A 144179-nucleotide genomic window follows, 5' to 3' on the forward strand; every position below is an offset into this window, starting at 1 on the left:
GATTAGCAACATGCTGCAATCAATCACAGTAAGTGTGGGACAGTGAGTGCAACTCATCCGCATCTCCACTCAGCTGGTTTGCAACCGGTTGTCAAGCGCCTATGTCATTTTGCAGTTAAGTGACCATACTGCAGAAACTAAATCACAATTTGTGCAGGAATTTCTATTTTAGATCCATGAAGTTCAGGCTTTGCTCTGAATGCAAATAGTTAATTTGGGAAGTTTTGTTTAAATTTTGTTTGTAGATGGCAACAATTTGCCTAAAGTTTGCACTAAAGTTGCTTTGAAGGTGGCAACTGACTGAGTGGTTCCAGACCCATCTTTGACTCATCTTCAGAGGCAACAAGGCTTCAAAGACTGCAGTAATTTTGAACGTGCTGCGGTCTCCCACCACTGTGACTCCAGCATATACAATTGTATCGAAGTAAAACAGTCCCTTTAAAATGCTCGCCATTGTTAAAATAATTTTCTTACTGTAATCTTAATGTAGCAACACACACACACACACACACACACACACACACACACACACACACACACACACACACACACACGTGCACCCAGACTGAAATAAGGAGACGGGGATAAGAGGATATTAGTTCTGAATCTCATATCCTGTTTTATTGTTCAAATATGGCAGAACAAGATATACAACACAGTACAAACAACACACCCACTCAGTCGGACATACACGTGGAAACATGGAAAGGCAAACAGAGAAGACATATTTGTACGCTTGTTCACACACGCACACACACACACACACACGCAAGTTTGAGTTTGCATGATTGATACAGACAAGAATTTCTCAGGGGAACCGCTGATCAAACGTCCCACAGACAAACACATCCACGCTTTCACAGACACATGAACAGGCCAACAGGACAACTTGTGTATTAAAGGGGATTTTAAGGAGATTAAGGACCTGGTGACAACAAAAAAAAAAAAGCGAAAAGAAAATATTCAAAGTCCACCTTAAAACAGCTACCCCCCTCCTCCTCCTCCTTCCATCCGTCTGTGTTATTGACCGTTTAAGTAGGTTCCACAGAGATGAGAGTGCATTTTCCAGCTCACACCTGTTCTCACTGCAGGGAAATTAAACCTCAAACAGCTGAAAATCAAAGTCACTTGCTTTTTTCTTACAATGGAAATAACACATATTCTGTTTTATGGTGGACTTTTTAATTTTTTTTAAAAACATTTAACTCAAGAATCCAACCCTTTAGCCTCAGGCTGATGTTTAAGAGACTTTGGCAAATCCCCGAACCTACCCCACACGCGGGGTAAAAAACGTCCTTCAAGAAAACAAGAATCGCACGAGTTTGTTTTAGTGACTGAAGGCCACTTTGATCTGAACAGTATAAACCTGCTCTGTAAAATCCGAAACCAGTTTTTAAAAACATAAATTACAAAAATCTTGTGCTTTGTACACCTTCGAAATACAAACTAAAATCCAGCGTCTTCATTTTTTATGTTTTTACATTAAATCATGTAAATCAGCTGTAAGACAAAGCAGCTAAACAGATTAAATAATCACTGTTCTAGCTGTTTCCTGCAGTAATATCTAATTTAACACTGGTGCGTACGTATTTCTGAATAACAGTGGATGGATTTCATGAGCACAACGCTATAAGGGCCTATGTCATTAAGCTTACATTAAAAAAAAAAGATGGAAGACAGCGAAATTAGGAGCTGTGGGGTTCTCAGCTGTGAGGAGCTATTGTGGGACTCTCAATCACTGCTTGCCTTTAACAGCTCTTCCATGTACAGTACTACAGAATCAGATGCTTCTCAGCATCAGCATACTGATACACCCCAAAACAAAAACACTGAGCCTCAAACAAACGGACTCCAGCCTGTGTCACAGACTTAACAATTGACCAACTGTGCTGCTCTTTAAAAATGCATTTCATAGAGAATCAAACAAAAAAAAGAAAAATCACACTGATGTATTAGAGAGGAAGGCGAGTTCTGAAATAAATACTTAAGTCTAACAGTAATAACAGCTTGTCAAGGATTTAATCATGAAGGTTCTGGCATTAACGGAGAGACGTTTTTGGCAACTCATAGTGTAATGTTACGCTGAAGCACATCATTTTATTTTGTAGCATCCCCAAGCCACCAAAGTTAGTGTTTTTATTTATTTTTAGTGGAGGTTGATTTATAGGATTTTGCTCAAAAGCATCACTTAAGTTTCCAAAGTGAATCTATCTCAACTCCATGATTGTCTCGGTGCTGCCTCGGTAGTACACACTCTGGTAATGCAACTGTAATATATGACACTAAAAGCAAAGCTGTGGGGTGGGGGCAGGTTATGTCAGTTTCTGTACCAGACGTGAAGAAGATAAAATAAAATGATAGAAATATAAATAAGATCTATTTAAGTGGACTGCCAAATGCAACAGAAGCTTGCACAGATTCAAGTCCAGCATACTGACGCGTGTCTCACACTTAAGTTTGAAGAATCCAGCCAGTCACACGGCCTCTTCAGCCACAAAGATGAACAAATGATTTTCTGTCTATGAAGGCAGAAGACGTTTAAAGGATGGTGAAAGACTCTTCACCTGAAACCGTTTCAGCAAAAGGCTTTTTTTTCATTATCAGAGGGAAATAAAGGACATTTCAAGTTCATTTTAAAAGGTAAACTAAACTATAAACAAAACTTAATTTTTCTTATTCTAAAAGGGCAGTTTTGCAGTGATGGGTCACAGTGAAGCCTTAAATACGGATGAGTGTCTCTACAGGAGTGCTTCACATCTGTGTTCTGGGTTTGAGTGCCAACATGTACCCCTCCCCTGCAGATCAGTGCAGAAGGAGGGACGAAACTCTCGCTGTTAGATGTAGGACAGCAGAGTTGGTGCGGTAAGTCAACAGGCTAAACAGGCTGGCCTGTTAGGACGGTCACCTGGCGTTAATTTCAAGCTACATCTATTTAACTAGCACTGTGTCGAGCTAGGTCAGGTGGGCGGGTGGCTAGCGTGGCTGGCTAGCTGGGTTAGCTGGTCAGCAAAGCGGGCTGACTGGTTGGCTGGTTCAAGCTTTGTGCCCAGGTCTTACTGACTCTTCTCATGTCTAACCAAGCTTGGCTGATGGTGTCCGGACTGCTGGTTTTTCAGTCTCTGCGCCTCGGTCGGGTGAGGTCACTTCCTGTTCACTGTGATGGAGTTGGCTGTAGTGTTCGTCTTTGTAGCAGTTTCCTCTGTATTTCCAGGGGGCTTCACTGCGGCAGCATTAGGACCGCCCCCATTCTGAAGTGTTTCCTGTTTGTACTGTTGCAAGGCGCGGTTGACGGCGTCCTCGACCAGTCGCTTACTGACCTTCAGCAGCTCCGCCTCGTCTGGCTCAGACCGGCGACGCCCACCTGGGTAGCAAAAGCACAAGTATATGAGCACATCATGTCCATTAACAGCGAGTTGAAAAAAGTAATCAATCAACTTTGCCAATAAAAGAGTTTGTCAGCAATATTGTGGGGAAACAAAAACAAAGAAAATCACATAATTGATCAAAATCAACAAATCTTAGAAGATCAGTGGAATTGTGCCAAAGGAGAAAGCCATCCAGCCATGGGCCAGATTCAAATTACTTACTTTAAAATTGTTTAAAAAAAAAAAAAAAAAAAAAAGGGTATTGGACATAGCAAAACATTTTACATAAATATTGCCTCAAGGTCGAGAGTCTGGTCAGTAACGACCCCTCCTTCCCTTAGTTAGCTCCAGTTGCTAGGCAAAGTGTGTACCACTTGCAGTTGCCGAGTTGCTGCTGGAGTTGGTGGCAACAATGATGCAGCACATGGGGGACTCTAGTGAGTAAAAACTAGTGAGTAAAACTTGCTTCTTACCAGTGCAACCAATATGTTTCAACACATTGACTTTAAGTTGAAAGTCAAACGTTGCCACGTTTCTGGCTTGCATATCAATTTTGCAAGTTTGACTACTGCTGAGTAAGTTGTTGGCGAGTATTTTCAGACAAGCTGGCATCTGCCATTCAATCTATGATGCAGCACTAGGTGCAGCACACTCTTTGGCTACCAATTACACCTGGCAACTCCAAGCAACCTCCAGCAACCATTTGCCAACTGGTTGCGGAACACGTACGTTTCCCTAGCAACTGGATGTTGCCATAGGGTCAATGACTGATCTGTAAGCCTGCGTGACTGAGGTCTAAATTCGTTTTAGCCCATATTGCGCGTAGTTTTAAAATGTAATAAAGGCAAATTTTGTATAACTGGCACCTTCAATGTTAAAGGCGACCTATTATATTTTCACACACTGTTATAATGATGGGTGCTCCTATTAAACACAAACCAGTGCACAAACATCTGAATGATGTCAGTGATAGGAGATTTCCACAGTATTGTCATCAATCTGAATGCAAAGCTACGCTACACAGTCCAAGAATAAAAACATGGGAGTGATAACAAGGATGCCAATGAAACTCTAAACCCGATTTATACCACCATCGTCAACTGTCAGAATATAAATGCCCCCTTGTGCCTGTAAAAGGGCATGTTAGAGCAACATCAGTACTCAATAAAAAAAATATCCAAACCCATCATGAAACTGCTGATTGTTCTCTGTGTTTGTGGCTCCAGCTGAGCTTCCACTTCACCATATGTGTCAGGAATTAGTCAATTTTTAGCTATAGTGACATTTAACTCGACGGTAAATTTGATTGCAGCACTAAGCTGCTTCCTGTGGTGTCTGAGTGCCTTTCTGATGAAAGCACGACCCGTTTCATTCTTTTTCTAATATGCTCAAAATGAAAACAGAAAATAACCATTAATCTGACAATAATTAATTGTGTGGATTCTCCACTCATCACAGACTGAACACGGCGACAACAGATTGATGTCGCAATAGGAAAGAAGTGATCGTTGCAGAGATGATAGTCACAGAAGATGTAAACAGCTGATATTAATTTCCTTTTTGGTTTGAACACCAAAGCAAATCATTTAAGTTTAGTTCAGCTACAGACAAAACGGCAGACAGAAAGACGGCAACGCCAGTCAGAAGAATCGCCGAGATGGTCAGTCAGTCAATAATTCATGTAGAAAGAGAGCAAAGCAGGCAGGCAGGCTGTAGGATGGACAGGCAGGAGCAAGCCATTCAGAAAGAGAGTAATAGAAAAATCATTCAGCCATCCAGTCTGTCTGGCGCACACAAACACACACAGGTACGCACAAACACTATATAACCGCATTAGCTTTTGATTACCAAGGCCAAGCACAAGATTCGCACACTAACCCTCTTTACCACAGAATCCCACTGGGCCCATAGGTTTGTTTCATTTGAAATCAGCGTCGTGCTCTATTATTCATTATACAGTGAGACAGAGCATACAGCAGGAGACGACGATGATAATTTTGCTGAGGTCAGAACCAGCTGAGAGTATGATGCGTAATTTATTGTCATCTGTTGTTTTCATCCGACAGAGGTGTCTCAAACCAGCCATGTGTCACATTCTCTTCTTATGTTTTTTTTTAATATTAACCAACAAGATGGTGAAATTAAATTAAAGCAAGTTCTGATGCTGTGTTAATTGTTCAGTCATCTGCTGTTAGACTGTTACATAAGTGACAATCCACACACAATGAGTCATTTTATATGAAAATCCTTCTGTGCAGACTACTAAATTAGCATACCCATGAATAATAAATACAACAAGGTGCCACCGACCTTGCTGTGCCCTCTGTTAATATGCAAATATCAGTGAAGTGCATCTGCTGACCTCTGTGCAGAATATAATACAGTGGCATCAGTCACCAAAGACCGACTGTGAGCTGAAATCTGTTATCCAGACCACTGGAATAAGTCACTGTCGCGAGTATATCACCTCCGCCACGGTCTGATGACACGAGCACTGTGCGACTGTGGATTTATGCTGTTTATGCCAAGCGTCCAGCCTGGTAACAGCACGCCAAACAGAAAACAGGAGTCGTCAGAACAAGCCAGCAGTTGCTTCTCACTCATCTATTTAACGTCCCCGTGTGCTCGAATCAGCTTTTCCATCTATTGTTTTTGAACATGTTCTGTTTTAGCAACTTGAGGTTTATCGAGTTGTGCTTTCTACAAAACGCTGCTGCTGTTGTACTGAGATGTTATTTGATTACCTGCCTGCTTGTCTTTTTGAGTGAGTCATACCTCTGATTGATGTTTGTTTTTCTATCTACCCTTTAGTTTTAGTGACTGAATTCACTGAATATGCCTTTCTCAGTAAAACTGCAGGCAGATTTCTAAGTAGCGCAGAGTGGCGCTCCTAGCACTAATGATCACAATCGTTTAAATCATGTGACGGTCATCCTGTTTAGTCTTTGCTCCACTCTTAGAACTCCCTCACAGTCAGCGCCACAAAGCGTCCGCTCATTACTGATGACCGGTTTCTGATTCATGAGATAAACAGCAACTGGGCCAATACTTATTTATTTATTTTTTAAGCAGGGAGCATATTCTGCACTTTACTTAGGCAACCTCCTAGTGGGAGGCAGTCTGAAGTAAAACAAACATTAAAATGTTTGCAGTCCTCTCTGCTGTCAGAAACTGTTTAATCAACATTTAAAATATAGTAAAACTGCAGTAAATGTAGTTAAATTAAACTGTGCCTAACAACAGTAAAGCTGTAATTTGGTCAAACTAATCTCTGCTTTCTTTCTCTGCAGCAGTTCACATATAAAAGCTGAAAACTGTACGTTAATTGTGTTTTGTTATTTATGTTTTGTTAAATTTTATGCTGGATATTTGAGGGTTTGTATAAGAATGCATTAGAGCTGGCATATTTCAATATGTTTGGTCTAATCATCATTTTATGAATTGAGAAATAGCCCAGTCAGTGACGGTTACAGCCGGAACAAACTGGGTGAAACCTCGCCTCTCATCAAAACAGAAGAATCATATCACGGTGGGAACTGTGTAATTTACTGCAAAGGACAAGACGACTACAAGAGATATTCCTCAACAGGGTTCTACTGGTTCTACAGTTGAATTGCAGTTTGTACACATGCTGAACCCATTATATGTCCACTAGTTTCTAAAGGTCTCAACCCAATTTAAGTAATTTATTTGAATATAGATTGAAAATAAAACACATGAAGAAGGAATGTCTGTAATAAAATATGTGTAAGTAAATATCAAAGTAAGAAAGGTAAACCTAAAATGTAAACAAGGATTATGATTTCGAGTGCAGGATGAATTATTTTACTCAAATGAGGGGGATGCAACTGAAACAAATACATAAAACCCAGCAGCACGATTAATGGACAGCCTACTTAATCACTTCCTGCTCAGATGCTCTAAATAGGACAGAGACTGCTTCTGCTTCCACCATTTACGCTAACTTAATAAAGAGGAATGAGATTGTATGTGATTGGATTACAACAATATTAGTAAAAATACTGAGAATGATCAGAGAGACAAGATTTGGATACAAAAAAGCAACGAGATGGTATCATCTTTTGTAATCAATAAACTGGAGATTATTCCAAGGCAAGAAGTAATCACACCATTAATCAGCCTGAATTTGATTGTTGTGAAGGTATATGGGAAATGATGGCTTTAGGGTCATTGCAGTTGTAGCTTGTAATCAGATGCAGATCACACTTTGAATGAACCCTCCCAACTCTGATTGTACACATATGACGGGAGGAGGACACGTACTTGAGCGTTTAGCACGGACTGGAGCCTGAACCAAATCTGCAACACAAGCACAAACATCAAATATTAAGTAAGCACAAACAAACAAAGCAGACATATTCTGGCGTCTCAGGGATTGCACACACTCTCCAAACAGCGCCGTTATAAGAGCCTCTTTGTGTGTTACCACGGGGGAGATACTTTCAGTGCTAGACAGCAGTGATTTTAAACATTAGTTTTGGACCCCGGGGCTACATGAAGCCTAAAATGGATGCAGAAATACTGTGAAGGCAAAACTGTTAACCAAAGCCACTGAGTCATACTACCAAAATATTGCATTAGGTTGGACAGAAGGATGGAGAAGGAAAGCAGGGCACAATACCGTGGGCAAGTTTTCTTCTTGTAAAAAGTGGCTTTTAAAAGAAATCTGTTGCATACCAGAAGCTTTTATTTTGAGGCTGCACTTCAGAAAATAAAACACTGGACAAGATACGATGACATAAGAGTGAACTAAAACCGTGACTTAGCGCTTCTTGAGCTCCTTCCGTTGCATTGAACACCCAGAAAATATCGCTTTCGATGCCAACCTTACGTAAGGTGGTTTCGTCTCGCTTGTCAAAGGTCTCTTCTGTGTCTGTATCTGTTAATGTGACTGCGTGTTTCTATCTGCCTATTCAATCTTGACCTGTCGAAGTGACGGCCTTTATGATGGCAGTAAAGCCATCCTCTGTACCTGTTTCTCACCCACACACACTAGCAGAGAAACAGATAAGCTTTTCAAACTGCGGATAAACGGACTCCACGGCAACGAGGCTGACAGACACATGAATCTCACTCGCTCAACTTATCTCTCTCTCCCCCTCACACACACACACACACACACACACACACACACACACACACACACACACACACACACAGTGTTCCCACAATTTCTCAAAGCGCCAGCCCTCCTCGTATCCTCTCCTCTCGCTGCCACTCTGCTTTTACCTTCTCTAACCTCGCTCTCTCTTTATTCAAACATTTGTTCCTCTTGCTCTCCCTCTCTTCACCTTTTTTTTGCTGGCTGTGTAGTCATGGTGACAGTGATGAGAACCAGACACACACTTTTAACAGCAAAAGGAGGTTGTACCGACTTTCCATCTGTTTTTGTTGTCAAGTTTAACTCTCTATAGCCTCTAAGTATCATCTTCTCCCAAACCAGTTCGTCTTTACCTATTTGGCTTCTTTGCCTCTTTCTTACGTTCCACTTCCTCACTTTTTGGCCTTTTTCAAGTCTCTAAAACAGCTTTTTTGGTCTTAGACTGAAAGAAAAAAACAGTAGAGAAAAAAAGTTACAAGCGCTCTGCACTGAGGTCCCATCATCAAGGAGTGACCCTAATCATACGCTAATGTAATTTTTGTTCTCGTTTCTAAAACAAAGGGGCAGAGGTTCGTTGGTTTTCTACTTCGATCCAGGCTAATGTATCTGAACTATCATGACTAATACATCTTTTAGTGTAACTTTATTGACTTGACTTTATCCACATCCAAACTAGAATTACAGCATTACTGTTAAAATGATTACATTACAGCCTTACAGTTGTGTCCCTCCCGTAATCAGTCAAGGTGCAGTGTAGACTTTAAAACTAATTTTATTAGTAATTCAGTTTCTTATCTTTCCCTGAGTCACTGAATAATAGGGGTGGGGGGAAAAAAACGATACTGTGTAGTATTGTGATATTTTGTTTGCTAATAATGTATCGATACAGGGACAGCAGAAATCGATATTTTGTTACAAAAAAGTTTTTGTGGCCTGGAACATGCTCTGACTTCAGAGCATGTTGATCAGCTCCTTTTTCTGAGCAAGAATCCTGACATTCCTTCACTGTCCAAATGTGTTTAACTTTTTTTATGGCAGCAATAAACATGACATACTTATTTTAATTTAAGACATGTTTTATTTTAATTAAGTTTAAAACTTTTTTATTTAATGTAAAATTATATTTTTTTTAATTTACTTTGAAATTCTTCAGTTGCTGAAGGGGCTGCATAGTTTTCACAAATTGCATAGTTCAGAATAGCTATAATTGTACCAGATGGTTGCATTCAGTTAAGTTGGACTAGACTGTAATACAAACCGTTCAGTTTGTCAACATTAAAACTGACTGAAATGAGAGAAAGACTGAGTGCGAGACTTTGTTATTAGATAAAATGAATATTGATAAAGTTTACCTTTATGTACAGAATCTGAATATCGCAAAATATTTTTAAAAAATTGCAATAATATCGTATCGTGCGTTAAGTATTGTGATAATATCGTATTGTGGGATGTATGGTGATTCCCACCTCTACTGAATAATGGTCCAAACAAGGGTTTTGCAAATCCTTTTGATATTACAGTAAAGCTGACCCTTGATCTTTTACAGCCACAATCTTATCAGTTCATCCTTGGCTTTAGCAGATAGATGGAGACTCCTTTCAAGAATTACTGTGATGACATATTCACAAGAATGGGCTTGGCACTGTCACCATTGACAAACAAAATCTAAGACGTTTATTACTAAGTTTATTGTTATAGCTGTTGCAGAGTCCATGTGAAAAGTTGTGTAAAATGTAATTAGTTCCCTCAATGTGTTTAGGACATGTGACAAGGTACATAAAGACATATGAAATCACTATTCTGCTACTGCTGCTGCTGGTTCAGATCCACAGAAACTCAACCAAATGAATATGCATTCAATCAACAGCAACAGAAATTGTCTTATTAAATAAAACACAATTCTAATCTTAACATGTGGAGTGGTTTTCAATAACTCAAAGAGGTTTTCTATTAAGTTTTCTAAATAAAAAGGTCACTCTGCCACAGTCACAGTATGTCCATGTACTGATGTTAACATATAGTTTAAAGCATCGGAGCTGCTGGGTGTTCTTGATATGTTCTCTTTGTTCCTCTCTGATGTGCTCCTGCTGTCTCGGTCTCTAATATCTTCCAGGTCTCATAGTTGCTCCGAGAGGCAAAGGTTGAAAGGTTCTTGCTGTTCTTGGTGTGCAGACGCTATGTTTAGGATTTTGACCGTACACTGTCAGCTTTGAGTCTGTACAACGTCAAGTGGCAGTGTGTGTCTGCTCGAAGTCACCACTCCACTGTAATATATGTTGGCCCTTTGAAGGGACCGTTAAACACCATTACTGCAAATTCTCTTACACAACCTCCCCTACTTATTCATCTTGCTTTTAACAGCCTTTTCTTCAAGAGAACCATTTGCAGGATTCTGTTGAAACCTGGACAATTTCACTTGAAAATATCACCTCTTGGATGGATGGATATTCTACTGAGCCCAAACCGGAAATTAAACGGACCAGATAACGGCAGCTACTGATGATGCAAAACCGTGCACAGGAACTAGCTGTAGTATCTAAAATGACCCTTAATAATCGCATTAAATTGAATCTAATTTACTGGATTGTGTTTGCTAACTATCTAAAAATTTGCTGTCATAAATACACTCTTTTTACTTTGAATGAGCTGATCATTTTTGAAAGCTCTCACAGGGGTTTGAGCAGAACATCAATGCAGCATATCTGCAGAAGGAGGATGAAAGGAATGGGTAAATAAAAAGGAGGAGGAGAGGAGCGTGTTCGGGCCCTAGAGGAAGGCTTGCTGTATCATGAGTGCGTGCTTTGACCTCAGCATCCGCAAACAACTGGGAAAACAGAAGAATTTCATAGTAGTCTAATAATGTAGAAGAGACTGAATGTAAAAGCTTCTTCTTCAGTACGTGACTTTAGGAAGCAGAGGGTAACAATATCTGTGCAATAGGATGGAGCTTGAAATGAGAAAAAGCAGGGGGGGAAAAAATGAACTTGGTGCATGCGAGGACAAAGACGAAGAGAGAAAGCTGAGGTTGAAAAAGAAGAGGCCGGCGGGGTTTTGTAGGCTGTGGAGGGGTGGGTTGGGGTACAGAGCACTGACAGTTTGCAGAGAAATATACCAGAAAGTTTTCCATACTTGATTCTGACTGCAGCAGAGTGCAGCACATTTATGCCTGATTCTCAGCAGCCCATATCCTGGTATACACTTTATGAGGATGAGCTGTCCATGGATCGTTTATTATTAAGCACCAGGTTAGATTATTAGCCTCTCAAAAAGCAAACAAATGTGCTCCCTAAAAACATGCTGCAAAACAAACAGGACGTAGTATTAATCCGCCTGATTAAACATTTGCTTATCTGCATTAATTCAGATCAATAAACCTGCCAGAAATGGCTTTGAAAAGAAAATTCAAAGTTTTATCACCGAGGAAAATTCTGCAGCTGTAACGTGGCTTAATTTTCCACTACTTTGTGAATCTTGCAACACAAGAAAGTAATTACGTTTCTGACCATCTCTTCGCCGTGCCAGAGCAATGGGATACAGCAGGGTGTTGGTGCCCAGATCTGTGCAACTCAACCAGCGCAGTGAAGACAATTTTAATGGCTCAAACAAAATGAGACACAAGGATGGACCCACTAATCTGCTTTCATATCATTCTAAATACAAAATAATGAGATAAAAAAAAGTGTGATCAGAATTTTTTTTTTGTTAATTTCAAGTTTCTCTTAATAAACTTGGAAAAAAGGGAAGCTTCATGATTTCCACGCCGCTCAGCAAACTGAGCTAATGAACTAAAAATGGACACGGATGGTAGCGAGCCAAAGCCATGCTGACTGCACAATTACACACGGAAACAAAGTGCTGCGGACTCATAGATGGCACCAATAATCACCAATAATAACAACAGATTTAGTAAAGTGGGGTAGCATTACTCTGTGGGACTATAACTGAAAATATTTCAACAACTTGCGCTGTAGTTCCAATTTTTTCAAACATTTTGAAAACGTGGCAGCTTTAATACTGTAGCAGTCCAATAATACTTGAACAAAGTACGTTTTCAATTATTTTAGGCAGCAGTGGTTCCAACAATTACCGTAGTTTTTTTAGAAAGACGATTATCACAAACTCAGTGAGAGGAAATCAGTTAAATGAACATGCAGGAAGAAAGGCTGATTAATATGTGAATGTTTGACTGAATAAGTAAATGTAAACACTGCAGCGACAAAACCAAAGTGTCCATCTTCAACTTGTGTTGAGCCATTTTTATCTGGTCCAAAAATATAAATCCGACTGATGAGCTGCAAGAAATGTCAGCAGATCCAATGAGCAATGATATCTAGCCCAAAAGACCAGCACTGCCTTCATTGAGCCATGTGACCGACAATGAATAAAGATAACAGTTTCAGCGTTGCTTTCATTAACTTAAGAAAAAAAAAAGTGGCACGTGATCTTTTAAGATTCCTGTGGGTTTGACACTGGAAGCAGACATTAAAGCTGCAGAGCCGGGCATGTGCGGCGTCTGTGAACTCAGTTTGACTGTGCATCAAACAGCCCGGTCTTTTAGTGTGAATGGAAAACAAGCACGGGGAAAAAAAAAAAAATCCCACTGCATTTTGATTTGATATGTTTCGGTCTTTTACTCTGGTGTGACAGAGCAACACATCATAGTCTGTTTGCTCATTTCCACACCTCACCAGTAAGCAGTGATAGTAAACTGGTTTATTTTCATTACTTACACATAGAACTGTATCTAATTTGGCTTTAATGTGTGCTGGAGATCTTTATAACGGCTGGAGACAGTCTGGTCCGGTTCTAAAACAAATTGAGCTTAAACAGAGTCTGCACAAACACAGACGCTGGCTACAATCCTGTCACAATCAAGCACTGATGGGGAAAAGGCACTGAAGAAGTGAACATCACATATTGATTGCACCTTAAAAAAGGAGACAGTGGGTTGTCGTCATGTTACCAAAACTTAGTCCCCAGGCCCCCTAGGCCATTCTTTGGGCCATGTGTGGTGTAATTTAAACCCAAATGTGACTCACTCCTTAGTATCAGGACTTGAGGAAAAGGCAGACAGCACTCAGAAATGGCCTTTTCTGCTCAGTGACCTGGGCTGTCAGGTCCACTCTTATAAAAGCACACTTACAGGTCATGAAAGAATGGGAATATTTCAGTGTTAGTAATACAGAGAAAGGTTTTTGAGTGCTTTGGCATTAGCAGAACTTCAGATCTGATTACTAATCCAATGTGGTTTGAGCAAAGACAAACATAAAACATCTTCAATTTAGGAGAGGAAACTTTAAATGTGGGTTTTATAAAATCCACAAAATCCAGTTAATCACACAGACTGATTTTCTTTACAAAAATAAAAAGGCTGTTTGGTGTGAACCATGCAAAAAACAAAACTTAAGACTGTTGACAATCTTCTTTAGAGTAGACATCTGGCTTGGATCACATAAAAAGCAAGACATGTAATGATGAAAAGTTAGAAACAAAACCAAATAAAACCCCCAAACCCATGGGTGACACCAAAACGTGCACAGATCAACAAATTCCTAAAGTCGTGTTCATGTGTCTATCATAAGGAAAACACTGAATGGTGTTAGAGGAAGGCTGGTTCCCAAAAACCAAATCTGCAGCATATTTTAAGTTTGTGAAAGATGATCTCAGTGCTCCACAACACTCTTGGAGTAGCGTTTTATGTGGACACACGAGACAAAAGTCGAACGTCTGCAGTTGAAGAGAGACGTCAAAGCAGACCAACACAAACATCCTACCCCAACTGCGAGGCATGGTGTTGCTCCTAAAGGAGATGTTACTAAATTCGAGAGTTTCCCTACTTTTTCACTTACCGAGTGTGTCTGATCAATTACAGCTGTCTGTATGTTGTTAGTTCAGTCAGATTGTTTCGTCTATAAACACCTGAGCCCATCTGATAGGTAATCATTTCAAAAATCCTTTCATTTCCTGATGTTTCCATACAACAAGGACGAGTAAAACCAGAGAGGCGCCAGAATAAAAGAAGAAATCTTAGCACAGAGGAGTGGCTGGGAGGAAAGAGGTGAAATGAGCAGCGCTGTATCCATCTCTTCCCTTTCTCTGTTTCTCTTTGTTGTCGATTTGCTTCCCCTCTTCCGCACGTGGTCCCTGCTGACTTCATCGGCACATCTCACAAATACAAACACAGAGCTGGATATTTAACACTTCTGTGACGTCACAGTTGTGCAAACCCATGCGACAGGGAAAGATGTCCGATCAAGGTCATTTCTGCTCTTTAGTTACAGATCATGCAGGTGAAAAGCTAAAACAGATATCCATATAGAGGCTGTGTGACTGTTAATAGCTTGTCCCAAGCATGCTGTGTGAGGAATAAAGTTTACCTTTACCAGACTGTTAGAAGAAGAAAAGAATCTAAGATATGGGTACAAATTAACTGCACTGAAAGGACATGAGTGTTGCTCCTGTCCTTTCCATGTCAGAAAGAAAGCTGGTTTAAGTAAGTTTGAATGCGGCATGGTTGTTGGCACCAACAACAGCTGCACAACAGTTTCTGAGTATTTTAGAAACTGCTGATATTTCCCCACACAACAGTCTCTAGAGTTTACAGAGAATTTTCTGAAAAACAGAAAGGATCCAATGAGCAGCAGGTTGTCTGGGTGAAAATGCCTTGTTGATGTCAAGAAGTCAGAGGAGAATGGCCAGATTGTGTTGAGCTGAGGCAACAGTGAAGCTGTTTGCACACTGAAAACGATGACTAGTGATCATACAAAGTGAATGACATTCCTAGAATTCAGTGGACTATGGGTGAAAAAACACTGGCAACACAGAGTGAGTGGACCTGAGATAAATTTTTCTGAACTATCAGGTGAGAGATTAAAGCGACTACCAATGAGAGCCCAGGATACTGTTGACTGACGTGTGACTTCGTAGTCGAGGGTCAATACTAGTCAACTGGAGCCTGGAAACTTTGCAAGCAACCAGCTGTCAGCTTCAAACAATGCAAAACAACCTAACTGCATCTGTTTTTTAACGCCGCAAATCAAATAACCACCTGTTACGACCAAGCTATAGAAGAGCACACATAAATGCATAACACATTGAATGTTGAAGCAGATAAGCTACAGCAACAGAAGACCAGACTGGATGGCACACCTGTCAATTAACAACAGGAAACTGAGGGTATAATTCACACAGGCTCACCAGAACTGGACAACAGATGATTGGAAATATGTTGCCTGATTTGAGGAGTCTTAATTTCTGCTGTAACATTTATATACTGGCGTCAGAATTGGGTGTAAACAACGTGAAAGAACAGATCCATCCCACGTTGTATCAACGGCTGAGGATAGTGGTGGCGGTGTAATGGTGTGGGACATGGTTTCTTGTAACACTTTGAGCCGAGCATCATTTAAACACCACAGCATACCTGATTATTGTTGCTGATTATTGTTGCTGATCAAGTCAAGGATTGGGTTTCGATTACATTTTTTACATTAATACTCAACTAAATAACAACCGTAAGAACACATCTAGCTCTCATACGGCATTTTAATGGGTATGACAAAAAATGGCTATTATTCATAAAGTTATAGTCATATAAAGAAATTAATTCAACTGTTTCAATTTTCTAAGTTTCACCAGCAGTGACAGCCAACACCACCGTGTGACACCCTGTCTTGTTGGTCAGTGTTTTATTCACACACAGATACACAGCAGGAACACAAGTACGCATGTGTCTTGTTGCGCTCACGAGGGGCAACTGTCACCACATCACATGGGTAGCATCTGACCTACAGAACACACACGCACACACACATACACACACGTTTGTTGGCTCCCTCTACTTGCCTCTGTCTTTGTCTCAATATTCCCACTTCTCTTAAAGCCCAATCCCTCCTTTCTCCCTCATTAGTTTTCATTCCCTGCGCCGCTCTTTCCTTTTCTCTATCCTTCTCTCTCCACACAGAAGTAGGGCACAGTGGCTCGACTGTTTATAGCAATGCAGCTGCAAGCGGGGAAAAGAGCAAAGAGACACATCGGGGAGAAAACAGAGAGGAGGGGAGAACACACTCAGCCCAGTTTAATATTTCTGCCCTTACAAAAAAAGAAAACACACACACCCACAGCCCTTCTGCAGACGAGCCATTTCAGCTGGTGTCAAAGTCTGTCTTTATGACCTCATGATCAGCACGATCAAGACCTGATGTAAGGCCTGCACACACAAACATACCCTTAACTGACCATAAATCAGTGGACGATTTTATTACTTTGTATCTCTGTTTAATTATTAATCTAACTGACAGGTCGTAGAAGGCATCATCTACCTTCTACGTAAGCGTAGCCTCACACAGAGACTAGCTTTTCTATTAGTATCTACATTAGATCAATTTCAATTTACCGACTTTCATTTCATTACTGGGACTGAGACAAACAAGTAGCAAATCCAATTTTACCGAAGAGAAAAGAGAAACCCTCACACTGACCGAAACCCTCCTTTAACTAGAGCAAATCTATATGTGGCAGCATGTGTGCATTCAGTTTAAGAGAAGAGATGTATTGACCTTTAACACTACTCTTTAATGTTGCGTTAAATGTTGTGACATGCTATGACCCTCCACAACAGATTGTGTGTGTGTGTTTTGATAATATTGGAGGAAGAGAGTAATAATTGCAATTCATGTCCTATGACATGCAGCAGCCCCAAAAACTACGCTGCACATTCATGCAAAACCCAAATTAACTAACAATACAGCTGCTGCAGAACAATGAGAGGGAAGGCTGCAATCAAACCACAAACTGCTCCCATAATTATCCTCTGGAGCTCATTTAATTTCATGTAAGCTGATGAAGAGCAGCCTCTTTTTGTCGCTGTCACTTAGTGGAAAATTTGTCCCCTGACTTTAACTATTTATTCATTTGAATTTTCCTTTAACCGACCGCAGATATTGTGCAACGACCCCGTGCATTAGATAACAGTGGTGCTCGAAAAACAAAAAAAAACATCTTCCAGAAGACGCGTTAACTGGCTAATCCATGGCACATGACGATTAAACGAATGCAGAATGATAACCCAAGAGGCATTTACAAGTTATTTTAGAGCCGCCCCTCCCTCCACTCGTTGGATATTTGACCTTCACTGCGCAGCGTGACTTGCAGAGCTTGACTGTGAGATGAGCGTTTTCGTATTTGTCTGCTAAAAGGTCGAAACTTTCTTTGTGCCCAACTTGAATCTGAGTTTTAAGACGTGCACATATGGCAATGACATTGGAGCCAATTATGCCCAAAATTGTAGCTCGGCCAGCTGATACGCTGACCGCAGACCGAGAGTTTCAGTGAAATATCGGGCATCGAGTTTAAAACAATCAAATAAAAACCACAGAGTAATGAAATATTTTAGAACAGCTGTGAAGGGGGATGAGTAGATCTAACTTCAAGGAGCATTATTGAAAAAGTGCGTCAGTGTGACAGGATCTTTAGCTTCTTTAGTCCATTATGTTAAAGCAAAGCAGCAAAAGTTAATAAAAGAACATACTCATAGGTATTATGAGTATAATTTATACGATTAAATAAGAAATATAAACTTAAAGGCAAGCACAAAAGCAAAAAGCTCCTTTGCTTATTTATTTAATAACTTTATATTTATGAAAGACCACTGCTATGTAATATAATAGAGGTGGAGTAGTAAGTAGTAGTCACAGTTTAGCCCCGTTTTGTTTGGCTCGTGTGCAAAATAATGCACATGCACAAGACATTAAGGAACTGCTTATCGGAAGCAGCAACACCGAAAACAAACAGCCAAACAAACAATAAAAAATAAACACTAATGCAAAGCCACAGAGCAGCTTTCTACAGACACGTTTTGCACAACCTATTCACAAAGTGTTTCATCTGAAGCTTAATCAGTGGCTCTGCTCGGCCACTGATTAATTACACACTGATGACACAGAATTACACAGCTGAAATAGGACCACTCGTCTACAAACGCTCAAACATACACAACACTAATCTGCACACAAATGCTGTGACATGATGCTGCTCTCTCACAGACACTCCTTGTCCATGTGTAGGTCACACACTGACATGTATGTAGCTGTGCGCACACACTCAGCTGACACGAAGCACTACGCACACACACATATACGATGTGCAGTATCTTCCTACACTGCACACATGCAGTCTTTTCCAAAAAAGCAGCACCGCTGAGTATCAATCCGATTGGTTTCTCCAAAAACACACACCCACGCATGGAGACAGGAGCAGGAGGCACTTACTGATTTTCTCCTCGGCTTGGGAGAAAGGGAAGCAGCACAGTTGACCCATGGCGCCTCCTTCCCTCTCCTCCTGTTCCCCTCGCCCTGCTGTTACCCCTCTTTTTCCTCAGCCCCTTGTTCTAAGCCTGACGGATGGAGGGAGAGCCCCGCTTCTCCTCCCGTCTTGCCCTCTGTGTCACTTGTTCTCCTCCCCTCCCAAAGGGCAGACAAACCCAGTGAGGATGAAAGCAACCAAACAAGAAAAACCCCCAAAAAACCCTCGCTCTCCGTCCGTGCAGCCCGAAGAAGACAGAGAAAGACAGCAGACGCTGGAAAAAAATGAACGAGTGATTCCTTGCTCTTGCTCTACTTTGCACTAACACAGGGAGGAGGGGGGTGTGTATCAGAGAGAGGGAGAGAGATAGGGAAAGAGGGAGGAGAGAGAAAGAGAAGAGAATGGGAGAGCTGGACGGTGCATGTGTAGGAGACAAAAAGACAGAACAAATAAAGAGTGATTTTGGTTTGAAGTGAGCAAAGCAGGGGAGGGGCGTGCATGAGTAAAGATAAAGAGTGCATGTGTGTGAAACTAGATGAGGACAGAGGAGGAGGGCTGCATGTATGAGCAGGCTTCAGTGAGAAGACACTGAGCAAGCCTTCGGATGTGGAAAAGGGAGCAGTGCGTATGAGGAGACGGCGGACATCGCTCTGTGTTTGTGTGTGGAGGGGTCGGGTGCCTACAAGCTCCGCCTCCTCTCGTCACTGTAGCTTGAATAATGATTGTTGAACAGCCGGCAGCTGCAGCCTGCTACTGGGTTTATCTGTGTAATTTATGAGGTCTGGAATGGAATTAGGACGTGGTGAAATAAAGAGGATAACATACATTACAGATAAAAAAAAAAAGTAAAAATTCTGGACTCAAGTGTGGATTATGACTAAAACAATAGTCAGGGCTAAACACCGACGTCCCAAGATGAGGGTCAAGGAAAGGCACATAAGGAGATTATCATCAGCTTCCTATATATATCCACTCTCTTATTGTGAAGGTTGCAGTCATTCAGATGTAATGACTAGTAATTCAGTGTGGCATTTACATCCGGGATCTCAATGAGCCTGACTGGGGGTGCTGAGCTGTTAATGTCTTCTTTTTAAACATCTTTACAGCAAGTTAGTTGGCAATAAGTGATTTTCAAATGCTAAACAAAAAATGGTTTGGAAAAAAAGCTTGTCATGGTTTCTCAATTTTTGCAGGTAAATATTTGCTTTATTTTGTTTGTTGTCTGGTGACAGTTGTCTTAATTTTTTCGTTATTATTTGTAAAATCAGGTAAATGCGCTCTAGACGACATAGACTACTCCTTATTATTAGAGATGCAATCGATCATTATCCAACCTGGATATAAATTTAATTGGAAATAAGCATGTCAATTACTGGAAATACAGTTAGCAGATAGGGCTGGGCCATACTGGCAGGCATGTCTGACAGCGAGAGCAGTGTTAGCACCTAAAAACTAAAGAAAATCCAACAAAGCACAGTTCTTTGTAAATGATGCAGGAAAACTGATCCTGCTAACAGTGGAAACAACAAACGTTTCACCATTTGAGGTTAAAGCACATCACCGAGTACAGCCAGACCGAATCCACATGAGGAAGACTAGGGCTAGACCCAAAACACAAAATATTTTCTAATTTTATATTTTATTACACAATACTGTGTAGTTCCTGAAGAGTTACAAGAATGATCTACATTTCTGTTAAACTGGTGTGTCAGGCAGTCAAAATTTCAAAGGAAACCACTTCTTAGGCTTTTTTGTGCTCACATGTAGGGCTGAGTATTGTCACTGATTTCTAGAATCGATTCGATTCAGATTCACAAGGTCCCGATTCGATTCAATTGAATTAGATTTGAATCTGGTAAATTTTGCCTAAGACTAGTGCTGGGCAATATGGAAGAAATATTTATCACGATATGAATTATTTTATATCACGATAACGATATATATCACAATATACCACCTGACCTGTGGTCATATGGAAAGTACGCAGTCTGTAAACAGCGAGCGCAGAGGGTGCAGTCTTTGTTAATGAAATGGATGGTTATGCTCATGTAGGGCTGCGTATCTCTGCTCGTTCATAGGTCAGTTGTCAAAGCATAATGCACAACACTGCAAACATCCTTCTCTACTTTGGCCCGGCATGCGTCATATAAGCGAGGCAACTCGACTTTACTGAAGTGCTTACGACCGGGCATAACGTACCTCAGATCAAGGACTTTGACGAGGTCACGAAAGCTGTCCTTCTCAACTACATAAACAGGGGCCATGAATTTACAAATGTAACGCGAGACGGCTCCTGTGGTTTGTTTATGGCGCTTGGACGTTTTCTCATAAGAGCCTTGTGTGAAAGACTGCTGTATCTTCGGCTGGCTATAGTTTTTCTTTTCCCAACTTGCTGCAAAAAAAACAGCATGTACATCAAAATAAACGATTTCCAACAGTGTAATTTGAGTTCTAAGCATCCAAGAAATGATACAGAAAAGCATAAAGTCAAACATAACTTTTAAAAACACCAGTATAGGCTTATAAGGCCCTGAAGGTTAAAAACAAAACAAATCTACATTTTCCGCAAAAATGACATCACTTCCGGTTCCGGGCAGGTAATGGCGGACATGCGATAGTTCACGCTGACCAACAACAACACTTCCAACATAGGAAGTGTTATGAAAAGCTGATCGGAAAAGCGTGTTTCTAGAATATTATGTTTTTGTTGCTGCAAGTGCTTTTTATGCAATTTTTGCAAAGCTATATGTGGAAGGAAACAGTGACCTAGGACAAGCTGGTAGCATAAGATTGAAATGGCCTGTATTTGTATAGCACTTTTCTAGTCCCTAAGGACCCCAAAGCACTTTACACATTCAGTCATCCACCCATTCACACACACATTCACACACTGGTGATGGCAAGCTACACTGTAGCCACAGCCGCCCTGGGTCGCACTGACAGAGGCGAGGCTGCCGGACACCGGCGCCACCGGGCCCTCTGACCACCACCAGTAGGCAACGGGTGAAGAGTCTTGCCCGAGGACACAACGACCAAGACTGTCCAAGCCGGGGCTCGAACCGGCAACCTTCCGATTACAAGGCGAACTCCACGATCGCCCCAAGATGTAAGTAGAACTCCTCCGGTTTCATATGCAAAAAAAATTATTGCCCTAGCTTACATGGTTCCAGTTATACAGGGATTTAAAAATAATTAGGCAAAACGGAGCGTGCCCACTCCGACCGGCTTTAAAGTGTTAATGATATATTTTATGTAATAATTTATAAAATTAGGTTAGAAACGATAGAAGACAAATGGCACGATAGACACTTTTCTATCGTCCACACGATATATATCGTCATATTGCCCAGCTCTACCTAAGACAGTTAGAAATATTATAATTCTGATCATTTATCAGTACTGACACTTGTGAGACTTCATCAGAGGTGTAAGCATCACAGCAGATGCCTTCGTATCAAAGTAACTGAGGATAAAACAGAAAAATATGAAGGAGATTTTCCTGGCCTGGCTTTTTATAGCAGATAACCTTAAAAATATTCTGCAGTAGAACAAAAACGGAAGAAAACATGACTCAGCATATGAACATTACCTGATGCTGCTGAAGCGAAGTTACAGAGGTTTTATTAGAGACGCTGCTAAGCATTTTGCAATTTGTCATAATTTTAAAAAGTTTGAATTTCTGCTGTTCAATACTGAAGAAATGTAAACTAACTTAGGTAGTGTTTCATCATTGACAGTAACTCTTTAACGGGAGAAGATGTACTATTACGTGTACTATTGAGATTTCTTTTTCCATTTCTTTCCTATGCCAGCATTTCCATGCTATTATGGTTAAGACTTTTGGCCTTTCAGACACTTATTAATATTTATATTCCTTATAAATGGTAAAAACATCATTTTTACATTACTATGTATAGATTTCCTGTTTCTTCTATACTAAAAAATGTATTGAACTGAGGTGCATGCAGATTTATGTGCCGTGACATCTGTTAGGAGTGATAAGTGAAAAGTATCGTCTGTGAATTGATTGGTTTCTTGTGCTTATCTTTAACGAGTACATCTCTTGGTCTTGGCTTAATCCAGCTCGATGATGTCAGCAGGTTTTTCAATATTTATAAAAAGAAAGCTGCTCGACAGCGATGATGTAATGTGCATTATGGTGCCTAAAAATGCAGATGTTCCTGCTCCTCTTTCAGGTGAGCGTGAGGTCCTACATTCAAAGGCACTGACCTCAAAGAAGGATCGCAGATGGAGCTCAGGCATTGCAGGCATTGCAACTATTCCAGCAAAGAAAAAAAATGTTTTGCTTCATCCATCTGTGAAAATGGATTATGATAATGACCAACAGAGTCAAAACAGACCATCAGATTGTGCCTGTTTTAATGAAGTTGTTCTCAGGGCACAAAACACAAAATATGGACGCGCATGATCCCTGTAACACTTTCTCTGTGGAAACTCACACCTAAATCAAAACGGTGGGCTGCTAAAGAAATTATATCCACGTACGTATAATCCTACTTTCTAGCTCTGCAAGCCAACATGCAATCTGCAAAAAGTAGAGAAGCAAGGATCAATTTTACATGAGGATGGTGATGAGAACTGGGCCTCCAGGTATAAGGCAGAGACCAAACAGCTGTAATCAAGGTAAGATTACAACCAGGAGCACGAGTATCACGCTGCATGATCTGTGCTGTGTGCCAGTACGTGTGTTATGTATCTTTTAAGCCTTGCCAACACAATCCTTGTTCACCACCAGCTTCACCTGCCAGATTTTCCTTTCTACAACTTCACCCTATACTCCACAATGAAATTAAAGTTAAAGAGTTGTTTGTTTAAAATAAGGAAACCGATTCAGTGTGCACCACAGATCCAGAAACCATCCAGAGGTGCACAAGGAGTCTATTTTCAGAGGTACATCAGACAAATTTAAATAAGGTGAGTGAGGAGCCTCATTCTCCCTAAACTTAAGGTCTCAACTGGATGGGTCAAACACCAACACCTCCCCTTGCATGTTTTCAAGTTGCAATACCACTCTGTGGTTAGTTAGTAAGTGTTTGAAATCACGTGCGCATCTTCCATGGAAACTACAGGTGACCATGAAAATCTATAAACATTTTTCTCCAGCAACCGGAGGCTGCCAGGGCCTCACCAACTGTTCTGTTGGTCTTCACGGCTGTGGCTTCCATATTCAAAGAATTTTTGATTTTGTTTTTCAGTCTTATGTCAATGTAACTTACATCAATATGGGGGGGAAAAAAAAAACAACAAAAGCAAAGTCAAATTACAGGCAAACAAGTGTTAAGCTAAAATTTCTAGCCGTCTTTGTTGGAAGCACTTTGCTGCTACGCAGACGACTGTGTGAAACAATGAGGATTCATGAAGGAGAGTGATTACACACACGACACACGACTTATAAAAACATAAGGGTGCATTCAAGTGTCCTCAACAACTCCCTTCAGAAGCTCTGAAGGGAGTTGAGTAATAAATTACTCTCCACCAGTTCCAGGGACGCGTTTTTCTAGCTGCAAGTGATTGTTAAAAGCACACCTCTACCCTCCAGCATTAATGGTGGATTACACACAAGAGCTAAGGGTAAGGGGAGATGTGTTAAAGGACACACACACACACACACACACACACACACACACACACACACACACACACACACACACACACACACACACACACACACACACACACACACACACGTAAACCATGTGCATTGTGGAGCTTTATAAGCTGAGCTCAGCTGCATAAGTAGACAGTGGAGCTTTTTTCTATCAGAAGAATTCAGCTCACAGCTGCCACGTTTCACACAAACACTCGCAGCTGTGAGGAGGTGTTTTTATTGATTTGCCTTGATTTCTATTGAGTATCAGTTACACCATAACAATACAGTATGTGTACACGCAACGCTTGGTATTGATTTTGGGCTTTTTAATGTCAGATGTTCAGGGTTAGCTACAGGGTTACTTATGCAAACAAAAAGCGATGTGAGGACGTTTTATCCCAGAAGAACACATTTATTCTCCGCATGTTAAACCATAAAAACAGTTGGGGTTATTGGTGGTATCTTAAGTACTCTTCCATTTAAGCCTCACAGTGCACACACAGCAATAGCTAAAAAAAAGAAAAGAAAAAGACACAGTGTGGACTTTGTTTAGCTGATCTGAACTCATGGTGCCTCAGCACTTTGTCACAAGACAGGTTATGCACACAAAGCAAACAAGACAACTGCATACTTTAGATAACCGAGCCCTATTGAGAGCCTGTTGTTATCAATGCTATGTGATTATCTATACACGTGCCCACAGTTATGTAAGACTGTGTAACACACCTGGCATTTCAATAAAATCAACCAATACTTATTTATGTAGCATTACTATAAACATTTGGTCACATAATTTGGCATTTCAAATACGTAAATCAAACCAACACCTCTCCATCTATTCAGTATGAACAAACTGAAAGTTATCTTATTGCTGCTAAGGTAAACTAAAGCTACAGGAAGGTAAATTATAAATCATCTTTCACTGCAAAGAAGATGAGAACTATTCAGCACAGAGGTGCAGATTTACAGATTACTGCTCTCCTGGCGCGGTCGCCACGAGGTAGGATTTTTACCATAAAAACTCAAACTACTTATCAACCTAAAAAGGAAAAAAAAAAAAGATTACTCATCTGCATTGCACATTTCAGCCAAGACTGAACACAAAACCAAATGGCCTTTTTAGTGGATAATGTGGTCTTTCCACAGTACCGACAGATGAGGTTTTTCTAATTGTCTGTTTTATTTAGACAGAAAACACCACATAAATTCACTTTACTTTGGCTGCTATAATGTAGCCTGTTTGCTCGTCTAAAGTAGCACATCCCTCTCCCACACACGGGCCTTGTTATGATGTTCGATTGTTTGTTGTGTTGAATCAATTTGGTGAAACTAATGTAAAGTAGCATTTTTCACGTGCTCGCTCCATCAGCGTTCACTCACACTCCAATAAACAAACTGTCCATTGAGCTGGGATCTGTATTTACTCATTCACAGGCTGGTGGAGCTTCTTTCACTCAATCATACAATACTACTATGTGAAACCCTCAGGCTGTTTGCAAATGTCATTTTGGTAATGTTTTTTCCCCCAAAGTAACATGTAGTAACATGGTTCTGGCAATTGGATATGCACCAGAAAGACATAAATTATGGTAAGTATTATGGTAATATCTAGGTAAGTAACACAATTCTCTTTTGTATTTTAATCTTGAATATTTCACAAGTACACATGCATATGAAGAAATCAGCAGCCTGGTGTTGTTGGATTGAATCAAACATCATGTCCCAGAGGTGTTCTATTGCAATCAGTGGTATCAATTCCTTCATTCTCCAGGAACTATCTACATATTCTTGCCAAATAAAGCCAGACATTGTAGAGCACCAAGATGAAGCCAGGTTAGAATCTGACAGAAGGCCCAAGGATTCCATCCTGATACCTAATGGCAGGCAGGGTGCCGTTGCCTAGGCTGTGGAGGAATGTGCGTCCCTACATGGACATGCTTCACCAGACCATCACTGACCCACCACCAAACCGGTCATGCTGAACGATGTTACAGTCTCCAAACGCTTTCTCGTCTGTCACATGTGCTCAGCGTGAACCTTCTCTCATTTGTGAAAAGCACAGGACGCCAGTGGTCGACCTGCCAGGTCTGGTATTCTGTGGCAAACAGGCTTGACACGGCCAGGTTCACTAGCGGACATTCAGACATCAGTCCACCCTCATGAAGTCTGTTTCTGATTGTCTGGTCAGAGAGATGTCCACCAGTGTCCTGCAGATCATTTTGTAGTTCTAGCAGTGCTCATCCTGTTCCTCCTTTCACAAAGGAGCAGATACTGGTCCTGTTGATGGGTTAAGAACTTTTCGCAGCCTTGTCCAGTTCTCCTCGACTAACTGCCTGTGTTCTGGCACCTCTCCGTGCTCTTGAGACTCCATGCTTATGGAGTAATGATGTGTCATCCTGGAGGAGATTGACTACCTGTACAGCCTCTGCAGGGTCCCGGGATCACCTCATGCTACCAGTAGTCACACTGACCCTAGCCAAATGCAAAACAGGTGAAAAACAGTCAGAAAAGATGAGAAAGGAAAAAAAATTGTCAGTGGCCTCCAACTGTAAAACCAATTCTGTTCCTGTTTCTCCAACTTGATTAAGTAGATTTGTATCTGAGACATTTAATTGACTTGATGCTAAACTCTGATTAAAAAGCATTCTTTTAATTTTTTTTGAAAGCCACTACCCAGTTGTGCATCTTTTGCCAGTCCCTCTTGTCATTGCAGTGTCTCCTTAGCTCGACCGAGCCTCCTCCACCTCGCCTTTTAAATCAAGCTTCAATTCGGTTGTCTGTTTAATGTCATCTTCACTCACATCTCCAATTTTCTCTCACCATCTGTCTGGCCTACCTATCTGCCCTTTCCATCCGCACGATCTATTTAATTCTACTGATTGTGCAAGCCCGTTCCTCTCTCCTCTGCCTTTCCATTCTCTTCCCACACTCATTTATCGTTCTCGATTAATCTCACTTATTTCTTGCTCTCTCCTTTTCAATCTCTTTCTGCTGTGCTTCCATCCTCCCATCTATTTGGCCGGATTATTTGATTCCTTTCTCCTTCTCTATTCTCATCTCCTTTATCTTGCTCCAACACACCTGCTATCCTCTTAGCGTTCACTACTGCAAATTGTCAGGTGCTTATAGTTTGCTGCGCTCCCTACAGATTCAGATGTCGACCTGAGATAACATACCTGTGTGCCGCACATAAGCTTTACCGTTCTTTTTTAACATCTGAAAAATTCCTGGCAGGGCCTGCTTGATGCTGGAGCCTTGTTATCTGGTATAATGTGTAATTCCAGGATCATAGTACATGATATTTTTTTCTTTCAAGATGTCAGATACAGCAGTGAGAGTCAAGAAACTGCTACTTGGCCATGAGACAAGACTAGACCCTCATACGACAGCTTGGATTTTCATAGTGTGCATGAAGGACAAAGGTGATTGTGAAGGGGGTGTTAATCATGGCAGCACTGTCAACGTCCGCGCTCTTCCTCGTCAACATATTCTCATGGTATTCGTCGGGACTATGACACTCTGCAGAATTTGTCAGACTAGCTGAGAAAATGATGTTGTTCCCAGATGATGGACAGTTGTCTTATAGTTTACTTCTAGTAGTAACACAGCATGCAATAAAACAAGCATCTGTTTTACTGTTCTGCGATCATTGGACTAATATTGTGTAATCTGACTGTGTACAATGCCTGATTTAAATCGGGCTGAACTCCCCTTCAAGGTCAACCTCAGTAGTCCCTATGGTTCAGCTTTAGCATTGCTCGTTCGCTGCCTTTAAACTTTGATTAATAGTCGTTTTTCTCCAGTGTGTCAAACTGGTGATCCTTTAACTGGATTTTTATTTCAGGGGAACTTGAAGAGAGGTAAATCTGGCGAGTCGATGGTATTCTTCTAGGTTCCCACCAGTGTTGGTCAAGTTACTTGAAAAAAGTAATCAGTAACTAATTACTGATTACTTCCTCAAAAAAGTAATCCCATTACTTTACTGATTAATTATTTTCAAAAGTAATTAATTACTTAGTTACTTAGCTACTTTTTAAAAACACGATTTACAACCTGAATAGGTAATAAAGCGATAGATCTGTCAGCCCAATTCTACTTTTTCTACATAATCCATCATACAAAATGGAATCAAATGGAAAAATCTCTTTTTTAAACTTGTTTTATCAGTTTTAATCTTTTAACTTTATGCATCAAGCAAAAATTAAATTATATGCAACATTCTCTGACTTGAAGAAAGTAGTTTAACATTTAAACCTATTTTCTGCACATTCCAGCGCATAAAATAAAATATTTTTGCGTTTACACTCTTTTCAAATAGATGCAAGTAAAACACAGCAGAATATAAATATTTTCACCTGTAAAGCAGGAGTGGGGTAGGCGGAGGTGTGCTCTGGTGCAGGTGTGCCACAGCGGTCAGGTGAAGAATCCGCGAGTTTCTCTGTGAATTTCCCATTAACTTTTACTCGTGCACCATAGAGAGCATCCTGGCGGGAAACATCTTAACCTGGTTCGGGAACAGCACCATGCAGGACAGACGAGCTCTAGAGAGGGTTGTGCGGTCAGCTGAGCGCACCATCCGCTCCGAGCTCCCTGACCTGCACTCAATCTACAGCAGGCGGTGCTGGACCAAGGCCAGGAAGATCGTGAAGGACCTCAGCCATCCCAACAACAGACTGTTCTCTCTGCTGAGGTCAGGAAAGCGATTCCGCTCCCTGAAGACCAACACAGAGAGACTGAGGAGGAGCTTCTTCCCGCAGGCGATATGGTCTCTCAATCACACCACCACACAGTACTGACCCACACATACAGTTCTTACACACACACTGGACTTTCTGGACTTTGGTTTTGCACAACACTGGTCACTATATTCTTCATTTCCGGTTAATACTTGTACAGCTGCTGTTATTGTGTATATATTTATTTATATTTAGATTTCTTCATACATTCTTATATAGTTCTATATTGTGTATTTTGTTGTACAGTTATTTTATTTTCAACTTTAATTTATATATTTATCTTTATCTTATTCTTCCCAGTTAAATTTACCCTTCATTCTAATTTGTGTTGTACAGTTATTTCATTTTTAACCTTAATTTATATTTTATTCCTTCCTAGTTAAATTTACCCTTTTTAATTTTTCATATTTATTTCCTATCTTATTCATAGCCTTTTCCTTTTTTGTTTTCTTTAGGTCACGAGCAGTTGTCCAAGCATTTCACTACATATCGTACTGTGTATGACTGTGTACGTGACAAATAAAAATTTGAATTTGAATTTGAATTTGAATTTAAGTCGTTGCGCACTCGGAGCTTGTTTAGGGGTTTTTTCGGTGTAAAAAAGAAGTTTTCTTCCCACGCACAACGGACGCTAATGTTTTTGTCACTTTTTATGGAATCAAACTCAAAGTAAGGTCAGTACTTCCACGTTTTAAACGCTGCACGCTCATACTCTCTCCCGTACTCGATATATGATCCATTGTTGATCTGCACACAGCTGTTGTCACGAACGTCGCACTCACTTACGTCACTGTCAAGAGACATTCTTGCAAAAAAAAAAATCACGGTTTTAGTAACGCAGTGTTCCTACGGGAAAGTAACGGCAATCTAATTACCGTTTTTGCAATAGTAATCCCTTACTTTACTCGTTACTTGAAAAAAGTAATCAGATTACAGTAACGCGTTACTCTCCAAGTAATGCGTTACTGCCCATCTCTGGTTCCCACTGCAAGGTTTACATGCTTCAAGACATTTTCATCCTAGGGAACAAATTCACAGAGCACAACTTAAATTGTGGCACAACTTGGTGTCGCTGGATTGACTGCGATTGAACTGTGGACCTCAACTGAAACATGCTGGGTCAAAGCCAGAGACCCACTTTGCCACACAAAAATCAGGTCAGCTTGAAGGAGAAGTTTCACACCAATAGTTTGCTTACTCTGGTCCGAATCAGTTGATAAGTTTGGAAACTTGTAGCTTTTCCCTGTGACTTGGTTTCTTTTCACAGAGAAACATCCAAGTGATCTCCACGCGAACCTAAAGGCGTCACTACAAACAATGTGTGAATGTTCAATCGGCTTATTGGCCAGATGTGTCTGAGGCGGGAGCAACAAAAATAAATAGAGGAAGAAGATGCTAAGTTCTGTACTATTAAGAAGTATACTGTGTATACTTAAATTATAGTGTACTATAGTCCCTTGCCACATCCCAGAATACACAGCACACATGGCTACGGAAAGTTTTTCTTAGCTCAGTCTTGCAACAAACCCCTAGTAGCTGTTTCAGATTAAGGTTGGATTGCCTTGGAGTACATGGTCTTGGTGCTGTTCTTTTGGTGAGCACCTGAGTGTTCACACCTGCTCAAATGAACCAGAGCTCAATTTGAAAGGGACTAAAAACTGCAGGTGTGAAAGGATCCTAAAGTGTGCTCTAGAAATGTTCATGCAAAAAGATTTCCAGGTTGCGATTTAAAAGTGTCTCTGAAAGCAGTGAAAGGTGCACAAGAAGAAAAAAAACTTGAATGAGACATTTATGATTACATGAAAATTGTTTACATTTTTATTTTTGTACAATTATGTTTTCCTCCCTTGTAAACACAGAGTTACTTAAGTATAAATTATGCTGGTCACACCAAAATTGGCAATACCTCTGTTTTATGAGATGGCGCTATATAGCACTAAATCGAAGGCCTTACACAGATGCTCCAGTATAACAGACACTCATATCTTCCCTTCTTACAAGGAATTACAGAGGAGGAGGCGTGTACAGGAAGAGAGGTAGTCTATATTAAATTAAATCAATTATTAGAAACAGAGCCAGGCGGATGTGCCAATATTACCACACGGGAAGACTTAAGCATTAACAGTGAGAGCCTTTAGTATAATTAAGGCTTGTTTGTTTTTACTGTTTTATTTCCCTAGCGTACCCATAATTGTTGTGCTTCCAGTCAAATAAGGACACTGATCACTGCTTTTAAAGCAGTAGCGACAGCCATAAAAACGCAACTTGTAACAAAAGATGAGAAAGAAGGGGAGGAAATCTAAATTATCTGCTTAGTGCCATCAAACAATGAACCACTACCCAAGTAATTCCAAAAAAAAAAGCATTTTTCCATGGTCCCTGCACTCGAATGTTTGGCATGTGTCTTTCAACAAATGCAAGGCAGATAAGATTCAGCGGACCTACCCGTCCTTGTGGCTTCTACAAACCAGAGGAGTAAAAAATAAATAAATAAATAAATAATAATAATAATCCATCCAACGAAACTCTTAAATGTTCAAAACATCAGCGGTCCCTGAATGCCGTTAAACTCTTTACAGCTCAATTTTCATCCTTTAAATATTGTAAACCCCTGATTCAATATTTCTCCAGAGAGAAATTAGCCCACTTACACTCAAATTAACAAAACTGCGTCATCAGTCTGTGTAGCTGCTGAGTGGAAAACGAGCACTGCCAAAGAGTTACTTCATAGAAGAAGAAAAAAACATGCAGCACAGTCTGTACAGAAGTGAGTAACCTTATCTTAACAAAACAGCAAAGGGTCAGAGAGCAACAAAGCACCTTCTTGAGTCCATGTGCACGCAGTCCCACAGTGCTGCTGAGCACTTCTAGTCTGTGCATGCCTGTTAATAAGCATTTACACCCATTTATTTGGGTGTCTGTACATAAAGCTGAATACTGTAAATACCAAAAGGTCCCGAGTTGACCTAGACCTATTATTCTACCTCCACAGACACAGACTGGAAATAATACACTGACCATCTCCTATGTAAGGCTGCTTTTATTATAGGCTCGACTTCCCTTGGCTGTAACTACATATTAATGGGAAACTGTTCTACCTCTAGGGGGGGATTAAAAAAAAAAAATCAGGATAAGTATAACAGTTTAAATGTTCCAGGCACATTTTGTAGTGACATCACGAGTGATGAGGACACTTTTCAACACACGCACACAGACTTCTTTCATTGTTTTGACTCCGTGGCTTAAATTTATGTCACATTCCAACAGGCCAGCGAGTGGAAAGCGAACGAGAAGAGACTCAAGTGTTTTTTGGTATCTTCGTGCTGAACTTTTAGCGCCTGTCCAAACAAAAGTGCACAAACAGCTTTTCCATTTATTCTCTGGCCGCCACAGAACAAAATAAGTCAGATAAACATGTCAGATTTTTGTAAAATCAGACCATTTGTTTTATATTACATCTGCAACACAAACTCTACACAGTATCTTTTTAACTATTTCCTGTATTGATTGATGAAATTATTTTTTCATGTGCAGGTGAGTTGAAAGCAAATAACATAGTTTTTCTTATTTTTAACTATGTGGCGTGAGCCTCACTGTTTGCACTTCACTTTGCTGTATGTATTAGGCACTATCGGCTTCTTTGGCAACACTGCAAACACAAACCAGTTGCTCCCTGTTGCATGAAATCCCTGCTTGCTTCAGGACCTGTACTACTAAACTGTAACCGCCACGACAAACTGATCTCTACCGAAAACATAAAAGTATACAACTTAAGAACATTACAACAGGCAACAAAAATCCCCCCCTTCACTCTTTGTTCTTGCACTCTGTACAGTGTTGCTTCCTCAAACATAAAAAGATGCCCTTTTAGATTACATTCAATGAGCTCTGTAGTGGATTATGTTGTAGTGTGGATTATGGGATTAAGATATACACATACAGACTCTGACCACTGTGCCCCACCAGACAAAAAAACAAACAAAAAAACCACAGAATGAGAGCCTGAATAATTCTGGATTTTATGTTTTTTACCAATCAATTTATAACTTGAATGTGTTAGGGTTTTTCTGGATTTTTAGTTGATATTCTGTCTTTCCATTAAAATTAAACCGAGACTGTTCATCTCTTTGTAAATGAGCAAACTTTCAAATTCAGCAGGAAATGATCAAATAATCATTTCCCGTGAGAAACACGGATGTAGAGGAGAACAAGCCCGACCAGTTCATCGGACGCTATAATCAATAGCAATAGACACCAAACTACTGCTATCACCTGCAACGCATTATGATATTTTATGCAATATTTTGTAAGCAACTCAAGTACAAGGCCTTGATGAAAACTAACAGTATGCGATAAAGCTCCACTTTAAATTAGCCACGTTATTAGCGATTTCCCATTTGAAATACGGTTGAAGTGCCAAGTCTATTCCCGCTGCATCGTCGTCTCCGTTGAGCCATAAGACAGCAGCAGGTGTGCTGGCTGAATAATTGCTCTCCTACAGAGAGAGTGATGACACACGCTGCTCATCATGTGTTCTTTGCTTTAAAGATTTCAAGTGTTCGTGCGGATGCCGGTCACTCTTAAACCACAGGTGTTTGGGAAGATGAATAGTTTGTTTTTCTTAACTGCTTCAATTCTGCCATTGTTGTGCACTGGTATAAGTAGATCCATCATACACAACATTTCTGCTCTTAATGCTGCTGTTGTACCATGGCTGGCAGCAAAATGAAAAAAAAAAAAAGTATTGGTTTGTTGGTGTGTTTGAGTGGTTTGTGGGAAAATGAAGAAACTCTGTTTTTAAACATAAAAAAACCACAGTGTGCTTTGGAGGGCATCCATCCATCCTGGTTTGCTACAGAATAAAATCAAACACTATCGATGCTCAGAGGAGAGGACTTTTGTGGTACAGACTGTCATCTTGCTCTCAGTGTTGCAACAAGTAGCCCGGTTATAGCGATCTAAAAATATGCTAAGGTCTCATGTCAGATTTCTGTCTCGTGTTGGTGAAGCTGTGATTATGGTCAGCATTGTTCTGTCTGCACGTAAGAGTCCAATGAGTGAATTCTGAGTCATAAAGTGGGTTTTCCTCCATGAGTTAGGGTGTTTAGTTAGGTGACGACGTTAACAGCTGTCACAAATATACAACACTTTAAAAAGAATACTGACAGACACCAGTGCTACCTTGAGTTATCGCATTTACAACATTTTCAGAAAACCTCAGAACTTGTTTTTGACATCGAGGTAAGTGAGATTTGAACTCGTCAGAGATTTTTAGTAGATGCACCTATGGCATCAATTTGAAAACCCTAAGTTCCCTTGTTCTTAAGTTACTGTGCTCACAAAGTTGGGTTCCAAAACCCAGAGAAGGCCGAGCATGGTGGTCAGCATTTGGCGTCTTTGTCGCAATTTACTCCTCCCTCACCTCCATCAGCACCGGCTTTATCTTTATGTGGCTTTTACAGTTTGTGTATTAAGTGTTTAGTGTTGTGTATTAGTCCTGATGGACTAAAAGTAGTTTAGGGGAGAAGCTTGAATCCGCCAGCCCGCTCTGAGGTTGGTTCATGGTCTTCTTCTGCGTGTTTTAGCCGGGGCTCCCATCTCTTTTTGTTGCAGTTGTTTGTAGGTCACTATTTTCATTATTAAAGGCTTGTTGAATGGCAGCAGTGAGACCGCGAGACTTTGCACAGTACAAAACATCACTACAGCTTCAGCTGAGTTATTGTAGTTCTTAGTTTGTACGAGGACGATTTTGTTTTTCTCTTAAAGTTTACATAGTCTCGGTTTAAAGCTTACGTAACCTCTAAGCTTGAGGGACTCATCCACTTAAATCCTGCCTTTCCTAGCACTTTGCTCACACACAGCGAGCAGTATCACATCATATTTAAACTCTCCTCACTGTAACATTCAGTGTGCAGGCTGCATGGTAACATCAGAGCAATGGATGCAATATTTTCCCCCACTTTCATACATTTTAAATAAGCGCTGTTTTGGAAAAACACTTGACAAAAAAACACAAGCTTTTTGATGATGTGAAGTGTGAGGTAAACACCCCCTCCCCTTGACAGTTTCTCACTCCCACACACACACACACACACACACACACACACACACACACACACACACACACACACACACACACACACACACACGCACGCTCTTTGTCTCTCACAGACAGCCCAGTGATCCACAAAACATTGTGACAGCCTAGTTACACTGACAGCTCTCTCACTCACACACACACACACTCACGCATACACAGCAATTACCGCAGATACTTGACAGCGAGACTTAGGAAGTGCTTGTGTGTGAGACTAAGGTATACACAACTCCTGTTAACTCCATGGTAACTAAGGGTAGGACAAATTTTGGTGTGACGACATATCGGAGTGCTTTTTCTTGTGAGAGCTTTCTGCAAAATACCCTAACTAAAGTTTATTCCACTTTTCAGAGCCAAACTTTATTTCAGACTCATGACTGAGACTGAGTCATAAAAATATATAAATATTTCTACTGAAGTAAATATTGTAAGGGAAAGGGTTACTGGTAACAACATTATGAATATAATAATTATGGAGCTGCTTTGAAGCCAAGAGAAATGAGATATTCAGTGGATCCTTTCATCTGAAACACGAAGATGAAATCCACCATGAATCTTCCTTCAGTACTTCAGACCTGTTTTACTTGATGGCATCTGGTTCAGACCCCAAATTTTGATGCTTTTATCTGCTTTTTAATGACTGTTTAGGTTTTCTGCTACACTTAAAACATGAATGTAACGTCTGGGTGAAACCAAGGCAAAGGGGCTGATTTGCGTGGTTGCAAAAAGACTTCTCTACCTATAGAAGTCGGGAAAACGGCTTCTGTAAACACCTGATGAGTTAATGGGCTCAGTCGCTCATTAGTTAGTCGGATCATTTTTTAAGATTTTGCAAATTCTGGTAATACTGTGTTAAGAAAGGATTATTTCGGGTTTGCAACAATCACAAAATAAGAACTTGTGATTGACAAGTTGTTAGTCGAAGAGCATGCGGTTTCACACTCAGACCTGCCTCTTCTCATCGCATCAGGTTTTCGTGAAAACATCTAAAAGCTTCAAAACAGGACTTCACAAACAAGTGGGTGACACCAGGTGGTTTATGTTCTTACCCAGCACTCAAACCATATTTTATACTGCAAGCTGCATCCAGCATTTGCTAATTTAATCAACTCAATGTTATTTGAAAAGAGGGTCATCAGTCATTAAATTCAGCACTTCATTCATCTTTTCCTCCAGCTTTCTTGGGGTACCTTTCACATTTACTCACAGATATTATGAAGCATCACAGGTGACCCGTCACGTAGGGCGTTAAATACTGTGATACCACTGGTGTGGCTCCTCGGTGAATCCTACTCATAATAGAAAAACATGTGGCCAATGCACAGAAACAAGTCACTCAGTGTTTCCATCCCACCGTGAAACTAACTGAATATTTATTTGGTTTTTTAATTATCACACAAGTGATTTTCATTGAACCACAGACCACATTAATTAGGTCAGCAGAGTTTCTCAAGTTAAGACTTCTTTGTTGGCAGATTGAAACACTAATCAGTCACAGCTTAAAACTACATGATGGATGTTTTATGAAAAGCACCATAAATGACCCTGAGAGAAGCATTTGTGCTTCTAATCTAAGTACAGAATGTTGCTTTGTTGGTATTTCAGAGCCGAGGGGCACATTTTCATTTTGTTTCTAAAAGCAGATTAAATGATTACAATAATTTAACATCTTTTTTTTTTTTCATTTTTTAATAACAAAATGTCTCCAATCTCATCTCATCATGTGAGGACTATCAGTCTATTGTTTTTCAATGACGGATGACAAGAAGTGGCCGCTCACAAACTAATCACGGCAATTTGTTTTATCCCAGACAGACGAAACTGATGGAAGTAATCCTTTAAAAGACACGTTTTCCTCTAAACACAATTCCCTGTCGACTCCCGGTAGCTGCTAGACAAGAAGAGCACAAACGTACTGACAGCCTGGCAGCGTCCCAAGTCGACAGTGCCGTCTCAAATCATATCTGGCTACAGAGTAATAAACAGCACGACATCAATGACAAAGGAGCTGAACGGGCACAAGAATTATTCTACGCGATTCACATCAAACCGAACTAAAAGCATGAGCCATTCCCCTTCATGTTTTGCACACTCACATTTTTACATGTTCTACTCACAGTAATGAAACTGCTTAAGTTTTTAAAGCAGAAACCTTCCATTACTTCTTACATTTAGAGGAAATTTGAGTCATTATTCTCTACCGCCGCCAAGTTTTCAAAGACCCGGCAGGCGTTAATACACAGCTGGGTGGTAATGGCTAAAATGGAAATTAGCTCTCTTGTGTAACACTGCTGTGTTTGATTAAACCACTGTGCCTCTCTTTTAAGTTCTGCTAAGTACTTGAAGTTTGACGGTGTTACACAAATCCCCTTAGAATAAAAAAGAAAACTGATCAAACCACTAACAACAACAGCAAGTAGCAAGAAAATGAAAAAACTGCAGATAAAATCAGCAAAACCACCAAATCCTCATTCTAATGAATAACAAAACTGAGCTCCAGTTCACTTCTCAAATTACAAAAATATTAAGCCAAACTGTTGTTGCTGTGAGCACATTTTACCCACAGCTATGAAAACCAAATTGTTGAGACTCTCATGTGAGCTGACAGCGCCCTCCGGTGGTTCAGTTTTGCCTCTGACACAACAAAACGAGCATCAAAAATAACTGTGTGAGTTTGTGCCTTTACTAACCGAGCTGTAGTGACGTTTCAGTGTGGTAATATCCATCTTGCTGCTTCTTCTTCAACATAGAACAAAGATCCACCCGCTCCACCGTCTGATCTCCAAAGAATCTGTGGTGATGAAACGAAAAACAGTCACAATGACAGAAGATAAAGACGCAGCGAGCACTGAGGCCTCCAGCAGATAATAAAGGCAGATGTCAGTCATATAGTCGCATGATGGCAAAGAGCAGCGGGGGTGACAGCCAAATTTAAGCCTTTTTCACACGCAGCAGGTGGGAGAGAGAGGATGAGCACTCGTAAGCTGGGAATTCAAAGGATTATTACCTGCACTATTCTCATGCTGGAGTGATCAGATGTCAAATGTATTTTGCACCAGGGAGATGGCTTTAAATATATGGTACACTAGGTTTCTGTGTAAATTTGCATCTTAAAAACCACAAAAACTGAGTCAAAACATTACAAGATGCCATAATGTTCAAGCACCGTGTCATCTATAGCTGCTGTGTGAGTCTTACAATGGCCCCACTGCACAAGAAGTCCAAACCTTATAATGTGCTGTGCAGATTATGAATTTTCCATTGTATGAGAAACAAAGTACCTACTTGTCAGTGTAGTTGGAGTAAAGGGCCGGGTCCACACGCTTTATACCCTGAGAGAGACAAAGGAGAAAGGAAGTCGTATTAGTCACAGGTTGCGATAAACAAAGTGAAATTTCTGCACGCACACAAACGCACTGACAGGAAGAAGACAAGTACGCCGCCCGGCAGGCACCAGGAAGGATAAGGTAAGATAAAGTGTCAGAGGGAACGAGATAGATGCTATAATTCTTCTTCCCTTATCATCCACCCTCAACCATCTTTCATATCTTCTTTATTTATCTCCTCTCTCTTCTTGGTGTTTGGCCCTTAACCTTTACAGTAGTCATCACGAACTCTAAAGTGATATAAATTCAAATTTCTTCTTAGTTATTAATTCTAATGCCCATTATCAGTTTCTGCTGGAGCCACAATGTGACATTTACCTACAGCTGCAACATTTTAACAGCTTCTGAGAGGAAGGGGAGGGAGAAGCACCAGTGCAGATGGTGTCGTTAAAAGCAGCTTTTTATTAAAAACAACACAAACCTGAGATCGGAGTTTTGAAGCTCTGGACAGCTTCATAATGGTGAGGTGGGGTTCAAACCCTCGGCAGTCTCCTTGCAGAAGCCCCTGCTCCTCAAAACGGCTCCGCAACAACTCTGCAACAGACGTGCGCACATTTATTTTTAATATAAACCTTCTCCCAGTGAGTCATTCAATTAAATACTGAAAATAAGCACATCAAAAAATTCAGCATATTTTCACAGCAAACCAAAACAAGCACATTTAATAAACTAAAAGGAAGCATGATAACTGATATAATGATACACATGCATAAATATAGAGAACATGACGTGGATTCAAATGCACAATAACGTGACTCCATTTCTTCCGCTCGAGCATCTCGACTCCCTATTATAGATTTTTTTTACTGCTATAACAGAGCACACAAATGGAGCAGCCACAGATGGCTGAGAATGTGTGTCAGATGATGGGGAAAAAAGCTTTTAGCCAAAATATCATTTAGCTACGGAGATAAAGATAGATAAGTGAACAAAGGCGTGAACACACAGACAAGCCTGCAAGGACAAATATACAGACAAACAGTGTTTAGAGTCAGACTACAGAGGTATTTTTAGATGAGGAGCTCTACAGGGAGAGAAAGGTTAGTATATAATCAATACCAGTGGTGGAAAGTACAGACAAGATGACGAGAGAGCCTGACTTCCTGTCTTATATTTCCTTTTCTTATAGCACTTCCCATAAGGAATTTTGATTTGTAAATCTTCTGTCCCTACAGAGTAATTTTCTGCAAAAACAACAACCAGAGCCGTTCTTTATGAATGCTGCTTGTTAAACTTCCAACTTTTCTAAATGCTTCATAAGCAGGGCCCTAAAAGAAGCTTCAGTCTACGTGAAAACAAAGTTTATGTTTCAACATAAACTTTGTTTGCGGTACTAATGTTACTACTAATGAGGAAAGCCTTACAAACTCAGATTCACAGGGGGTGGAGGGGCCATTAAAATATTCCATTCATCCCATAAAATGTAACTCTACACCTTTAACTTGTTTAATATGCAAAGATCTATGACTTTCATATCAGCCCTTTTGCATTATCCTTCCACTTGCCTGCAACTCGTCCCCCAGAGTCCTCCACACTCTCAAATTCTCCAGCTTGTTTTGATAACCAGATGAGAAAAGCCCTGTTCATTAATGTCTTAACCACGAGGTCCTGGAACAGGTCGTGGTGCTGCTGAAAATTCAATACAGCCATCTAAGCAAAGCTTTTACATACATTAACATTAGTGCAGTAAAAGCTTCCCAGCCAAAGAAACATCAGCATTTCCTTTGAACCTTAATTGTCACTTTCTCTCCTCTGTCTGCGTTTCTGTTTCGTCCGGAGGAGCACAGGAGACGTACACGATGAAGCAGAGAGCAAAGAAAAGAGCGAAACACCAGCAAGGACGTAACATCATCCAAACAGCATCACAACACAGCGATTCTGCGATACGTGGCACGCTGCTTTGACAGATCATGGCATCCATGCAACCAAAAGATAAAAAAACCTGCATAAAAGGTGTGAAATATGAATTTATTCCCTGCATTTTGGTCTCAGCGTGCATCAATACCATTTAATTTCAATGCAAGTGTTACCAGCTCTCCAGTTAGCATTCCCCACTGTCCGCCATTTAGTATTACCTGGTACTGTTCTCTGCTTCAAACAGCTTCAAGTTTCACTAAGAAGATTGATATCTGGTGCCAGCTTGCTGATAATTGTATCATAACAGGATGTGATACACTATATACTCACATCAGCATTTCATCCCACTTCTTTTAAGTTAGATAACCTTGTCCCAAATCACTGGTTCTGGAAAGTTAGCCCCAGCTAATTACAGCCATGCCCAAAACCCATCGCTGTCTGATTTAGTGTTTTTGAGACTTAGATAAAATAAAATCCCCCTCAAACTCTCAGATCAAAAGTAATAATATGTAGAAACTTTGCCTTTGTAGCTCTGTATAAAACAAAACGGCTTCAGTATTGCTGAATTACACCAAACCCTGACACTCAATTCTTTCTGGGATTTGCCTTTGCTTGGCTCTCAGCAGCAAATCTCAGCATGAGCAGCTACAAATCCCACAAAAACAGTAATGCTGCCCAAACACTATATGTTCACATTAATATAGAACATCTCACAGAGGTAGAAACAATCGAAAAACCTTAAGTATCATACACACATTAATTACAGCATACTTCCAATTTAACTGTTAAGGGTGAAAATGGAAAGTATTAAGTGAAGGTCACCTCATTTACTGTGTATTAAACGTGTGTGTGTGTGTGTGTGTGTGTGTGTGTGTGTGTGTGTGTGTGTTTGTTTTAGTGGTGCAAGAGCATTGGAGTGGGAATCCTCTTAGAAATGGCTTAATGTTGTTGCCGGAGGCACAACACAAAAACAAACATGCAAAAGATTCTGAAGGCACCCACACACGTGGATTTAGGCACAAGAAGAAAAATGTAGGAACAGAAATGTTCACACACACACACACACACACACACAGATAACAGAAAAGGAAAAACACCAAAAATTCCATTTTATTTAATCAGATTGACTAAATTACAGATGAGGACGTGTTCACACTGAAAAACAAATCAGAATGTGGACGTCTCTGCACTACACAGAGTATGACTTTAATCATTTCTACACGTTTGTACGATGTATAACTTTGACCCGGAGGTTCTTACCAAACTGGCTGCAATTTATTTTTAGAATTCCGCTATTCTCGTTTTACCAGGTCCTCTGTTGTCTCCGAGACAAACGTCAGGCTTAGACTTTCCATGACTTCTGAATGAGAGACTTATGACTTAAAACATCTTAAAGATCTTAAACATCTCATTCTCTTGCAGTTGTCTAATCATTGATACCCATAAGAAAGGCTCCACCACAGCAAGCATCCACCTGCATTAAGGTGTTTTAAGCTTCGTAGTGTCTCGAGAAGGAAAAACCCTCCAACTGTGCATACTTTTAATTGATCTCATATGTAGAAACGTAAGCAGACACTATTAGCTACTAGCAGCTGATTCCAACTTCAGACACCCCTGCAGAGTGCACACCAAGTACAATATCACATTAGCATTGAATTTCACCCTCTACTAAAGCGTGAAAAGCAAGTAGAACAAAAATGTCACTCAATGCTTTCAAACCTAAACACCAAAGAGACAGAGAGAGGAAGGATGACCACAAGAGCAAGAAGCTAAATGTTTGCCACTGACCTGCCAAGCTGTCCAGTGTGTGTCTGTGTTGTCCGCAGGCCAGTCCGACAAACACCACCTCCTTCCTGAAATGACTTATCCCTGAGAAGGGCAAGACCAGATCCCTCCCACCCAGCAACTCAGCCAGTGACGGCTCAACCTGAGCCAGCACCGCTGCCGCCCTATAAGGAAATATACACATGAATATGCACAACACACAAACACGCACACACATTCATGACTTAATCCCCTCTCTCGCTCCCTTCCTGTCATATTACATAATGGGAGAATCTAGTGATTACTAATAACACCATCTTCTTCTTGATGGGATTAAGCATCACTTCATCACATAACGCAGCTCCGATGTCCCTGAGTGTCACGGAGTTAGCTCACAAAAACACAGACTGCCTTTATATTTCCATCAGCCTCTAAAGCTATGCGAGAACAGCAATTTCAAACTCAAATCTTTATTTTTCTACCGACTTTCAATTTACTTCAGTTGTATATGATATGATATGTGCAGTGGCAGAATTTGAACTCATTTAGTATTTTAGCCTTTAGGATGTGTGTGGGACAGATATGTGCTGACAGAGTAAAAAATAACTGAAAATGCTTAAAATGCTTAAAAGAACGTTTAAGATGAAAATGATGTAATGAAATCCAATCCAGGGGCGTTTATTCACTTTAACTGACACATAAAATAGGTGATTTTTAATCTAAGCTGACTAAGACAAGGCTTACTCTAAAACATCCAAACCACTGGTAAAAATGTACAGCCTGACCGTCGTGGAAGTGCTGAGAGGAAAAGATAAGACACAAGCCGTACCTAATGTGACACGTTGGTAATTAGGCACTGCCGACACTGCATCCATATATTTACTTCTGCAACAGGATTTTGCCGAGCATTGCATTTTATGCTCAGAGAACAATAAAGAAAATGGAGAAACCGGAACAAAAGAGATGTTGTTCTAGTCAACCTACATCCCAAGACACGACACCGGCTGTCACTGAGTACACCGCTGCATGTGTGCATGTTTGGGGAAAAAAAAAAGCTGCTGAGGATTCTCCGCATGGAGGAGGAGGAGCGACCCAACACAGTAATCTGAGGAATACAATGATCTCAGTGAGGGGCTGAAATTTGTTTTGGTAAAACAGTTTTTTGTTGCATAGCTTTGGCCATTTTATTTGCCACCCCTCTCTGAGCCTGGGTCTGCTGGAGGTTCCTTCCTATTAAAAGGAAGTTTTTCCTCCCCACTGTCACCTAGTGCTTGCTCATAGAGGGTTGTGCAATACTGAAGGGTTTCTTTCTGATATTTTAGGGATTTTACCTTACAATATAAAGCACCATGAGGTGACTATGGTTGTAATTTGGCACTAAGTTTACCTGAGTTGAACTGAATTGAATCTGAGTCTTCTTAGGTACAATAATGAGCCTCGGCCCAGCCCTGTAATGTAGGATCCAATGTGTGTTATTTAAAAAAAAAAAAAAAAAAAGCTCTGAAGGAATGAATCAAAGAGCTGCAAGAATGTGTGTGTGTGAATATGTCTGTGAAGGTTCTCAGTCATCCAGGTCATCGTAGTCAAAGGAGCTTGCAAAGAAAAGCGTCAGTGTGTGTGAATGTGGCTCGCAGTGCTGGAGTGGTCAACAAGACCAGAAAAGTGGAATATAAAAAGCAACCCACAATGCTGTGAGCACTTAGATGATCATTTTCAGGCTCACAGAGAGAAGCTCTGCTGTAACTAATAACATTAACAATAGCCGTCTTTTTACTGTTACTACTCAAGGCCATTTTTAATGCTATGAGTAACATCTGAGTTCAAAATGGCTGCTGTAAAAAAGCATTTTGTTGTGGGATCAACAGAAGACTTTTGTGATAGAAGTCATTTTATTATGTCGCAGTAAGAAAAGGATGGGTATCTAAATGATAATTAACTTCTTCAGTTTGAGGGCGACTCTTATTCAGAGCAAAGTTTACTTCCTGATGTAACTACTAAAACGTCATTTATTGCTGTCATGAACAATATAATGTCTGCTTTTTAATGTTAGTGTGCTATAGCATGAAATATGACATGCACTTACATTCTACAATGTAGTTATAGTTAGTTAAAGAAGCAAAGGTAATTTCAGACAATTTGGGTGTCATAGTATTCATATGAACTTCTGTGTGTGTGATGTGATGTGGATGTCAGCATGCGCACCAACTCACAGGTCTACTTGCTCCTGATTGGCAAGATGAGTGACTAAAAGCGTGATGTGAAGAGTTGGGACAGGGATCATAGCTTTGGCCAGTCGGGGGTCCTGCTGGAGTACGGCCTCTTGGACCTCACTCACAGCTGAACTTATCTGTCAGTGGACAGAGAGCAGAAGTCAGTTAAAGGTCACGTCCTTAAACTGTGATTTGTGAGACACAATGTGCATAAACTCCACCTGCTCCAGCTTCTTACCTGAGTGTTAGTAATGGGGATGGAGACAAAGTAATTGGGTCGCTGGCTCTCTTTCTTTTTCTTCTTCTTGTCCCCATCGTCCTCACTGTCCACTCGGCCCTCGCTGTCTCCTCGCTTTCTCTTTCTCTTTTTCTTAGTTGACTCTTGGCTGGGGACTACGGACAACAGCAAAATGAAAATTGCAATTAAAAATATCAATTAAAAGGTCCCACATCGTGAAAACACATCCTATTTTGTTATGTAGTTCTAATAGAGTTGGAGGTGTAAAATATAAGCTATGAAAATATGAAGTTGCTTCTGATTCCGTTCCTCTAGCACCAACACCCACACATAAAAACTGGACATCATGCTAAGGATTTGCATGAAAATAAATATAATACAGGATCACGACAGTGAAAACAGACCACTTATTAGCCATAAGGTGCCCGCTTGACTTGTCATCAAGGCTTCTTAATAGTGGGGGGAAAATGTTGCTAATTCAAGTAATTATAAAACATTAGGAACATACATAGTGTTTTCCATGTTGTTGGGCTGGCCAAAGCAAATGGAAGCTCTGACAATAAGTTTTCAGAAGTATCAGAACACTTCAGCGTTTTCTTCATCAGTTTCTTCCTCTCCCTCCTCAACTTCCTTCTAGTCTTCTTCTCACTTGATCCTGAAGGAGCTGTCAAAAAACAAACAAGTTTATCATACTGTATCTACATGAACTGAATATACAAATGAAAAAAAGAACAGACATGCAGTCACAGGCATGCAGTGTTACCCACAGACTCGACACGGCTCATGAAATAGTGTGCTAGACACAGCACCAGAACCCAAAATTATGATACCCAAAATCTGAAAGTCTGAGAATCATACAAGAGGTATTGGTGCTGAGTATTAAGTTTCTGGCACCGTAACATTTTTACAGTGTGCTTAAGTTGCTTAAGTGCAGAATGCCGGCATAGAAGATCGTGTTCTTCTAACGTTAAATTATTGCTACTGTACGATAGGGCTGCTCAATTAATCGAATTTTAATCACGATTACGATCTGGGCTTTCAACGATCATTAAAAATGACTGAGCCGATTATTAGCCCCTCCCTAATTTATCCGCGACACCTTAAAGGCCGGTCCGTGAAAATATTGTCGGGCATAAACTGGTCCGTGGCGCAAAAAAGGTTGGAGACCGCTGATTAAGAGGACCCGAGGGAAGCTCGGAAAGCTAAGCAGAAGTTATTTGGAGAGTGACTGCCGTTGGTTGAAAAGAGAGTTTAAAAAAAAAAAACTTCAGTGGTGTTGCACACTATTTTATATTATTTTTTTTAAAGTCATTGTTAACCCTTTAAAGCCGGTCAGAGCAGCACGCTCCGTTTTGAGTAACTATTTTTAAATCCCTGTAGAACCTGAACCGTGTAAGCTAGCGCAATAATTTGTTTTACATATGAAACCGGAGGAGTTGTACTTACATCTGATGCCATCAGCTTGTCCTCGGTCACGGTTTCGTTCCACATATAGCTTTGCAAAAATTGCATAAAAAGCGCTTGCAGGAACAAAAACATAATATTCCAGAAACACGCTTCGCCGTTCCTATCAGCTGTTCGTAACACTTCCCACAGTGAAATGATGCACATGCTGTTTTCTTTGCAAATTTGCATCATAGGATTGTTTTTTGTTTTTCCTGCAGTATATAAAAATTGCTGTTTCTCCAAAATAAAACTATGAAGACACTCAAAATAAATTTCCTGTTGTTGGAAACTATTTTTTGCAACTTTATTGTATTTAAAGTTTTGAGGGATAAGCCTCTTAAATTTCTCCAAGTAGAAATATATGTAAACAAAACAAAAGCGATTTTCAATTTTTTTTGTAGTTTATTGCACTTTTTTGCAATTTATGTAATTACTATGGACTTAATGCATACATATTATTAAAATATGGGCTATAACAGTTGTATTGATGTATAGCAACTTGAAATGCTCCCACAAATGGCACTACAGCATGTAAAAAAATAATATAAGCTCTGGTGGACTTGGTTCTATAGTAGGTCTTAAAGGGTTAAATAAATATCGTCAAATAATCGTGATCTCAATTTCAGTGAAAATAATCGTGATTATCATTTTTGCCATAATCGAGCAGCCCTACTGTACGAGTCGTCATCTAAATTGCATCTGGACTTTGACTCAGGCAGAACCGCATTATAAAACGTGTTAAGCCATAAGCTTAAGAGTTTCTGGCAAAAACTTAAAGTTACATTTGGTCACCTCATAAAATTTAAAAAAGCAGTTATGAAACTTTTTTCATTTAAATTCAATCATGCAAGGACACGTGGCAGTCGTGTTTACTAGTCTATTGTTGTCCACACTCACATTTGATAAATATTGCTTTGCTAAATAAAACACAGATTTCAAATTATGTGGTACCAGGAAGCCAACAAAAAAGTGAATCTATTCCCCAATTAAACCAAAGATTAGTCAGTATTGTATGACAGTTTCAGCCATTTAACTTACTGGACACCGAGGCAGCTTCAGGATCTGCAGGACTTTCCTGGACCTCCATGCCGACTGCCCCAGTCTGGGCTGAAGTCATCACCATCTCTCTCAGGTCCTTGTGCTCTTCTCCGACCTCCTTTCCTGCCAGATTTTCATCACCCTCATCATCCTCATCTGATGCAACTGCAGTTGTGTCTCTTCCGTAGGAGATGCTGGCTGGCTGCATATCACACACGGTGAGCAGATGATGATGATAGGACGGTGCTGTCACCTAAAACAGAGAGGCCATGTATCATTTCCTGGTTACACTTTCTGCAGCCAGCTTGATTTTTCTCTTCATTACCTGAAATCTGAACCGCTGTGCAGGCGGCTTGAGGCGAAGAGCTCTGGCTTGTTGGCAATGACTGACAGATACTGAATGCTGACTCCTAAGCAGCACTTCATTAATAACAGCACATATCCTTTGTAAACACGCGCTTTGTGAACGCTTAGACCCGAGGCTCAATATCACACGGCTGAAGATCATAACACACAAGTCTGTTCAATTTTAGATATAAACTTTTAGATTTTTAAACAGAGAAATGTGTGAAGTAGGCATCACAGAGAACAACATTGCAACTACCACAAAAAAAAACAAAAACCCACAAGTCTGCAGCTTCTTATGAAACTCAAAAGACTGACTTTACCTCCATTTACAACACCTGTTGAAATATATCAGAGCCATGCTGCAGAACATCTGCTGAGCTACACAACTGTTAGCTAACTCTCTCTAACGGAGCTGTGCTACTGTTTATCAAACTAAACGAAATACGCGCACATTTTTCTTACTTTTTTTTATATCGAGCTGGCGCAAAAAGCACACAGGTGGTAGTGTTTGTATCAAAACTGGTAAGGTAAATAACACAAAATAATATTCATGCCAACGCGCTAACTAGCAGGACCTACCGGAAGCATTCATTTGTAAACAATATCAAACTTCCGGTCTTGAAAAAAAAATAAAACAAACATTTTCAAAATAAAAGTACAAGTTATATGTCCTCTCCATTTAGGAAAACAAAGACACTAAAGACACAATCATATTCATCCAGCTTAGTTTAACTTCATATTTACTATTTCTTTCCACCGTAAATTTCCCTTTCACGAATGCCTTTCTGCAGAAGCTCTACGCCCCAGGGGGCCTCAAAACACAGTTTAAGTACCACAGTGCTAATCTAAAGAATTAATAACACGTCATTTATGTGACATTAATTTGGCGTTGCTAGCAAATCAAAGGACCGGATTAAACGTAATTATTCCGTCAAATACTAGAATACAGCGCAGTTTATGTTAGTTCATTTTATCCATCCATCCATCCATCCATCCATCTTCATCCGCTTTGTCCGGGGCCGGGTCGCGGGGGCAGCAGCCCAAGCAAAGAGGCCCAGACCTCCCTCTCCCCAGCCACCTCCTCCAGCTTATCCGGGGGAATACCAAGGCGTTCCCAGGCCAGCCGAGAGATATAATCTCTCCAGGGTGTCCTGGGTCTGCCCCGGGGCCTCCTCCCGGTGGGACATGCCTGGAACACCTCACCCAGGAGGCGCCCAGGGGGCATCCTTGTCAGATGCCCGAACCACCTCAGCTGGCTCCTTTCGATGTGGAGCAGCAGCTGCTCTACTCTGAGCCCCTCCCGGATGGCCGAACTTCACCGGAGGAAGCTCATTTCTGCCGCTTGTATCCGCGATCTCGTTCTTTCGGTCACTACCCACAGCTCGTGGCCATAGGTGAGGGTAGGGACGTAGATCGACCGGTAAATTGAGAGCTTCGCTTTTACACTCAGCTCCCTCTTCACCACGACGGACCGGTGCAGCGTCCGCATTACTGCAGCTGCAGCCCCAATCCGTCTGTCGATCTCCGGCTCCCTTCTCCCATCACTCGCGAACAAGACCCCGAGATACTTGAACTCCTCCACTTGTGGCAGGAACTCATCCCCGACCCGGAGTGGGCACTCCACCCTTTTCCGGCTGAGAACCATGGCCTCAGATTTGGAGGTGCTGATCCTCATTCCCGCTGCTTCACACTCGGCTGCGAACCGTTCCAGTGCGAGCTGGAGGCCTTCACCCGATGAAGCCAACATCATCTGCAAAAATCAGAGATGAGATTCTGAGGCCACCAAAGCGAAAGCCCTCCGCCACTTGGCTGCGCCTAGAAATCCTGTCCATAAAAATTATGAACAGAACCGGAGACAAAGGGCATTTTATTTAGATGACAAACTTTACACCAGCCAAAAAGAAAAAAAAAGAAAAAAAAAAAAAGAAAAGAAAAAAGAAAAAAAAAGTTTGTCACACACAATTTTTCATTTTCTATGAATATAATGTAAACATGTGTATAAAGTGGCTTATCATTGAATATGTGGTCTTTGCACTCTTTAGTCTTTCTTAGAGTGAATAAAAGTCAAGAATATAGAAAATAACAGCAGAAATATTAGCTGAACTAGGTTAAATTATACTGTAAATACACTGGTGTTTTGAACTGTTCAGGACCCCTCAATTTAAAAAAAAAAAAAAAAAAAAGGAAAAAAGAAAAAGAAGACAACAGATGTTTTTTTACATTTTTATTCACAATTTTAAACATTGGCTTGATTTTTTTTTTCTGAAAGATGAAAATAACTTGCAGATTTACATAGCAACCGTGAAACTAATCACAATATGTTTGACTTTGATATAAATATATTTATTATTTATCTTAATGATCAAAGGACTTACGATGTCACTGTGTACATACAGCTGTAGCTGTCACTTTTGTTTTTAGAGATAAACAGCAGTTGGTACAGTTGAAAGTAGTTTTATGACTATCTACACCCATATACTGTGTCTCTGACCTCTTCTTTGACACTTCAGGATCACACCTGTTGACTCTGCAACTACCCTTACAGCTGAAATATCTTAAAGTACTGAAATAAAGGTCACAAAGACGATTCTGTGCTGTCCTTTTGTTTCACAATGTACAAAATAATTATTTTGCATGATCAAAACCATAAAATCTTCGCTTCCTACTCAAATGGTCAGAGCAATCTACACTACTGAAGTGATACAGCGCAAAAAAAATTAGATTACAAAAGAGTAATGCATGGGATATATATACAGTTTCTTTGACTTGTAATATCTGAATTTACACTATCATTATTTACCAAAAACGAAAACTAAAACTCCCACCACGATGACTACTTTTAGCAGCTACATTCTGTGTCTTTCCACTTGTATCTTTAATTGTCTGGATATCTGCGTGCTTCAGTAATGCCTTTCGAATTTCAGAAATGGCATCGTTATTTTGCTGACACTGCAACAATCCATGCACTGTCTCATGGTAGAAAACATGGACTAGTAACACAACATTAGAAACGCCATCCCGTGTTTTCATTAAAGTTACATGCTTGGGTTCATGTGCGTGATGCATCAAAACCAGAATGACAGGCTGAGAACCTACAGAGAGCAAAAAAGAGGAGACGGATTACGAGAACATAACATAACAGTGGAAAAGTATTAAAAGAAAAAAATTTTAATGGCCACAGATTTTCTTATACTATAGAAACATTAGACAAAATTCATGCTATTCCTGATGCTTTTAAAAGCTCATCATTATTATGAGTTACTTTCAGGTCGTATTCTCAAACCCAAAAATGTCTCATAAAACACAACTGCAATTTTTTGAATGGATGACTAATTTAATTCTTTCCCTTACCTTTGACTTGCGTCATGGCTGCATCAATATCTGTCCCCATACGTGAAACAATGGGACAGAAGACAATAATGGCCTGGCAATCCTGATTGCTGTCTTCCTGTTCGATCAAATTCAAATCTGGATCCTCACTTAAAGCCTTTACTTTTTCCAGTATCTGTTGATGGGCATTAAAGGTTTTTCCACTTATCACCATCTTGTACTTCAGTGTGGCTATAGAAATAATACAAAAAATTACAAATAAAGAGCAAGTTAAATTCACAGGAGAATCAAATTAAACTTCCTGGAATACAGTGATTCATGATAAATGAAATAAAAGACTTTGCTTCAATGAGTGAAATCAATTTATTAATATAGCACAAAAAATTCTTGCTTAAATTTCAAAACATTACTAGAATGATTAACAGAGCTGTCTGAGTCTTTTATATATAAAGTTTTGAGTTGAACAGGTTTTAAACATAGTGTTTTAGATCATCTAAATGCAAATATAAAAATGTTAAGCATTCTCGAAAATATATGTGCTCAGGTAACTATACAACATGCAGCTGAAATTTTAGGGTTTATTTTTCAATACAATTTTTTAGAGTGGAACAAAATATCATTTGATACACTGTACTGCCAAAGGTATTTGCTTGTCTGCTTTTACACACATATGAACTTAAGTGGCATACCATTCTTAATCTATATGGTTTAATATGATGCCAGCCCATTGTTTTCAGCTATAACAGTTTCTAACTCTTCTCGGAAGGCTTTCCACAACGTTTAGGAGTGTTTATGGGAGTTTTTGAGCATTCTTCCAGAAGCACATTTGTGAGGTCAGACATTGATGTTGACGAGAGGCCCTGGCTCACAATCTCTGCTTTAATTCAACCGAATGATGTCCTGTTAGGTTGAGGTCAGGATTCTGTCCAGGCCAGTCAATTTCAGTCATGTTCCTTCTATGTTGGAATAGAAAGGGGGCATCTCCAAACTGTTCCCACAAAGTTGGGAGAATGAAATATTTCAAAATGTCTTGGTTTGCTAAAGCATTAAGGGGCCGAGCCCAATTCCTGAAACACCATGCCCCATAGCAAACTATGATCCCCCTTCCACCAAACTTTGCACTTGGCACAATGCTGTCAGACAAGTACTGTTTTCCTGGCAATTGCCAAACCCAGACTCATCAATCAGATTGCCAGACAAAGACGTGTGATTCGTCACTCGAGAGAACACGTCTCAAATGCTTCAGTAATGTCGTGTTTTACACCACTGCATCCAACACCTTGGACTTATTGAAATAAAGCTTGGATCTAGCATCTTGGCTATGGATAACCATACCATGACTCTACGGATTATGTGCCTCCGCTAAATCCGCTCTGTGATTTTACGTGGCCTACCACTTGGTGGCTGAGTTGCTGTCATTCCCAATCATTTTCAGTCACTGAGAGTTGATTGTGAAATATTTAGCAGCAAGAAAATTTTACAACTGCACTTGTCAGACAGCTGGTGTTTTTTTCACGACACCATGCTGGAATTCACAGAGCTCCTGAGAGTAAACTATTCTTTCAGAATTGTCTGTAGAAGCAGTCTGCATGGCTAGGTGCTTAATTTTATACACCTGTGACCATGGAAGTGATTAGAACACCTGAATTCAATCATCTGGATGGGTGATTACCTCTGGCAATATAGTGTGTATAACAGTGTATTAAGTTAGATTTCTGAGGTTTTTTTTAACATATAATAAGTGAATATTGAATATTGCCTGGAGTTGGAAACCTTAAAACCTGGTCAATAATACAACCTTACATTTTAACAGTGAAGAGCTAAATTTACCTTGTCTTTTATGTGGATGGTCACGCTTGAAAGAAGGAGAGCGTGAGAACCGATTTGCACTACTGGTACTTGTATCTAACAAATATTGATGTAAAACAGCTATGTAGCTATGTATGGCTATTTAACAATAGCCATACATAGCTCCATATGCATGTGTCTGTGTGTCACTAGACTGAAAGTAAAAGAAGGTGAAATTTACCTTGTTGTATTTCTGGAAGGTCACTAGTTTGGCTATTCTCACTACTTGACGAAGAACCTGTTGAGTACAAGGGCATAACACATTTACAAGAAATAAAAAATAAAACTTATGAATGTATGTAAAAATCTTAACTGTACTTAAGTAATAATATATATCGTCATATACTATAGTTTTATACTATATGTAAGGGGTTTCTGAAAATCTATCCTGTGAATGACAACATAGCAGAATTTCGACTGACTTGACCTTTTCCATGTGTTTGTGATTCATGTGCAAGATTTAACACTTGAAGCAGACTGCTACACCAGCGGATTTTGTGGCAGGAACTTAAATCAGATAAAATTACACAAATGTTTGCACTTTTACTTTTAATTCTAACCAGTGAGAAATACATAAAATCAACTAAATGAAAAGCCAGCAGTGTTTGAATTACTGACTAAAGAAATGGATGCCTGTTGAATCTACACTCATGAACTTACGACATGTTAAGATTAGGCTGATTATACAAATCATTTCATTATAATTACTTTTGTGGTTTTTTTTTTTAATTATTATTAGTTTGCGGCATAAGGTAGTCCAGGTGTTTCTGACACCTATACTCAATTGTTGCAACAAGGGGCCTACTTACTGTAACTATATATACATATATATATGAATTAGGGGTGGGAATTTAACACGTTAATTGCGATTTATTAATTTGAAAAAAAATAAAAATAACAACGTGTTAAAAAATTAACGCATTTAACGCACTTTGCATTCCAAGCAAAGGGGAACTTTTGTCAATGCACGATTTCCTAGTATACCGATTATACTGATGTACACACACAAACGTTTTCCTCTGCAGAAGAGAAGAAAAAAATCAGAGAAAACAGAGGTTGGACATTTTTGTTGCTGTTATCCTATTGGATCGGCATGACATCTAAACAACATGGAAACAGACCTGCTGTGCAAGCTGGGCCTGCAGGAGCAAAAGAGAAGATGCTGGGATGAAAAAACCCCAATACTGTTAGATGTAGATATTTGCATTGTACTGTCAGTCTATTCTAGCTTCATCAAAAAAAACACCCACCGTTTACGGTCAACAAAAAGTGAAAGTAGACTGACTGAACAGTTTGGTCATGCTGTGATCCAGCATTGGTTATTGGAGTACATGCGCAGCCCCGCCCACTATAACCACGCGATTGCTGCAAAATGTCCACCCTACTGTTACTCATTTTATATTAAGATTTAAAAATCTAGTTGGTATTGGTAAGGTGAGTAGCCTTCAGTAATAGTAATAAATCACACAGCAATAGTACATTCATGTAGTTGTAAAAATCATGATAATATATTATGTAATCCAAAGTATTCAGAATACATTACTCTCATTGAGTAATGTAACGGAATACGTTACAAAATACATTTTGGGGCATGTATTCTGTGATCTGTAGTGGAATACATTTTAAAAGTAACCTTCCCAACACTGACCTTAACACCTGGTGAAGAGCTAAATTTACCTTGGTGGGGACAACATTGCACTACTGGTAATTGTATCTAATAAACCTTCATGTAAAACAGCATTAAAATGTAACAATAGCCTGTGTTAAATTTTACTGGAGTGCAAAGAAAAACAAGGTGAGATTTACCTTGTTGCATTTGTGGAGGGTCACTGGTTTGGCTATTGTGGCGCTTCACTGGACCACTTGACAAATAACCTGTTGAGTACATTGGCATAACGCATTTACAAGAAATTAAAAAAAATCTTATGAATGTATGTAAAAATCTTAACTGTACTTAAGTAATAATATATATCGTCATATACTATAGTTTTATACTATATGTAAGGGGTTTCTGAAAATCTATCCTGTGAATGACAACATAGCAGAATTTCGACTGACTTGACCTTTTCCATGTGTTTGTGATTCATGTGCAAGATTTAACACTTGAAGCAGACTGCTACACCAGCGGATTTTGTGGCAGGAACTTAAATCAGATAAAATTACACAAATGTTTGCACTTTTACTTTTAATTCTAACCAGTGAGAAATACATAAAATCAACTAAATGAAAAGCCAGCAGTGTTTGAATTACTGACTAAAGAAATGGATGCCTGTTGAATCTACACTCATGAACTTACGACACGTTAAGATTAGGCTGATTATACAAATCATTTCATTATAATTACTTTTGTGGGTTTTTTTTTTTTTAAATTATTATTAGTTTGCGGTATAAGGTAGTCCAGGTGTTTCTGACACCTATACTCAATTGTTGCAACAAGGGGCCTACTTACTGTAACTATATATACATATATATATGAATTAGGGGTGGGAATTTAACACGTTAATTGCGATTTATTAATTTGAAAAAAAATAAAAATAACAACGTGTTAAAAAATTAACGCATTTAACGCACTTTGCATTCCAAGCAAAGGGGAACTTTTGTCAATGCACGATTTCCTAGTATACCGATTATACTGATGTACACACACAAACGTTTTCCTCTGCAGAAGAGAAGAAAAAAATCAGAGAAAACAGAGGTTGGACATTTTTGTTGCTGTTATCCTATTGGATCGGCATGACATCTAAACAACATGGAAACAGACCTGCTGTGCAAGCTGGGCCTGCAGGAGCAAAAGAGAAGATGCTGGGATGAAAAAACCCCCAATACTGTTAGATGTAGATATTTGCATTGTACTGTCAGTCTATTCTAGCTTCATCAAAAAAAACACCCACCGTTTACGGTCAACAAAAAGTGAAAGTAGACTGACTGAACAGTTTGGTCATGCTGTGATCCGGCATTGGTTATTGGAGTACATGCGCAGCCCCGCCCACTATAACCACGCGATTGCTGCAAAATGTCCACCCTACTGTTACTCATTTTATATTAAGATTTAAAAATCTAGTTGGTATTGGTAAGGTGAGTAGCCTTCAGTAATAGTAATAAATCACACAGCAATAGTACATTCATATAGTTGTAAAAAGCATGATAATATATTATGTAATCCAAAGTATTCAGAATACATTACTCTCATTGAGTAATGTAACGGAATACGTTACAAAATACATTTTGGGGCATGTATTCTGTAATCTGTAGTGGAATACATTTTAAAAGTAACCTTCCCAACACTGACCTTAACACCTGGTGAAGAGCTAAATTTACCTTGGTGGGGACAACATTGCACTACTGGTAATTGTATCTAATAAACCTTCATGTAAAACAGCATTAAAATGTAACAATAGCCTGTGTTAAATTTTACTGGAGTGCAAAGAAAAACAAGGTGAGATTTACCTTGTTGCATTTGTGGAGGGTCACTGGTTTGGCTATTGTGGCGCTTCACTGGACCACTTGACAAATAACCTGTTGAGTACATTGGCATAACGCATTTACAAGAAATTAAAAAAAATCTTATGAATGTATGTAAAAATCTTAACTGTACTTAAGTAATAATATATATCGTCATATACTATAGTTTTATACTATATGTAAGGGGTTTCTGAAAATCTATCCTGTGAATGACAACATAGCAGAATTTCGACTGACTTGACCTTTTCCATGTGTTTGTGATTCATGTGCAAGATTTAACACTTGAAGCAGACTGCTACACCAGCGGATTTTGTGGCAGGAACTTAAATCAGATAAAATTACACAAATGTTTGCACTTTTACTTTTAATTCTAACCAGTGAGAAATACATAAAATCAACTAAATGAAAAGCCAGCAGTGTTTGAATTACTGACTAAAGAAATGGATGCCTGTTGAATCTACACTCATGAACTTACGACACGTTAAGATTAGGCTGATTATACAAATCATTTCATTATAATTACTTTTGTGGGTTTTTTTTTTTTAAATTATTATTAGTTTGCGGTATAAGGTAGTCCAGGTGTTTCTGACACCTATACTCAATTGTTGCAACAAGGGGCCTACTTACTGTAACTATATATACATATATATATGAATTAGGGGTGGGAATTTAACACGTTAATTGCGATTTATTAATTTGAAAAAAAATAAAAATAACAACGTGTTAAAAAATTAACGCATTTAACGCACTTTGCATTCCAAGCAAAGGGGAACTTTTGTCAATGCACGATTTCCTAGTATACCGATTATACTGATGTACACACACAAACGTTTTCCTCTGCAGAAGAGAAGAAAAAAATCAGAGAAAACAGAGGTTGGACATTTTTGTTGCTGTTATCCTATTGGATCGGCATGACATCTAAACAACATGGAAACAGACCTGCTGTGCAAGCTGGGCCTGCAGGAGCAAAAGAGAAGATGCTGGGATGAAAAAACCCCCAATACTGTTAGATGTAGATATTTGCATTGTACTGTCAGTCTATTCTAGCTTCATCAAAAAAAACACCCACCGTTTACGGTCAACAAAAAGTGAAAGTAGACTGACTGAACAGTTTGGTCATGCTGTGATCCGGCATTGGTTATTGGAGTACATGCGCAGCCCCGCCCACTATAACCACGCGATTGCTGCAAAATGTCCACCCTACTGTTACTCATTTTATATTAAGATTTAAAAATCTAGTTGGTATTGGTAAGGTGAGTAGCCTTCAGTAATAGTAATAAATCACACAGCAATAGTACATTCATATAGTTGTAAAAAGCATGATAATATATTATGTAATCCAAAGTATTCAGAATACATTACTCTCATTGAGTAATGTAACGGAATACGTTACAAAATACATTTTGGGGCATGTATTCTGTAATCTGTAGTGGAATACATTTTAAAAGTAACCTTCCCAACACTGACCTTAACACCTGGTGAAGAGCTAAATTTACCTTGGTGGGGACAACATTGCACTACTGGTAATTGTATCTAATAAACCTTCATGTAAAACAGCATTAAAATGTAACAATAGCCTGTGTTAAATTTTACTGGAGTGCAAAGAAAAACAAGGTGAGATTTACCTTGTTGCATTTGTGGAGGGTCACTGGTTTGGCTATTGTGGCGCTTCACTGGACCACTTGACGAAGAACCTGTTGAGTACATTGGCATAATACATTTACAAGAAATTTAAAAAAAATCTTATGAATGTATGTAAAAATTTTAACTGTACTCTAGTTCTAATTTACCATATAGTCATATGCCATAGTTATATACTATATGTAAGGGGTTTCTGAGAATCTATCTTGTGAACGGCAACATAGCAGAATTTTGACAGACTTTACCTTTTCCATGTGTTTGTGATTCATGTACAAAATGTAACACTTTTTGTACACAGACTGCTCTGAGCATGGCATGGGCAGAATGACATGTTAATTGAGACTTCATGTCTCTGTTATTTCCATTCTATGGATTCATGTAAAAATATATGTAAAAGCAAAGAAGGTTGAACCGTGGTCAGATATTGTGTCTATTCAATACCAAAGACATGGCTTATGAATATTCAGCATAAATGGACTGGATCAGATAGAAAACTGGATTAAAAACCTTTGTCCTGGTTCTGCAATGGTTGAGATTTCCTGAGGTCCTCCAGTAGATTGATATGTGCATCAAGGAAATCTTGCACTTTATTCATTTGGGTCTTCATTTCCTTCAACATTTTCAGGTAGCCGACCAAAACTCCATTTTCGGTTAAGGCGGCTAGATGGAAAGTTTAAGGTTATGTATAAGAATCTGCATCTGATATTTTAAAACTTCCCCAAAACATCCTAAATCCATCCATCCATCTATTTTCTACGGTGGCTGGGAAGTGCAAATCGCAACAAATTAAAAAACCGCAACAAATAAAAAACAAACCACAACAAATTACAAAAAGCCCACAACAAAATACAAAAAGCCCACAACAAATTACAAAAAGCCCACAACAAAATACAAAAAGCCCACAACAAATTACAAAAAGCCCACAACAAATTACAAAAAGCCCACAACAAAATACAAAAAGCCCACAACAAATTACAAAAAGCCCACAACAAAATACAAAAAGCCCACAACAAATTACAAAAAGCCCACAACAAAATACAAAAAGCCCACAACAAATTACAAAAAGCCCACAACAAATTACAAAAAGCCCACAACAAAATACAAAAAGCCCACAACAAATTACAAAAAGCCCACAACAAATTAAAAATCCTTGACGGAAAGGGATTGTCTGAAATACCGGAAGTGACACAAGCGTGATGTCACGAGAGGGGGCGTGGTCAGGGTTTTTGGTTGAGGCGCCACATTTCTGGGCCGAACAAAGCGCTAGCGAAAGAGCGAAAGTACACGGATAACACCAGCTATGGTTCGTACTTGCTGTGCGGTCGGTTGTAAAGTTAGATCGCACGACCGGCAAGGGAATAAGGTTGAAAATGGTTTATCTTTTCATTCTTTCCCCACCTGGAAGCAACATGAGGCAGCTCATGTATCGGATGTTACCAAACGAAGGAGTCTAGCCTGGATAGCAGCTGTGAGACGAGCTGATATCCAGTTCTCTTCCATCTCCAAATATCTGTTGGTGCTCCAGACATTTTCATTCCGGTAAGTTCTAAATATGTTCATATCTTTATAGCCTATTAGTTTTATTTTCGATGCACTCTGAGGTCATAGAAAATTAGAAAAAAACATCCTACTGAGTGATTTTGCAGAACTACCTTCTATTTATAGAGTTACTAATTATTTGGCATTATTGCAGCAAACCAGCCCATGAAATGGATGAAACATCGTGACTGAGTTCCAGCGCTACACAAGGGACCTGCTTCAAACATACCACCATGCCAATCAGATTACTTCTTCCATGTGAGGGTGAAGAGGTGACCCTTCTGGATAAGATGGTGAAGGTTTGCTGCCGTTTTGGTGAACAGTGTGGTAGTAAAACCAGGGGAAAATGAAACTTGCTCCTGTTAAATATTCTTTAGTCTTGTGCTGTATAAATAGCGGTAATTTTTCAGAACATAAATTGAAGTAATTGATAGTAAATAAAGTAACGTTAGTAGTGGGTGATATCGTGTAAATGCTGTCATGATTTTGTGTAAACATTTTGTCCTTTATAAACTATGACATGGATTCTACATTGTAACTGATGTGATGTTCTGTAAGGTGGTTTTAATAAAAAAAAAAAAGAGCAAAACTTAGTTTGTTTCTTTATTCAACTTTTGAACAGTGGTACTCAGTCAGTACATATTCAGTAAATGCAAATTATTTACACGGCAGTGCACTTCAGGCATAAATCTAGACCCTTATATAAAACATTATGGGTCATTCCCACAACCCACAGCTTTACTGTGTTCCAGCAAAGATTCCAATAGCAGTGACAACTCCTCCACAGTAGCAGGTGGGATTTTTCTTTTTTGAGGACGGCTCCTTTTACCTGTCACTACCAGAGATGGGCAGTAACGCGTTACATGTAACGCGTTACTGTAATCTGATTACTTTTTTGAAGTAACAAGTAAAGTAAGGGATTACTATTGCAAAAACGGTAATTAGATTACCATTACTTTCCCGTAGGAACGCTGCGTTACTGCGTTACTAAAACCGTGATTTTTTGCGAGAATGTCTCACGACAGTGACGTAAGCGAGTGCGCCGTTAGTGACAACAGCTGTGTGCAGATCAACAATGGATCACATATCGATTGTGGGAGAGAGTATGAGCGTGCAGCGTTTAAAGCGTGGAAGTACTGACCTTACTTTGAGTTTGATTCCATAAAAAGTGACCAAAACATTAGCGTCCATCGTGCGTGGGAAGAAAACTTCTTTTTACAGCGAAAAAACCCCTAAACTTCCGAGCAAGCACCGAGTGCGCAACGACGTAATGGGAAACTCACAGAAACTCGCGGATTCTTCAACTGACCGCGGCACACCTGCACCAGGGTAAACCTCCGCCTACCGCAGTCCTGCTTTACAGGTGAAAATGGAGCAACAGGACCGCTGAGTCTTTGACTTTATTTATGTTCTGCTGTGTTTTACTTGCATCTACTTGAAAGACTGAGTGTAAACACAAAAAATATTTTATTTTATGTGCTGGAATGTGTAGAAAATAGGTTTAAATGTTAAACTAATTTATTCAAGTCAGAGAATGTTGCATATAATTAAATTTTTGCTTGATGCATAAAGTTAAAAGATTAAAACTGATAAAACAAGTTAAAAAAAGAGACTTTTCCATTTGATTACATTTTGTATGATGGATTATGTAGAAAAAGTAGAATTGGGCTGAAAGATCTATCGCTTTATCACCTCTTCAGGTTGTAAATCGTGTTTTTAAAAAGTAACTAAGTAACTAAGTAATTAATTACTTTTGAAAATAAGTAATCAGTAAAGTAATGGGATTACTTTTTTGGGGAAGTAATCAGTAATTAGTTACTGATTACTTTTTTCAAGTAACTTGACCAACACTGGTCACTACAGATGGTCTGTTTATGTTTTGATTGAGAGCCGTTTTTGGTCTCCAGGACTCCGGCCATACAGGTGCAGTGGGCGGCTTCAACCTTCCCTGTGATGCTCACAATGACCCAATGCTGGTTCATTCAGTCTTTGAGAGTGCAGTACCTGAAACATACAAAGTTAATTTAAAGACAAGGACTCTAATGAGCCAAGGCCGACATAAATTTGTTTTATCTACTTTCAAATCCATTTTATCATAAATGTAACAAAGTATTTAGAAAGTTAGCACATACATGTAATTTTCCATTTTTTTATGTATCCATCTATAGAACGCTGCATGTTATATTCCAAATCTGCCTGTTCTCTTTCAGAAACCTGCCTTCAGAAAATGAACCTAAAGTATGTAATGCAAGGATGTCATCACTTTCAAGATGGAGAAAGCATAAAGTTTGACTTTAGGTGACAATTATGGACACGTAATATGATAAGGAGATTCTGCAGGTCATTAATCAATGTATTATAGTAAAAAATTTATTTTTTGTGACACAGGACACAAACATGGAAGCAAGATATATAATTAGGATTATTTATAATAAATATGAATAAATAATTGCAATTTCTTTAACCATTGAGAATAACTAAATCCTTCAGGACAATGTCACATCAATGCACTGAACTCACTATGGCTACGTTCACACTGCAGGTCTTAATGCTCAATTCCGATTTTTTTTTTTTTAATTTAAATCTGATTTTGTGTCTGCTTGTTCACACTACAAATAAAATGTGACAGCAAACGCAGTCCTTTGTGAACCCTCAAAGTGGCCCGCATGCGCAAAAGAAGACGTCACACACAACGCGCTCTGTTTAGACCAAACAGCATTGTTTGACTGATGGCCCTTAATATAAAGACTTGTTTCAGACTTTACGTTGTCCAATTTTGCTTTAAGTTATTTTGTTATTTACATATGGCCTAATAATGATCCTTATTGTTGTTTTAGAGAGGAGCGGTGCTTCAAAGGATAGTTGCAGATTTATGTCAGAATCTGCAGATTATACAGTACAAATAAAATGTTCACGTTATCTTCCCAACAGTTTCACTAACATCTGCACGGGATGCACACGAAGCGCTCATGTGTTCTCAATGTCTTCTCCAGCGCTGATAATTGGCATATGTTTTGTGTCAGTGAAATAAAAGACGGATTTAATGCGTCATGACCATTCAAACAGCAGTTGCTTCCTAAAACATCAGATATGTATCGGATTAAGTACCACATACGAAAGTGACCCAGATCGGATTTGAAAATATCGGATTTGTGCTGTTTTTACACCGTCATACCATGATTGGATATGGGTCGCATACGGTCAAAAAAGTCGGATTTGATGCGTTTTCGCGTGCAGTGTGAACGTAGCCAGAGCCTCCACGTGTTCTCACTCTAATTTGCACCTCATGAATGAATTTATGATTGCACTAATTTGAATGTTCGGGAGGAAATCAAACGCATTTTACTCACAGTGCCCTACAAACGTCACTGCTGTTTAGTTTTCTGTCTTCATTTATGTTGGAAGTGATAGCAGAGTTGTACGTTTGAATTTGTTTCCAAAATCCCTCATTTAGATGGAAGCTAGCGAGCTAACTTCCTGCTAATTTCTAACTCTGTTAAATGTCATATATTCCGTTTCGTTTTCATGGATGCCTGGATGTTAAACTCAATTGTTACACATGGTAGAGCAGAACGCTGATCATTTTATTACAGATGAAAGACTTTAGACAGTTTTTCAACTCTCAGTAATGCCACAGTGATCCTGTGATTTATGGACCTGCAGCAGCGTTTGAGCCCATGCTAGTGACGTCAGACTTAAAGACCGGATAAAGAGTGATATGAACATATCTATAACTTACCGGAATGAAAATGTCTGGAGCACCAACAGATATTTGGAGATGGAAGAGAACTGGATATCAGCTCGTCTCACAGCTGCTATCCAGGCTAGACGCCTTCGTTTGGTAACATCCGATACATGAGCTGCCTCATGTTGCTTCCAGGTGGGGAAAGAATGAAAAGATAAACCATTTTCAACCTTATTCCCTTGCCGGCCATGCGATCTAACTTTACAACCGACCGCACAGCAAGTACGAACCATAGCTGGTGTTATCCGTGTACTTTCGCTCTTTCGCTAGCGCTTTGTTCGGCCCAGAAATGTGGCGCCTCAACCAAAAACCCTGACCACGCCCCCTCTCATGACATCACGCTTGTGTCACTTCCGGTATTTCAGACAATCCCTTTCCGTCAAGGATTTTTAATTTGTTGTGGGCTTTTTGTAATTTGTTGTGGGCTTTTTGTAATTTGTTGTGGGTTTTTTTTATTTTGTTGTGGGCTTTTTGTATTTTGTTGTGGGCTTTTTGTAATTTGTTGTGGGCTTTTTGTATTTTGTTGTGGGCTTTTTGTATTTTGTTGTGGGCTTTTTGTAATTTGTTGTGGGCTTTTTGTAATTTGTTGTGGGCTTTTTGTAATTTGTTGTGGGCTTTTTGTATTTTGTTGTGGGCTTTTTGTAATTTGTTGTGGGCTTTTTGTATTTTGTTGTGGTTTGTTTTTTATTTGTTGCGGTTTTTAAATTTGTTGCGATTTGCACTTCCCAGCCACCGTAATTTTCTTCCGCTTATCCGAATCAATCAAATGCAAGAGCCAACAATGTTAGCAGGCTGTACTTACCCCTGAAAGATTCATGTGGGATGAAGTCCTTGAATTTTTCTATGAGCACACCAATTGGTTTCTGAAACAAAGAAAAACAAATAAAAGTGTTTATTGTCCAGATCTGACTTTCTATATGGGTTACACACATCCAGCTGAATCCCTCTCCTCTCAGTTATACACAGCTTGCTTGCTTACCTGCTTGTGTATTATATCAAAGATTTCCCTTATCCGTTTGACATTTTCAACTCCAGGTAACAGCAAACCCAGGTCTTGTAAAGTCAGTAACTGGAGATCTGAGTCAGCTCTCAAACCTTCCTCTGAAAGATTAGATCTGTTATTGATCAAGTAGTCTCCTGATTGTCTGTGAAGGTTCTCAGTCCTCCAGGTCATTGTAGTCTAAGGAGCTTGGAAAGAAAAGCGTCTGGACTTTTTTAAGTTGCTTGAAGACGTTTCACCTCTCATCCGAGAAGCTTCTTCAGTTCTAAGAGTCAAATGGCGGAGAGTCCCAGATTTAAACCCAGTGGGAGTTTCCCCCCAAAGAGGGACAAAGGACCCTCTGATGATCCTCTACCTAATCACATGAGTCAAGGTGTGAAAACGGGTGTGGGTCACAATGTGCCAGGGTTTCAGGTGAGCTCATTGTGAAACCTGGCCCCACCCTATCATGTGATTTCTTGAGGTCAGATGGCCCAGGGTGTGAGTGGGTGTTAAGGTGTCTGGGAAGGGAAGATGGTCGCTCACAGTGGACATAAATGGCTTCTTTCACTCCTCTTTCAAACCAGCTGTCCTCTCTGTCCAAAATGTGAACATTGGCATCCTCGAAAGAGTGACCTTTGTCCTTTAGATGCAAATGGATCGCCGAGTCTTGTCCCATGGAGGTGGCTCTTCTGTGTTGTGCCATGCGCTTGTGAAGTGGCTGTTTGGTCTCTCCAATGTAGAGGTCTGGGCATCCCTCGCTACACTGTACAGGATACACCACATTGTTAAGTTTGTGTTTTGGAGTTTTGTCTTTGGGATGAACCAGTTTCTGTCTGACTGTATTGCTGGGTCTGAAATGCACCGGGATGTCGTGCTTGGAGAAAACTCTCCTGAGTTTCTCTGATACACCGGCTACATAGGGGATGACAATGTTGTTGCGTCTGACTTTCTTATCCTCCCTAGCTGGTGTCCGATCTTCTTTTCTGTGCATCTTTACTGACTTTATAAATGCCCAGTTAGGATACCCGCATGTTTTGAGTGCTTCCTTTACATGTGTGTGTTCTTTCTTTTTCCCTTCAGGCTTAGAGGGAACATGTTCTGCCCGGTGGTGTAGGGTCTAATTTCTCCAAGTTTGTGTTCCAGAGGGTGATGGGAGTCAAAGAGGAGGTACTGGTCTATGTGTGTGGGCTTCCGGTAAACTTCAATGTTGAGGTTGCCATTCTCTTCAGTGTGCACAGCGCAGTCCAGGAAAGGCAAACAGTTATCCTTTGTGTGAACTTGATGTTTTTATCCACGGCGTTAATGTGCGCTGTGAAGGATTCCACTTCTTGTGTTTTGATTTTGACCCAGGTGTCGTCTACATATCTGCACCAGTGGCTGGGTACTCTAACTTTAAAAGAGCCAAGAGCCTTTTTTTCCACTTCCTCCATGTAAAGGTTGGCTACAATAGGTGACACGGGGGTGTCTGTAGAAACCCTCATTGTATTCGAAATATAAAGTGGTAAGGCAGAGGTGTAACAGGGTGCAAATCTGATCGGGTGTGAAGTTGGTCCTGACTTCCAAGGAGCTGTCTTCTTCTAGTCGTTTTCTGAAAGTCTCCACTGCCTCCGTGGTAGGTATGCAAGTGAAGAGAGAGACTACATCAAAGAACACTATGGTTTAATCTGGATCCAGGGTAAGTTTCTGGACCTTGTTGGCCATCAGGACCATCTGACCTTAGAAAAACACATGATAGGGTGGGGCCAGGTTTCACAATGAGCTCACCCGAAACCCTGGCACATTGTGACCCACACCCGTTTTCACACCTTGACTCATGTGATTAGGTAGAGGATCATCAGGGGGTCCTTTGTCCCTCTTTGGGGGGAAACTCCCACTGGGTTTAAATCTGGGACTCTCCGCCATTTCACTCTTAGAACTGAACAAGCTTCTCGGATGAGAGGTGAAACGTTTTCAAGCAACTTAAAGAAGTCCAGACGCTTTTCTTTCCAAGCTCCTTAGACTAGTCTCCTGATTATACATTATAAAAGTTATTATTGTTTGTTGTTGTGATTTGGCGCTGTATAAATAAAACTGAGTTGAATTACAATTATAATTCAATTTATGGCTTTGTTAGCTTTTTTTCTTGTTAGTTTGCAGCATAATGGAGGAACAATGGAGCCTACTCAGTGTAATATATTTATGCCTATTTACATCTTATTTACTCTGACAGTAAATATTCTCAAAAAACTGCCATTTACCTTCCAGTTTATTGGCTGCCACTTCATCCTTGCGTCTTATTTCCTTAAGCAAAATATCCATGATTTCACCTGCAGAAAAGAAGAAAAAAAAATCAGAGAAAACGGAGGTTGGACATTTCTCATACTGTATAGTTCCTGTTTCTGTTCTCCTGTTGGATTGACATAACATCTGAACAATGTGGAAACAGACCTGCTCTACAAGCTGGGCCTGCAGGAGCAAAAGAGAAGATGCTGGGATGAACCCCCCCCCCCCCCCCCCCAAAAAAAAAACAACAAAAAAAACCAAATACTTCTAGCTGTAGATATTGTTGATCGTGATGTCAGTCTAGCCAAGCTGATCACAAAACGCCCATCATTTCAGAATTAACCCACAAGGTTTAGTGTTCATGGGAATTTGTGAAGTCAGACGTTGATGTTGACGAGAAGGCCTGATTCCCAGTCTCCACTCTAATTAATCCCAAAGTTGTTGTGTCGGGTTGAGGTCAGAACTCTGCGCAGACCAGTCAAGTTCTTCCACACCAAAGTGGCTAATTGATGACTTTATGGACTTTGCTTGGTGCATTGGTGTGCAGTCATGTTGGAGCAGCAAGGGCCCATTATTGACTAAAAAAATGGATGCCTGTTAATCTGTCCGTTACATTGAGAGAATGACATGTCAACTGAGACTTCATGTCTCTGTTATTTCCATTCTGTGGATTCATGTAAAAGTAGATGTAAAAGCAAACAAGCCTGAGCTGTGGTCAGATATTGTGTCTATTCAATATCAAAGACATGGCTTATGCATATTCAGCATAAATGGACTGGATGAGATAAAAAGCTTTACCTACATTAAGTTGAAGTTTGCTACCCTCTGTAAAAGCTTTGAATCTGCACTCATGAAATTAAGACACGTTAATATTAGGCTTAAAAAGACTGGATTAAAAACCTTTGTCCTGGTCCTGCGATGGTTGAGATTTCCTGAAGTCCTCCAGTAGATTGATATGCGGATCAAGGAAATCTTTATTCATTTGGGTCTTCATTTCCTTCAACATTTTCAGGTAGTCGACCAAAACTCCATTTTCAGTTAAGGCAGCTAGATGGAAAGTTTAAGGTTATGTATAAGAATCTGCATGTGATATTTTAAAACTTCCCCAAAACATCCTAAATCCATCCATCTATTTTCTTCCGCCTATCCAAATCAAATGGAAGAGCCAACAATGTTAGCAGGCTGTACTTACCCCTGAGAGAGTCATGTGGGATGAAGTGCTTGGATTTTTCTATGAGCTCACCAATTGATTTCTGAAACAAAGAAAAACAAATAAAAGTGTTTATTGTCCAGATCTGACTTTCTATATGGGTTACACACGTCCAGCTGAATCCCTCTCCTCTCAGTTATACACAGCTTGCTTGCTTACCTGCTTGTGTATTATATCAAAGATATCCCTTCTCAGTTTGACATTTTTAACTCCAGGGAACAGCAAACCCAGGTCTCGTAAAGTCAGTGACTGGAGATCTGAGTCACTGCGTAAATCCGCCTCTGAAAGAGCAGATCTGTTATTGATCAAGTAGCCTCCTGATTATACAAATTAAAGTTATTATTGTTCGTTGTTGTGATTTGGCGCTGTATAAATAAAACTGAATTGAAATAACATTCAATTTGTGGTTCTGTTGATTTTCTTCTTGTTAGTTTCCAGTGGTTTCTGAAACCTATACTCATTTGTTGCAACAACGGAGCCTACCTACATTGCATAAATATTTTCATCTTATTTACTCTAGTAGTGTAGGATAAATTAGGGCTGTTCGATATAACGATATATATCGGATTACCATATAAAAACGTCTATCGTTTCATTTTACGCTATCGTTTGTTTCGTGGTGTCGCAAAATAAACTGTTTACAGCAATATTTTTTCATCGTTTTGATGGTCACTGTAGTGGCTATATTAATTTCTTAAAGTTCTCTCTTTCTCTTATATTTAATATAACCACACTACAGACGGACAAGCGCCTGTTTTTATGTGTTGTGGTTAGCAACAACGACGGTAACAGCATCGCGTGTCCGCTTGTTTATGTTCCACATAAACCTTTAAACCTTAGACTCAAACGTTAGAACAGGCTTTTCCCCGCAGCACGCCGTGTAATAAATACTCACAAAGAAAACGGCTTAACTTATGTCTAAAAATGTATAGTTTCATGCATCTGTTAAAGATTCACAGAATTTACAGAAAATGTTACATTTTTGTGATTTATATCGTTATCAGGACGATAGAATTCTTATATCGGGATATGAGATTTTGGTCATATCGCACAGCCCTAGGATAAATATTCTCATTTTCTCTGCCACTTACGTTCCAGTACAGAGGCGGCTGCTTGGTCCTTGCTTCTTATTTCCTTAAGCAAACCATCCATGATTTCACCTGCAGAAAAGAAGAAAAAGTCAGAGAATACGGATGTTGGACATTTCTCATACTGTATAGTTCCTGTTTCTGTTCTCCTGTTGGATCGACATGACATCTGAACAACGTGGAAACAGACCTGCTGTGCAAATGGGGTCTTCGGGAGCAAAAGAGACGCTGGGATGAAAAACCCCCCAAATACTTTCAGATGTATTGATCATATCGTCAGTCTAGCCTAGCTTGATCAAAAGAACGCCACCGTTTACAGTCAAAGGAAAGTGAAAGTAGACTGACTGAAGTGGTTGGTCATGCTATGACGTTGCAGGGCTTTAAGCAACCATTGGTTCATGAGCAGCCCCGCCCACTATGACTGCTAAAAAAAAGTCTGGGTCCTAAAATATCCAAAGTCATGCACTGTGTGTTAAACGTACACATAATTTTTACACAAAGCACATTTCACATTTTGGCAAAACGAACAAGAACAACACCATGTCACAATGTAATCGTGCAATGTGTCTCATCTTTAAAACTTTAAAAGTCTATATAACAGTTATGTAAGGACTTCGTTGTTTCACTCGAGTCCCACAGCATCAGTCTTCAAGTTTGTGTTACAGAGCCAGATTGAAATAGCTCAGCATGCAAACACTTAAAACACCAGCAGGGTGCAGCAGTGCACAGTTTTTCTTTGCCAGTGCAACCCGTACAAAGTGCACACACTGCCATACATCTCAGTGCAGGCTTGTACAGTAAAAAGACTTCCCTCCAAATATGCTGCCGGTAAAAAGATTCCAAAAGAACACTAAAGGGCGTAATTTGAAAAGGAACAGGGACAAAACCAAGAAATGATTTCCTTTGTTTCATGTGCTGTCAGGATATTTAAAGGTGAGGAACCATTAGTATTAACCCATTTAATCTCAAATAATTTTCCCCTGCAAAATAAGTACATGCATTTTACTCCTTAGACATCCCCTACACACAATATGTTTAATTTTGTTAATGTAATATGCGGTTAAAACAGCAACAATTGTTGCCAGTGTGATTAAATGGGTTAACACAATACTTGAACTTTGAGCATATGTACAGGATGTTCTTGCAGCCTCTCACAGTACAGCACTGACTGTGTTCTCTCCGTTCATTAAGCTTTCTGCTATTTAATAGTAGCTTCAGCAGCAATATTTTTTTTAATTGTTTTTAAATATTCTAAAAAGCTGAAAATGGCAACTTTTCCTTTATTTTTATTAGTACGTCTTCTTGTCCACTAGATTCAAATAAACTTCAATAAAAATTGTTCTGCACATGTAGCATGTGTGTGCTCACTCTGTCCTCAGAGCCAGTTTCACCAACAGCTCAGTCAAATTCGTGCTTCACTCTCTGTATGTCTGCAGAGAGCCGAGAGATAAAGAGAAGCTATCTTGAAGTCAGAAGCAGCGGCATGTTTGTCTTTGTGTCTATATAACTGTTTGAGTTTTTCTTGGAGGCCTTTTGGCAGTCGCTGACAGAAGGTGGAGTGCTTTTTTCTCTCTCGCCTGTCTCAGACTTTACTGCAGGGGGGAGACAGCTCCTGGTGGCTCTGCTTAGCTTCCTTCATGTATGCTGTTGGAATGAAACAGTGTTGTGTGAATCTGACTGCGTAACATAGCAGTCTCTATGCAATGACATTCAAAGCGTGTCTGAGAATGTGAAAACGCCTGGCTGCTCATTCTACGACGGCTCAGTGTTTAGCTTTTTGATTGTGGCTTTCAAGCTTCTTCGGTGGTCCCTTTGAAGAGAAAGCAAACAGTAATACTAACAGCAGGGTTTGAGCTTTAGTTTCAATAAACAGCAGAAGTTGTTTTGATATTTCACTCTTTCTGGTTTTAATTAAACTGTAAGCAAATACGCCGAGCTGCTTCAGTGACCGTTACTTTATCTGAGGGGGAAGCAGTGACAAGCTTTGGCCAGAAGATGGTAATCAGGCATCATGGATCTATCGATTCAGCAAATGCAGGCGCGTTAATGGATAAGTTTAAGAGCACATTTGGACTCTAGCCTAACTTTTCAATGATGCCAAGTCTGCAGTGCATCAGAAAATACTGAACTGGAGCCAACGCTTAACCCAAACAGATGTCTCCGTCTTACTTAGTGGTCTCATTTACAGCTATCAAGATGATATCTAATATGTTTGGTTCCAAATAAGTAAGTAATGATTCATTTTGAATAAATAAAAGAGCAGTGAGTGGGAAAACATGTATTTGACCATGTGAAAAACTACAGAGCACTTTTGACCCAAGAAGTGTATCACACAGAGGAGGAGATTATAATCAATTAATCACATGTATGTTTAAAAAAAAACAAAAAAGTAAGGTCGATGATATCAGATTTGAACCTATGGTCAAAATTACCGCAAAGTGCAAGACCACAAAAGTGTGGATTTCTGATTTAGAGGCTGGTGCCTGCTGTCTGTACATCCTGCAGATGGCACAAGGAGATACAGTTTGTAAAACTGCGTCTTAAAAGCAAATCAAACTGACATAAACTCAGCATTTCTGCTCAAATCTCAAATTCCTCTTGAACTTAACTTCAAAAATTCTTGCAGAGCGGAGTCTGCAATCATGCGACCTGCCTTCATTTAAAGCCAATCTCAGAGAACATTCAAAGGACACCGTCGAGCCAACTGAGAAACTTAAAATTATTCTACATGCAGAACTTTTAGAAAACTTTAAATGGGCTCAGAGGCAAAAAAAAATCTGATTTGGTCCAAGGCTATAATGCCATGTCATGTGTACCAGCATACAGCATGTATTAGACTCTCTTTTTAGACCACAGACTGTCCTGTGCCTCATCATCTGCTCTGCTGATCATGTCAGAGTACGATGACTGCTGGCAGACTCACACTTCTATGCTATGATCAGAAATAGCACTCACTTGAGTTTCGACTGAGTCATGATAGCAAGACTACCTACATTGTGAAGCCTCATGGGTGCTCTTTGGTTGCTTTATTCAGGGGCAGTGATACGAAAACACTGCTGTATTGCCTGTGCACATTACATATAATTACATATAAACTGAGTCGAGGGTTTGGGGGGATGGAGCAGTCATATATAAAAGTAATAATTCCACTTTTCCTGATAACAGCTTAGACAACATTATGACGTGTTTGATAATGTTGCTTCAGGAATGTGAAATTGAATTAAAACAATTATAAAAACAGCAACAACTGTAAATACAGGCACATAAATAAAGGATGGACACAGTTATTAAAAAAACAACTACAAGGGAGAATGTATGATTTCCTGTGTGTGCATGCTGCAAAGAGCAGACGCTGACCTTTGGATTTCATAAGCAAAGAGTGGATGTGGAAAGACGATGTCAAGTGGGGAGAAGAAATTCTTATGTATTTGATCCTTTGATATGAATGGCAAGCAGATAAGCACAGATGAGAGGTTGCTCTAAAACAGGGGAACAGTGATGCAACTTGTGTTCCTTCGCACCAGGAGTCTGATCTCCTCCTCTTAACACACTCAATTATCTCAGAATGAGATTTTCTCTCGACTAGAAACAAGCAACATGTAAGATTAAAAGTCAACGCTTTGTAGGCACAGATGCACACACATTCACGCACACACACACACATACACACACACACACACACACACACACACAAAGCGCGCACTGTCACAGACATTGCCCTGAGTTATTATGCATTCATAAATCAAAAGGTTGTGACGGGAATTAATCTAAAACGATGGTGAGCGTAAGTCACCGGATGCAAATATGACAGCTTTATTAGAAAACTAGATTGCTTGAATTTGTCTGAATTAATGTGACACTTTTTCTGATTAAATAGCACTCCCTTCCCTTCACTTACCAAGCTGGGGATGGAGGGGGGAGGCGATTAAGGCGACCACAGAGAAGCAGAGGCTGCTCATATCCACAGTGGGGGTTTTTGTTTGTTGTTGTTGTTGTTGTTTTTACCTTATTGTTGTTTATACAACAGCAATACTTTTTAATTAAGTTTCTGAAATGAGCAGTCCAACTATGATCCGAACAAACTGAACAATCACATTCATAGTGAGCTCTAAATACAAATATTTAACTCATAATGATGAATATGGAAGCTGCTACTCTATGTCTGAGCTTAGATGGGCCAACTATTGGATGTAAATATTGATTAGTTGGCTGAAATTACAATTTTAAATGATTCATATGTTAGCAATTAGCAAGTATTTGCAGCAGTATGGCAGGGGTGTCAAACTCATTTTACATCATGAGCCACATGGAGCCCACTTTAATCTGAAGTGACATTTCTATAGTGTGAAAACACAGGAACTTTTCTACCATCTGCTATATGTTTGACTTACTTTAGTGTAGTATAATTAGCTATGGAGGTTATCAGTAGGGAAAGTTATAAAATGTTACATTTTCCAAAGTTATCCAATGGGCCAGCTTCAAGTCTTTGCCAGGCCAATTCTGGCCCCCAGGCTTTATGTTTGACACACCTGGTCTATGCCTTTAGCCACAGACTTTCCTCCAAATATTGTGCCATCTCGCTCCACAAACCGATGACTAAAATCCCAAAAGCTTCCAAAACAGTAATCCACCAACCAGTGGGTGACATCCCCTACCATCTATAGGCCTCCAGCTAAATGGTTGTCATAGCCTAGCAGACACAGCCATCCCGCTCTCTTTTCCTGGCAGTGCTCGGCAGGTATTCCCACTCCAGCTGCAGCCTCTTCAGCACACCTGTTCTCTGTTACCTGCTGGGGATTTGAAGACCAGGCTCTTCCACCAGTCTCCGCCAGATCGTTGTACTTAGCAGCAGTAATCAGACCTGTGCTTATCTTATGCTTTGCTTAACCTCGGGTTCTCGCTTTTCACCTCCTGGTGTGTTTGGTTGCTGATTCCTGGTGAAAGAAGCAGTCGGAGCCTGGATTGGGAAAATCAGGGATATTCAATTGGGATAGCACAAGGACATGCAAAACGTAAAAGTGTGCATCTTTAAAGCAAATCCAACTTGAATAAACTCCACATTGCTGCTCAAATCTTAAATTCCTCTTGAACTTAACATCAAAACGTCTTGCCGAGCAAAGTCTGCAATCATGCGACCTGCCTTGATTTAAAGTCAATCTCAAAGAACATTCAAAGGACACTGTCAAGCCAACTGAGAAACGTAAAGTTATTACATGTGCACAACTTGTAGAAAAACTTTATGTGGGCTCAGAGGTTCTTGTTTTACAAAAGCAACATTTAGAACAGGCAAAAAAATCAGAATTGTTTCAAGACTATAATGCCATGTCATGTTTAACAGCATAGAGCATCAATGAGACATACATCTCCCAGCAGATGTCTCGTTTTAGACCACAGACTGTCCTGTGCTTCATCATTTGCTCTGCTGGTCATGTCAGAGTACAATGACTGCTGACAGACTAACACTTCTGTGCTACCACCAGTAATACAGAGTGAGAATCTTGAGCTCTCATTTTCCTTCCTAGTTCTCTCCTGATTCAAACAGTTGGTGTCTTGATTGGGAAATTCCCTGAATAGAAATTCTCACCTGTAAAAACCTAACTGGCCGGGACAGCTCTCTGCCCACTTAAATAAATAAGTTCCTGCCTGAAGAATTTACATGCCTGCCTACTGTAACCCAAACAGAACACACCAGCATTGCAGGTTATGCTTACCTGTCAACACTCACCTTCACTCCCCAGGTGAAACTTGCATTCTGGATAACCCTGCCTATAAATACAACAGTTAAACCGGTAACATTTGTCTGGGTTTACTTTTAGGTCCAGACATTCTAGTCCAATATGAAAATGCTAATTTATGGCGTTTTAAAAATGTTATATATACTGTATGTGCATGATAATGGCCTGGTTCTTTTCAGCTCTTCTTGACAACATGTCTCATTCAGCCATTGGCACACTTCCATACAAGCATGCTTTTCTACATTTAAGTGCTTTCTACCTAACTTTAACACTCTAATGAATTCACCAGGAACAATTCAGTTTAGTACTGTGTCTTTTCCAAGGATACTTGGCATGCTAGCAGAGACTGAATGACCAACTTTACTATCAGTGGATGACCTGATCTTCCTCATGAGCCACACCCACCCCGACCAAATATCTGAAAGCTAAATATTCACAGCTGCATCACCATTTAGATGTTTAGATCTTGTTAATGTTGATATTTTGTGTAATCTTCTGTTTAGACCCAGCTGAGATCAATGGGAATGTCCTAAGATATTTTCTTTATGTTGTTTGGAAAACATAAATCTAAACTATGATGGTAAAAATATGAAATTTGCCCTGGGAAGATAGGAGCTCACCGAAGACATAGAAGAGGTATGAGTGCACCAGATCTGTAGAATATATTTGTTGAAAGATTTCATTCAAAATTCAGGAGATGACCCAGTCAGTCAGCTTTGTCTTCTGGGAAGCACTGAGGTCTCCATTAAAAAAGCCTCATAGTGTTACTTCAAACAGCAGTTTAAGCTATCTCCGTGAGGATTGACTGACTGCTGAGTGACAGATCAGCCAACCAAAATTCCTCCCCATGGAGAGAAACAACAAAGATTGAAAAAAAAAAAAATTAAAGAAATAGCAGCTATAATTTACCTCATTTGCTGCATCTTTGTAAATATTAAAAAATGTTCGTTTTATTCCCTCGGGAAATTCTGATCACAATTTGGGAAATGTTAGGACTGGAATAATTAATCAGGCTTTGATTTAAAATGTACCTGATCAAAATAATTGTTGCTGCTCAGTGCTCTTATTAGCTTTTTAAAGAGAATGATGTGAAACAGTGGTGCTTGGGTATTTTCAAAGTAAAATAAAGAAGTGTTCCAGCTTTTACAAACTACTTTGACCTATATTTAACATCACAAATCAACAAAGTGTTCAGCTTCTTGTTTTACATACAGTCTCTATTGTATTGCGTTTCTTAATGGTGCTTGTTGTCATTATTGCTCTCTCTTCTGTCTTTCCTGTTGTCTTTCGCTTCCTTTTAATTAAAGAGCACTTTTCCTCCTTCTCTAAAAGACATAACCGCAAACAGAATCTGTGGATTACCTCCTCTTCTGAGTGCTGATGTATAAAATACAGCAGCGAGGCACCAGAGACGGGGAAATAAACATAAAAAAGAAGAAGATTTAAGTCAGAGGTGATGTGACATGTTTATTGAACAGACAGGTTTTGGGGGTTATGATGGAAAATAGCAAGTGACTCTGCTGATTCCACCTTTAGAGAGGAAGGATAACCAGCCTGCCGCAGGGAGAGCAAAGCAAAGTGGCAGGTAACGACAGAATGCAGATCACAGCCTGACGTGCACAACTACACTCTGGGCTACGGGTTGGAGGTTGGCACACCAGATTTTGTATTCAACACACAGCCTTGTGAAGCCAGTGGTGGGACTGTGTTAGTAGACGGGGTGGGGGGAAAGGGGACTCTCAATGTAAGGGCTAAGGAATGCTTTGGGAGTCGAGCCAGGAGGGATGGTGCAGCAGCCCGGGTGGGATGACTAAAGCATGAAAGGAGGGTTAGGTAATTTCCTTTGGGAGGCAGGAAGGGGGGTCTGGTACAGTGGATGGGTTAGACTGCAGTAGCACATCTGTGACAAACTGTAGTACACTGGAGCAGGTGGAAAACGACCAGGAGACCAGCAAAAATTCTACTGCGTTCCTATTTGTCTCAGATTTTCTGTGGCTTAGCTGCTGTCTTCAGATCAGTCAAGTGAACCTCTGGAGGAAAAAAAAATCTTGTGCCTGCAAAAATGTTTGGAGAAATGTTGAATATTTTAGACTGTCAGCTGCACACACTTTGAAACCACACTGGAGCCACAGCAGGAGCCACATCTGTTTTTATTTGAAGAAATTAAAATCGACATTAGAGTTACAAGCCTCTTTGAGTGCTGTATTAAATGTTGGAGAGAGATGAAAAAAAAGTCTAAAAATGTGCCAAAATGAAACATTTTTCTCTCACACTGCAGGTTTAAATGGCGTGGGAGCTTCGACTGATGACTTACTCCCTTGTTGGATTCTGCTGTGCGGCTGCTTTGAGTGTGTGTTTGTGTGTGTGTGTGTCCATTCTTCCAGCCAAGCTTCTTAAGGAAAACGCACAACATCGAGCTGTGGTGAGATTTGCTTTGTGCAGTCGATGTAAGTGTTTGTGCGTTTGCACGCCCCGAGCGTCGTTTTGCCGGCGCTGGTGCAAGTAAGTGTCATGGTGCATCCACGTGCCTCATTGTGCATGTGTCTGTGTGGGTTGTTGTGCATGATAGTCATGGGAGTGCGATTCCTTTGATCACGACAGCTGCGTGGAAAGGCGATTACCTTTCATTGCTGCTGTTTGTGACAGAAAAGCGCTCTCAGGTTGACAAACCCCACCAGCAAATTTAATATCCTCCTCATTTCGCTGACGTATCCCGGGCTACGAGCAGTTGCCGAAGTTATTTGAGAATATCATGGAACAGTAAATAATGTGACAATATCTGTCGACTCAAAACGGGGAGCACGGGACTGAGGTGTGCTACTGAACAGATTGTTCCAGTTTGGCAAATTCAGCTGTGAGCAGATTAAAAATGATCCCCAAAGTATTGATACAGGTGAAGATTTTTTTGTAAGTAACTATAATTTGCTGCAAAGATTGTTACTGTCTAAAACCAAATACTTCCAAATCCTTAAAAATTAAAATGTTGAATACTACCAAAAAAAGAAGAAGAAGAAGAAGAAAAAGTCAAATAAAGAAAACAAACCACTGAGTTGCTTTTATTGCAAAGTGTTGCAGTTGTGCTTGGACTGATTTGGGTCTATTTTATACAGGAATGTGTACTGTTATTTTTTCCCCCACAAACACACATCCAGGCACACAAATGTATGTTAACTAATAATATACCCGTATTCTTTCCACCTCTCCTGTTCAGGCTAATGTTAATTCCCCCAGACTGCTCTCTGGCTGTCAATAATTAGTTTGACATTTTAAAAAATTGCCCTTTTCTTGGAAATTGACAGTCCTCTCATGCCAACCTCCAGGGCTGAAAAACGAAACCTTTTCCTTGAATTGCCACTTAAAACCAGCTCCTGAGGGGATTCAGACCCCATACATGCCCTCTCCACCACCACCACCACTGTAATAAAATGGCTAACTTTTAAAAAGGTTACACCCAAGAACAAAAACTGAAACTGCAGAGTTGTTGAGTTTTTATCTACTCATGTGATCCACCCATTTATGCTGTGGTATGGTGGTTAGCACTGTCACCTCACAGCTAGAAGTTCCTAGGTTTGATTCCACTGGCTGGCTCTGGCTTGTTTACATGGGTTCTTTTCTGGATACAAGACATATCAACTGACTGGGGTCCCATGCCAGTGGGAGGCCCCAAGGACTGTCAAACTTTAAGCTAAAGCAGCGACAATGTGCAAAGTTTTCAGTGATAGCAGGACAGATGTGACCTTCTAAAGCCTCGATTATACTCATTTGCGGACACAAACAGCCGGAAACCCAACGGCTGAGTAGTCGTTCCTGTTTTATTTCTGTGAACTCTGCTTGCAGTCTGCTGGGCCTCACGCTCACTGTCCGATTATGAAATTTGCGTGACTGGGTCCCAAGCAGACTCTAATAGACTCATGGACACGAAGAGTATAAAACCCTCATAAGTGAGACCCGACGAACTGGACTCAGTCCTGTTGCAAGCGGTGTGCATGTTACGGCCGCTGGCCTCAGGTGGCCCCGCCTTCCTCCCTGGAATCTACAGTGCTCCAGGACTCACGGGGGATTGGCTGGCCCGGACATATGCCCGCCCCAACTTCATGCGGATCCGAGCCTGTCAGACTACACACACCATTGGCTCCCGCAGGAGCCTGGAGTACGACGGACAAGTGACACAGCTGACTGCAGTTATGACAAGTGACACAGCTGACTGCAGTTACCTGATAGTATAAAAGGCTGAGGAGTCTTCATTCGTCGAGGGACTTGTTGATTTGAACAGACTGTACAGAGAGTCCCTCCCTTTTGCCTTTGTTTTGTGTTGCCTCCTGCGAGACGTTTAGTAGAGCAGTGCTCTACTGGTGCTATTAATCGTGGTGTTTGTTTAAAGTTTCTCTGCTGCCTAGTGAGTTGTTTCACTAACGGAGTTCAGTTGTGTTAATAAACCTTATGTTTGTCGTCCTATCTAACTCCTTGGTCTCTGGGCTCGTTTATGTTACGTCCGCTGCCGCCTAGCAGAGCCGGGCCGTAACATAAGTGGGGGCTCGTCCGGGATCCCTCATAGGGGGTCTTTGTTCCTGGGAGTGGGGGTCAAAAAAAAAAAAAAAAAAACGTAAGAGAAATTGAATTTGCTAAAGATTAAGCACTATGTCGGCTGCGTTTTGTTTACAGCGCTTTTTAGCTGCCCCGTCTCTTGAGATTATTAATAGCTGTCGCAAGAATGATTTGCTGCAAATTGTGGATCACTTTCAGCTGCAGGTTTCAAAAACTCTCCGTAAGAGTGAAATAAAAGCCTTAGTGGTGGACAAGTTGGTGGGAGCTGGTGTGCTTCAAGCGCCTGTTTTGCCTGTGGTCTCTGGTGTGCCAAGCCAAGCTGCCGTAGTTGAAGAGGGCCAAAATGGTTCCAGTGGGGATGGTGAGGGGGATGAGCGGGGAAAAACGCCGCGCACGCTTCCTCGCTATGATCCACTCTCTTCTGGGAGTTCCGAAGGGAGAGAAGGAGCTCGGCTGAAGGTGCGGCTGGCACGTCTCCAGATGGAGGCTGAGGAGAAGGCTCAGAACCGGCGGGTTCAGCTTGAAATAAGGAGGCTGGAAATAGAGGCAGACAAGGCCGTTAGGCTCCGACAGCTTGAGCTGGAGTCACAGTCTCAAGCCTCATCTGTCTCTGCTGTTCATTCCGGTCCCACCTCCACGTCCACTTCTGCTTTTAAAATTGATAAGTGCATTTCTTTAGTGCCCACTTTTAGAGAAACTGAGGTTGATACATACTTTGCAGCATTTGAACGAATCGCTGGCGCGCTGCAGTGGCCTAGCGAGATTTGGCCTCTTTTGCTACAGTGCAAACTGTCCGGCAAAGCTCAAGAGGTGGTGGCTGCTCTTTCTTTAAAGGACAGTTTAGATTACTCGTGTGTTAAAGCAGCTGTCTTGAAGGCATATGAGCTAGTTCCAGAGGCCTATAGGCAGAGGTTTCGCCAGCAAAAGAGATTGCTGTCGCAGACTTATGTGGAGTTTGCAAGAGAAAAGGGGGTTCTCTTTGATAAGTGGTGTGTTGCGTCAAAAGCGACTGACTATGACGCTCTGCGCGAACTAGTTTTGTTAGAGGACTTTAAGAAATGCATTCCTGAGCGTATTGTGCTGTATTTGAATGAACAGAAAGTGACGTCACTCACATCTGCTGCTGTTCTTGCTGATGAGTTTGTACTCACTCACAAAGCCTCATTTACTGACAGTGAGAAGCCACGGGTTAGCCCTGTGCAGCAGCGCCACACAGCTAAAGAGTTTGGGTCCAGGGAACACCGTGAATGTTTTTACTGTCATAAAACCGGACATGTGATTGCTGACTGTTTAGCATTAAAACGCAAAACATCACATGCTCAGCCACCCAAAGGGGTGGGTTTTGTAAAAGCTGAGGCCCGTCACGAGGACCATGAGTGTGGTGGTAGGGTGCCTGACCCCTGTTTCGAACCATTCATTTTTGATGGCTTAGTATCGCTAACAGACAATCCATCCGAGTTAAAACCTGTGCGTATTTTAAGGGACACTGGAGGTTCTCAAACTGTCATCCTCTCAAGTGTATTACCATTTTCTGCTAAAAGTGAATGTGGTTTTAATTCTGTTCTGCGGGGGATAGAGATGGGTTACGCTCCTAGACCAGTTCACAGAATTTTTATTAAATCTAGCCTTGCTACAGGATTTTTCCCTGTTGCCGTTTGCCCGGCCTTACCAATAGAGGGTGTGGCCATGCTGTTGGGCAACGACATCGCAGGAGGGGTAGTGCTCCCTCGTCTGGAGGTTTTAGACAACCCCCTGAATCAGAAAACTTCTGATGTGTTTATGCACCCTGGGCTGTATCCAGCCTGTGCAATTACTCGAGCACAAGCTCGGAAAGATACTGATATTGCCCTCTCTGATTCTGTGTTGATGTCCTCGTTTTCCGGGGAGAATGATGTACCCACTAACAGAAACAATGTTCTGTCACCTCTAGACTCTGTGACGCCTGAGGAGCCTGATCCATTTCCTAAGGACTCTGTACTGCCCTTGACTAGAGACCAGCTGTCAGCAGCTCAATTAGCTGATGAAACAATAAAGAGCTGTTTCAAACGTATGGTAAGTGCTGAGCAAGCCAAAAAGGAGCAACAAGCCTATTTCATAGAACATGATGTTCTAATGCGTCAGTGGTCTCCACCAGGTGCAGAAGGTGCAGATTGGAGTAAGGTCAAGCAGATTGTAGTGCCCTCTGCGTACCGGCAGAAGATCCTGGCCCTTGCCCATGAAAGCCAGTGGTCAGGACACTTGGGCATCACAAAAACATACCAGCTACTATTAAAACATTTCTTTTGGCCTGGTATGAAGCGTGATGTTTCTAAATTTTGCAACAGTTGCCATGTATGTCAGATTGCAGGTAAACCCAATCAGGTCATACCCCCGGCTCCGTTGTGTCCCATTCCTGTAGTGGATCAGCCGTTTGACCATGTCATAGTAGACTGTGTGGGTCCACTACCTAGAACAAAATCAGGAAAGCAATACCTACTCACGATAATGTGTGCCGCTACCCGCTTCCCCGAGGCTGTCCCGTTACATAAAATTACAGCGAGATCTGTCGTTAAGGCGTTGACAACCTTCTTTTCAGTGTTTGGCTTGCCTAAGGTCGTACAAACCGACCAGGGCTCGAACTTTCAGTCTAAGGTATTTCACCGTTTGGCACAAGCTACCCTAACTCTCAACTTAGCTAAGTGTGAGTTTGCCAAAGCTACTGTGACGTACTTAGGCAGGGAGGTGGGACGTGGACAGGTCCGGCCCATAGATGCCAAAGTGGAAGTGATTAAACAGTTTCCCACGCCTACCACCAGGCGTGAGTTACGTCGGTTTCTAGGGATGGTGGGCTACTACAGGAACTTTTGTAAGAATTTCTCCTCTGTAGTAAAGCCATTGACTGACCTGCTCAGCCCAAAGGTTGAGTTTAGCTGGTCGAGTGAGTGTCAGGATGCTTTTGAGAGTGCAAAAGCCCTCCTCTGCCATTCTCCTGTGTTAGCTGCACCTGATTTGACGCGACCATTCAAACTCGAGGTTGATGCCAGTGCTGTCGGGGCTGGGGCAGTGCTGTTGCAAGAAGACTTGCTGGGTTTGAACCACCCCGTTTGTTACTTTTCCCGCAAGTTCAATAAAAATCAGTTAAACTACTCCACCATTGAAAAGGAGACCCTGGCTTTGTTGTTGGCTCTTCAGCACTTTCACGTGTACCTGGGGTCCAGCATGTTGCCTCTTGTCGTGTACACAGACCACAACCCACTTGTGTTCCTGGCGCGTATGTTTAATCACAACCAGCGCCTTATGCGCTGGGCTCTGTTGTTGCAGGAATACAACTTAAGTATCCACCACAAAAAGGGGACTGAAAATGTTTTAGCTGACGGTCTGTCCCGTTTGTAAACATGTTTTACTGCTTTTGTCTTTTGTTTGCAAAAGGCAAAAGGGAGGGACTCTCTGTACAGTCTGTTCAAATCAACAAGTCCCTCGACGAATGAAGACTCCTCAGCCTTTTATACTATCAGGTAACTGCAGTCAGCTGTGTCACTTGTCATAACTGCAGTCAGCTGTGTCACTTGTCCGTCGTACTCCAGGCTCCTGCGGGAGCCAATGGTGTGTGTAGTCTGACAGGCTCGGATCCGCATGAAGTTGGGGCGGGCATATGTCCGGGCCAGCCAATCCCCCGTGAGTCCTGGAGCACTGTAGATTCCAGGGAGGAAGGCGGGGCCACCTGAGGCCAGCGGCCGTAACAGTGCAGGATTCTGTTTAGCTCTTTTCATAACCAACGGCAGTCTTTGGACCTGGAGCATGTAATTACATCTGCACAAGCCAAGGGCTGTAACCAACATTTAAAGAATAAGAAAATGTTTAAATTTGCAGTGTTTTTGTTAGTGTCAAACTATAACATACAGTATAACATAATGGTGATTAACACTGGTTGATCCCTTGTGAAGTTTTGCCTACAATCCAAAGAGACTCTAGAAATGCCATAGTGCTTCCTCCCTCAGTCTAAAGAGATGTGCTAATTTATATGCAAATTTTGTAATGATTAGCCTGAAGGATAACTCGTTTTCTTACAACTATGCAGTTATTTAGTCCCAAATCCTCAAGTTCTCTTGAACAAGTGGAAATGCTTTTACGTACACTATTAAACATAGCCTTGAGTTGTACGGATGATTTCACCAAAAAATGACCCCCGATCACGACCACGTTTTTCCCTCAAAGACGAGGGTTCATCTTCATCCTTCAGGGATTTCATAAAGTGTTGGACAATTCTTAACCCAGTTTTAGCAGTTTCAGCAATCTCCATATCTGCTTGATGCAGGCCGATAAATGGAGTTGAGTAACCTGTGTTTCCATGACCACAGCTGATTAAGATATAAGAAGCTGCTCGCTGTATCATTTAGGATTAAATAACCTGTTGCCAGCTGAAACATATTAATCACTGCGGTGATTATCCAGAGGAAGGCTCTTACTTATTTGCTTAGTTAAATCCAGATGGCGACTGGCCAGGCAGTGTACCTAAACACTTAAAGAAAGATGCAGTGTGTTACCTCATTAGGGCAAGATTCTGTCTTCAAGTTGCACGGCACAAAAGAAACTTAATGAGTAGTGTAACAAATTACTCTCTGTAGGGAACATCAAGTAACATAATGCGTTAATTTTCTGTAATTTCAGAGTAATATGTGATATGTTTCCATCCAGTTTGGGGAAAGAGGGGAGAAAAACAGCTAAACTGGAGGCTTTAAAACTGGACCATAAACCAGATAAACCAGTGACTTCAAAGTTGCTATGTTTCAAGGTTTTTTCTGTCCTAATCACCATTATCATTAAAATTAATTTAGGCAATGTTACAAAATATCTGCCCAAATAAGTGCCTGAGTGGCAAGACTTACATCAACCAGTAATTTTTATTTATACACAGTACAATATATAATTTGTACTATAAATAGAGGAAGAAGCAGCTTAGTTTGGCAGAAACTTTTAAAATGACCTAACTATGTCTAACGCTAACTAAAACTACCAACACCTTATCAGCACCGGTGTTTAATTAAACAGTCATTAATTAATGACAACAAGTTGCAATTTTAGGAAGGTACACCTTTTGTAGTGCCTGTTTCCTGGCAGTAATCTTATGTCTTTTCTGTGAGGTTGCAAATCATCAAAGTTAAATCAGGAATTTAAGAGGATTTATTGAGCAGATTTCAATAATTTTCGATGGAGACAATTTCCAGTCTTTGTGCTAAGTTAAGCTAATAAGCCGTTGACAGCTTCACAGATTTCAGACAGTAGCGTAGCATCGGCCTTCTCTGCTGTAACTCTTGGCAAAAAAGCAAACGTGCAATAATTCCTTTAATATATAGAGCACATCGTAGTCCTATGTCCTGACCTATGGCCTCTGAAACCACTTATCTTATTGGTCCAGTCCAGCTGGAGGTGTTTCTAGGTGAAATATACACAAAAACATAACACGACTCAAGATTTAATTTAATATAAAAATGAAATATATGATTTAATATTTCTGTGAAATGACTTGATAAAAGCAATACCCAGCTTTGTTTCAAAAACCCCGCAAATTCTCACTGAGCTGCTTGCTATTGTAACAATGGCCAGTGTGTGTGTGTGGGGGGGCTCCTGGAAACTGATAATCTGATCAAATGTTGGCTTTTGTGCTTACTGCTTGATTTCTGTGTATGATTATACGCTGAGAAGTTATTAATGAGAATATGAAGATGCGTGTACAGTAAACAGCTTACTGCGATTATGAGCTCAGCATGGGTGACAATCCAAAGTGGTGTAAACACCGTCTGTAAACACACTCTGGACTTCTGGCAACATGAAGCTCATTATGGGGTGAGCGTGATCAAAGGTTTGTGGCACTGCTGATCCTGAAATCTGTTTTGGATAACAACAAGCCTGGGAAAGAAGATGTTAGACATTAAAAAGCTGCTGTCTCAAATGAAATCAGAGGTAAAGACTGAGACTCCTTGAGCCTGTGTAAAATGGATACACTGCATTGCTTAAAGTATTCACTCTCCCATCCATCAATGAATTCAGGCCTGTCAATCACTTCCATGGCCACAGGTGTATAAAATCAAGCACCTCAAGAAATTTCCTCACAACTAAATATCCCGCTGTCAACTGTTAGTGGTATTATAACAATATGGAAACAAGTGGGAACGATAGCAACTCTGCCATAAGTGGCAGACTGTGTAAGGTCACAGTGCTGGGTCAGCGGATGCTGAAGCGCATACTGCACAGAGGTCACAAAGTCTGCAATTCAGTTCAGTTTTATTTTTATAGCGCCAATTCACAAGGTAAAGAAAACAGAGAAAACCTCAACAATCATATGACCCCATATGGGCAAACGCTTTGGCGACAATGGGAAGGAAAAACTCCCTTTTAACAGGAAGAAACCTCCAGCAGAACCAGGCTCAGGGAGGGGCGGTCATCTGTCACTACCGGCTGGGGGTGAGTGGATGACGACAGGACAAAGACCCGCTGTGGAAGAGAGACGGAGATTAATATTAAAAAATAATTAAATGTAGAGAGGTGACTGAAGAAGAAGCACTCAGTGCATCATGGGAATCCCCCAGAAGTCTAGACCTACTGCAGCAAAACTAAGGGAGGATTCAGGATAACCTGATCCAACCCTAACTATGTGCTTTATCAAAAAAGTTTTAAGCCTAATTTTGAATCAGTCGCCACAGACCTCCAGACTTCATGTGGCCTTCAGATGAGCTGAAGAACAGTGTGTAAAGAGCTTCTTTAAATGGCTTTCCATGGCCTGGGCCATTGCAGCACCTCTGTTCTTTTAATTTTAAAACATATTTCACTCTAGAATACTTTGGTATACAAAGGAGCTCAACTTAAATGCAGGTACCCAGGTCCTTTGGCAAAACAAGTCCAAATCATCACCCCTCCACCACCGTGCTCGACAGTATTAGCCGTTTGTGCCCATGTGCTGTGTTTGGTTTTTGTCCAAAGGATGTTGTTCCATTCTTGGAGTTTGTTCAGATGCAGCTTTGTACACTAAGTCCTGCTGCCATGTTCTTTTTAGAGAGGAGAGGTTTTATCTCGGCAATCCTTCCAACCAAGCAATGCTTGTTCACTCTTTTCCTAATTGCACTGTCACAAACATGTAATATTTAACATGCTAAGTAGAGTCTGAGATGTAACTCTTTGTTTCTTTTTCTCTGAGCATTGCACAGACTAATCTGGGGGTGAAGATGGTCTCGATGTTTTCCACTTGAGAATCTTTCTCACTGAAGAATGATGGGCTTCAAATTATTTGTAAATGCCTTTATAACCATTTTCAGACTGATGGGGAGCAACAATTGCTTCTGTAAAATCTCTACTGTATTATATTTCCTCCTTGGCATTTTGTTGCCACACACCTGAATGCTCCAGAGCAGCAAACTGCCAAAAGTTCTGCTTTTATAGAAGTGAAAACAGTTTCTGATGATCCATTCAGTTAATTGAATCCATTTGATTCACAGCACCTGGCTGCTACTTTGCCTCTTAGGGGTATTTATTGTAAGGGTATTTTATAGTTATTGCTATAGCAGCAGTAAGTCTCCACAGAGTCGTATGAAAACAGTCATTTTTACATTATTATATAATACTTGTTTTTGTATAACTGGTTTTATGGTGTTTTCTTTCTTTGCTGTTTTCTTTCTTTATTTACGAAATTTTCCCTGACTGTGTTTCGTGGCAGAGTGGTGCTCTGATGTAATGGTTTTATCCATAACAGCACACTTAAAATTGTGGATTTCTACATTTTGTACATTCCATCACAAAAACCACTCAGAGCACCCTGGCTGCAGAAACAAGTTACCTCTCAAACACCGGGCTGTATTGGAAAAATATTGACAACTTGTAATTAGCAGGGTTTGTTATGAAAGTCTCATTGAGTCGTGTTGTCATCATGATGGTACTTGCCCTGGTGCCCCCCCCCCCCACTCCATGTTGCTGATTAGGCTGAACTGTGATGATGTGTACTCCAGCATGCTGAGCCATTGAGTATGAGAATGTGTAAACCTGAAACTCAATTACACGTTACAAGCTCATCTCCCTGTTAAAAACCGTGATTTTAAAAAAACTGCCTCGGTTACCTGTTAAATAAACATCGTCACTTTTTTAAAGTAAATATACTAAAATATGTTTTTAAAGAACCAGATAATGAATATTAAACTATAAATTTAACTCAGTTTCTTTGTGAAAGTGTGAGAAACACAGTTTCTAAAAGAAAAATTTCTTGCACGAAATTCGAGTGTAGAAATGTGCATGTTTCATGTGGACTGTGCCATGCGCATGTACCCCTCCCACCCTCGGGTGCGGTTCACTTTTGTGTAAAGCACCTAGCCTGAGGGCTGACGTTACCAGGTTGTGTAAATAAATTAAAGCAACAAATTATGTTTAAAAGCTTCTCCCTCAGGCCAGGGAAAACCAAGATCCATTATTCATGGCTCTTACTGCCGGGAATCTAAAGGCAGGTGTGTGCGTGCGCGCGAGTGTGTCTGTCGGTATTTTTTGTCAATTATTCAAAGATTAACCGCCCTTACCTCATCACATTATCTTGCTGATGAAATTGAATATCATTTACATTGTGAAACCGGTAATGAAACCACAACAACGGGCACTGCTCCTTTTCACGCCGCAGTAAATGGAGAGATTCTGGTTGAAATCTGATGCCAAAAACAAGTAAAAGCTGACATTCCATCAGATATTAGTGAAAAGGGAGAAAAGAAACAGAAGAGACAACATAGCAAGAATACAAAAGAAAGCCTTGAAAAACCTCCTATTTAGGGGCTTAAAAAATAAGAAGTTCATATTTTGGTGATAATTTAAGTAAAAAAAATGTATTAGAGTAACTGGATAGAAGCTCTACAGTATTTTCCAGTCAGGTGCGTTATAATTCTATCAGCATGCACAGGTTGGGGGAGGCTTAAAAGGATCTCCAACAGCACTTACTTCACACATGACCACACCACTCTAGCTTCACACTGTAATATATTAAATCCTAAAATAGAAAAGTAGTATCAGGTAAATGATAAGTGGTAGGAACGTTTGTGCTGGGGTTGCTGTTGGCTGGGGGAGGAAAAATAAGGAGGACTCACTGGAGTAATACATGGCCCTCGTGCATCTGTGTGTTATGCCTACAGTTAAATAATATACACCTACATTAGTAACAGAACAAGAAATATTAAAAGCAAGTTAAAGACTTAAAACATTACTTATTTTTGCTTCTTTGACTGTCATGTGTAAACGTGTTGCTAGCAGTTAGCGGACCCAAATTGCAGACCCTGAGACTGATTCAGAACTCACACAGTTTGTGGTGGGGCTCGGGAAACTAAACACAAAACAACTGAAAACACAGTCTAAACTGAAATCTAGAGCTTAATAGTTACGTCAGTCCTGTCGATATTTGAATCGATCCGCTGCTCAAAAGGCACCTGGTGTGGCAGCACAGAGTGGGCTTACGCAAGCTTGGCAAATACCCATGTATTTTCCTTTGCTGCTTCTGTTTGTCTGCACCTCTAATACACCCTGTTATTACAAAATATGTATTTCGTTTATTTTAAAGAAAAACTCAAAGATGAAGATCATTCTGAAGTTAAGAAAATCCAAGAAAAACCACATATGCCCTGTTAATCGACGCAAAAAGACTTACAACATGCTAATCCAAGAGTTTAGAGTTGCTCCCTTTTTTATGTTTACTATCTAATTTTTCTGCAATAAAGTGGACAAGCTTATTTCCCCATTTACTAAATTCTTCATTTAATCCGCAGTAATGTGATCATTGTAAAGCAATCCCATTTCTCATACTGCGTCCTTTTGTTTAAGGTGGTGTATATAATCAAACTTCATTAACACTAGTCATCATTAGCTACTAAATCATCATCTGGTTATAGTATGCATTAGAGAGAATGGATGCTAAAAGTCCTAACCTCTCCTAAGGTAAGTGACTATTTTTCATATTCACTTATAGCTATAAGCATGCAATGATGAGAAAAAGCCTGGGATAAAACTGTCTTGCATAATTTCTATTTAAAACTCTTCCTAAGCATGGTTTGAATAGATAATAATGGATAATGCAATGTAATTTAGTGAATCAACTCCCTGTTCAGTTAGATTTTCTACTACACCAATGTGCTCACCCCAGCGTGCTTAAAATCCATTACAGCTGCAACAAAGTTATGATTTCATTATAATTTCAATTTAAGTTCATGATTTCATTATACTGGAAACTCATTCCCAAAATACTGGTTACCAGCTGCAGCAGTACGGCTGGTATTGTAATAACCTTGTGTATGTTTGTGCATGTGTGTGATCTTTAAGTATTTATATGCCTTACTGCAGCCTTTTATCAATGCAATAGTGTTGCAACCATCTACAGTATAATCACCAAACTTTTTAGGTTTTTAGTTTAGTTTATGCTGGATTCACAGATGTTAAAATGCCTGAAGGACTGGAAGTTAGAATTAGCTCATTAGCATTTTTGTACTTTAAAAGAACATTAGCTGATGCAGATGAGCTAGGTAGGTTACCAGTAGCCAAAACTGATGATTAAAACAATTTAAAAACCAACAATATGTAGCACTTGGTAAAGTGTAAAGCTAAAATATGTCTAAAACATTGCATAAATCTGTTGGTATTTGGGCTATTCAGCTATATGTTTGGGTTTTTTGGCTGCTACATGTTTCCACCAGTAGAGGGCAGTCACGGCAAAAAGAAAAGAATAATGTTCTGTAAAAAAAGAGAAAAGCTTGCTTGGGTTTTGTATGTAAAAGCCACGGTTCTGGAGTACCCAAATAAACTCGGTTTGGTGTTTACACCAAGTTGTCCTGGAGTGGTGTAATAAATACAGATTTTTATAACCTCCATAGCCTTAGCTAAAAAGTTAAACATTGGCTAAAATTTAGCTAAATGCAAATGAATCCCAAGGCTGTTCAATTTTAACGCATATGTTTAGTAATATCTGACTCAAAAAGAGCATTTTTATTTTACTTTTACTAGCTAGTGTAGGTGCTAGACCATCTAGACCAAGGTGAAACACTCATGAATTATTATTGTTAATTAATTAATAATGGAGAAATGTTGGCTCACTCTTCTTAACGTTGTTACTTTGGTTCATTTTGTGGACATTTGTTTATGCAAAACTCTCTTAAGATCCCATCACTCAGGATGAGGTCTGGACTTTGTCTCAGCCATTGCAACACCTTGATGCTTTTCAACCACTTTTCTGTAGATTTGCCGCTGTGCTTGGGGCGAACGTGGCTCACGGGGTTGGGAAGCGCATCTGTAATCGGAAGGTCGCCGGTTTGATCCCCGGCCTCTCTGTCCTGGTCGTTGTGTCCTTGGGCAAGACACTTTACCCTACCGCCTACTGGTGCTGGCCGGAGGGGCCGATGGCGCGATATGATATGGCAGCCTCGCTTCTGTCAGTCTGCCCGAGGGCAGCTGTGGCTACAACCGTAGCTTGCCTCCACCAGTGTGTAAATGCGAGAGTGAATGAATAGTGGCATTGTAAAGCGCTTTGGGTGCCTTGAAAAGTGCTATATAAATCCAATCCATTATTGTGTTGCATGATGCAATTTGGGCCAAAGCAGCTGGAGCTTTTTTTTATGATGTTTTGTAAAAGGATGATTGAGTTGTTTTCTCCTTTATGTATCTCTCTTTAACCTGTTCTTCTGCTCTGCTTTTTAAGAGGTTCTTGGTATCAGCACTTTGGGGTCCTTAGGGACTAGTAACGCGCTATACAAATACAGGCCATTTACCATTTTTACCATAAAAAAAAGCCAAAATCATCACCCCTCTACCACCATGTCTGACAGGTAGTGTGAGCTATTTGTGCTGATGTGCTGAGTTTGGTTTTCTCAGAACTGCATTATAAGCAGACATCTCCACCTTAGTATTGTCTGTCCAAAGAACGTTGTTCCAGGAGTCATTTGGACAGTTTGTCCAGTTTTTTTCAGATTCAGTTTTGCAACACTAAGCCCTGCTGCTGTTTTCTTATTAGAGAGAAGAAACTTTCTCCTGGCAATGCTTCCACTTTATTTTTGTTTAGTTTTTTTTTTTTTTTTTTTTTGCATTTCTCTGAACATTGCACACTCTGACCTTGGAGTGAATTTGCTAGAATGTCCGCTCCTGGGAAGCCTGGCGACTGTCTTGAATATTTTACACTGTTGAATAATTTTCCTCACTCTGTAGAATGATGGACTTCAAATTATGTGGAAATGGCCGTCTATTTTTACTGGATTGATGAGCAGCACCGAGTGCTTCCTTAGGATCATCGCTGATACATTTCCTTCTTGGCATTGTGTTTACACACACCTGAACGCTGCAGGCCGGCAAACTACCAAAACCTCTGCTTTTATAGAGGTGATCAAAGTTGCTGATGAACAATTATTCCTTGGTATTGAATGATTAGCTGAGTGCACCTGATTAGCAGCATTTGACTGTTACTTACCCTTTTAAATCCTATGGAAGCACTTTGTACTTTGTTTGTTCACTTTGTAATATGTCATGTTTTGTAGTTGACCTAAGGTTGTATTTACCCATTACCCATCAAACTAAGCCAGTAACTAACTAAAGTAATCATCACAGTACTGCTTTACCCTTAAAGTGTATGACAATGTAAAATTAAACGTAAATGAAGCAGCTGGAGCTTTTTTCATGATGTTTTGGAAAAGGATGACTGAGTTGTTTTCTCCTTTATGTATCTGTCTTTAACCTGTTCTCCTCCTCTGCTTTTTAAGAGGTTCTTGGTATCCTTTTGATTAACTCCATCTTTCCTCTTCCTTTCCTTTTTTCAGAGCGCTTCTGCATTAAAAACAAAAAACACAAACATAGTCTACAGTACATACTTATGTGTTTGAGGATGAACACTTAAAAAGGTTTTCACGTGCCACTCACATAGGTCCCAAGTGGCTTGGACTGCTGAGCTTGTGCCCAGGGTGCTGATTTGACAATCTTGCCCAGAGTCAGACATTTTACTTGTTTGTTTTGCTGGCACTGGCAGAAGGGCAAGGAAATCATAAGCATTGATTGGCTGAGGCGGTTGTTGCTCCAGGGGTGTTGTTCTCTAGACAACAAGCATTTGGAAAGACGTGCTCCAACTCACAAGTCCTGGTAAAAGGGCCAGACTTATGGGTGCTCGTGTCAAGGCATAAAATCAAAGGCAGAGACACTCATGAGCTGTTGTAATGCTGGACGCATGAGAGGTGACTGTCTTTTGTTAAAGAGCAATAAATTCCTTTTTTGGATGTTGCAATGGTGGAGGTGGAAGCCAGGAGTGTTTCATTTCATTACCTTACATTTTGTCATTTTATGTCTCCATGGTAACACAGGGAACATGTAATGTGATTTGATTAAAAAAAACAATCTACCTATTTTAGATCAAATAGTCCAGTAACTACAAGCAGAAGACACACAGACATGACGATCATAATGTGTAAAAAAAAAAAAAAAAAGCGCAAAGGTTTCAATTTGGAATCTTTTATTCATCAAATTAAATCATCAGTTACCGCTCAACAACAGACAGAAAAAACATTACTGCGATTTAATGTGCAACACTGTAACAGCCGTCTCAACCTTTCTGTCCTCTCTCCTCCAGCTCTGGTCCTTTTCCACTTCCTGCCCTTCAGAGTTCCTCTGAGTGGAAAGCTGATACGCAAGAAACAGAGTTCATAAAAATATTAATGTTAAATATTGCCAGATGGTGAGCGACACATACGACAAACTTTCCTTTACATGCATGAAAATAAATGGCTGACATTACCCAGCAATCAGTTTAAGACTGGGTGCATAAAGGAATGATTGTTTGCCTTTTGATTGGCCTTGAACTGTAGCACATCTTTCTGCTGCCATCAGTGTGAATCAGAATGACTTTTAGTTATTTTTGAATCTACGGTAAATGTTTTAAATGCAGTTTTAAATTGCCCTCAGCGGCATGTGTGCACACTTTGTCTATTCATCATAACCCTCTTAGTCAGCTACTGCAAAAGCTAAGCCCTTGATAAAACGTTAGGCAGGATGAGCATCGCATGAATTGTTAATAACGGTCAAACAACTGAGGGTTAATTTAATGTCAGGTGATGTTTTCTTACATGTGAGGCTTTCGGTTAGATGATGAATACCTTCCTCCTCCTCATCAGGAGCTACCAGACTGGCTGCAAATGCCCACATCATTTCCAGCCACTCAGTGCTCTCCTGAGGTGAGACTCCAACAGAGCTTGATTTTATTGGACGAACTCCACCTAAAGCAAAGCAGAATAGAGATAAAGATCTAATGAATAGTATATAACTAAACAACAGAACCTTTCATTTTAATGTTTTATCTAAACTAGAACGGCAAATCAAAGTTTCGCTGGAACGTAACTTTCTCTCAGAAAGTGACCGAAACTAAGCACTTTCTAAGCATTTGTCTGCACCAAAAACCGTACCACAGTCAAAGTCACTTAAAATCAGCTTTCTTCCACGTTCAGATGTTCAGTTTAAACTTCACCAGGTTGTCTACGTGCCTAAATTTGCATGGAATTACCGCTATGTGATTGGCTGATTAGATATTTGCATTAACAAACAGTTCAACAGTTATACCTAATAAAGTGGCCAGTGAATGTTTACTATCCTGTATTTATTTGGACTCTAATAGAGTATCTTTGCTTTCACAGTTCAAAAATAATCCTTAGTTATCTGATCTTGGACTTTGGAAACAAGCTGTTTTAGCTCTTCTCCCTTTAAGAGGGCTTTCTTCTGATTGGCTGTCCATCTCAAGCACTTTTGACCTCACAGTCAGAGCTGTGTGTTCGAATATCCACTCCCACTGATATCGTGTAGAGACCAGAGTTGAAAAACCAAGGTGACACAGAGGGTTTAGACCAGTGTGAAGCTCGCCTGAGCTTTTGGCTCATGGGGATTACAAATAATTAGACTGATGTCATCAACTGTAACTTTGGCCATGTTTAACATCCAAACAGTAAGATTTTATATGACAGACGCTTATATAAGACTTTACCCTATGAAGCTGTTCAAGCTCACACACTATGATGGGGTTTGTCACAGTTCTGTAAGCCTTGGTTTGTTTTCACAACCATATGCTAGTATTCTACCATAGTATACAATATGCTATATAGTATAGTATCTAGCATAGCATAGCATAGTATAGTACACTATGCGACAGGTTTATGTTTTGAATTTGGGTGTATATGTGATGTATGCTGGCTTAGAAGTCTCTGCTTGCCTCTAGTCCTCATACTTCTCTTCGCAATGGCGGCAGGGGGAGGGAGGCCTGAGGAGGGGAGACACACAAGCACGACATTAACCGAAACTGCATCGTATGAAGTACACACAGGACGCATGCTGAGAGGAAAAGGAAGAACACGCACAATAGAAAGATAATCCACAACGAGAGCTGAGAAAAACAACGATCAGCAGCCTTCGTCTCTGCGCCTGACTGCATAGTTCGTGTTTTCAGCCACATATAGCGTTAGAGTTACAGCTTTGCCGCTTTAATGCAGCAAAGATGTTAAAGAGAAAGAAAAAAAGCTGCTCCCGAACACAAATCACACTTTCCATTAAAAAAACATTTTTTTCTCCATGATGCAGCGCACATGCGGAATGAGAGCACAGCAAGAAACCACAGCGGTATTAAATTTGCAGAAATATTAAAACATTCCTGATTAATTTTTACCTGGATTTCCACCCCTGATCTCATCTGCACAAATATAAATAGTTGTGACTCACTAATCTTTCCATTACAAGCACCCTGATACTGGATCTTTAAATCTTTAAGTCAGTAATACACAATTGTTTTTTACTAGTTACCAAAAATGTAAAAGGACTGAATTATTATATAAATGCAGGTAGGTCCTTGACTTGTATAGGACCAGAAGTCTTTTTTGAAAACTACAGATATCACTGCCGGGAGATTTGAAAAAGCGTGGAGGTTTACTGTGACTAGCATTGGCTTCATTCTACAGAGCTGGAAGCTTCGTCTATTTTTTACTCCGTCGCCTCTGTCAGTGCGCCCCAGGGCGGCTGTGGCTACAATGTAGCTTCCCATCAACAGTGTGTGAATGTGTGTGTGGATAACTGGATGTGTAAAGCGCTTTGGGGTCCTTAGGGACTAGTAAAGCGCTATATAAATACAGGCCATAACTCATTCACTGCCATTGACGTCTATAGACGTCAATTGAAAAACTTACGTTGACTGCCATTGACGTCTATAGACGTCAATTACGTTTTCAATGGGAGGGGCTAGAATACAACCTCGGGCAGCTTGTCAGTGAACATCAGACTGCTTGAAATGTATTTTTCACAAAAAGCTCGTTTTCTCCCTTTTTTTGGTCAAAACAGGCATTTTTGGTGGAACCCACCTCTCTTCTACAGCTGATTACTAAAGAACGGAAAATGGTAGAAACAAGCTTTTTTTTTGGATGGAAGAGGAGAGTCTGTTCTTCATTTTGGTAGGTTCAGCGTTTATGTGATCATAACACACAGTTTTCTGTGGCCCTTCAAAAATGAGTAAAAATGCTCAAAAACCCTGGCAGTGAATGAGTTAAGAATATACCAGAATATACCAGAACTGGCTTTAGCAGGTGACCACTTTTTAGTCAGTTGTCCAATTACTTCTGTTTTTCTGTGTATAAATGTGGTTGTAATTCCTAAATAGTTCATAAATCCCTGCAATAAATAAGGACCTAAAATAAAAAATAAAAAAGTGCACTGTGGTGGCATACAGAGGCAAAAATAGAAAGATAATGACATCGTCACAGCATGAATTTCACTGTAAATTATTTCTTATATGAATTAAAATCAGATCTGTATTTCAGGTCTGCAGCACGGTGGCATGGTGGTTAGCACTGGTCCTGAGTTCAATTCCACCATCAGGCCGCGGTCTTTCTGTGTGGAGTTTGCATGTTTTCCCCATGTTTGCGTGGGTTCCCTCCGGGTACTCCGGCTTCCTCCAACCGTTTCCATGCAACTTGTGGGGAGAGGTTAATTGGATAATCTAAATTGCCACTAGGTGTGAATGTGAGTGCAAATGGTTGTCGGCCCCTGTGTGTTGGCCCTGCAATAGACTGGCGACCTGTCCAGGGTGTGCCCCGCCTCTCGCCCTATGACAGCTGGGATAGGCTCCAGCGCCCCTGAAAATGATAAGCGGAAGCGAATGGATGGATCTGTATTTCAAACAAATAAGCAACAAATGTTAGTGACATAAAAAATATATATTCATACTCATGTGATGAAAATATTATTATTATTATACAGACTAATATATAAATGATCTATAAATATATATACTGGTCTAATACACTGTCCCTTGTTTTATTAATATCTATGTATAACTATTATATCTACACTCTGCCAAAAGTATTGCTTTTTTAAAAATGTGTCATATATATCATATAAAATTATCAATATTTAATGTACAGTAGATCCACTGTATTCTCTGCAGTCTGCAACCCAAGTATCTGCTCAGTATCAAAAATACCTGAAATATTAAACACTCTGCCTCAACCATAAACTGCTCTACAAGTGTTTTTTAAAAACTGATTTATATTTGTTCATCTTGTCAAATCGCCCCCCCAGAGTCGTCCACAAATTCACTCCACAGGCTGCTATGAACATGGCCCATGGCCCATTGTTTTGTTTTTTTTACTTTTTTTTTTGCACACGCATACACACACACCTTTTTAATTTATTTATTTGCCGATGAATAAAAGATCAAAGAAACAGTGAAGGAGATGAGGTGGGTTGTGTGTATCAAAAATGGTGGGAGTCTCGGAGGTGATTTTGTCATGTTATTGTTTTAAATGCACGCCGGGTATCATAAGAACGACGACCGTGTTTTTCCATATTGGGTCAAATTGTTCTTTAAAGCTGAAGTCAAGTTTTCTAAAGTTGTATGATCTGTCAGGAAACTGAGCCACTGTTTTTCCAGTAAGATATTTTGTTGTTTTATTTTTTGGCGATGGTAAATCTATTAAGATAAAGGTTTGGAGTTGTCAAAGAGGACAGGTCAAGTAGAAGTAAAAGCAGAAGGGGATTATGGGATGGTGGATGCATTTTTATTAAGATCAAATATAAGAATTCAATAAGAAGATTTGATGTCTCTGAATTAAAAAATAAATAAATGGAGATTTCAATCAAGCTTAACAACAACACACAATTATTAGCAATGAAACCAATGGACTTACCTCAGCTAAAAACATTTATAAAGGGCGACCTCTCCGAGAGGGCCACCAAGGTACCAAATGATACGTATTTTTCTCCAATTGTGTCATTTTAAGGATTACCTTTTTCCACAGGAAATTGGGCCCCCGGTTTCCTACAAATTGCATTTCCAGCTAAACTATTATTCCCATAATGATTGTAATGGTGCTCTGGATTACATTCAGAGGCAGTGTTTTGTTGAATGAATGAAGCATGCCGTCTATTAACGACAAATGCATTAGTTAAACACACATTCAGCTAAATGTTTCCTCGTTACGGTAATAGAAACTGTAATGTGATTTCTAGGTTGGATTACTGAACACGAGAGTGATTAGGTTGCAATCAAATGCTGCACGAGAAGCATTATGAAGACATGACGCTGGAATATTGTTTTCTGCTTCCTCCCCTCTGTGCCTTTCAACACTTTTTTTTGTCTACTTTAAAGGCTGTTTGTGTGTCACAGCTTCTTTAACTCTTTCTTAAACTGTCCAGTAATTGCTGCTGTGTCTGTTTATTGTCTTACCGAGCTGCACACGTGAGCTTTAAATGACCTGATCTCATGTGCAATCAGCTGATTAAGGTGTGACCTGTCGCTGCTCTGCCTGAATATATCTGCAAGCAGCCAGATATTAATTTTTATTTTGGTTTCTCTGGTCCTGAAACTATTACCTGTTATTAAGCTGCTAAAAGTCCTTAAAACAAACTGTAATCATATGCTGCCGCTGCAGTGCAGGTGTTTTGCATCTGCCTCTCTGAGGAACATGTTGGAATTAGCACATTCATCAATACTCTGCATTTAGATAACTGTTGGCTCTGGAGTGCTAAATGGATTGTTTGGATTTTCTCCGTGGATCTCTTTCAGTCTCTCTCTCCCAGGTGGAGGAAGCTTTCCGCCTGCTTCTCGCCCAGTGCGGAGGAGGTGCATAGGCTAATGGAGCCTCATTTCTTTGATTGGCACTGCAGACACAGAGCCAGAGAGACAGGGAACAGGAGGCCAGCTTTCTCCCTTGCTAACGCTCCCTCTCCTTCTTTTGATTGCTGTCACTCTGTCACTCAGTTTCCCTTCCGCTCCACCTTTCTTTCTTTCTTTCTTTCTTTCTTTCTTTCTTTCTTTCTTTCTTTCTTTTCCAATCACATCTCTCTTCCACTTCGCTCCTCTTTAAATCTATTTTCTCTCACGCTCTCACTTTCATGTGCTTATCTTCTGACTCTTCTTCTCTCTTGTGCCTTTTGTTTTTGCTATGTTTTTAGTTTACTGCAGTTTAGCAGCCACATCAAAATGATAAAACACAAAGAATATAGATGAAAAATACAAATTGTGCAACAGAGATTTAAAAACGGGAACCCAAGGGGCTCTGACAAAAAACACCCAAAAAAAAAACTTCAGAAGAAAAGCGCAGAGTTCGAAGAGACAAAAACAAACTGGATAAGAGAAAAGAAATGATACAAGAGAATATTTATTTTTTCTTTCTATCCTTCCTTCCTTCATTCCTTCCTTCCTTCCTTCCTCCTACCTGGAATATTCTGAAATTCTTGGGGAGTTTTTGGCTTTGTATTCTGGTTCTTTATTCTTTATTATTTAGTCTTCTGGTTATGGAAATATATTACAATTCCTGTGATTAAGTGGATCCAATGTCCGACACCTGACCTGTAGTTTCCTCCTTGCTTTTGTTGTTGACTCCCCCCCTTTCCCTCCCCTTGGCTTAGTGTAATCCTCTTCTATGTCTGTATGTCATTTCCTGTTTTATTTTGATAGTCTCTCGTTTTGTGTGCTTTCTGTTTAGTTTTGCTTTCTGTGTCTCATTGGTCGCTTCAGTCTTGTTCCCACCTGTTACTGTTCCCTGTCAATATTTGATCTCATTCTGCTCTTTGTCGTAATCGTCCTCAGCCTGTTTGAGTCCTTCTTCAATCTTTCCCTGCATACTTCTGTTTGTTGGATTACTAGCTCCTGGTATAAGTTAATTTTGTATTTTTTGCAAGGGTTCAGCAATTAAGCTGTTTTCATTTATACTTTTGTCTGCCAAGTCCTGCATTTTGGGTCCTTCCCTGCCTAACACACAGCTGAGACGTGACACCTTTTGCTTTTGCATTTCTCACGCATCTCTGCATTTTTCCATTCCTGCTTTTGTTATTTTTGTTTTTTACTTTCTTCTGAATTGCCTTTGTTATAGAGTATGTCCCTGAGAGTGTGGGGGTCTCTGTCTTTCTAATTCCGTATGTTATCCCATATTTTTCGTGCAGTTTTTCTAGATTGCTCTGGTGCGATACTCACATCAGCAACATCATCCTCTCCACTCCTAAAGCAGATATCAAAACAGTCAAGGTATTTCTCATAATGCCGACTCACCTGTGCAAAAGACTAAAACAAAACTTTTTCTTTCTTTCACGTCAAAACATACAGAGTGAGCGATCACTTTAACTCTGTGAGCAATGAGTAAAAACCCTTTCAGCTTTTATGACCTTTCATTTTTAAGACTTAGACACCAAATGGTTTTATACATTTATCAAAGCCAACTGACTTTGGTCAGAGTGTTGTAAATATTGTGGCCTAAAGTAGAGTTGTAAGTGTTTGGGATGTATTTGAAACTTTACACAATATCACTACTGAACCTGAGAGCAGCAAAATCCTATATGTGAAAGTATCTTCCTATTATTATTATTCTTTTGGCTGCTTCCTTTAGGGGCCTCCACAGCAGATCATCTACCTCTATCTCACCCTGTCCCTAGAGTCTTCCTCTGTCACACCAACTCTCTGCATGTCCTCCTTCGCTATGTCCATCAATCTGCTCTGAGGTCTTCTTTTTTTCCTCCTGCCTGGAAGCTCCATCTTCAACATCCTTTGTATCCTTTATATCCACAATGTCTGGGAGTACCAGGATGGACAGGATTAGAAATGAATACATCAGAGGGACAGCTCAGGTTGAGTGGTTTGGAGACAAAGTTAGAGAGGCTTGGCTGAGATTATTTGGACATGTGCAGAGGAGGGATGGTGGATATATTGGGCAAGAGATGTTGAAGATGGAGCTGCCAAGAGGAAGACTTCATTTCAGTTCCTCAACCTTTTCACTCTACCCTAACCCGCATTATCTGCAGCACTATTACCAAAGTCAGATAGACACCAAATGGTTTTATACATTTAAGTCTTAAATGCTCAAAGGGTTTTTATTCATCGCTCACAAGAGACTGAGTTTGCATATTTTTACATACAGTGCTATGAAAGATGATTTGTCCTGTTCCTGATTTATTGATTTATTTACTTCCTTTTTTTTTGTCAGACTTGTTTCATATAATCAAGTAAATTTTAATATTAGACAAGGATAAACTGAGTAAATCTAAAATGCAGTTTTTAATTTCAGGGGGAAAAAGTTTTCCAAGGTTTTTCAAAAGTAATTGCCCCCTAAACCTAATAACTAGTTGTGCCACCCTTGGCAGCAAGAACTGCAATTAAGCGTTTGCAATAACTGGCTATAAGTCTTTCACATCGCTGTGGATGAATCTGGCCCACCATTCTTTCCAGAATTGTTTAATTTGAGCCAGACTGGAAGGTTTGGGGACAAGGTATTTATGTCTGCAGCTCGATCAGATTTGAACCCAGACTTTGACCAGGCCACTCCACAACCTTCATTTTGTTTTTTTTGAGCCATTCAGAGGAGGACTTGCTGCTGTGTTTCGGATCATTGTCCTGAGTGTGCATGAACTCCGGAGCAGGAACTTGTGGCCGGATATTTCCATCAGGAGTTTGGTTGAGAGTAGAATTCATGTTTCCATCAATATGGCAAATCATCCAGGTACCGTAGAAGCAAAGCCACCAGACCATCACGCTACAACCACCATGTTTGACCGCTGCTGTAATATTTTATAGCAGTTGTATTGGGACTCAAACCTTCCAAATTGTTGCTTGATGCGTTGCTTTTTGAGATATTTTAGCCTCACTTTGTCAGAAAGCTTCTATTTAAATGAAATTTAGCTTTCCAATAAGTTCAGTTAATCACAGTTAATTCATGATTTAGCAACATGGACAATTACTTTTTCACACAGGGCTACGTGTAGGTTTGGATTTTTCCTCCCTTGATTATAAACACTTTAATTTGCAAACTGCATGTTGTCTTTACTTGTGTTATCTTTGTCTAATATTTAAATTTGTTTGATGATCTGAAATGCAAAAAACAAAAAACTCTACAACTGTATTTCTTCTTTGATAACCCTTAAAATGTAGCTGTTTCATTTACACACGCTGTTCTTTGCTGAAACGTTGTGATGGAAGAAATGCCTTGTGTTAAATTGAGCCCAGCATTTTGTCATTTTTCACCTTGGAAATGTTTGCTTCAAAAACTGAAAGGATGAAAGGGAAAAACTATCATGTACATCCTACATTGAGCGTCTAGAGAATCCCTGTGTACTACGGTTCTCCGGTCTAGCCCCTCGGCAAAAGGTTTCCTTGACTTATATAAAGATGGGTAACTTTCATAAACAAGTAAACTCTCATTGAAGGACTCTGTTATTGTTCTACGTTAAAATGATCCTGAATTATGACGTTAGCAGTCATGGAATCATGCACCACATTAATCATCACTCAGAAAGTCCAGACAAGCATGCAGTACACATGCTGGTCTTTATGCACAACACTAGGAAAGAACGAGGACACGCTGATGGGTAACAAACTAAAGAAAAATAAAAGCTGTGCAAATGATTGGAGAAACTGAAAGCGAACACTGGGTCACTTAATGCTTTAATTAAAACAGTGGGCTTCAGTCAGCACTTCTCAAACCATTTGGGAGGTTCAAGGCCAGGGACAGTGCTCTCCACAATTGCCAAATGAAAACACCAAATGATGAAATGGATTTTGGAGGAGCAGCGTTTTAGTAAAGTGCAGGAATGATGTCAAGGAGCACTGAGTCTATTCTGGATGCTTGTGACAGCCAAATACCTTTCTGTCCTTCATTTCCTTTAATTTGCCACCCATCCGTGGGCCTTGATAAATGCAGACTCTTTGCGCTTGGTGACAGAACAGAACAAGACTGAATTCCAGTGAATCTAAAGTAAATGAACAAAGGCTTGACATCAGGGCAAATCGACACTGTGTGCCTTAAGCTTAAAGAGCGAGTAAAATAACCGTTTGTTCTCCAAACAGACTGACTGTCTGGAGTCTTTAGGTGCTTTAGTCTTTAAGACTTGTTTCAAATACATTTTAAGAGGCATGTAAGGGCAATCATCCCAATCTGACCACTGGGATCAGTGGATTCATTAATGTGGGTGAAAATGTACATCGTTTTAGATGGAGGTTCATTTGTTCTGCAAGTGAGATTTGGGAAATCCAGAATGTAAAAAGCTATTATAGCTTATTAGCCTCTTAAAAAATTGAGATTTAGTGTCGATTTACCCGTTAAAGGTGAAAGTCAAAGCCTCCGAACTAAAGAAAAACATGCTGAGCAAAAATCACATCTATCCAGATTTGACTCTGAACAACTGCAGTCAACACTCTGAAAGCAAGCGGAGCAGTCAAACAGTGTTTTTGCTGTTGGTTTTACCAGGAGGTAAACACACGGGGTCGTCACAGTATGAGGTGTAGTCTTTGGATGGGATGGCAGGTGATTGACAGCATGAGCATGGAGGGGAATTGGAGGGGCGGGGTGGAGTGGAGTGGGGTAAAGAAAGGGGAAAAGTGAGGAGAGGAGTTAGAGATGAGTGTGTTGGATGTGTGAGGCAGGCCTATCCTTACACTGTAGGATAGTGAGGGTGATGTGTAGTAGCAACCGGTGGGAGAGTAGAATAGATAGAAGGGTCACTATGTCGCTGTTGTACACGGAAAGAAAGGGAAGCTCAGTTGCAGTTTGATATTTAACTTTCAGTTATACTTGGCTTATTTAAGTTTGCCGAGTGTTAGTTATTATTCTTTTATGGCTTCAAAAAACTTAAAAAAAAGAGCAAAAGAATGTACCAGTAGGTATAAAAAGAAAAAATAAAGAAAACCAAATCAATTCTTTTTATTTATTTAGGGGACGTTTACTCTACCTACAGCCTTTTTTCGCATTTTTCTTCCACAGCCAGGTGCTTCATTGCACTTCATTAATTTATCATCAGCAAGTGTTTTCACTTTGATAAAAGCAGAAGTTTTGACAGTTTGCCGGTCTGGAGCATTCAAGTGTGTTAACACATTGCCAAGGAGGAAAGACAACAGCAGGGATCTTACAGAGGCAGTTGTTGCCCATCAGTTGGTAAAGGGTTATAAGGCCATTTCCAAACAATTTGAAATTCAGTATTCTGCGGTGCAAAAGAGGCTTCACAAGTGGAAAACATTCAAGACAGCTGCCACCCTTCCCAGGAGGGGACATTTCAGCAAATTAACCCCAAAGGTCTGATCGTGTTCAGAGAAACGGCAACAAACCAAAGAGCTACATCTCAGACTTTACAGGCCTCAGTTAGCATGCTAAATATTGAAGTTCGTAGCACTACAATTAGAAAAAGACTGAAAAAGTATGGCTTATTTTGAAAGACTTCCAGGAGAAAACCTCTTCTCTCTAAGAAGAACATAGCAGCATGGCTCAGGTTTACAAAGTTGTTTCTGAACAAACCACAAAAGATCTGGAAAAATGTTCTTTGGACACACAAGACCAAGGCAGAGATGTTTGGCCCAAACCAAACACCTCATCAGTAAAAATTTGGGTTTGTTTTTTTAGTCACAGGACCTGGGCACCTTACGTTCACTGCATGGACCATGGGTCCTCTGTATACCAAAGTATTCCGGAGTGGATGTGGAGACATCAGTCAGACGGATAGAGCTTAGCTGAGACTGGGTCAAACAACAGGGCAATGATCCCAAACACAGCACAAAGGCTGATAAAAGAAAAGAATCAAGGTGTTGCAATGGCCCGGTCAAAATCCAGACCCCAACCTGACTGAAATGCTTCGATGGGATCTTAAGAGACTTGTGCATAAAGAAATGCTATAATCATTAATTAATTGAAGCAATGCTGCAAAAAAGGAGCATGAACTAAAACTCCTCCACAACAATGTGAGATGCTGATGAAGTTTTTTAGAAAAAATTTACCTCAAGGGATTCGAGCTAAAGATGGTTCTACAAGTTATTTAATCACGAGATGTAGTGGTTAACGCATTTGTTTGGCAATGAACGGTCACTGGTTTGAGACACAAATCCCCCTCAGGGCTTTGTCACAAAGAACATCCAGTGTAAAATTCTGCCAAATCAAACATGTGGCGGTACCTCCAGCGACAACCCCACAGGACTGCGTACAGTTTGTGTTGCATGTGTCGAATGCCCAGCTGGGACAAATATGAGCAGACTGTTCACATGACCGGGTAGATGAACTAAAGCATAAGACCAAGATGAATGAGATATTAAAAATGTATAGGGTGAAACTGCAACCCAGCTCCCTTCCACACAATTAAAAGACAATAGTTTCATTATTGAAACTAACACTGTTTCAGAAGAAGCAGACACAAAGTGTACTGGATACAATGATGCTATCAGTGGAAAATAAACACATTCATTTAGACTAAAGGTGTGACTGAAACAGTGTTCATTTCAAGATAAATATCAAACCTGTTATGGATTAAATGCTAATTACAAGTTTACACTGACAATGTTAACATGCATACCAGTGGATTCACCCTAACTGAGTTCTGAGTATTTAATCAACTTGGACAGTAGGAAATACACTTTTACAGACTCCTGCCTGAGAACTGGATGAGAAGATTGTGAAGCTCAACTAAGAATTCAGCTGGTCGATAATTTCTGCTGATACCGGCCAGCTAAAGATACTGGCATCCATGTATGTGAGATACGCTAATATTACAAATTTTTTGTTTATTTTTATTATTTCATTATGACAATGTGCATTAATATGTGCATGAAAACATTTTTAAAACATCAGCCTTAATAATCTGAAATGAGGGCAAACCCTAAAATACAATCTGGGTCAGACTCTAAAGTCTTATCCTGACATTTATATCCAATAATTAAGAAGCGACATCTTTAGCTTAGCTTAAAGACAGCTCTACTTGCCAGTAATTACTTAAAATAACACTTTAACGTGTTAAACTTTGATGTGCTAAAACAGAAGCGTAAAACGAGAATTTGTTGTCTTGTGCTGAGGTTATTTTTGACACAACCAGTTGCCAAGCAATCAGCTGCTGCTGCTGCAGGAAGTTGCTGATCTGAGTCAAGAAAATTCACCAAATAATCCTCTCTGAAAATGGCAGTTTCTCAGTTAGACAATTTGTTTCTTTTTCCAGGAATAAACACTAAAGATATAACGTAGGAAACAGTGAATTTTAGAAATGAGTTTAAAGTGCGGCTGGAATTTGTTTTTGCCTTTTTGAGAATGAATTCAAAGTGAAAGCAGTGTAATGTTCAGCTCTGCACCGCCGTGTCTCCGTGCTATGTTATTGTGATTTACTGCAATGGACGTTTCCCCTAATATATAAATTAACAGCTTTCTACAGATTTGCAAGCCTTAAGCAGAACTGAAAATGCTTAAGCAGAGATCTTCACTGTTGCATTCACTTCAATCAGCAGTGTGGTTGTGATCTCAGGGAAATTCATTTCCTGTTATCTCATGACAATGAAGCAATTAAAGCCGGATCAAAGCTAACAAATGTGATTACTCGAGACAATTAAGTCATGAAATGGAGATAAAGGGATTAAAAAAATATATGAGAAAACAAAGCTGCTCCCCGTTTGTGTAATGTGGCAACAGCCGCTGCACAGGATTCCACTGATGTCCACATTAAGCAGGTTATTAAATGAATCATTTTACTTTGTACGGCTCAATGCTGTAATCAACCCCTGTGACTCCATTATTAGTATGCATGTTAACACCAGAACGCACCCTTTCGATCCATTCTACGGCCGTATGAGTGATATTTAGGAGGAAATGAGGAGCTACTGCCCTGATAAATAAGCTAAGAAAAAGGTAGACTAATTAATGTTAAAGTTTAACTGAGTATGTGAACAGGAGAAAATGCATTCGCTAAACCAGTATGTGTCAAGAAGATGGGAAACACACCTCGCGTTACTCTGAACAGAACTGGCATTAAAGCAAAACACACACATGTCGAGGCACATGTGGTGAAAGCAACAAGGAGATGGTGTGTGTCCCATAGTTTGACTCAGTGAAAATGATGTCCACTTTTGAAGTTTGCTTCAAAAATGTCTGAAGTCTTGTTGGAAAATGCTTGGATGAAATATGGAAGTGTGAAATGTGGAAAATGGGTGATTGATGAGTGGAAGGAAAGCGTCATTAGGCATTATAAAACATTACAAACACATCATGATAACAGTTAATAATAAAATATAATAATAAACAGTTAAATAATAAAATTATGAGAATAAAATGCTGAATTAAGTTCGGGATTTTTAAGAAGGAAAGTAAACAGCCGTTACCTGCCAGAGTTTTATAATCGAGCAGATCAAACAAAACGATAGCCACTGCTGACCACGTGATGATAAGGGCCACGACCATCAGCCAGGCCATTGGTGAGGTGAATGTTAATATGACATCATCCAGAAATGTCCTCTGATTGGGCCGAGATGGAGAGGCCACCTCCCTGATGCTGGTCTGACTGCTCATTGGTGAAGATAGCTGGGAGCAGAGGGAGAGAGGAGAAGGAAGGAGATGGAAACTTGAGTTTGAAGGGGGTCTGGGCATTGAAATACTTGCAAGAATGTTTAAAAAATTTAAAGCATCACTGCAAAACCCATTTAGTGTAAAGTTACTGAATCCCCGACTGATTACTGAACAATATTGGCCTGTGCATTGGCAAATTTTCACACAATATAATATAATTTTATATAAAAATGCATTCTCAAAGTCGTATCATTGTAATAGTGCTGAACTAACACACTTTATATTTTGATTCAATTCTTTATTTAATTTATTTAATTTATTTTTTAATGCCTGTTATTTATTTATATTAATTTAGTGTAAGCTTTGTTTGTTAATTCGTGAAGAGTACTTACACAGACTTTCACTGCTCAGTGTAACCATTGTGTTTTGCAGTGTACATGACAATAATTTTTTTGATTCAGTCATTTGTTATTTATTAGCAAATTACAATATATGTGTGAGTCCTAGCTAGGCTTTCTGGATTGTAAGAAGGCATTACAATAGTGAGAAATCTAGTGATTCATTCCAGCATGGCATGAATAACATGTCAAATAATTTCAATTTCAATTTCATGTTTTTTTATTTATTTATTTTAAGAATAAGTGGGGCATAATTTCAGTGAGACATATGCTGATGAGTTATGTTTTTTGGGGCACTACAGTATAAAACGCGATTAGTTTCCAGAACTTGAACAAATTATGCAAACTCGCTGCCTTTGAATAACTAAGTACAGCTCGTTTAAGGTGACTAAGTTAGGGCAACTCATTCATTTTGAGTACAAGCACCACAAAGCAAAAAGTATTTAAGTGTATTATATTCAAGAGAAGATAAACAGTTCTTCAGCCATTCTCTCCAAACTCTGGCTAAAAGTAAATGTAAATCAGAATCAGAATCAGAATCAGAATACTTTATTGATCCCTGGGGGAAATTATTTTTTGTTACAGTGCTCCATTTTAAACCAACATTAAGACAAGACAGACAATACGCTAACTAAGAATAGTACAATATATACATATATATACATACATACATACATAAGTCACTTATAAATAAATAGTTGGAAAAGAAACATGTGTAGCTGTAGCAGCAAACAGTGTGTTAAGTGGATGCGTTGTACAGGGAGATGGCCACAGGCAGGAATGATTTCCTGTGTCGTTCAGTGGTGCTTTTCGGTAATCTCAGTCTCTCACTGAACGAGCTCCTGTGACTGACCAACATGTCATGGAGTGGGTGGGAGGTGTTATCCAACATTGTCTTTATCTTGGACAGCATCCGCCTCTCCGACACCACCTTGAGGGAGTCCAGCTCCATCCCCACAACATTGCTGGCCTTACGGATCAGTTTATTAAGTCTGTTGGCATCTGCGACCCTCAGCCTGCTCCCCCAGCATGCAACAGCATAGAGGATCGCACTGGCCACCACAGACTCATAGAAAATCCTCAGCATTTTCTGGCAGATGTTGAAGGACCTCAGTCGCCTCAAAAAATAGAGACGACTCTGGCCCTTCCTGTAAAGTGCTGTGGTGTTTTTTAGCCCAGTCCAGTTTATTGTCAATGTGTACTCCAAGGTATTTATAGTCCTCCACAATGTCAACACTGACCCCCTGGATTGAAACAGGGGTCAAGTGTTTCCTGGTCTTCCTGAAGTCCACGATCAGTTCCTTGGTCTTTGCCACGTTGAGCTGCAGATGATTCTGCTCACACCACGTGACAAAGGAGTCGACCACAGCCCGGTACTCTGTCTCATCATCCCTGCTGATGCATCCAACCACCGCAGAGTCATCAGAAAACTTCTGAAGATGGCAGGTCTCTGTGCAGTGGCTGAAGTCTGTGGTGTAGAGGGTGAAGAGGAAGGGGGAGAGGACAGTCCCCTGTGGTGCCCCTGTGTTGCTAATCACCTTGTCAGACACACACTGTGGGAGACGTACATATTGTGGTCTTCCTGTCAGGTAATCAACAATCCAGGACACCAGAGAAGCATCCACCTGCATCGCTGCTAACTTATCACCCAGGAGGGTCGGCCTGATGGTGTTGAAAGCACTGGAAAAGTCAAAAAACATGACCCTCAAATAGGACTACTGTGCTACTATTTAATATAGATGTGCAACAAATTGCTTCTTTTAAGTGTAAAGTGACCATGACAAGCTCGAAACATGAGTTCAAATGCACTGCAACTTAAGGAAACACAGGAAAATAGAAAAATGCTGAGAAAGCCTACAAAACTCAACAGAAGTGTTTTTGGGGGAAGCAATAACGTGACGGACCAGCTGCAGAATGATAGAAATGGAAACATTAGAATGATGACACACTTAAACAAAGTGAAGGATTCATCGGTGTTGTGAGGGAGAAAAAGATGTGGATAATGTTTGTTGTTTTAATCACACGACGCATATAATACTGTAGATACATGTTTGCTATTAGCCGTTTACTGTTAGCTTGTCACTTCTGCAGCTGCTCTGTAACATTATTGTCTCCACAAAAACACTTCTGCTGTATTTTGTAGGGTGTTTTTATTGTTTTTTTGTGAAGCATTTTTTTTCTATTCCAGTTGTGTTCTATTCATATTTTATATATTTATTTTATCTTTTATTATCTGCTTGTGTTTTCTTAAGTTGCAGTGTGTTTGACCTCTCAGGGCCACCGTAGAATGCATTGAAATAACAATCAAAAATATGGCTGAAGAAGAGGGAGTTTTGTTAAATAATAATATAATAAGATGTACATATAAGTGTATCCATAAATATTAAGTGATGACAAAACCGTTACCTAGTTAACGCTCAGTTCTAACTTACTTACCGACTGTAGTTTACCAAAAACGTTTCTTCTGTGACTTCAGCGAAGTTAGGGTAGTTTTCCTAAGAGGCGTCCAAGGTTTTAAAGCAACGTTTAACAGAAACAAATAATCTGATATTAAATGACAATTAGCATTAAAACAGATGTTTCAAGCATTTTAAAAACCACACAAACCTCTGGAGCGTTGGAGGGCTAAATGTTTTGTGGTCCTAAACTGACAGTGAATGCTGGTTACAGGAGTTGCTAAGTGTGTTATGTGACATTGTGCAGATATGTTACCACCACAAATTCACTGCACCCGCACTGTCAATTTGTGCTCAATATAACAGAGTAACTGGCACGTCTGTGGCATTGATGTTAGCAGCTCAATGCGCAGCAGGTGTTTATTTATGCAGCATTTTGTTTTTCTACGTCAGGATGAACACAAGCTGCATGAGGAGGAGAGGGGCAGAGCAACAGAAAGACGAGGAAGAGAGAGACAAACAGAAGAGATAAGACGATTACATCCCCGCTCCAAAATCGGCGCTTCAAGACAAATTACTTCTCTAAACAAAGTTTTCATCACTGTATGGCAGCGGGGGCCGCGCTCCAGTAACATGATTACATGCCCGTGTTAGGTTGTTTGTGTTCATTATGTGGCGCTTGGGATGATTCTTTTTTTCTCTCCCCTCTTTCTGCGCCTGCCTCTCACACGGCGTATCTGCTAATATGAAAGGAGAGATTTGAAGAAACTGCTCTGTATCCTTCTCTTTAATTAGACTCTGAAGGATGCAGATCCATGTGAGTGCTGCGTGCTTTGTGCAGGTCTGGTTTAAGCATTCATTATGAAAGTCTCATTAAGAGAATCAGCTGCTGTTTCTCACCTTTGATGCCAATTAATTTAAACTCAGTATAGAGTGGTGACAATGTTTTTGCTGTCCTCTTATTACATAATGAATGTACCACAAGGCAAAATGCATACCCATGTTATTTCTCCACTTTCTTCTTCTGATGAGTTAAACCCAGTCACGTGGGTATCTGGGCTACATTGTACTCTATAAAGTAGCAGCTATTATTTCTTGATATTTTGCAAAGAAAATGGGAAACAGGTGCTCTGATGTATTGAAGCATGTGTAGACATTTGTGGAAATACTGTATATAAGGCAAACTGGACAAATCTAATGGGCTTGAAAGTCAAGATTTAGTATTACCACATTTGTCCTTCTCCAGGCTTCTTTAAGGAGATTCAAAGCTGTTCTTTGGATGTTGGCTTCCTTTTGTTCTGTTCTCTGTCAAGATCATCCCAAACTGCTTCACAAATTTTGAGGTTTGGGCTCCGAGGTGGCCAATCCATGACCGATAGTGTTATATTGTGTGTTCTTTTATCCACTTTTACTGCATTGACAGCGTGTTTCGGATCATTGTCATCCTAAGAAAGTGAAGCCATTTCCAACTCGACAGTTTCTAAAGGGTATTGTATGATGGATTGAAATCCAGCAACAAACTCCCCAACACCACTGGCTCTAATGCAGCTCAAAACCATCGCAGAGTCTTCATCCTATTTTCCATGCTATAGGCGGTTGTGATCTCACTGTTGGACCTCCCTCCTGACCTGGCGATTTGAACCAAATATTTCAACTTTGGATGAATCGGTCTGTTGATTTTCAGTCCAGTTCTTCTGTAATTTAGCATACCTCTGCCTTTTCTCCCTATTTCCCTTCCTTAAGAATGGTTTTTTGACAGCCATCCCTCCACTGAGCCATTTCTGATGGCTTTGACAAACAGAAGGTGGATCAACTGAAGGTCCAGATGCATCTCTCAGCTCTTGTTTAAGACCTGAGACTTGAAGATACTGTTCATCAGCTGTTTGTAGGCCTGCCTTCTTTTGTGCTTCACTTGACCAGTTTCCTTAATTTTTTTTAAGCGCATAGTGCACGCCATGCGATAGGCTGCAAATAACAAAGTTCTTAAAGATCCAATTTAAAATTGGCTCTTTGCTCAGTTGTCTGTTCTATGGCAGGCAGAACACTGATTCATCTGTTGAGTTAGGTCCTTTTTTTTTTTTTTTGCTTGAATGATTCACAGGTCAGTGTTAAGTGGACACACACCATGCTGCAATGTATCAAGTCTCAACTAACAGCTCTTTGAGAATCACCTTGTTTGTACAAAAATAATATGTCACGGCTGTGCTATCTTTTACATTTTTCACACATTCAATTCTTTCTTTTTTTCAGCATGGGGTTCACAAAGTAAAATGTTAAGATTCGGTAGCTGGTCTCGGGCTGACCTTTCTTTTGCAGCGTTCAGTTAACAAGTTGCAAAATCAATTTAACATAATTCTACCCACTCACAACCTAATGCACATTTTTGTGTTCGTCTGATTCGAGAAAGCTGAGCATTGATCTGGTGAACAACAGCTGCCGTCTGTGTTATTTCAGAAGCTGAGTTGAGAGCGCGTGCGCGTGATGTAAAGGCCGACCATTGATCAAGCGAAGCCTTGGCAACAGTTAGTCGGGCCAACATATTGATTTGAAACAGCTAAAACAGCAACAATGTTACAATGACAGAAGGACTGGAGAGCAGTCAAAATCTCCTGCAGCAGGTAGAGGGGAAAACCTGCACAGTGCAAAGATCCACTTCACTGTTCTGCTACTAAATGTATTAATTAAGTTTATTTCCTCTGTGTTTGAAAGTTTCTGTCAAACTGTGTGTCACAGTCTGCAACCTTTTCCCTTTTAATTTTCCTCACTTGCTTTGGTTTATTTCCTGAATTAGACTTAAATGGGACCTGCTTGCTCATTTTTAAATTCAATAACATTATTCTTGGACTCAACTAGAACAGCTTTGTATGACCCTGATATTTAGATTCATATGCATTAGTTTAAAATGAGTATTCACCACTGCAGCAGTGCATAGAGTCGTGGTATATAGTCTTTGAATTATAAGGTTTCATATACAGTACAGTATGAGGACTTCGTTAAAAAACTAGGTGATCCTTAGTCAGGTCTTAAAATGATGTAAATAAAACCACAGATGAACAGCAGCACATGACATATTCCACTGTGTCATTATTTACTGAACCAACACTAAACCTCACTGCAGGAGCAGTGAGTGAAAAGCCAAGTACACCCTGACTGCTTCCATAGGAATTAAGTAACAGTCACTAATAAATGCACTTGATTAATTGTCCATCAGCAAGTGTGAGCACCTCTATAAAAGCAGATGTTTTGGTAGTTTGATGGTCTGGAGCAGGGGTGCCCAATCCCGGTCCTCGAGAGCTACCGTCCTGCAGCTTTTAGATGCATCCTTGTTCCCACACACCCGAATCAAATGAATGGCTTGTTATCAGGCCTTTGCCAAACATGATGGCATGCTGAAGAGGTAATCAAACCATTTGATTCAGCTGTGTTGGAGTAGGGATGCATCTAAAAGCTGCAGGATAGTAGCTCTTGAGGACTGGGATTGGGCAGCCCTGGTCTGGAGCATTCAGGTGTGTGTTAACATGAGGCAAGGGAGAAGAGACAACAGCACTGGTCGTAAAGAATTAATTGTTGCGGCCGATCAATGTGGGAAGGGTTATAAAACAATTTTCAGGCAATTTGATCTCCATCGTTTTACTGTAAGAGAGATCATTCACAAGTCAAAGACAGTTTCTCATCTTCAATGAAGTGGACAAAAAGCTGAAAAGCTACATTTCAGACTCTACGAGGGTCAGTTATTCCCAGGAGAACATGTTTTGGAACATGGCAGCATGGCTTAGGTTTGTGAAGCTACATCCTAAGAAACCACTTCTGAACTTCTGTAACAATCTGTCTTTTGACAGATGACACTAAAGCGGACATGTTTGACTAAAATGTACATCGCTGAACATTGATGAACACCAAACAGAGCGTTCCAGCACAAACACGCCACACCAACTGTCCAGCATGGTGGTGGAAAGGTGATATTTTGGGTTGGTTTTCCAGCCAAAGGACCTGGTCACTTTGCAGTTATTGAGATGACCATGAACTCCTCTATATACCAAATTATTCTAGATTCAAATACGAGACCATCCATAGGACGGACAAAGCTTGGCCCACACCCGGGTCACTGAGCAGAACATACGGTGGCCCTGAGAGGCCAAACGGACTGCAACTTAAGGGGAATGGATTTTGAACATGGAGCTGCCAGGCAAAAATGGGAAAAAAGGAAGACCACGGAGAAGATTCATGAATGTGGAGAACATACAGAAGGCTGGTGTAGCAGAGGAGGATGCTAGGGATAGGGTGAGGTGGAGGAAGATGGTCAGCTGTGGCAGCTAAAGAAAGAAGATGAAAATAGCTGAGGCGACTGCACAGTTCTGCCAGCATGTATAATACATCTTGGTTACCGTACCCAATTAATACAGCAGACATGAATAATAATTTACACCAACTGGGAAAAGCATTCAGAAGATAAAGAAACTGCTTTCACAACAACAAACTGTTTTTGAACATTTCTGATCTGAGAAATGCACCAAAGAGAAAGAAATGTAATGCACTCTGCGTGTATATATCCGCCTTCAAATACAGACGACCCAGCCCACCTGCTGTTACCCTCGAGCTCTGAGCTTGATCTGCACTCACACACACAATGGCCGACTGGTGCTGCCTCCTCCTCCACGACAAAGGAATGAGCAGAATTAGAACAATGTGGGTGCCGACAACTAACTGGCAAATGAAAGGGCAAATGAAAGACAACAACAGCTTGGTCAAAACTCTGAGTCACCGAATGCTGTAAGGAGGAGTCAGCACAGTACTGCTTACAAAGTAAACTTGCTAGTAATGTTTCCAGTTTTGAGCTGCTTTTGACGGTTTATCTCATCAGGAAAGCCCAGATGTTCATGAGTGTGAATGCAGGGTTTTTTGGGGGTTTTTTTTGCATTATTGTCCTCGTTACTTTGATATACAGCACCAAATACAACCCAAACCACTGATAAATGCTTGTTATCAGGATGATAAGTTCCTAAAATTATCATGGATTTACTGCATGGAGGTGAAAATATATTTGCACATGTGGTTCAGTTTCTGGGCACGATAAATGAAGAGTTATTTATATGTGAGTCTTTTCTCTTTATTCTATTTTACAAGTTATTTGATGGCACAGAGGAACAGGAAAAAGAGTAAAGCGTGAGAAAGAAGAAAGGCAATTGTTTCAACATCAGAGCGAGTGTTTTCAAATGCAGTTGTTCCCCACCTGGGGTTCAGGACCCCCTATGGATACGAAGACATGTTAGAGAGACCCCAAGATGCTTTGAAAGAAAGAAAGGGGAATATATCTTTTTCCTTTCTTTTGGAAATTTCGATTCTTTGAACTCTGCAGGCTTTAATAAATAACACACGTAGCTCTATTTTAAGGGGGTCACAAGTGAAAAGGGTTGGTAGGCACAGGTTTAATGGGGGCATAAAGGATGAATTATGGTCCTAACAACAGTGCTGAGCAAAAAGTTGCTTTTTCACTAGATTTTGTGCTGACAGTGGTTGTGGTTTTCTATCTTTGCCAACTGTTAATTTCAAAGCATAGTACATTTAGGACACTTTATAGTTTTTAGACATGTTGGTTTTGGAATTACAAATTACAGGTAAGTGCTCAATATCATTACATCCATGCAGAAAGAGAGCAACTGGTCATCATATAGAATTAAGTCATGAAGGAGAAATTTAATGTAATTTTACTTGCAGTCTTGAGCAGTAGGTCTCAAGGCTTTCAGAAGGTCTTTCAAAGTTTTTCTGTTTTTTCACTCTAGTCCTTGTACCAGACCGTTTTCACAAAGTTTCTTATGTTTGTTGAGCCACTTAACACTGACAATGAATTATTCAAGGATCAAAAAACACCTCAGTAAAAGGATGAAGCAGTGTTGTGTCGACCTATAACAGACAACTTAGCAAAGGACCAATTTTAATGTGTCTCTTTAGGCACTTTGTTAGTAGCAGCCTGTTAGAAAAATGCATAGTTTGTTTGCATTTTTTCATTGAAACTACAGAAAATGACAAAGATAGCACAGTCTGACAGATATATGAGAGTATTTTTGTACCAACAAGGGGACTCCTAAAGAGCTATTACCTGAAAACTTGCTATACTTCTGCATGGTGTGCAGTTTGTCCTTAATAGATTTGAGGAAACTGGACAAGTGGAGGATAAGAAAAACTATCACGAGTAAAATCTGTCTACAACAGAGAAACAGTCGTGCCCTTAAGAAATAGGAAAATATCCAGCAAAACCCCAAAACAGGACCTGAGAGATTAATCTGGGGCTTCAGTTGATCCATCTACTGTTCACTGAATCCTGACCAGAAATGGTTTCAATGGAAGGGAGACTATCAAGAAACAATTCTTAAGGAAGTGAAATAGGGAGGAAAGGCTGAGGGACACGAAATTACATAAGATTTAGAGTGAAAATCAGTGGTAACAGGTCCCAAGGAGTGGTGAACCCAGTCATCAGTAAAACATGATGGAGGCTCTGTTATGATTTGTGGCTGAAATTTGTTTGGTGAAGGTGAAGAATCCATGACTGATAGTGTTCATTGTTTGTTTTTCTATCCAGCTGTGGCACGATCACCAACACCAATGAATAGCATCTAAATGGGAGTCTTATAGTCTACACCTCATGTGTGCACATACTTCCCATTTTCCAGCCGCACATATTTCCCATTTTCCTATAATTCAAAATTAAAAGGAATGAGGGTTGTCTCAAGACTTTTGTACAGCCACTAATGTCTAATCACAATGTCAAAAACACATTTTTAAACTGACCCTCAGTTTAAAAGACCATTTGTGGTCCCTTCAAAACCTCAAGAGGAAACAGTGACATAAGAGATATGGCCCAGATGGTTCTCCATGTTATTAATAGCGCCATCTCACTGGCTGTTAGTTACCTAATATCTATTTTAAATGACAATTAAAAAAAAGAGTAACTGGGTGGATTGCAAACACTCACATTTCTGTTTTGAATTTATTACTTTTATAAGTTTTAAAAGAGTGAAATGGATTTTTAAAGTACCTTAGTCTTTGAAGTTGCTGGATGTTCACTGATAATCTTCAGTCCTTCAAGGGCTCTGGGAATGCTGTGTTACCATAGAAACAAGTATGTAACTCCTTGTCAAGTCCTGTTTTTAACCCGAGTCGATTATGAGAAAAACACATTAAATTGTCTTAAGCCAGATCACAGCGGGTCTAAAAATACACAAAAACTTTCCCACAAGTGGCGTGAAACTGGGATAAAATCCAAGAAACTAAGTTTTGTGTCCCAAAAAGTTACCAGGGCGAGGTTTCTGAGATTTCAGTGCTGGAGAGAGTGGGACAGAAAGGGAGAGACTGATAGAAAGAAGCAGGGAGACGGAGTTTGACCCACTGAGAGTCACCCAGCCCCTCTGAGGGTCCAAAATAGACAGATAGGGAAGGGAGAGAGAGAGGGAGCAAGGAATGTAGAAAGGGTGTAAAAGGAACAAAAGATTTAAAGAACAAGGAAAAAGGCAGGAAGAGAATACAGTGAAGAGATGAAGGTCTAAAAGTCTCCTACTCACATATCCCAGAAACACAGAGCTTATTAATCACCAGCGAACAGCTGATATTTCATCAGTGTTTCCTCTGAGAGGCCCATTTCCTCACCTCATTTCACCCACACTGGCTTCCTAACTGTAAACAAATATAAAGACAATTCCTTTACATCTGCAAATTGAATTAAGTAGTACTATTATGATTAAATGCTTGGTGGTTCCTCGATAATACTGACAAAAGTACATTTTACAAGATTCTCAGGGGTCCAAGCAGATTCACTGTGTGCCCTTGACAAGAACTTCAAGAAAACAAAAGCACTTAAAACTTTAAACTTTCTAAATTTCCCAGCCTTTCCCAGACTTGCTCCAGGGGAAACATGTTTCCTCCTCAGTGCCCAGGCTTGTCAAATGGAGGTCAAAGTGAAGAGTAAATAAGTGAATAAATACCTAGCTGAGCCCCATGTGAGATTTTAGGCCTTGTCAGACACTGATTTTTGGAGGCCCAGTTTAAACAAGGATGTGTGTGTATGCTTGTGTCTGCTTGCGAGAGCTTTCAGAAGGAGTAACCTGACCCCCCCCAGCTTTGCCCTGTGAGCCTGTACTGCAGAGGCTATAATTAGAGATACAGACAGCAGCTGGTGTTAACATTGGACTGGACTGCTTTAAATGTAGGGCACACAGAGAGGGCACAACACACACAAACACACGTGTTCTTTCTTCTGTAAGATGTATCACAAAAAGTTAGGCCAACACTGTATGTTGAGTCTTTTTGGATCGGGTGGGGGGTCATTCGTAACTGAGGAGGAAAAGTGGGCTATCCACCAACTGGAAGGTTGGTGGTTCAATTATGGACTCTCTAGTCTGCATACTGAAGACAGGACTTTAGCTTAAACTCAGCTTTATTGCCAAAAACTGTAACAGCATAGAGGGAGATCACAGCAAGAGACAGAGGGAAACTAAAGGCTTAAATACACACAAGGTAATCAGGGAAATGGAACACACCAGGGACACAGGTGAACTACATCAGACTAAGGAGACAGGCGAAGCAAAACTGAATAGAACGCACACAGGATGACAGACTATCAAATTAAGACAAGAAATAAACATAGACAGAGACCCAGACTCCAAATATACAAATTTGCCACACAGGGAGGAATACACAAACAGACAGGAGACAAGATTCACCAGACAGCCACAGAAACAGGGCACAGAGAGCAGACACGGAGACACGACTGGAGAAGCAGACTGAGTCCAGTGGAAATGACTGACAAATGAGACAAGGACAGACACGTGAACATAGCCTGCCAAAGTAAAGCAGGAAATAACCGAACAAGGAAACAGAAATGCAGACTTGACACCGAGAAAAAGGTAAACAAATACTGAGCTGGAGACCAGACACAGACAGACAGAGAAACCAACACAGAGGCCAAACTGACGCGCAGAGATGAGACCAAGATAGACAAAAGAGAACTAACTAAATCAAACAAGGAATTTAGGACTAGGAATATAAATACAAAAACTCAGGTACTAGGGAAATTGAACACGATACTTGATTCACAAGAGCTTAAAAATCAGTTAGTTTTTAAAACTCCAAGAGTATGAATCCCGAGTCCATAACAAAACTTCAGAGTTCAAACTCTGGGACTCATTTCTACCACTTTACAAACAGCATAGAGGGAGATCACAGCATCATGAAAAAATATTACTCAGTTTATAAAAAAAATTTCCACACAAATTATTCTGCAATCCCAACCCCCCCCCCCCCCAAAAAAAGTTGGGGCGCTGTGTAAATAAAAACAGAATGCAATGATTTACAAATCTAATAAAGTTATGTTTTATTGACAAACGAACATAAAAAACAAATGTTATCAACAAAAAATCACATCTAAATGGAACATTTTACTTTCCATGGGATGGGTGCTAATAAACGCTGGAAAAGTAGGGAGGACGAAAAGGAAACAGCCTGAGGAATATTTTGCAACTATAATTATCTTAACTATAAAATGAGCATCTTGGAGAGGCAAAGTTTCTTAGAAGTAAAGTCAGGCAGAGGTTCACCAATCTGCAAAAAAACTGCATCTGCAAATTATGGAAATAAAATTTCTGAACATAAAATTATGAAGACTTTCAGTATCCCATCATGTATAATATATATTATCATCAAAGATTTTGATAATCTAGATAAAAAATAAAAAATCCAAATATTGGAAGTCTCTGATCTTCCACAAACAGACATTGTGCATGGGATCACAAATCCAGGGTAAAGCTCTGTCATGCAAAGAAATGGAACACTGTTCTGTTGTCACATCTGGAAAGGCACCATCAATGCCAAAAGGTATATACAGGTTCTAGAGCAGTATATGCTCCAATCCACTTGATGTCCTTTTCAGGGAAGACCTTGCATATTTCAGCAAGACAATGCTAAACGGCATATTGCATCAATTCCAACAGCAAGTTTAGAAGAGTTCAGCTGTTGAACTAGTCTCCTTGCAGTCCAGACGTTTTATCAACCGAAAACATTTGGAACATTATGACATGAAGAATATGACAAAGACAACCCAGGACTGCTGAGCAGTTAGAATTCTAAAATCCAAAATTCCTCCCCAAGAAATCCAGCAGCTGGTTTTCCTTTTCCTGGAATTGGACTGTTTTTAAAAGCAGAGGGGATGCTGATGTGTGTTGCTGCCATTAAATTCAGAATAATCTGATTTTTTTTTTTCTTATAATGGTACACTTTGTCAGTTTAAATATTTTCAATGTTTTCTATGTTCCATTGTGAATAAAATTTGGCTTTATGGGATCATTCTGGGTTTTTTCGCCATTTTCCACAATGACAGAAACACAGTTTGAACTCAGGATAATAAATATTCAAGTATGTATCCTATCAGGTGCAGTTTGGGGGCACTGGTTAGCTGGCCTCTTATAAAGTTATGTTAGTAGTAATAGTAGTAGTAGTGTTACAGCACAAGCTTTGCTACTGCCTCTAGATCTAATTCATTCTCATCCCAAGACACGTCAAGAGACTTTTTAGTCATGTCTTGAGAAGATCATGTTTTGTGTCAGTGCCATTCTGCATCAGTGTTGTGTGTTAAAAATGACCCCTATCTTCAGAATTCAAAAATTAAACGGATCCTTTGTGTGATCATATGTGACAAGCTGAGAGTGACAGACCCATCTCACTGTGGTGTCGACGCACTGACACCGCAGGATACACCACCTTCCGTGTATATGAGGGACCTCAACAGCTTTGACAGGAAGCACAGTACCTGGAAAAAATCTTCCAGCGAATGCGGTTGGTCCGTTATCCTCCACCTGCAAACAGTGATGAAAACAGAGACAGGACTCTTGTGCTCTGCATATCTCAAACTACATTTTCGGGATCATATACCCACACCAAAACCTTTTTTTTTATTACTTGTTTACTGGTGAGCGTGTTGCAGCTTTAGTCCTGATTTTCCATTATTTCTTTGTGATCTCATTTGATTTTTCTCTCAGCTAGCTGTTTCGAGCACACACAAATGCACACCCGTGAGAGATGTACTGATGAAACCAAACACCCAAAGTAATTCTGATGAAACTAACAGCAATCAACAAGAATGGCGCTCATGTCTGCTCTACAGTACGTTGTGTCTGCCGGCGTCTGGCTTTGTGTGCCAGTCTGACAAAAAATACACAGATACATCTTGTTTTTGTATATTTGCAACTGTGACTCAGCATATTGAAGAGGTATGTGCGGAAAGTCCCCAGTGATGCAGTTGTATAACAATTCCAGTGGGTTTTAAGAGACTAACCATCACACTGACAAATTGAGGTCCTCTGTGACAGTGCATGGAGAGCTTTACTGATCCCTGGGCACTGGCACGAGTTCAGATCCTGGAGAGATATTCAGCCCTCCTGCTTCCTGTTCAGCACCTAGGACAGCGAACAAGGACAAGCTCCCACCTGAGGCCAGAAGACGCAGCTGGATGGGATGTGTCCAACAATCTGGTTCAGTGTCTCAGGTGAACAGTTAGAGCTGAGGTTCATAAATCTCAGTATGGGAGAGTATGAAGGCATTAGTGTGAACCTTACACAAGTTCTTGGATACCACTACTAGCATGATGCTAAATCTTACTTTTAAGACTTGAATTAAAGCTCAGTGAAAAAGATTACAGTTGATAAAGTTTTGGGTTTTTTTAATTTCAAGTTAAGTGATGTGGTACACAATGTCAAGAATTAAACAGCATGAAGGTATACAGGGTGGGCCATTTATGTGGATACACCGTAATAACATGTGAATGGTTGGTGATATTAAAGTCCTGTTTGTGGCACATTAGTATATGTGAGGGGGCAAACTCCTCAAGATGGGTGGTGATCATGGTGGCCATTTAGAAGTCGGCCATCTTGGATACAACTTTTGTTTTTTCAATAGGAAGAGGACCATGTGACACATCAAACTTATTGGTAATGTCACAAGAAAAACAATGGTGTGCTTGATTTTAACGTAACTTTATTCTTTTATGAGTTATTTACAAGTTTCTGACCACTTATAAAATGTGTTCAATGTGCTGCCCATTGTGTTGGATTGTCAATGCAACCCTCTTCTCCCACTCTTCACATTCTTCATCAGTGGATGTCCTAGCTTCATTCAGCAAGAGCCCACAACGTAGCACAAAATTATATCAAATTAAAGGTTTATTTAAGTTAATTTCACTTGACCAGATTCCATGAAAATTATTTTTTTACATTGTAACTTATATCAAAACGTTACATGTAATCAAAATACTTAAAATATACATTTGGGGCTTTTTTGTGTAGTTGCTTTCCCATAATTTAAAATGTATTTTTGAGGACATTTTTAGCTTTTACTGAAGAAGACAGGAAAGCTGAGAAAGAACACAGGGCAGAAGAGACAGAGGCAGATTTGAACTTGGGCCACTGCAACAACTTTATAGAAAATGGGCTGCTTTCTTTGTCATCTTTTATATACAGTCTGTATATGTTGTGCTTGTTAGCTCCTTATAGTGTTACCTAAATTAAACTTGAGGAAAGAATAATATATTTGTAAGGCCAAAAAGAACTAAATGTGTGCAAGACATTGTTGATCCAACATTTTGAGTTTGGATTTTCAAGTTCAGTTTACGATTGAATATTTTCTCTTGAATTCATAGTTTTCCTACCGTTCCTCAGTGTTTCCCATCTAATCCTGTGGTTTCAGTTTCCCTGTGTTAAGTTTGTAGTTGCTGTTTCCACTTCCTGTCTTATTTTAATAGTTTGTAGCTGCCTGTGCCTTGTTTATAGTTTTACTTCCCTTCCCTTTGTCAACATTGATTTGGTTTACTTATCCTAATGTTACCCAGCTATGTCTTGTATTTTCCTTTGCGTTTTTCCTCCCTAAATGTATCCATTCAATCCTTGGTCCCATTTCCTTTGGACCAGTGGTCTCCAACCTTTTTTGCGCTACGGACCGGCCTTTAAGGTGTCGTGGATAAATACAACAAAATAAAACCAGTACCAATAGCAAAAAAGAAGATTTATTCATAACACACGGGACAAGACCCAGGTAAACCGAGTTAACTATAAAAATGATTTTAAAAACATAACTATAAAAACCCTCAAAACCATCAATTTCACACCCGAGCTTCAACTCTTGCAGCCCAGCACCAAACGAGTCACGTACCGGTCCATGGCCCGGGCGTTGGGGATCACTGCTTTGGACTGTTTCAGCTAACATTTATTAAAGGTAGGCTTAAGTTTTTACCTCGCCTGCCTCTGATGAGAGTGCATTCAGGTCCTTATTCCTCCCAGTCTACATCTAAAGCTTTAATTTTCACATTGGAATTAATTATAAGCTAAATGAGGAACGCCATCAATTCTCTGGAAAAACATGTAATAACCCACAGGTACATGATGGAGTGTTACTTCATGTAATGAGCTGCTAAGTCGTCTTAACATGTCAAATTAAGATGTATATTAGACTGAATAAGATGTGATTTTAAATTACAAATTAATTTGGGGGCCGGATGCTTGCTCGTTCCATGTGCTTCCTTAGTAATACTGCCAGGGGGTACCAGTCACCTATTTTGGATGAGTAGATAGCTGCAGGCCTTTAAGCAGCAGAGGACAGCAAGGACACTGTTATTAAACAGATGTGAAGAACAGACCAGTCATACATCAACCGTATATGTCTGTCTTTCCATGCCTCTCCCTGCTCCTTCATTACTGCCTGACTTTTTCACCTACCCTCTTTCTTTTCTTCCTCTCCTCCCTCTTCTCACTTCTCCTCTCTGCCTTTGTAACTGTATGTCCTCCTTTCACCCTCACCTCTCCCTAGTCCTTTTCTTAGTCTCCTCTTCTCTCCTCCTGTCCCTTTGTTTGTCCAACCTGTTCTAGAGTTACACTTCCTCCATTCCTCATTCTTTCCCCCTCCATCCATCTTCCCTCTCTTTTCACATCCTGCACTCATCTATCTCTCCGTCCCTTGCTGTCTTTGTTTCTCTCACTCTCACCCCCCCCCCCCCCCCCACACACACACACACACACACACACATGAACACACAACTCTTCTTATTAAATTAGTAATAATGTCACCATGCTCCCTCCCAGGAGGCCAGTGTTATTGACTTCATTATGCAAATGTAAACCAGCCCAGAGCTATACTACTGATGGGATAAGACATGTACACACACACAAACACACACACGCTGTTTATAGGGCGAGTGTGCTGGCCAGGAAAAATTTCTTGCTGTTTCAGATAATTATGTCAACCAGTGGAGTTGATGTGTGAATTAGCATGAAATCTGCTAAATCCAAAAGGCCTGGGGCTTATGATATCAGTCTTGGAGTGACAATGTGTTAGTATTATACACAAGACTAGACTATGGAATAGAGTAGAATAGAATAGAATAAACATATCGTTAGCTTCATAGCATAATTGCCTAAGTCATTTGACTAAGTCAATGACTTAGGCACTTATGCTATGAAGCTAACGATATGTGATTGTGTAAAAAATTGGCAATGTTCACATAAAACATATTAACTGTAATGCAGGCCAAGTTACCCAACAGGTATCTGAATGGCCCGTGACATGTTGGAGTTATTTTGGCTTTGTGGTTTGGCCAGGCAGCGACCGTCCTCTTATTCGGTCTCTGATCTGTTGAGCACGCAGTTCGTTCTATAGTAGTGGCACTGACTGATAAGAGTTGCCAAACCCTGCTGTGTCTTGATACAAGTTCACAGACCTGGAAACATACTGGAGTGTATACAGAAAACACACAGGCTCACATATGGGCACAAATACACACACACGTTCAGCCACAGTATTGGCAGACTTGGTCGGGACAGATGGAAAGACAGCAGAGAGCAGGGAGGAAGTGGAAATTAAAGTCACAGTGTCAGGATGAACAATTGGAGCTCAGGGACAAGCAATACATGCTGTTAAAGTATTCCACCTCAATTTTAATCAGTGGCACAGTTTTCCTATTTACAATTCTTCATTAATTACAGTTTGAACAAATAAAAATACAGTTTGTTTTTCTAACACCAAAATGTGTCACCATTGTTCGGATAGTACGTGCCGCTTTATACCGCTTCAGCTGATTTACTGAAATGCTTAGGTAGTTGTTTTGACTTCCATTGTTGCTTAATTAAAATTGCCTAAACATCTGTCTTGTTTATTTGATTTGAATCCAATGTCCTATTGAGCCTCTCTGGCACTTCTTTGAAATTAAACCTCCACTTAACAAACCTTAAAGCCATAGTTTGTTACTTACCATGTAGCTGCAGCTCATTTGCTCAGCGTAAGCCCAAAGAATTCAAATAAGAGCAACTCATGATCTGAAATAAAGCTTAAATAAAACATTAGAAATCATAGAATTAATAACTGAATTAGCCAATATAAATATTTGTTGATTCGATGATATTTCTTGATGATGAATAGGCAATAAACTTTGTACACAGACTACTGACTTTAGCTTTCTGTCTTTATCTCATCATGACTGGATATTAGATGAAACAAGACAAACTGATAACATACCGCTTTGTTCCGCCTTTCTTTTGTTCATTTATGCATGCTGACAGCCTTGTCCAACTTGCTGCACTTTTTCTCATCATCTTCACCTTTTTGAATTCTCTCCAAGCTAAAGAGTTGTAAAATGTCATAACTGTAGTTGTTATCTAAATATGCACTATTGGCAGACGGTGATGAGTCGTATAGGATTTTTTTAAACCCATTCCTTTAGCAAAAGGAGGAATAAAAAACTCTCTTCACACACAAAAACGTATTACTGGCAAATTGTGCATTAATGATAAAAGTATTGCAGCAAATCTGTTTAATCTCCAGTAATGCATCACATTCTGTAAAATCATCAGTTTGTATTGTAACTGTTCCATGAGGACTGCATATCTCTAAAAAAAATGTTTTAATGAGCTCAGGAACACAGGTATACACCTTAACTCTCAATATCTACACCAGGATTGAAAATATTAATGCAAAATGAAGGCGCTGTATTAGCAAGACAGCTGGTTTAACTTTGTACATTCAGTCAGCCAAGTGATATCTCAACCATGCTAATCATCAAAGTGCTGACTGAGCCTGCACCTATTCAAGTTGTCTGTTTCATTGAAGCAGACATGGAAATAGTTCCTCTCTCAATCATCAAGGTTTTCACTGCTAATGTGCAAAAGGACTTGTTAACGTTTTAACACCAGTCTAACTCTTCTACATCATGCACGCACGTTGGCAGAGGTTGTTACTAGGGGTGGGTTTTTATAATCGATTCATCGATTAAAATCGATTCTGGCTTGGATAACGTAAAATCGATTCATTAAAATCCTGAATCGATTTTTTAATATAAATTTATTTTGTCCGAAATGCCAGAATCTCTGGTGACATCTCACAAAAAATTTCAAGAACCACCAAACAGTAAATGAGAGCAGGTACAGGGATTCTTCACATAGACTTAAACACAGGGCGTGACCCGCGGATCAGAATCAGTTAGATGTCGCCTTTCTCACAGTCGGGGCTGAAAGTGAAAGCCGACAGCTCGCTGATCCGGGTCCGCGCTTTGTGTTCACGCCCTTTATGCGCTGATTCTAAGGCTGTTAGTTTGATCTCTCTCCAAACAATATTGACCGAATCAGCAGCAAAAGAAGATCCAAACGCTTCACATAAACATCGTCATGAATTCACTCTTTTACTGTTTTGCTTCCATTGCAATGCGCAGCTCTCTCTCTCTCCCTCTCTCCCTCCCCCTCTCTCTTTCTCTCTCTCTCTCTCTCGAACAGTTTTGCTTTCTTCATTATTCGCTTGCTTGTTACGCACAAGTCTACTGTTGCTTACAGCGCTGTCGGCCGCTGTTTTTTTCCCTTTTACATTCTTCCGAAAAGAAAACCTCATTTCTGCTGTTCAATACTGAACAAATTTAAACTTTTTAAAATTATTCAAAATGCAAAATGCTTAGCCGTGTCTCTAATAAAACCGCTGTAACGTCAGAGGTAATGTTCATTAATTAATGGTTTTCTTTCGTTTTTGATGTACTGCAGAATATTTTTTATAAAATCCCAGGCCAGGAAAATCACCTACATGTTTTTCTGTGTTTTATCTTCAGCTACTTTGACACAAAGGCATCTGCTGTGATGCTCACAGCTTGGATAAAGTCTTGCGAGTGTCAGCTTCCTTTTTATAGATACAAAAATATGTAAATGTACTGATCTGAATTATATTTCTGACTGTCAAAATTTCCCAGATTTAAATTGAATCGAATCGAATCGAATTAAATCGAATCGTGGATCGAATCGATTCGGGACCTTGTGAATCGGAATTGAATCGATTCTAGAAATCAGTGACGATACCCAGCCCTAGTTGTTACTGAGGAAAAACTTTTCTGTAACACTGATAACTCACAGAGGGCTTGTTTACTTGCAAATTCTAGCTCTGTTTCTACACAGAGCGGAGCGGCAGCTTTCCCAGTTATCCATCAGTTTCCCGTGAGAGATGGTTTATCTATAATGACCAGAAAAGGCTATGTTTTCTGGAGATGCCCATCAAAATACTGGGCCCTTAAAGACTCCAGTGCAGTAGGAGCCAAGCTGACACAAACCTGCTTCCAGAGACAATATTCAAATGCAGCCACAAGAACACAGGAATTAAAAGGTTGAATGCAGCAAACAGTTAAGAAGTTTTGTTACAACACTATTTGAAATGATTGAGATCATGTTCATTTTGTAATGTTATAATCAGAGATGGGCAGTAACGCGTTACTTGTAACGCGTTACTGTAATCTGATTACTTTTTTCAAGTAACGAGTAAAGTAAGGGATTACTATTGCAAAATCAGTAATTAGATTACCGTTACTTTCCCATAGGAACGCTGCGTTACTGCGTTACTAAAACCGTGATTTTTTTGCGAGAATGTCTCATGACAGTGACGTAAGCAAGTGCGACGTTGGTGACAGCAGCTGTGTGCAGATCAACAATGGATAATATATCGAGTGTGGGAGAGAGTATGAGCGTGCAGCGTTTAAAGTGTGGAAGTACTGACCTTACTTTGAGTTTGATTCCATAAAAAGTGACAAAAACATTAGCGTCCATCGTGCGTGGGAAGAAAACTTCTTTTTACAGCGAAAAAAACCCCTAAACTTCCGAGCAAGCACCGAGTAGCTACGACATGATGGGAAACTCACAGAGACACTCGCGCGGATTCTTCAACTGACCGCAGCACACCTGCACCAGGGTAACCCTCCGCCTACCCTGCTCCTGCTTTACAGGTGAAAATAGAGCAAAAGGACCGCTGAGTCTTTGACTTTATTTATTTTCTGCTGTGTTTTACTTGCATCTGTTTGAAAGAGTGAGTGAAAACACAAAAAATATTTTATTTTATGTGCTGGAATGTGTAGAAAATAGGTTTAAATGTTAAACTAATTTATTCAAGTCAGAGAATGTTGCATATAATTAAATGTTTTGCTTGATGCATGAAGTTAAAAGATTAAAACTGATAAAACAAGTTAAAAAAAGAGACTTTTCCATTTGATTACATTTTGTATGATGGATTATGTAGAAAAAGTAGAATTGGGCTGAAAGATCTATCACTTTATCACCTCTTCAGGTTGTAAATCGTGTTTTTAAAAAGTAACTAAGTAACTAAGTAACTAAGTAATTAATTACTTTTGAAAATAAGTAATCAGTAAAGTAACGGGATTACTTTTTTGGGGGAGTAATCAGTAATTAGTTACTGATTACTTTTTTCAAGTAACTTGACCAACACTGGTTATAATTAATGTCTACTTTCAGATTTTACTGGTCAAGCACTGCTTGCCTTGCTTGCTCTAACTGAATGACACTGCTTTATAGAATATTTACACTTACTTAGAGCTTACTTCCTCCTATGCTTAGCGGCGCATCGGGCAGCTAACGGTCTCCATCGATGTCAGTCAGCGGTGACTGCTTCAGCTTCTGCCCAGGCGATGGATGGTTTTCAGATCATCCATAAACGTTTGACACCATGTGATCTTTGGTCAGCCTTGCTTTCGCTTGGTAGTGCACAGGAACCATGTAATGGCGATTTTTTGGCCAGGCGATAAGGGGGGTAGACGTAGCCAATGTCGTTGCAGAAAGGGGCTTCCGCTTTGCAGGCCATATTCTACGTCTACCCCCTTATCGCCTGGCCAAGGTTGCTCTTACATAGAATATTTACAGCCGGATACAAAAAACTGTTCTGTTGGTTTTATCATACTGGCTAGCTAACATTAGACCTGTCCAGCTCTAACCTGTTATCCAAATATGGCCTATCCCCACAACTCAACATGTTAATCTACAAACTATTTTTCTCAGGAGACTTTTTGAGTGGTCGTAATAAGGTTTATTATGACTCAGGTGTTACATTAATTGAGTTACTTTTTTCTGTTACTAGATAACACAGAGAAAACTAGAAAGAAAAGTGGTAAATCTATGCATCCTTCTTTTAAATTAAGTTTATTAGTAAAACGATAATTTCCGTCCTGTATATTACCACTGTCATTTAGAGCATGTAAGCGCAGAATTCGCAATACTGTGCAAACTCATAGCCTCAAACATACGATAATGTGGTTCTCAGTATATTGTATAAAGGATGAGAAATCCTTTTTTCACCTGTAGTTCAGCCGAAACTGAACTACAGGTGAATAAAGTAAAAAATTGTTTAAAGAGCCAATTCACTGACCAACTTACTGACCGTTTGTAAAAGGGGCCGATGCCATCTCACAGTTCACTGCCTCAGTTTTGGTTCAACAATGCAGAGCTCTTAGACTGACAAGAATATCTCTTTATTCATCTGTCTGGTTCCACAATTCAAAGGAAAAATGGAAATGACATTTTTACACAAGTTTAAAGCACACAAAGCTTCAATTTCTTCAAAATATTCTGCATTTAAAACAACTGAAACCAGGCAGACTCATCAATTTCAATAAGATTGTACTTCTGATAGAGACTTTGGAGTGACTGTGTTATTTAGCGCCAGATTGTGCCAGAGACTGACTGACTGACTAGCTGTGCTTCCATCTGCCTGTTACTCAGCAGTGTCTGACTAACTGACTGACTGACTTATATAGAGCATCAAATGATATAAAAACAGCTATTAGACACAGCTATTCGCAAAGATTATGCTTTTGATTCCGCCTGTCTGGTCAGAAGGCATTAGAAATGAGGAGCTGCACACCAGACACCTCATGCATTTTTAACCAATCAATATCCTCTGTTCTACATCTCTTTTTCCTTCTCTATTGCTCAATTTTTCTTTGCCTCTCTCTGTCTGCCCTTTGCTTCCTTTACTCGCTGACGTTCATGCTGCTGCTTTATGCTGTGATTATTTTTCTCTCTCTCATCTCGCTCTGTTTGTTCTCTCTCTCCATCACTTGCCACAATATCGCTCTCAAGCCAGCTTCTTGTCTTTTCTTTGCTCTGTCTCATTTGCCTTTTGTTTTTCTTTGCTCCAATCACCACGATCTCTCTGTCTTCATATTCCCATCCAATTTCTTTATTATACATTATTAAAGACGTGATTCATTTTGGAAATCACCTGACCTTGGATTTGACTTATTCAGTAGCCTTTCTTTCTTTCTTTCTTTCTTTCTTTCTTTCTTTCTTTCTTTCTTTCTTTCTTTCTTTCTTTCTTTCTTTCTTTCTCGCTTTCTCGCTTGCTTGCTTGCTTGCTTGCTTTCTTCATTATTTAGACAATATTCCTAAACTGGGGAATATTCAAACTGGGTTCTAAGCATGCTTAAAAGAATCTAGGACACAAATTTGACAAATTTATGCTACTTCTGATTTTTATTTATTTATTTTTATTTATTAATACAATCTTAAAAAGCAGCACAAATCTTGGAAAACTATCTTAAATCAGTGTGGCTCACCACTAAGGGGTGTGAGTGGTAAAATACACTTTTCCTGTCATTTTAAAATCTCCCTATCACACCCACAGAGTGACACCCCACGTGTGTGTGTGTTCCTCAAGCTAGGCTCGGAAATCTGAGGATTTAGTGCATTACCTTAGCTGCTCCTGAGCCTGCACATTTCTGGCCAGAGATCTCTGATGTTGTGCCTGGAATTTGCTGGAGCCACTCTTCCAGTTTCAGGGTTATACAGTGGGGCAAAAAAGTATTTAGTCAGCCACCGATTGTGCAAGTTCCCATACCTAAAATGATGACAGAGGTCAGTAATTTGCACCAGAGGTACACTTCAACTGTGAGAGACAGAATGTGAAAAAAAAATCCATGAATCCACATGGTAGGATTTGTAAAGAATTTATTCGTAAATCAGGGTGGAAAATAAGTATTTGGTCAATAACAAAAATACAACTCAATACTTTGTAACATAACCTTTGTTGGCAATAACAGAGGTCAAACGTTTACTATAGGTCTTTACCAGGTTTGCACACACAGTAGCTGGTATTTTGGCCCATTCCTCCATGCAGATCTTCTCGAGAGCAGTGATGTTTTGGGGCTGTCGCCGAGCAACACGGACTTTCAACTCCCGCCACAGATTTTCTATGGGGTTGAGGTCTGGAGACTGGCTAGGCCACTCCAGGACTTTCAAATGCTTCTTACGGAGCCACTCCTTTGTTGCCCGGGCGGTGTGTTTTGGATCATTGTCATGTTGGAAGACCCAGCCTCGTTTCATCTTCAAAGTTCTCACTGATGGAAGGAGGTTTTGGCTCAAAATCTCACGATACATGGCCCCATTCATTCTGTCCTTAACACGGATCAGTCGTCCTGTCCCCTTGGCAGAAAAACAGCCCCATAGCATGATGTTTCCACCCCCATGCTTCACAGTAGGTATGGTGTTCTTGGGATGCAACTCAGTATTCTTCTTCCTCCAAACACGACGAGTTGAGTTGATACCAAAAAGTTCTACTTTGGTTTCATCTGACCACATGACATTCTCCCAATCCTCTGCTGTATCATCCATGTGCTCTCTGGCAAACTTCAGACGGGCCTGGACATGCACTGGCTTCAGCAGCGGAACACGTCTGGCACTGCGGGATTTGATTCCCTGCCGTTGTAGTGTGTTACTGATGGTGACCTTTGTTACTTTGGTCCCAGCTCTCTGCAGGTCATTCACCAGGTCCCCCCGTGTGGTTCTGGGATCTTTGCTCACCGTTCTCATGATCATTTTGACCCCACGGGATGAGATCTTGCGTGGAGTCCCAGATCGAGGGAGATTATCAGTGGTCTTGTATGTCTTCCATTTTCTGATGATTGCTCCCACAGTTGATTTTTTCACACCAAGCTGCTTGCCTATTGTAGATTCACTCTTCCCAGTCTGGTGCAGGTCTACAATACTTTTCCTGGTGTCCTTCGAAAGCTCTTTGGTCTTGGCCATGGCGGAGTTTGGAGTCTGACTGTTTGAGGCTGTGGACAGGTGTCTTTTATACAGATGATGAGTTCAACGAGTGGGGGACAGAAAAGCTTCTTACAGAAGACGTTACAGGTCTGTGAGAGCCAGAGATTTTCCTTGTTTGAGGTGACCAAATACTTATTTTCCACCCTGATTTACGAATAGATTCTTTACAAATCCTACCATGTGAATTCATGGATTTTTTTTTCACATTCTGTCTCTCACAGTTGAAGTGTACCTCTGGTGCAAATTACTGACCTCTGTCATCATTTTAAGTGGGGGAACTTGCACAATCGGTGGCTGACTAAATACTTTTTTGCCCCACTGTAACTCCTAATGCTCCTGTTTCCTCTGGGACAACTTTGGACTTTACATTCCACATCTGCTCTGTTTTCTTCTGCTCCTTCCTTCTCATGTTACTGTCCACCAGGACTGTATAGAAACCCATCAGATGCTTTATTAGTACACCTTGCAAGTCCTGGGTTGAACCCTCCTTTTTTTGCCTTCAAACTCTGTTAATTCATTCTTAATGAGGCACAAACTCAGAAAGGTGTTGGACATTTAGAATCATGTCATTCATCCATGATGTGAATCTCACATTCCACCAAATCCTAAAGGTGCTCTACTGAATTGAGATCTGATGACTGTAGAAGCCATTTCACTACAGTGACCTCACTGTCATGTCAAGAAATCAGCTTGAAATTATTATACTTTAACATGGGGCATGGCTTTTTACATGTGCTTACAAGTACGATGCTCAGTTGTTTCTAAGGGGCCCAAACTGTTCCCCAATACCATTACCCAACCACTAGCCTGAACTGATGACATAAGGTCCATGTTTTCACATTGTTCATGCTAAATCGTGACTCTACTATCCAAATGTTCCAGCAGAAAGACTCATCAGACCAAGCAATCTTCTGTTGTTGAATTGTAGCTTTACATAGCTAACAGGAGTGGTATGGCTTTTGCTGCTGCAGTACATCTGCTTCAAAGTTTAACGCGTCGCCCATTCAGAGATGCCCTTCTGCATACCTTGTTTGTAACAACTGATTATTTGAGTTACTGTTAACTTCCTATCAGCTTGAAGCAGCCTTGGAATTTTTCTCTGATCTCTGGCATCAACAAAGCATTTTCACCCAGAGAACTGCAGCTCACTGAGTATTCTCTCTTTTTTAGACCATTCTCTGTAAACCCTAAAAATGATTGTGTAGAAAAATCCCAGTAGATCAGCAGTTTCTGAAATACTCATGTCAAGCTAAGAGTCACTTAAATCACTTTTCTTTCCCATTTTGATGCTCAGTTTGAGGTTCAGAGTGTTGCCTTTACCATGTCTGCATGCCTAAATGAGGCCGTTAAGTGTACAGTCGGTGATCCTTGTGAAATTACAAGGCAAGTCTTTGCAAAATGAAAAAAGTGACACGTTTGATAGCAGCGTTCTTAGATGTGTTTCTACTTGGTTTTCAAGTGGTGATGTAAGAAGGAAGGCTGCCCTTCAGATTTTATAATTGTTATGGAAAAAAAACTAGGAATGGCAGAATTAAATGTATTAAACAGAAACTCAACCAGAGCGGAATTTGATAACGGGACATCAAGCTTGTTGTGGTTTACATTATACATTTAGCCCCTGTTCTTGATAAAAATGACAAACGCAGTGAATCGTATTGGGCTCCCGTGAGCTACTGCTGCAATATCAAGATCTAATAGCACTTACTGTTGTGCCTCCAGGCACACACACACACACACACACACACACGACTGAGTACATGCACTATCATGAGCCCTCACACATAGACAAACACTTGAGGCCAGCCTATTAAGAAGGGAAAATGCTTTCAAAGATAAGAAGCACTAAAAGAAAGGAGGAAAAAAGCTGAATTAGTGTGTGTTTATGACGTAAATGTCTGCATCCACACTGTGAGGGTGTCTTTGTTTGGTGCACAGTCACAATAAAATTCTTTGAAGACAAGAAAGGAAGCTTTTATTTTAGGGTTACTGTTACTTATTTTATGTCATCAAAGCTTCTTAAAGGTTACCATTATGTTTCAAGGTAATAAATGAGTGTTTGTGAAAATTAAAGTGTTTTGTTTTTTTGTTTGTTTTTTAATTTTAGGAAATTTATTTGACCTCGAAAATTTGAAACGCTTCTGTGAAAATAAAAGCTAATTCCTGATGTTAAAAACAGAACCTGACAGCATTGAGACTTTAAGGTTTGTATGTTCTCTTGGAAAATATGAGAATTTACAGGCATTTGTTGCTGTCAGTGTCATGATTCTGTTTAAATAAAAGTCTTTATGCAGTGTCTTGAAAGGGCAAACCACGAGCTAAAAACTGCTCCGTTTTGTTGCCCGAGCACATCAACAGATTAGGTGATAGATTCGACCTTCTACCACCACCCGATCCATGCTGTGCTTTCCGCATTGTGGCTCATCTGTTGTATTAAGCAGAGTGAATTCCTGTTGTTAGAGATGCCCATACTGTTGAGATAAATGTGCAAAAAATGTGAGAGCCTGGCATCTCCACCTCCTCACCCTGGTAGGTGACAGGTGTCTGTATTTCCCGGCTCTGCCTGAAATATTTTTCCTGCTGCTGAACTGAAAATGTTTCTGCTTTTATCAAGCAACAAGCTCTCCACCACACTGTCCATAATTAGAGAAACGGGACAGGTGGCAGTGCCTCTCAGAGAACAAATCAATATGGCTCTGCACCAAAGGCCATGATTGGGAAAATGTGTTGGGTTTTTTTCCTGTCACGGTGCCCATGTGAAACGATGGTTTTACCAACAGTGTATATAACAAACATGACATGAGAGCATCATCCAAGTACTGATTGGATTAGAAATGATGGAAAGCTAAATAATATTTCTTTCAGTGTCTTAAGAGCTTGAAGCCAGGAGGGTTCTTCACTTCAGATCACCCCAATTAATCTCAGCAGATTGCTGCCACTGCCTGAGCCTGTTTCTGCGGGAGGTTTCTTCCTGTTAAAATGGAGTTCTTTCTTCCTACTGTCACCAAGTGTTTGCTCATAGATGGCATTCTGATTGTTGGGGTATTCTCTGTATTATTGTAGGTTCTTTAGCTTAAAATAGCATCTTGAGGTGACTGTTTCTGTAACTTGGAGCTGTATAAATAAAACTGAATTAAACTGAACTGAATTGCAATGAAATGAAATGAAAAAAAGTGGTATTTAAACCATCTCCTCATATTTAAACCCAAGTGCATGTTGTCCCCTTTGGAGTTTGTTGCTGACCTATTTTTGATCATGAGGTAGCCCTTGCCCTACCCTATCATGTGACCTATTGGGGTCACCTGCAGCAAGGTGTGAGGTGGGGAGAGAAGGGATCTCAAGACTTCCTTGTAAGTAAATACCAAGGACTCTCCACCTTTTGTTTTTAGAACTGAAGAAACATCTTCGATGAGAGGTAAAGGGCACAAATGTTATGAAGTCCAATTGCTTTCATTTATCATGCTCTTAACACTAGCATGACGGCAGAGAACCTATACAGACACGCCCCTTTCAGTGTAAGCACACGTTTTAATCACGTTTTCATCTTTGTTCATGCATCAACATAGCAGAGTTTTAAGGACAGCTGAGCCAGTGAGCATGAAGTCACACTGAAATGCTCTGAACAATATTTTTTTTCTCACAGAAGGCAAACTTTCTCTTCACCCAATTCAAATGTTAACAGCCTATTAAATGGCCATCAGTTGTGATTACTCTGACATGGAGAGTAGGCGTCCTTGTGGAATGATTTGCAGGCCAGCAGGTGTGTTATCATCCATTCTGGTCAATTATAAACAGAACGTATGATGTAGGTGACCTCCAGTGCTCAGGAGAAAGTGCGTGTAATACCTCCAGGAGACTCGTTAATACTCTAACCTCTAAAATTGAGTTTTCTCACATAGGTGCACTGCAGGACACAAATCAGGATTTTTTTCCTAATCCGTTGGTCAAATCTGTGTGAAACTCATCAGATTTTTTCTTCTACCACCCATCCAGCCTCCTTGTGCCAACTTCTCCTAAATGGATTTTCAGCAGCTCTGCACAAACACCATTACATGAGGTGATAATGACCTTCTGAGCCTACTAGCTGGCGGAGGAGGCTGTCTACTGACAATATCTATGGGATCGACAACAACAACAGCGAGCTTTTCTGTTTTTCTCTTTATTTTATAATCTACAAATGCAGACCTGAACAATGGACCATGTTACCACCTATATATTTAAAGTGGGTTCTCTCAGCTTCAGCAGCTGAGCTACACTGCTATGTTGCAAAAAAGTATGCTTAGGGAAAGCTTGTTTTCTAACTTGTTTAACATTTTAAGATGTTTGTAGGGATGGCTGTAGCTCAGACGGTATAGAGCAGGTTGGTGGTTCGATGCCTGGCTGCTCCAGTCTGCATGCTGAATATCCTTGGGTGAGATACTAACCCCACGTTGCTCTCTGATGCATGAGTATGAATGTGTGTGAATGCTAGATAGAAAGCACTTCCACAGAAAAAAAGTGAATGAAGTAAGGTGTATTAAGTTCTCAAGTAGAGTGAAAAAGCATTATATAAGAACCAGTCCATTTACCATTTCAACATGATGAATGATCTTTTCCTAAGCAAACCAAGTAGTTTTTTCCATGTATGTAACTGTCACGGTAGGGGGTCTGTGACCCAGTGTTTTGTGTGTGTTTTAGTTATATTCTTTGATTATTGTTATTCATGGGTTTTGGTTCTGCTTGTGTTGTACTTTTAGTCCTAGGATTTTGGTTTCTGTTACTTTGCCTCGTCACTCTTGTCTCCATGTTCCCTCTGTTTTTCCAGTCAGTGTCTAGTCTGCATCTTTTTGATTGTCTCGTGTTTCCTGTTTTACTTTGAAAGTTTGTATCCTATGTCAGTGTATCTAGTTTTGCTCAGTCCCAGCTTAGATTAGTCCCAGCTGTGTTTCCCTCCTGTTTCCCTCATTACACCCTTGTATATTTAAACCTTGTGTCTTTGTTGTGTCTTTGGTTGTGCTGTGTGTTTTCTCTATGTTCCTCACCATCCTCGCACCTAGTTTCTAGCGTCCCAGTTTATAGTTTCCTAGTGTCTTTGTTCCTCGTCCTTAGTTTTTAATTTTCTCCTTTTGGATTTTGCTTCTAGTATGTTTTTGCTCCAGCGTAATAAAGCTGCATTTTCCTTTCGTGTCTATAAGTCCTGCATTTGGGTCCTACATCCACAGCCACACAGCATAACCTGACAGAAACCAAGCAATTTTGTTGTCTTAGTTAGCAAAACAGGAACTGATAGACCTCCTGAGTAAAAGTGTAAGGTTTGACTTGTACCACAGAGAGTAATATTTCTTATGTTGAGAACCTTGATTGTGAAACTAAAATGTGTATTTAGTTGCTTAAGATAGGGGGGAAAAAGATCAAATATCTGGCTCGTACTTTTGCCAAAAAATATTCCTAGAGCATGTCAGCGTTCTCTTCAGTTTCTTTCTTCTTCCTTTTTTTAAAATATATTTTTGTTATTGTTTCATTGATGCAAAGCCACGTTCTTGTCAGTAAGACAAAATGCATGTGACAGTCCTCCATTTTAACGCGCTTTATTTCAGCCTGTTTGCTGCAGCAGTGTGCAGAGATCTCCTAAGTTGCCTTAGTCTAACTCGGTATGCGCTTTCATGTTTTTGCTGCTGTGATCTGCATTTTTCTTCTATTTTTACATCAGGACCATTAACATGGAGGTTCCCTTTTTCAGAACAGCGCATTATCCCCCTGTGACCCTCTTGTGTTGCACTTCCCATGCTCGCCCTTCTTGTCTGTCGCTGTCATTGCCTTTCCTCTGTTTTTTCCACCCATGTCTTGTTTTCCCCTCTATTTGATCTCATTTCTGTCCATCCTCAATTTTACAGGGTGTAAACAGTGTATATGAGTCTTCAGTAGTTCACTCACTGTAACTGATATTTCACAATCACATCTTTTCAACTATCACGGGTCTGCAGTTAGATTGTTTTCACATAGGACACGGTGTAGGAGGTATTGCATGTCAAAGTGGCAGAAGGATAGTGTGTGTGTGTCTGTGTTTTCCTTGCATTAGTGTGTGCGGATGCAAGTGTGTGTGTGTGTGGGCTGAGATAGGCTGGCAGCAGCAGGCATCTGGTGACATCTGGTCCAGACAGATAAAGTAATAAACACACACTATCTCTCTATCAGCAAGGTGTAGCCTATCGCACCTTCTCTTTCTCTTTCGTTGTCACTCCGTTTTTTCTTTTATATCACTTTTGACATGTGTCAGAATCACTGATAGGACAGGAATCAGCAAATACTGGCAAAGCAGTGTTTAAAATCAGGATGGAAACGATAACAGGTAAAATAACCAAGTATGCATTCTAAACTAATGAATCTTTTATCTATTTATTTTACTATTTTTAATAGTGGAAATTGTCATGAATGTAATAAAAAAAGTGTGTATTGTGTATTTTGTTGTACAGTTATTTTATTTTCAACTTTAATTTATATATTTTATCTTATTCCTTCCCAGTTAAATTTACCCTTCATTCTAATTTGTGTTGTACAGTTATTTCATTTTTAACCTTAATTTATATTTTATTCCTTCTTAGTTAAATTTACCCTTTTTAATTTTTCATATTTATTTCCTATCTTATTCATAGCCTTTTCCTTTTTTGTTTTCTTTAGGTCACGAGCAGTTGTCCAAGCATTTCACTACATATCGTACTGTGTATGACTGTGTACGTGACAAATAAATTTGAATTTGAATTTGAAAAGGTGCAGTAATAATAATAATAATAATAATAATAATAATAATAATAATAATAATAATAATAATAATAATAATAATAATAATAATAATAATAATGGATTGCATTTATATAGCGCTTTTCTAGGCACCCAAAGCACTGTACAATTCCACTATTCATTCACTCTCACATTCACACACTGGTGGGGGCAGCTACAGCTGTAGCCACAGCTGCCCTGGGGCAGACTGACAGAAGCGAGGCTGCCATATCGCGCCATCGGCCCCTCTGGCCCCTCTGGCCATCACCAGTAGGCGGAAGGGTAAAGTGTCTTGCCCAAGGACACACCGACCAGGACAGAGAGAGCAGGGGGTTCAATCCCCTTGCTCTTCCGATTACAGATGAGCTTCCCACCCCCTGAGCCATAATCTGTTTACGCTTCCTTTTGACAAGATCTAAGAGACAAAAGGACAAAACCAACAAAATCTCAGCGGCATGTTTTGGGTCATTGCCATCCTGGAAGATCCATCTACGACCCATCTTCAGGGTTCTGGCTGAGGGAAGGAGCCCAATTTTCTCATCCAAGATTTTACAATAAATGGCCCTGTTCATTGGCCCTTTAATTTGGTGAAGTCATCCTGTACCCTTAACATAAAAAACACCCCAAAGCATGATGTTTCCAGCTCCACGCTTCCCTCCCAGGATGGTGTTCTTTGTGGTCATTTGGTTTTGCATGATAGTGGACAGATGTACTGTATACAAATGACAAGTTGGGATCATTAGTATCTGTAATCAGCTGATTGTAATCAGATTACAGAGATCAAGCACTTATTTCACTCAATGACACGCAGTTTATAACTTCCTGCAATGTGTTTCTTCTTAATTTTTGTTTGATATTATGTCTCTCCATTAAAATGAAACTACCATTAAAATTAGAGACTGTTCATTCCTTTGGAAGTGAGCAAACTTACTTCAAATAATTATTTCTCCTACTGCATCCTCATTTATCACAGGGTTCAGCAACCTTTTATATCAAAGGAGCTATATTTGAGCAATGTTTCCAACAAACAAATTTGCATGTAGCTGCAAAACATATTTCAACCTTTTGATGAAGATGGCAAAGCCTAATAGGTATAAATTAGCCCATCAAAACTGTGCAAATAATTCTCCCCTTTCATCACAGTCTTTGATGCATTATTTAAGTATAGAACTAGAATTAAAATAATGTTTTTTAACAAAGAAACTGAACAATTAAGTTGTTCAGGTGGTGAAAAGTATTTATTAAAATGCTAAGGCTTACTTTAAAACCAACCAGCATTATGAATCTTATCTTTTCAAGTACAAATGAATCAAATTAAAAGCTTTGCTTTGCTTTGATAAAATAATAACATATAAAGAACATATAAAGAACATATAAAGAAACCGAACGACAGCCCAATAGCTTTAAAAGTGATATAAGTTAAAGATAAATAAATAAAAACAGGCCACTTTCAATTTAATTTTTCACTGAAGTCCTGAAGCAGAATACCAGTAATCCAGCAGTGTTGATTAAAAGCATAAAAATCTGCCCAAAATGGTAAAATACTGTATTTTTTGTGGTGACATTTGTTTATTTGGATTTCAAATCCATATCTAAGGAGACTCAGGACTAGTCACGGATGTCTATTCATCCATGCTAGCCCCTGACAGTGAAGCTTTAATAAAAACTAAGAGGATAAGACACCAGGCGGCAGACAAAGGCTGTGTCACACATTTTTAAAACTGGAGAATGTAAAGACTTACTAATGCTATGACAAATAAAACTAAAAAAATGTTTAAAAACAATTTCCATTATCATTTGGTTTTTATCGCAGTTACAGGGAATTACTGGAGATGAACTAAAGGGCTCTGGGGGCTCTTCCACTGATAACAACTCTTGAAGTCCAAACTGAAATCCTTTTGTTTGCCTCTTCTTCATTAAAATAACTTTTTTGGCAGGAAGACTAGTGCTATAACAATATATGCAGTTTTCCCCCCCCCCCAGTGGACGAGGTTTGATCACCACATGACAAGTTTTCAGTAATATCCAACCAAAGCTGTCTAACAAGAAGGTAGTACCACAGTAAGTGCATTAGCATAAATACTACTTCACAACCGTACCCGCACAGTTTGGGTGATGTGTACTCAATTTTCTCCAACAGACAGGGTGCAAGGTGTTATCTAACACATCTGTGTCTGCACTTCTTTTAAATTAGCGTTGTTATGCTTGCTTTTTGTCCTCCTCTTCTTCTTGATTTCCTTCTTTTTGTGTGTGTGGTTTCTTTTGAAGTTTAAACCCACTATTTCACTGAATCCAGATAGACTGATGGGAGGAAAGCTGGAACCTGATCAGTGGGTAAACACCACACAGTCCAATGAATTTTATTTTCCATACGATTGATTACCCTCTCTGAAACAGCAAGAAATCTTGAAAAACAAATGAAATCTTTCTGCCAACATGGGCAAGATATCCTTGCAATATTTCGTTTACCAAACCATAAAATTAAATTCAACTCACAATTGTTCTTGCTTTTCAGTTTTGAGGAAAAAAGTCATGCAGACTTTTTCACAGCAAAATTGGCCTTTTCCCGTAGTTAAAGTCTGATGATTTTGTTTTTCTTCATTAAGGTTTAATCTTCAGATTATTTTTTGCTTAATCAAATGATGCCTCTTGTTTTGTTTGGAGGTTTAAAACCCCAAGATATCCCATTTCCAATCAGAGACAACAAAGAACACCAGAAAATATTCACATTTAATGAGCTGGAATCTGTTGGGGGGGGTTTTCTTCCTGTTTTTCCACAGTTTCTGCAAATAATCGCTTGCTGATGAATTTGTAATTTATCTCTGGATTAACTATTTCACAGCTCCTCATTTCAGACTTTACTCTTACCTCCCATATCTGCTAAAATCACATATAAGATGTGTACACACGCGCAGGGGAGATTTGTTATTTACTCACCCCTGAACCACACGGGGCCTCGCTTTCAGTGGTCAGAGCCTCTGTGGGTACAGGCCCAACTGACCCCGTCCAGAAGGCTTTTCTAAAGAGCAGATGATGTGTGACAGGGAGAATTAGGAAAGCTGACTTCTACAAAGGCCTCATAAAAGGCACAAGGAAAGGTTGAGAAGGAGCTGGGAGTGGTTAAGAAAAAGGAGGCTGACTATAAGCGAGAACCTGAGTGGAAATATTGGTGGATGGAGTGATGGATGACTAAGTAAGTAAATGATAAATAGAAGGAGGGCTGGGTGGATGAATGGGTGGATGCCTCGACACATGGCCCCAGGGAGTCAGCCATTATACATGCTACTGTCACTCAAGATTAGAGGCATAATTAAACTCCTGTCCCACTGCGTGTGGCTGGAACGAGTGTGTGTTTGCATTTGTTTGTGCATGCTTGGTGTGTACCTGGATGTGTGTGTTGTTTTGGGTGCGTGTGGGAGGGGCAGACTGTGACAGAGATTGATGGTGAGGGGAAAGCGGGCCATTATGTTGTCTAGCAAAAGGAGTGATAGCCTCTCCACCTCTGTGTCCGCTTAAACTGCTGGCCATTTTATAGGCGTGGCACAAGCGACCCCACAACACACGCACACACACACATGTACACACACAGATTCTATAAGTCTTTAATTAGGAACAAACTGCTTATTTCGAGGAGCTTCTTGAAGCTTCATTTGGCTGCAGTTGGTAGCTGGAAAGCTTCTGCTCGATTGTACAGGCACTGTGAAAACAACACAGAGCCTGAGCAGAAACTAAGTGTCATTTATAAATTAGACAATAACCCTCCAAAGTGTTCACCCAAGGCTCTTTCCAACAATTTATAGATATTTGCGAGTTATTTTAATAAGCTACACCATTTCCCCCTCCTCTTTAAAATGTTTAGACTTAATAGCAGGTTATCAGAAAACCATTCAGACTTCAATTAAGTGAATGAAAAATGAGGATAAAATGATTATCTTGACAGCTCAGAGAGGACAGCCGACTGAGAGAGAGAGAGAGATTCACGATGATGGTTAAAGGCCATGCTCATGAGCAGCTGCACACCGACCAGGGCTACGTCTCTCTCTACATGTTTGTGTTTCAGGGAGTGAAAGAACCGCGCCGCTCCCCTGCCGAGCAGAACATCAGCCTCATCAAGTCCGCCGGGCTCAGATACAGCACGGCGGCAGGATGGCTTAGGCTGCCTTCAAAATAAAAGTCCAATAAATAAAACCAATGTTTAAAAACGGGAACACCTAATGCACTGAAATTTGTTGTACTAAGCAAAATTTGCTTGAATGATTTCAACTTTTAAAATATAAAAATATCTTATTATTATAAAATAATAATAATTATTATTATAATGCGTACTGTACGCGGAAGAGACCTTCCGCATACAGTACGCATTGTGTGCTTAAAAACATGCCACTGTAAACACTATACTGGTTTTAAATTTTGGACTGACTGAAGCTGATTAAAAGTAGTTAATGTCGACACTATCACAGGTACTGTATTATAATGTATCATCCCTGTTATCGTAGGGCAGGGAAGTCAAAGTCATTTTAAAAAGAAGGTCACACGCAGCCCCCTTTGATCTTAAGCATGCAAGACGAGTGAAACTCCACTTTCTGTCAGCGTAAAGGCGTTTAACTGCACATTTAATAAGGTACCTTAATGTAGGGTAAAGAAGTGCAGCTTCAACAGCATATCTCAGCTTTTCTACATGATGAATGTGTAAAATTGCTCAAAAAAGTTCTTGCAGGTCACTGCACAAACTATCCCATTTTTTTTTTTAATTTACCTACAAATACTTAGCAGTATATTCAATAGAATGGGGGGGGGGGGGGGGGGGGGGGCAATAATTAATACATTGCATTTTAAGGGACTTTTTTTTTTTTGTTTATTTTTTTGTTTTCTTTTTCCCACAGCTGTTGAACTGTTGTGAAAGAAGAAAATCAAATCTCACTTGGATCTGTCTTTATAAGATCAAATGGTCCTATACCTATGCCCAATGCATGCTGGTGTTAATTTTTTATATCCTTATAAGGAGGAAAGGAAGATCAGTCCTTACAACATTTTATATGTGATATAAAAGGTCAGTTGAATAGTGCAACATCCATGATGCACATCAGTATGATGTACAATAAATATGCAAATAAAAGCAAAGTGAAGCCACTTCATAATACAGCATATTTACAATACAAGATGGGAAAATTTGTTTTTATACTAAATTAGCCAGATGTTATTTACCATTTACCATTTTTGAAATTACTTGCAGTATCATTATTTGCTCTTTCTTGGAAATACTTGATACGTTACCTACTTATTTTAGTGTATATACTGGTAAGTATTTGCAGGTAAATATAATTACATCAGAAAATACATAAAATTTCCAGTTAATTCTTGGGGAATTACACCCTTAGTCGCGAGAATATTATAAAGTGCTATTAGCCCTGATAGCAGCGTGGTACTCCACCTGCTTTATAGTAAAAACACTTTCAGGTTCAAGGTTCAAGGTTCTTTATTTGTCACATGCATAGTTATACAAGTATAACACACAGTGAAATGTAGCCTGACACGCTCCTCGACATGTGCAAAATATATATATATAT

The 144179-nt window shown here is 40.0% G+C and overlaps 3 protein-coding genes and 1 long non-coding RNA gene across 11 annotated transcripts; 1 reads left to right on the top strand and 3 right to left on the bottom strand.

Moving 5' to 3' along the window:
* Positions 1–595: 595 nt before the first annotated feature.
* On the bottom strand, positions 596–48622 carry akap7 (A-kinase anchoring protein 7). Of its 4 annotated transcripts, none has more exons than XM_082506578.1 (11): positions 47498–48621; positions 47173–47425; positions 45197–45352; positions 44689–44843; positions 44451–44587; positions 42265–42425; positions 39041–39153; positions 38519–38565; positions 37924–38024; positions 7650–7685; positions 596–3361 (listed from the first exon to the last, which is right to left on the bottom strand). In XM_082506578.1, exons 1-11 carry the CDS (start codon positions 47678–47680, stop codon positions 3141–3143), a joined length of 1563 nt encoding a protein of 520 aa, XP_082362704.1. In that variant the 5' UTR covers positions 47681–48621; the 3' UTR covers positions 596–3140. The 4 variants fall into 4 exon arrangements, 3 of the variants coding, with proteins under 3 accessions (XP_082362704.1, XP_082362705.1, XP_082362706.1); XR_014271546.1 differs by lacking the exons at positions 596–3361; positions 7650–7685 and adding exons at positions 24621–25421; positions 25482–26872 and having other exon boundaries at positions 47498–48622; XM_082506579.1 differs by lacking the exon at positions 7650–7685 and having other exon boundaries at positions 47498–48620.
* Positions 48623–49841: 1219 nt separating this feature from the next.
* Positions 49842–69098, bottom strand: LOC309689888 (uncharacterized protein). Of its 2 annotated transcripts, XM_082506576.1 has the most exons (15): positions 68818–69097; positions 68631–68699; positions 67699–67820; positions 67522–67582; positions 67230–67376; positions 66305–66373; positions 64065–64186; positions 63888–63948; positions 58309–58461; positions 57786–57854; positions 56146–56214; positions 54505–54573; positions 52880–52936; positions 50872–51081; positions 49842–50612 (listed from the first exon to the last, which is right to left on the bottom strand). In XM_082506576.1, exons 1-15 carry the CDS (start codon positions 68897–68899, stop codon positions 50317–50319), a joined length of 1656 nt encoding a protein of 551 aa, XP_082362702.1. In that variant the 5' UTR covers positions 68900–69097; the 3' UTR covers positions 49842–50316. The 2 variants fall into 2 exon arrangements, with proteins under 2 accessions (XP_082362702.1, XP_082362703.1); XM_082506577.1 differs by lacking the exon at positions 57786–57854 and having other exon boundaries at positions 68818–69098.
* LOC309689894 lies at positions 58984–60938 on the top strand. The gene is made up of 2 exons (XR_014271547.1): positions 58984–59340; positions 59495–60938. It is a non-coding gene; the product is annotated as an uncharacterized lncRNA (long non-coding RNA).
* A 23263-nt stretch (positions 69099–92361) lies between the features above and the next one.
* On the bottom strand, positions 92362–116847 carry trdn (triadin). Of its 4 annotated transcripts, none has more exons than XM_082504833.1 (7): positions 116511–116847; positions 109518–109576; positions 106500–106698; positions 102625–102666; positions 94122–94169; positions 92989–93138; positions 92362–92545 (listed from the first exon to the last, which is right to left on the bottom strand). In XM_082504833.1, the coding sequence occupies exons 3-7, from the start codon at positions 106684–106686 to the stop codon at positions 92523–92525; spliced, it is 450 nt and encodes a 149-aa protein (XP_082360959.1). In that variant the 5' UTR covers positions 106687–106698; positions 109518–109576; positions 116511–116847; the 3' UTR covers positions 92362–92522. The 4 variants fall into 4 exon arrangements, with proteins under 4 accessions (XP_082360959.1, XP_082360960.1, XP_082360958.1 ...); XM_082504834.1 differs by lacking the exon at positions 116511–116847 and adding an exon at positions 109689–109929; XM_082504832.1 differs by lacking the exon at positions 109518–109576.
* Between the last annotated feature and the right edge of the window lie 27332 nt (positions 116848–144179).

The sequence above is a fragment of the Aulonocara stuartgranti genome (assembly GCF_965226115.1).
Source record: "Aulonocara stuartgranti genome assembly, chromosome: 15".
Classification (NCBI taxonomy): domain Eukaryota; kingdom Metazoa; phylum Chordata; class Actinopteri; order Cichliformes; family Cichlidae; genus Aulonocara; species Aulonocara stuartgranti.

Bases quoted from the DNA above. Each gene is read 5' to 3' on its own strand.
- akap7 (XM_082506578.1), bottom strand. From the start codon at position 47,680: ATGATCTTCAGCCGTGTGATATTGAGCCTCGGGTCTAAGCGTTCACAA. The intron at 47,426-47,497 runs GTAATGAAGAGA...TCTCTGTTTTAG, and splicing joins CACAGCGGTTCAGATTTCAG to GTGACAGCACCGTCCTATCA. The intron at 38,566-39,040 runs GTTTGTGTTGTT...TGTCTCTCTCAG, and splicing joins CTTCAAAACTCCGATCTCAG to GGTATAAAGCGTGTGGACCC.
- LOC309689888 (XM_082506576.1), bottom strand. From the start codon at position 68,899: ATGATCAATACATCTGAAAGTATTTGGGGGGTTTTTCATCCCAGCGTC. The intron at 66,374-67,229 runs GTTTTTAATCCA...TCTTTTCTGCAG, and splicing joins ATCGCAGGACCAGGACAAAG to GTGAAATCATGGATATTTTG. The intron at 64,187-66,304 runs GTAAATGGCAGT...CTAATCTTTCAG, and splicing joins GGCAGCCAATAAACTGGAAG to AGGAAGGTTTGAGAGCTGAC.
- trdn (XM_082504832.1), bottom strand. From the start codon at position 106,686: ATGAGCAGTCAGACCAGCATCAGGGAGGTGGCCTCTCCATCTCGGCCC. The intron at 94,170-102,624 runs GTAAAACCAACA...TCCCCTCCTCAG, and splicing joins CCCCGTGTGTTTACCTCCTG to GCCTCCCTCCCCCTGCCGCC. The intron at 93,139-94,121 runs GCAAGCAGAGAC...GCTTTGCTTTAG, and splicing joins GAGAAGTATGAGGACTAGAG to GTGGAGTTCGTCCAATAAAA.